The 144179-nt window shown below is 40.9% G+C and overlaps 1 protein-coding gene, 1 non-coding gene and 2 pseudogenes across 2 annotated transcripts; all 4 read left to right on the top strand.

The window, feature by feature from the left end:
• The first annotated feature begins 56121 nt into the window (after positions 1 to 56121).
• On the top strand, positions 56122 to 56285 carry LOC128098076 (U1 spliceosomal RNA). The gene has a single exon (XR_008214108.1). It is a non-coding gene; the product is annotated as a U1 spliceosomal RNA (small nuclear RNA).
• A 2825-nt stretch (positions 56286 to 59110) lies between these two features.
• LOC128097068 (uncharacterized) lies at positions 59111 to 60183 on the top strand (annotated as a pseudogene).
• Positions 60184 to 60254: 71 nt separating this feature from the next.
• On the top strand, positions 60255 to 119101 carry LOC128097067 (bone morphogenetic protein receptor type-1B-like; annotated as a pseudogene).
• Positions 118983 to 143593, top strand: Bpnt2 (3'(2'), 5'-bisphosphate nucleotidase 2). The gene is made up of 5 exons (XM_052716469.1): positions 118983 to 119497; positions 130352 to 130514; positions 131679 to 131774; positions 136522 to 136683; positions 137991 to 143593. Exons 1-5 carry the CDS (start codon positions 119117 to 119119, stop codon positions 138260 to 138262), a joined length of 1074 nt encoding a protein of 357 aa, XP_052572429.1. The 5' UTR covers positions 118983 to 119116; the 3' UTR covers positions 138263 to 143593.
• The last annotated feature ends 586 nt before the right edge of the window (positions 143594 to 144179 follow it).

The raw sequence follows: 144179 nt of genomic DNA, 5'->3' as shown, positions 1-144179 counted from the left end.
TGGAACTTGGCCTGGTGCTTGGCTGTGGATCTCTGCATCTGCTTCCATCAGTTACTGGACAAAAGCTCTATGATGACAGTTAGGATATTCACTGATTTGATTACTGGGGTAAGATAGTTTTCTAGGAAGTTCCTTAGACAGCTTTATAGTACAACTGTGGTGTTTACATGAGGCCTCTGTATCACCTCCAGGACATTTTAAGTCACCTTTGGATTGTTTGTAACACATCTTAAGGTTAGCCTGTATGGAAAAAAGTCTGTCCTTATTTTGTATGGACTGAGTGTGTGTGTGTGTGTGTGTGTGTGTGTGTGTGTGTGTGTGTGTGTGTGTGTACATGAAGGTTCAGGTCCACTCCTCCACTCATGTGTGTGTGGAGGCCAGAGGTCGATGTTAGTTCCAGGGTCCCTCTCGTTCTGGCCTCCACAGCATCAGGATTATAATAACACATACCACTATGCCTGGCTTCATTGCATGGATTTGAACTCAGGCTCCCATTCTGATGCAGCAAGCACGTAATGGCCCAAGCCGCTTTCCTGGCCCCAGACACAGCTTGTCAATATTCCCTATCCCCTGTTGCTTGAGTCTGCGCATAGAGAACCATAGATATAGAGAACAAATGCAAGTGATAGCTGCACAGACCTTACAATTATTGGCCCTATAAGCAGGGCTCCACAGTCTCTGCAACAGAACAGCTCTTCACTAATGTTTACTGAGTATGACTCATGGGCTCCATCTCTCCCTCTGCACTGATAGTGCAGAATAAAATTCCCTGCTCTAAGGAGGATACAAAATGAGCATGGATGATCTTACGATCTCCTCAGCTTGGTATGGTTATATTTCTACAATATTCCTGTGTTATGTAAACTGTGATATTCAAGAGCAATCATTTACAATGTGAGTCAGCTGTGAAAAAAATGGCTGGCTGCATATTGTGTTCAAATTCTCTTTAATATCATTGCTAAATAGCAGAGAACATTGACCACCTACACTCAACTTCCCACCACAGGAATGAAGCCTGTCCCAGCCTTCAGTGTGAGTCCTGAAGAATTCTACAGAACACAGCAAACCAAACCAAGCTGTGCCACTAAGTACTCTGGAAATTTCCTTTCTGTGGAGCCTGGAACAACTACTCTACTCATATTGCAGCCTTGTCTTTCAAAACAGTGTACTAAATGTAACAATAAAGCATAAAACTTTCACAAGCTGTTTGCCCCTGGAAAGCCTGTTTCAGGAGACATGCATGCTACAAGTAGGCTCAAATTCAGCAAAATTCATTTTCGTATATGGAAAATGAACAAAGCTGAAATGTTTCATGAAATCTGATTTTGCAAATCAAAGTTACTACAAACCTAAACCAGTTTTCCCTACAAGTCAACAAAACTCCTCCTTTTCCATTTGAGTGGAAGATGAACTGGTGTCACCTTTCAAATTTTTGAACACTTGAGAATTACCTAGAAAGCACAAATTTCATCTTGTACACTGTATATACCACACAAACACAGCTTCAAGACTGCTGGGGGTGGTGTTCTTTTTCTCTGTCTTAACTGCTCAATGGTTTACTGAGATTATGTAACCTCCTTCACCAAGAAGTGGAGGTGGGGGAACAAAGGAGAGGCAGAGGAAGAGGGAGCTGCATGAAGCAACTGCATTTCTTCTTTTCCTTCTAACTGGTGCTGAAACTGGACTTCCAAGGGAGTCAAGCCATTGCCGGCTTCAGACAGACCTGGTGTTTGCACTTGGAAGCTGAGGAGACATGAACCCCAAATGGATATGTGATGTCTCAGAACCTTCCAGCTTGTACGTTTCTATCCAAGTTGACATTTTAGGTTAAGACTGCTTCTTCTTTGCATTTTGCAATGTTTTAACATCTTAAAAGTCTTGCTAGCTGGAGAGACTAAAGAGAGTTATTAGGAGTGCTAATCCACAACTACTCCACCTGCTAAGAGGACCTAGGTAAGTTATCATCATATGTTTGTTCCAAACTCATTTATTGGGGTCGATTTTGTAGCACTTCCAAATGATGTGGCTTCACACTAAATGAGAGCAAGTAAAAAAGAACAATGCTGATGGGGAAGTATTAACCACAGCAGAATGAACCCCTTTTGCCAAGCTAGCTAAAGATGGCAATTTCTAGACAGAGCAAAGCCTTAATCATACAACTTTCAAGTGCAAGCAACTGAATGCCAGGCCCATATCCCTGACCACCAGATTAACCAATGCTCACATGCCAAGGCAATATTTCCTTTGCCCTAACCCATCCCAAGATGAGATACTAGGAAACTAGAGACCATCAGACATGACACATTTGGGCCAGAGCTGCACAAACATGCCCACATCAAGCTGCTGCTCCACTTTCCTTTCCTCCAGAAAGCCCCAGGAAGGCCCTTATCTAGGCTCTCCTCAGTCCAGTCCTTCTGTCCTGGCCTAACTTGGTGCTTTTTGTTCATGGGGGAAGTGTTTCTTCTTTTGGGAAACGTAAATAATTAATTCTTCTTTCAGAGGCATTGGCCTTCCACACCTACCATCTCTGCATCACCTCTATTTACTATCATCTTGTGTCAACAAGGAAGTGGAGCACATTGCAAACACATAACTCTTCTGGTCTTTTGCTGCATCATTTTGTTGGGAGATGCTACACACCTTAAAATTAGTCAGAAAAGGACAATTATATGAACAGATTTGTAAGGGAAAAAGGCAGAACTTTGTTGCTGTGCTTTTAGTAATCAAAAAACAGCCCATAATTTTATTTTAAGGGACTTTCATAAAACTTGCTTGAATTCACAGATAAAATGGCTTTTGAAATGGAAATCCAGTCCCTCAGGTGAACCATCCATGAGCCAGCTGCACAGGATGGAGTTCTTGATCAGAGTGCAGCCTGCCTAGTGAGCTCCTCCCACAGGAGAGAAGGAGAAAGCTGGGTGTTTAAACCACTCTTAGGTCCTTGAAGTGCTTGTGTAAGACACAGTAGGCCCTCTGCTGGTAGCAACAATAGATTGTATGGTTCACCAAACCTAGACATTGTATTCTCTGTGGGAGTGGTTCTGAAACCTCCCTGTGCAAAAGAGCATTTTGTGGAAGTTTCTAGAAATATCAATGTCTGTGTTCCACCACAAGTTTGCATTCAGTTGGTTGAAGTTCAAACATTGAAACTTTTAAAAACTTGTGTTTAAACAAAATTGAGAACAATGTGATCCATTTCTCATCCTGAAGCCCAGCACAGACACTACAAACTATAGATCTCCATCCCATCCAGCTTGATGACATCACAAGAGCATGCACATCTATCAGTGAGCTGCTTACCTATGGAAAATAAAGCAATTTGGTTAGCGAACAGAGGAGAGTTATTAGGAGTGCTAATCTACAGCTGCTCCACCTGCTAAGAGGACCTGGGTAAGTTGTCATCATCATATGTTTATTCCAAACTCATTTATTGGGGTCGATTTTATAGCACTTCCAAATGATGTGGCTTCACACTAAATGAGAACAAGTAAAAAAGAGCAATCCTGATGGGGAAGTATTAACCACAGCAGAATGAACCCCTTTTGCCAAGCCAACTAAAATTTGGTGATGTGTCAGAGTATTTTGTTAGTAAGGAAAGAAAACAACACAAAAAATATATTCATGTTTGTGAGCGAAAGTGAGGGAATGCTGCGTCCTTCCGGGTGGCCATCCTGCACACCTGTGCCTGAGCTCCTTAAGCAAGCACAACACAACTAAGGAAACTGCTGTGAGAAAGCCATGGCATGATAGTCACAAAGAAAACACCTCTAGTGCCACGTCTGCTCTTCTAAATCTAATATAATCTAAGTGCTGTCAAACTTGTCTTTTTTTTTTTTTTTTTTTTTTTTTTTTTGGTTTTTTTCGAGACAGGGTTTCTCTGTGTAGCTTTGCGCCTTTTCCTGGAACTCACTTGGTAGCCCAGGCTGGCCTCGAATCTCTTTTTTTTTTTATATAAAACAGATCTCAGATGTCTCATGCACGTCCCATTTCATGGCAGGTGATTCACCTTTTCTAATGTACTGGTAATGCTTCACAACCCTCCATGATTTTGGAACAGCACACAACTGAACAGTGTCTGCACACCTTACATACAGATTAGTTCCTCTCCAGACCATCTAGAAGGATGTGAACTAAGGTCAAGCAAAAGTACTTTGCTCTGTCCTAACTTCCTAATGTGGATGTCCTCCTCTGCTACAATCATACAATGACAGACCTCAACCTCTAAAACCATAAGGACACCGAGGGTGTGGAGTGCTGACTAAACAACTTTAGAAAGTTTCCTAGGAGCCATGGGAGATCCAGAACTCCTACCAGGAACCTAGTATGAGCCAACGAAAACTGGCTTTCTGACCACTGTGATTGGATGGCCCAGGTCATGCCTCTAGACTTCTTTTCTCCCATTACTCAAATATAGATTTTTAGGTTGCACTTGGTTCCGTGAAGCATGTCATCTACCTAGGTGCCAAGGTGGAGGTGGTAACAACTCAGACAAGAGCAATGATCCTCGAGATTTCTCATCTTGATAAGGACTATAACAATGATGACATTTTCACAGAGCAAATGAGAAGAGGTACCTTGGAGAAGCCTATGGGAAATGAGACCATGACCTGGATGAATTGACCTGGAATTGATGACAGTCTTTCCCCCACACCAGAATCTCAGAGACAACATCACTAGTTCTCAGATAAAAATTAAGTAGCTCACAGAGAATTTACCTTCACACACACACACACACACACACACACACACACACACACACACATGCATACACACACACACACACGCATACACACACACACACACACACACATACGCATACACACACACACACACACACACACACGCATACACACACACACACACACACACACACACACACACACACACACACAGATGATGCAATACTTCATACACATGGACATCAGAAGCTACAGGGAAGGAACTGAATGTCTGCCTGTCTCAAGCCTGCTTGAGGAAACAGAGTAGCAATCCAGCACCTCAAAGGTGGGAGGAGCACAAGGCCAACAAGCACTGTTTCTGAGCCTCTTACAGGGTCCCCTGCTGGAGTTGCTCAGCCTAGGGCTGCACAGTGCTACAGAGAAGGTACACCAGAGATGTCAGATCCCTTTGGCCCAGCTTCTTGTATTCTTGCAGATAAAAGAATCTATAGACTTACACAGAAGGTCAGCAAGCAAATGTTTTCTTTGACAGGGAAAGTGCTTGAGAAAAAGTAAAACTAATGTTCACATTCTGGGAAGATGCATCAGAGACCTCCAGGAGAAGGAAAGCAGAGGCAGTGGACATTAATTTATGGACTCAAATTATTATGGCTATCTTTAGTCTCCTTAATAATGGTCTCTTTGTGTGATCCAACAGCCTTGAGATCAGCATTACTATTCTTTTTCAGGATGTACAAAAGGACTGCTTAGCTTCTATAGTCAGTCAGTCAGTCCCATAAGGTTGAGGAAATTGGCTCAAACCAGTTGCCAAGGCATGCACATAATGTATTTCCTTATGAGCCAACCTGCAGTCTTCCTAAGGGTCTAGCAACAGGCATTGTCAGTGTTCCTGATCACATGGAGTCTGCCTGAGGGCCTAGCAACAGATGCTGTCAGAGTTCCTGATCGTGCTCAGCCAATAAGGGATGACCATGCAATGCCTCCAGATTGGGACACAGCCAGGGTGCTGAGAGGAGGGTACATAAGGCCTTTCCCGTTATTGAATATATGAGTCTGCTGTTTGTCTTCAACTGATTCCCAGTGTCTGTGTCATTGACACCACACCTTCTCACCCTCTCACCAGAGGGAGCTGTTAGGACCCAGCAACATCTGGTGCCTGAACATGAGGCTTCTGTTACTTTCTCTTTCCTGGAGCAGGTTCTGGTCATCTCCCTCCCTTCACTCAAGGCACTTGACAGCACCCCCAAGACAGTGTGTTTCTGTGAGAAGGCCCCTCAATGTTGTGTTCTTTTGGTCCCTTCAGCAGGTAAGCATTGAGACCCCCTTTTCTTTCCTTCTTTTGTGTTGTCTGTCATGTTTGTCTGCCTGTCCCATTAGGAAGGCACATTATTTTTTTCTGTTTTGGTTCACCTAGCACCTTCACATAAGGACTGACCCTCCAGGAGGTAGAACCAAGGCTCAGCTCCTGAACACCATCCCTTGTCCAGAGACACTGTATGGGTATATGGCCATGTCCTAAAAAACCATGAAAGTGCCCTACCAAGCAAGCATAAGACATAAGGGTCTGATAAATATTTCCACCCCTGTTGACTGTCATCTTCTCTCTGACTGTTGTTTGCTTGCTGTTTCCCTCTAGAAGATTGGGTAATCTTTTCATCACTCCTTGTCAGGGACAAGGACAGAATCTCTAAGGACAGGCAACTAGATCATCTTACAGTCAGGTTGCCTAGCAACAGGACATTGAGGCAGAGCCCTTGACCCTTTCACCCTGTAAACATCCTATACAAACATCCTGATAGCTTGCCCCACCTTATGCAGATGACAGCTTCTTGCTCCCCCCACCCTGCAGGAACTATATAAACCCTCTTGGAGAAAAATAAAGTTGCACTTTGATCAGAATCTAGACTTGGTGTATTTCCTTGTGTCTCCTGTCCCTATCATTCCGTCCTTAGGGTGGTTGAGAACCCGTTGAAGCCCTACAGGCGGGGCAAACTGGCGCCCAACGTGGATGAAACCACCTCTTGAGGATTCGGAACGTCATCTGCCAGAGGAAGACCAAGGCCTTGGTGAAGTTGTTGGATCCCCCTGAAATCGCCCGGTTCAGGATGTGATCCCGGAGGAGGGCGGAGACAACGCAGGTAAGAAAGTGACGAGCCATGGGACAGGCAACTTCGTCATGAGATTTATTTATTTCTGGCCTAAATGAGCCCCTCAAGATACAAGGAACTAGGGTAAAGAAAAAAAGACCTTAAAGCCTTTGTTGATTATTGACATTCTCAGGGTCTATAAACATTCCCCTGACATACATGAGGTTATTAATATATAGGAAAAAAATCTTCAAAGAAGCCTTTCGCTCCCCCTCTACCTGCCCTAAGACCCCACCCCCACCCCGAGTGCTTTCTGGTCCACCTTCAGTCTGTCCCCCGGTTCACGACCTGCGCTCTATGGAAGAGGGGATGCTCACGACTTTTAAACCTAGGAATCCCCAGGAGTCCGCTTTTGCCCATCCTCATCCCTCTGTTAATAATTTGACCTCTAACTCCCCTCTAGACCCCACCGAGGAGGCTTCCCTAGAGAAAGGGGTGGCCTGTTACCATAATCCAGACTGGCCCCCCTGCAAAAATCTCCCCTTAACACAGGAGTCCTTGGGCCCTTTTATACCACCTCAAAAATCTCCGGCAGTTCCCCCTTCTGCAATGTCCCCTCCCTATGTTTCTCTGTCTTCCCATTTTTGCGGGCCTATTCTTGATGAGTTGGCTCCCCCTGTCCCAGATCTTGGTTCACTGCGACGGGCCCTCCAGGCTCGCAGGGAGCATGTTGAGCTTTTAAGGGAATTGAAAACTCTTGACAAAGAACTTAAAGATCTTGCCCTTGAAGTGGTGGCTCCTGGTCCGCTAAAACCATCTCAAAAATCTAGTAAATCGAAGAGTAAGCCTCAGCCTGTCCTGGCATTTCCTGTTACCAGGAGCCAGACCTCTGGGGACTCATCTGAGGTGGCCACTCAGAGCGGCCCCTCAGGGGGTTTGGAAGATCAAAATGAGGAGGGGGAAGAAGGTGAGGAGGAGGAGGAGCCGTCACCAGAGGACCCCCCACCAGGACAGACTTATCACAAATTAAATTTCCGCCTAGTTGAAAAGCTGAAATCTGCCTGTGCTCAGTATGGTCCTACGGCTCCTTTTACGTTAGTTGGTGGAAAACCAGAGCAAACATTGGTTGACCCCTAATGACTGGTATTTTCTTGCCAGCGCGGCTCTTTCTGGGGGTGACTTTGTCCTCTGGAAAACAGAATTTACAGAAAATTGTCGAGAAGTTGCTCAAAAAAATATTGAACAGCCGTCCTCAAAAACTTGGACACTAAAGAAACTCCTCGGCAACCCCCTTACCATACAAATGCAGCACAGGCAAAATTCCCTCCTGGCCTCCTGGCCCAGATTCAAAATGCGGGGGTCCGGGCCTGGAAACGCCTGCCCCAAAAGGGTTCGGCTACCACCTCAGTAGCAAAGATTCGTCAGGGCCCTGATGAACCTTTTAGTGAATTTCTCTCTAGCTTAAATGATGCAGCTGAGAGACTTTTTGGGCCGAACAAACACGAAAGCACCTTTGTTAAACACTTGGCCTTTGAAAATGCAAACCCTGCCTGCCAGGAAGTCCTCCGCCCTCATAAAAACAGAGCAGACCTGTCTGAATATGTGAGACTCTGTTCAGGTGTTGGCGCCGACCATACCATGGGATCAGCTATAGGTGCTGCCCTCAGGGCTTCACAACAGCCTGGAGCCCGCACCTGTTATTTCTGTAAACAACCCGGACATTTCGCTAGGGAATGCCCCCAGAAAGGTGACAGCTTCCGTGCCCTTACCCCAGCCGGCTCAGGAGGCCACCTCTATGAGGCCCCTGCCTTCCACTCTCTGCCCCTGCTGCAACAAGGGCCGTCATTGGGCTACAGAATGCAGGTCAAAAGTCAATTATCTCGGTCAGCCCCTTCCTCCGCGGGTGTCGGGAAACTTCCATAGGGGCCAACCCCTGGCCCCAATGCCTCCAAGAGCGCACCCTGGGGCCTTGAGGTCCGCTCACCTCCTGCCTCCCCAACCTCAACAAATTCTCCCACCCCAGTTCCATTCTCCTCCCTCCAGAGAGCAACTCCAGGCAGTGCTGGATTGGACTTGTGTGCCGCCGCCAAAACAGTATTAAACTTCCTTGAAGGGGTTCAGGTCATCCCTACAGGGGTGACAGGGCCCTTACCTCCTAATGTTTGCATGCTTGTCCTTGGCCGTGTTCTGCAGCCCTCCGAGGGGTCCAGGTCTACCCTGGCATAATAGATAGTGATTTCACAGGTGAAATTAAGATTCTGGCCACTGCTGTAAATGGCATGGTCACGATTCCTCAAGGTACGCGCCTGGCACAGCTAGTTCCTCTACCCTCCTCTGTCTGTGATAACCCTCAATTACAAACACCCCTCGGGGGTCAGCTGGATTGGGCTCCTCGGACGCCTGCTGGGTCCAGCCTGTTACTCAGGATCGCCCTACTCTCACCCTTACTATAGAGGGAAAGAAGTTTCAGGGTATCTTGGATACAGGGGCAGACACCACAGTCATTTCACAGTCTCACTGGTCATCCGCTTGGCCATTGGTTCCATCCCTCACTGATTTAAAAGGAATCGGTCAGTCTAATAATCCTTTAATTAGTTTAAGGACACTTTCCTGGAAGGACAGGGAAGAAAACCAGGGGACTGTCACTCCTTTTGTGGTTCGGGCCTGCCTGTTAATCTTTGGGGAAGGGACATACTTTCACAAATGCAAGTAATCTTATATAGCCCAAACTCTACAGTCACACAACAAATGCTATGGATGAATTATATCCCTGGCACAGGCTTGGGCAAGGCAGCTCAGGGGAGAGTCCAACCAATTCAGCCCGTTCCCAAGGAGGATAGACATGGCCTGGGATATTCGGGTTTTTAGTAGCGGCCACTGACCTTCCTGTACCCCATGCAGACAAAATTACCTGGATGACCCAGACCCCTGTCTGGGTGGATCAGTGGCCCCTTACTCAAGAAAAGTTACAGGCCGCCACTATGCTTGTACAGGAGCAGCTTATGGCTGGCCACATTGAGCCTTCCAACTCCCCTTGGAATACACCTATATTTGTTATCAAAAAGAAGTTAGGAAAATGGAGGCTCCTTCAAGACTTAAGGGCAGTAAATAAGGTAATGAGGCCTATTGGGGCACTTCAGCCTGGATTGCCTTCGCCTGTGGCTATTCCTGCTAAATTTTAAAAGATGGTCATTGACCTTAAAGATTGTTTCTTTACTATTCCCTTGCACCCCAAGGACAGAGCCTATTTTGCATTCAGCCTTCCCCGCCCCAATTTTCAGGGACCCATGCTTCACTACCAATGGAAGGTATTACCCCAGGGCATGGCCAACAGTCCTACTCTCTGCCAGAAATTCGTGGCTCAGGCTGTGGACCCTGTCAGACTTAATTGGCCCCAGATATATATCTTACATTACATGGATGACCTTCTCCTCACTGCACCTGACCCCATCTCCCTTGAGCGATGTTTTTCAGAACTCAGTAGAGCCCTTAATGGATTGGGACTACAGATTGCTCCAGATAAGGTCCAAACCCAGGACCTTTTCAATTACTGGGGGTTGGAACTCCATTCATACCGGGTCCTCATTCCTCGTGTCCAGTTACGCACTGACCATCTCCATACCCTAAATGATTTCCAACAATTGCTCGGCCATATCCAATGGCTTAGGCCTTATCTTAAACTTCCTACGGATTCTCTCCTTCCCCTCTACGAGATCCTCTGGGGTGACCCTGTCCCCACATCACCCCATGTGCTTTCCCCTGCAGCCAACGAGGCTTTGATTCAGATAGCCATTGCCATTAACCAACAGTCTTGTTTTTAGATTTCCTATGCCATACCTCTATATTTTATAGTTCTGCCCACACCACACACACCCACAGGAGTCTTTTGGCAACATGCTCAAGAACCAAAACTTAAAGGCAAGATACTCCTCTGGGTCCACATGCCTGCTGCCCTTTTGAGAGTCATTTCCGTCTACCCCGAACAGGTGGCCTCACTCATTATGAAAGGACGACAGACCTCTCGCCAATATTTTGGTAAGGACCCTGATATCATACTCACACCCTATTCCAAGGATCAAACCCAGTTTTTGTTCCAAACCTTAGGTAAGTGGGGGGTTGCCTTGGCAGGGTTTACAGGGACCTTGGATAATCACCTCCCAGATGACCCCTTGCTCCATTTTGCCCAGCTACATCCCTTCATCTTTCCAAAAATTACAAAAACTGGTCCCATTTCTTGTGTACTTACAGTCTTTACTGATGGTTCCGCTAATGGTGTTGCAGCCTTTGTGGCCCAAGGCTGCCCTACCTCCTTCCTAACACCTTTCCGGTCAGCACAGTTGGTTGAACTTTCAGCAATTTTAAAGGTTTTTCAGACCTATTCTGATCAACCTATTAATATCTATACAGATAGTGCCTATATTGCCTTTTCCATCCATCCCCTTGTTAGAAACCTCTCCAGCCATAAGGCCTACCTCCAACGCCACCCCACTTTTCTCCCAGATTCAACAGCTTGTCCTGACTCGCCAACACCCATTTTTTATAGGCGATATTAGAGCCCATAGTGATCTTCCTGGACCATTAACTGATGACAATGCACAGGCAGATGCCGCCACCAGGCTAACTTTCCCTGTCATGGTCGGTTCAGTCCTACAGGCCCAAACTGCCCATAAGATCCACCATTTAAATTCTCAGACCCTCCATCTTCTTTTTAAGATCTCTAAACAACAGGCCCGAGAAATTGTCAAACAATGTCCCTCTTGTGTTGTTTCTCACCCTGCCCCACACTTGGGAGTCAACCCTCAAGGCCTCCTTCCCAACCAAATCTAGCAGACAGATGTTACTCATTGCCCTGAATTCAGCAGACAAAAATTTATCCATGTCTCTATAGATACCTTTAGTGGCTTTATCTTTGCCTCTCCTCATGCTGGGGAAGCCACAAAGGATGTTCTTTCTCACCTGATTCTTGCCTTTTCTGCCTTGGGAAAACCAGCTAAGATAAAGACAGACAATGGCCCTGCTTATACCAGCACAGGCTTCAAAAAATTTTGTGATAGTCTACAAATTATTCATACCACAGGGATACCTTACAATCCCCAGGGACAGGGCATAATAGAACGAGCCCACCAGACCCTAAAGACCTGGTTGGCTCGCCTCAAGTCTTCTAACCTTCATTTTACCTCCCCCAGAGATCAATTGAGCCATGCTCTGTTTGTTCTCAACTTCCTCACCTTAGATGTTGCAGGGCACTCTGCCGCTGACAGGCACTGGCACCCTTCTCCAGATGCCACCTGGCCACTAGCCATGTGGCGAGATCCCCTCACGGGGCGTTGGAAGGGCCCCGACCCGGTCCTTATTTGGGGACGAGGTTCAGCCTGCATTCTTGACCAGATACACTCTGCTCCCAGATAGTTACCAGAATGCCTGGTTAGAGCTGTAAATATACCTGATCTGCCCAGGAGAGATAGCCCCTCTCCTGAGGAAACTTCTTCTGTTTCAAATGCTGTCCCTCCGGCAAGCCCTCCAGGCTGTTGTCCTCACCCACAGCAACCCCCACCAGCCCTTTAGCTCTGTTATCACTCTGCTCAGAGTTCCTGTGGGGGGACAGTGGGAACTTTACAGCAAACTGTGTTTGAGACCTTTCACACAGTATACAAGTCCCATAGTCAATCATGTTCTGGGCTGAGCAGGGACACTGCTTGTCACAAATCCAGTCTGACAGCAGGGGTCATGTTTCCAAGGGCAGTGCTGAATTTTCATCTAAGATGTCAGAAAGACTTGTCGGATCTGCTGGCCTTGGTGTCACAGGCGGTCATAGCCATGTTGGGCCAGCTTGACACAGTCTGTGGCTGGTAGGTAGCACAGCAAACAGGGTAGCACCAGAGATGCCACTCAGGGCACTTAGGTCCCTTCCACCTAGACTAACCTATTATTCCTCAGATCAATTCCTAGATCTCTAGGAAGAGAAGCTGTGCTGAGATGACTGCCTTGACGGGAGCCTGTTACTGATCAGAATCTAGACTTGGTGTATTTCCTTGTATCTCCTGTCCCTATCATTCCGTCCTTAGGGTGGTCGAGAACCCGTTGAAGCCCTGCAGGTGGGGCAACCCCTCACCCCTTCCATGTCAGATATCTCTATGATATCCAATGATAAGGAGACAGACAGTTTGGGCCCCTAGAACACAGCACTACTCCCTCCTCTGCTCTACCATAACCACAGGTGGCTACATCTCTACCGTGATATTCTTGGGGTGATCTACCCCACTACCTGCCTGCCTCAAGAGGTGGCTACTCTCCCACAGCTCCAGGCATTTTACAACCCTCACAGCCTGTACCACTGTCAGTCTGTTGGCCCATCAAAGCCTTCCCAGTCAATGTGGGCCCAAATGCCTATGCCCAGCTCTGGATTCCCACCCCCATAGCTGATCTCTCCATCATCTAGAAGGCAAAAAAATGAGTCAGGCCCAGATTCCCCCTACTTTCAACAGCTCCTTGCTCAGTGGTCATGCAGTTACAAACTTTTTTGCATTGGTACCATTTGCTTAAAGCTGTATTGGAACCTGCAGTCTTTCTTAGTTGGAGATTGGCCTATGATGATCAGGCAGAATCCCAGACCCAGACAAACAATCTACTTAACATCCCTTTGACTTCTGATATGCTCACAAGGCACAGGGAATATGTCCATCCTGTGCTCCAGGAACAGATTGGCTTGAATGCCTATTTTCAACAGGTCTCAGATCTGGCCCTCAAGGCTCTCAGGGCCTATACTCACTGAGACACCTCAGCTTACTTTTGAAATCTTATCCAACAGCAGGGGAGTTTTTCACCATGTCAATGAGGCAGTAGAGCACAGAGTGGATGTGGGCCCCACTAGAGATACGGTGATTAAACAGCTGACTTGGAAGGAACTAAACACCCAAACCCTTAATGCTGTTGCAGCCATGCAAAATGAGGACATGCACAAATGGGTGCAGGCCACCAGAGATCTTGACCACAGCAAGCACTGATCCCATCGTTGCTCTTACCACCTCCCTGGACACTTTCCTGGCTGACAGGCAGCATGTTAATGACACCCCCAAGGGCCACCAGGTAGACAGAACTTACTGAGGATATGGCAAACCAGGTCATTTGTAGCATGACTACCCCTGTGCAAAACCTAGGACTCGATGCCCCAGATGCAATAAGGGATTTTATTGGGTAAAGGATTGCAGGTCATAGCCTGCGAAAACACCAGTCCCTTTAAACTCTAGTGAGGGCATTCCTCAGTCCTACAAGTAAGAGGAGGCTCTGATAATCCAAAAATCTGTTGGACAATGCCCACTTTTTCACACTCTCCAATGTCAATCTTGGTGGGCAAGCTATCAAAGGCTTGGTTGACAAGGGTGTAGACCCTACCATTTTAACTGAGACTGAAGTGCTTCACTTCCCTCACTGGAAGTTTAAACCTGCCCCCCCCCATCAGTGGTGTGGGAGGCCAACAAGATCCTAAGATGCCCACCAGGCAAGTCCATTGGAAGGATCTTGATGGCAATTGGGGAGCCATTCATCCTATCATTTCCACTGTACTTAGGAACCTGTGGGGTGAGATATTTTGGAGGTATTGTCCTAGCTACAGATGACAGGGCCTTTTTTGATGATATTGAGGTCCATGAAAAGGTGGGTCTTATAGTCCACAATTCTGGATGAGATCCTCACCCCTAATTCTAAGGGCCACTGTATCCATGAAATCTACCACACTCAAGGCCCCTAGCCCCATTCCATTGATGTGACCCTTGGATCAAAAAGTATGGGTTCCTCTATGACAAAATTCTATCTACACAGCTTCAGTTCTGTCTTCACATTCAGCTCCTCTCTATGCCCAGTTTTCCTGTCCTCATAGTTTTAGTAAGCACCTATACTTTTGACCTGATCTTCATCCTCTGTTCCTTTGTCCTCCATCTATCCTTCCTGGCTCCTTACCCTTGGCCCTGATAAACTCTACAAGAGATCTTTTACCCTCTACTGAACCTCTGTCTTTCTTTCCTCTCTCTGGCCATGTGGTTCTCTGTCTGCCTCTGGAATTCTACTCCAGTCCTTATTGCATCTGGTTATGTAAAAAGCCCTATTGTCCTCAGTCAATCTCTCTGCTATGCCCCAGTCTTGTAGGAAGGGGATGATCTGAGTCTCATTTGCACAAGAAGCAAAGCTATGCATCTACAGCCTGTTTGTCTCCTAGGCTCAGTGGGGGAGTTAGTTGCCTAGAGGTTCAGCAGGTCTGAGAAGCTGAACTGTTTGCCAAATGGTCTAGTAATATATGGGCCCACAAGAAATGCATAGCAAGGTGAAGCTGAATATTAAGGCTGCATAATATCAAATATTTCTTGGTAAATGGCTTCCTATTTGACAGACCTTTGATCAGTCAAATTACAGCTTTAATACACAGCTGAATCTCCATAACATATTCTTGAGTCTCACAAGAATAGCTTTTAACTCTTTATGTTTTGAAAAGGTTTGACATACTATAAAAAGGCTGTTTGATTCTTCCTGAAGTCTCACTTATGTTTTGTTTGGTGGGGTGGTGTTTTAATCTTTCTCTTATTTTTAAGTGTCTCCTACAGCATATCCAGCAACAATGGGTGGCCACTAAAGTGACTTTACAGGTGTTAATGGCTCTTAGACATCCAACTTATAGCCCTCCACAAGGCCTGTGCATGTTTGGATTTCTGAAATTCAAAAGGTACTGTCTGACACTCCCCATCCGGGGTTACTCCCCAGGGATGGAGGCTCTTTGAGAGCTGATAGTCAATGATGGGTAAGAGCTTGTTTGGCAAGCCACCCTAAGACAGGCACAGTCCAGTTGCTGAGCCCCCTGAGGTGGGGTCCACAAGGATGGAGCAAAGAACTCCAACTCCCACTGAGCACACAGGTAACAAAATAAAAGGGCAGATAGGTAGTAGGACAGGAAATTGGCACAAACCAGCTGTCAAGGCACACATATAATGTACTTCCTTATGAGCCTACCTGAAGTCTGCCTAAGGGCCTAGCAACAGGTGCTATCAGAGTTCCTGATTGTGCCCAGCCAATGAGGGATGACCATGCAATGCCACCAGATTGGGACACAGCCGGGATGCTGAGAGGAGGGTACATAAGGCCTTTTTCATTATTGAATAAATGAGTCTGCTGTTTGCCTTCAACTGACTCCTGGTATCTGTGTTGTTAACACCATGCCTTCTCACTGCCTCCCCTGAGGGAGTCTTTAGGACCCAGCAACAAGCTTCCACCAATCCAAATGCTCATACTGTCATAGATAGTATCTGAAGCCTATCACAGAGACCTCCTGTTTTCATTGTTACTTGACTACCTGCTGTTCTCACTCCCCAAAAATGCCTTGATTTGAAACTCCTGTTTATTCTGTTACTATAAAATCTTCATGAAGCTGTTACTACCTCATTATAACATGATATTTGGAGTAGCCTGAATCTGTGTTTCCTGGCCAAAGTCATTCATATTTGGCTCCAGAATAAACTATGTCTTTTCCTCCCTTGGGTAAGGACTATACTTTTGCATCAACAGTTTAAACACGGATTAATCTATTTATCTAGTTATAAATAATATTTACATATATACTAATATTTATTAAGACATCATCTCATGCTTGTACCTGGATTTAGAATTTAAAAACAAAGATCTGGGCATGGTGGGCCTTGCCAGCTACTCTGAGGATGCTTAAGTAGGAATATCTCAAATTCAAGAGCAGCCTGGGTAACAAGGAAAACTTAACTCAGGGGAAAAGGGAAGAATGGGAGGACATATAAAAGGCTTCTCTATTGGCTTGATTCTGTGTCCAAGTGGCCATCTTTGGTAGATATCTCACAACATTTCAAGTGCAATCTGGAATAGAGACTACAGAGAATAGACAGAGCAATTGAGATGAACGTGGATGGGATAATTTTGAAAGCTGGTGTTTTCCAGCATTTTGGAATATGTGGCATTTTTGTAGCTTAACCTCCATATCTCATCTATTCATGACAGGCTCGCCTTGCAGTTTGGAAGAGGAAGCATGGTTTCTCTTTAAAGTGTCTTCACTAAGCTACACAGTATGTGCTGTAAACATGGTTGCTGTGGGATTTTCTGTATGCTAAATGTGTTGCTCTGATTGGTTAATAAATAAAACACTGATTGGCCAGTAGCCAGGCAGGAAGTATAGGTGGGACAAGGAGAGAGGAGAATTCTGGAATGTGGAAGGCTGAGGCAGAGAGACACTGCCAGCTGCCGCCATGAGAAGATGTTAAGATACTGATAAGCCGCGAACCACATGGCAACTTATAGATGAATAGAAATGGGTTGATTTAAGATATAAGAATAGTTAGCAAGAAGCCTGCCATGGCCATACAGTTTATAAGTAATAAGTCTCTATGTGTTTACTTGGTTGGGTCTGAGCAGCTGTGGGACTGGCAGGTGAGAGAGATTTGTCCTGACCGTGGGCCAGGCAGGACTGGAGAAAACTTCAGCTACACATGATTGACAGATGGAGCACCTCTATAAAACTAGGTCCCTAAAATGAAGTGTAATAGTACTAGGCTCACAATGCTGTAACAGTAAAGAAATATGCAGCAGCATGGCCAAAGGCAAGTTGCTTCTAGACCTTGTTATTGCACTTGAACAAGATCCCAAAGTGAAGCTTACACAGACTAGGGTTTAAGCAATGTTGATGTGGAACATTGTCTACTACCAGTGAGTAAAAATCATAGTGTGGCCAACAATTTCCTGCTTTTCTCCTCTGAACTGGTTATTTAGTCAGTTGTTTTTCATATGGTTTATGCAATCATGAGCCATATGATTTCAGTTTCTCTCAGGAGTAAGTCTGCTGGCTGCTGATGGTGTTATCTATTTGTTCTAGAGTTTCCTGGTTATTTCATCATGTCTTAGGGACTCATGTAGTCTGGAGCACAGGGGACTTTTTGGATTGTCTTCTGCATGGTGTAATTGTTAAAACAACATTTTTCGGTTGGTTTCTCATCTTGGTGTGTCTCGTCCTATGTAGAGGGTGTAAATACTCATTCCTGGAACTTTTCAAAGATAACACTTTGTCACCCTAGCTTAGAAATCTCTCGAAACTAGTGACAAAGTGTCTTTACTGTTTAAGTGTTGCTTGCCAGTGATGGAGTCCACGTCCATGTATGCACCTGTGGATTTACTGCCCATCTGTCCCTTTTCTAGTCTAATAATCTCCCATATGCTTCACACCATAAGCTTGTGGGCTGTCAGCTCATGTTCTTGTTTCATATTCACAACTTATATCTTTATCGCTTTAAGAATCCTTGCCAGGCATGGTGATGATGCATGCCTTTAATCCTAGTACCTGCAAGGCAGAGGCAGGTGGATCTCTGAGTTAGAGGCCAGCCTAGCCTACACAGTGATTTCCAGGATAGCCAGTGCTACACAGAGAAACCCTGTGTCGAAAAACAAGACAACAACAAAAAAGGATCCTACCCATTGAGTTTAAGGAAGAAGAAAGACATGAGTCCCACATCAAAGAGCCCTATGCCCAGGAAGCGCTTAGGTCATTTGCTTTGTAGGCACTCATCTGGAATACAAAAAGAAGAAAGATTGAGAGGCTGACAGTCTGTTAGGGTTTTATTCATATTCCCTGGGGATGTGGAGAAAGAGAGATTAGCTGTCCACTGGTTCTAGGGCTTTGCATTGCCCTGATAATCTTTTCTGCATATCAGTAAGGTGTAACTTACTGGCAGAAGCAGCAATTCCTCCCATCCCCAGCTCAAGAAGAGACTAGATCATTGCTTAAAGCCTTCCTTTGAAGCTTCCTCTTAGTCTGACCCCAGCAGCCCTCGTGTTAAGTACATATCTCAGCACTGCTGGGTTTTTATTCATCTAATTCCTGCAAACCTCCTTTCCATTTCCATTCTTACTTTAGGTTTGAGTTTGGAAGAGAAAGCCAGAAGTCCATGTTTGACAACTTCATAGAAACCAGTCATCTAGCTTATTGTTCTTCATCTCTGATACCTACATTGTTCCTGTGACTCTGATTACTTCAGATATAAATCTGAAATGTCAGTATGGTACACTAACATGCAAGGGTTTATGGGTTGGCACAATCTTAGAAGTCACTGAAATATAATTCACTTTAAACTTTTCAGAACTGCAATACATATCTTTATGTATCTGGATTGGCAACTCCCTTTTCACTGGTTGCCAAGTATTCTATGAGTCAGTTTTTAAAATCAACTTAATCTTGCTTGCTTAATCTTATATACGTTTTATGGTAAATACTGTGAAGCTAAAGTAAACAAAAGTGTGGTAAAGAAAAAATTAAGGACCTTGTCTCAGCATGTGTGGGGCGTTTACCCACCAACCCCACAGTTCCCCAGAGTTTTCTTGAGTGAGAGTAGCAGGAAATATTAGATGGAAGGATTTAGATTGTGGAGATAAACAGAAAATGCAGGATGGCCTCAAGAGGGCCTGGAACCTATTCCAATGGGCCCTGACTATCTCTGCCCTAAGGTATTTATACCAAGGGTTGGAGCAAAAGACCTCCCACCAACCCAACCAAGTACAGACCATCTCAGACACCTGCACTCAGGCCCTTGGTCCAATCATCCTTTCTATGCAGACTTGCTGGGTAAAGCCACTAGGAACCTGAAAATGGGCTCCCACAAGCATGATAAAGGAAAAAAAGAGTACTTTCTATAGAGAAAGTTGTATAATTATGGTTGAGATCTCAGCTTTACATCTGAAATTCAGTTGGATCCTGTACAGGCTCAGTCAGTTATTAACTACATACCCTAGAGGTTGGGTTTCTAATCTCATCAAGCTTTAGTGTGTGTATCTGTGGCTAACAGCATCACCTACCACATGCAATACTGTGAGAATTAAGTTCTATAATAGGCACCTGGCAAAGGCCTATTCAGGCAGTAAGTGCCTAATTAAAAAACTATCATTTTTGTTATGCTTATTCTATTTTATAAACTAGGAATATTTAGAAAGATGAATCAAGATGGTAGATAAGCCTTCCTTTTCAGTATCTCTATAAAACCTCACCTAGTCCCATGATCCTCATTTATATGTTTGAAAACTACAAAACATCTAAGTTTTCATGTAAATTTACCTTTTCTTCTTTAAATCTAATTATTCTTTCCATTGTTTTCAGTTTCTGAAATATTCAGTAATTTAAATGAAGCCTCCCAAAAAACTTTATAACCAATCAAATATAACACAGATTTTAGTCAGATGGTGTTTGCAATTAAGATATTTATCTTCTAGACCTACTGAGAATCACAGGTTTTGTTAGGATTCCAGGAAATAATGCACATGAGAAGACATTAAAAGTATAAAAGCATGTGTGATATTAGGGATATAAAATAGCTTAAATTATGCTTGCTTAATTTTGCCATTTAGTGGGTTGCTAAGCATGTTAAGGACTTGAGAAAAATTTACATATTAATGAATGGAGAAGACTTTGAAAATACTATTTTGCTTCATACTTACTTGAGACTTTTTTTATTTCAAAATTATGTTTTGTAGTTTAAATGTAGTTGGCGGATCTTTAAGCCCTTCCCCTAGTCTTTAAAGGTAGAGTTCAGGGGATTTTCACAGTCCAAAATGAGACAACACGCATTGACTAACACTTCTGCCTTACACTTCTGCCTTAAACAACAAAAGATTCTGGTAGAATGTACATTTCTAAAAATTAATAATTTCAGACATTGAATAATAGAATATCCTGGGATAGCAACCTACACAAGAGCAGTAATCCAGATAAAGCTGACTGTCACCAAGATGTTTTGTGTTTGTTTTTGAGACAGGATCTCCTTGTGTAGTCAAAGTTATCTTGAACTCATGATTCTCTGGTCTCCTCCTGAGTACCAGGATTGCAGCCACGCAGACCATTCCAGATCATAGCTGATCATGGTTCCTACTGAACAAGATAAGAACACAGATATCTTCTTGAGCTGGGACATATTCAGTACTAGAGAGAGTTCAACTGCAACTAAACCAACTGCTCACCAGAACAAAACCTAACACTTTTAAAGAAGTTAACAAAACTAGATAGAGTAACAATGTGAGTGATGATAAACACCTAATTGAAATTAGTATATTTATAAAAAGGCAGGAAAATGTAATACATCAGTAGAAAAGCCAGTCCACTGAATAAGAGAATTAACTCTGTGTTTCTTTTTAAAATATATTCAAATACTTAGAAGGAAACATTAAAGTAATAAAGAAAAACTGAATTTTCACTAATTTTAAAAGATTTAAAAACCAAAGATAATATTTTCTGATGACACCAGGTTCGAATTAAGAACAACGAAATACTTATGGTATCCTAAACTCTAACAAGTGTAAAACAAGTGTTTTTCAATAACATATGGCTCAAAACTAACTACAAGAAACAGTAGAAAATATGTCAAACTGAAAACTAACGTGGCTCAGGCAGGCGAAAGACACCCACGTGGCAGCCTGGGTCCTCACAGTCCAGCCTGCTTGAAGATCCATATGTCTGCCCAGTGCCTTCTGACGCCAGGAGGTTGGGTGTCAATATGATGAGCAAGTATGTGGTGGTGAAATTGGAGAGGAAGAGGTGGAATGGTTCGTTTGCTGTGCCAACCGGCAGTTCTGAAGAAGCGAGGGCTGTGAGGAATGGGCTGATGTTGACAGCCTGCTTGTCACCCTGAACCAGGGTAATGTCAGGGTCTAGGCTGCTGCCTACAGCCATATCTGAGTCTGCGAAAGCCGGGGTCTATGTTGACATCTGTGGCCCATGTTGCCACCAAGGCCACGGGGATTCCCAGAGTGTGGGCCACCCCCTGTGGCCATTTTGGTGTCCAAGGGCCTCACCTCCACTAGAGCCATGTAGATTTGAGTGGCCTGTGCTTCTACCAGGGGACATGATGACATCCGGGCCTGGGCTACTGCCGAGAATCATGTCTCCATCAATGCCCTGCAGCAAAAAAGTGGGGGATCTGAGGTTCATGCTACAGCCGGGGCCACAAAGAGCTGAGTGGCCTGCACTGCTACAAGGTGCCATGGTGATGTCTGGGCTGGGCTGCAGCTATGGCTCATGATACCATCAAGGGCTATGCCTTTGCCACATTGCCACTGGAGTCTTACTGAACTGAGTGGCATGCACTGCCACCGGGGGCCAGGGTGACATCGAAGCCTGGGCCATGTTGGCTCTCAAGGGTCACACCAATCTGAGTGACCTGTGCTGCCACCTGGGATCATGTCTGGATCGGTGGTTCAACAGCAGCCAGAGTCTGCGTTGATTTCAGTGCCTCCTGATGCAGTCAAAGGCCATGCTGATCCTGGTGGTCTGGGCCACCACCTGGGGATGTGTTCATGTCCGAGAGTCACTCTGTTGTGGGAGCCATGCCAATCTGAGTGGCCTGCACTGCCACCTGAAGCCATGGTGACATCTGAGCCTGGGCTGCTGCCATCTGGAGGCCATGTCTGGGTCCATGGTCCTATCACAGTCAGGGGCTGTGATGTTCATGGCCTGTGGTGTCACTAAAGGCCACATGGATGCCCAGGGTCTAGACTGCATTCTGAGGCCATGTTGTTGTCCAAGGGCCATGTTGCCACCGGGGCCATGGCATCATCTGGGCCAGGGCTGCTGCCAAAGGCCAATAGCAGACAAAGTCTGGTCTGTGTCCATGGCTGGTGCTACCAATGCGGGGGTGAGGGGGTGGGGGTGGGGGGTGGGGGGGTGGGGGTGGTCATAGGAACCAGGTGTGTTGAAATCTGAGGGCTATGCTGAGCCATCCCTGTCCCTCACTGGGGCCAAGATAGCTGATCTTGTCTCTCGCTGACACTGTGACACTGTAGCAGGAGAGCTGGTGCCAACCCCCAACAGCACTCAGGAGAGAGAGCCCACTCCTCACCACAGACATGGGAGAGCTGGTCCTGATGTCATGGGCCTAGGAGAGTTAGCTTTGCCACTCTCCTGAAGGGGTAGTCCCAGCTGGTCGGACCAACCAGCTCAGCTACTGCCCAGATGCAGATCCTGTGCCTTAAGTTGGCCCACCATAACAGTTGTCGCATCTATGAGTGTTTGAAGGGACTGGCTCTGTGGAATAATAACCCCAGGATCTCCATGACTCTGGGCAACAACAGGATATCAGAGAGGAGTTTTGATGAGGGCCCAGTGATGATGGTGTGCCAGAAACTAGAAGCCTTGAATAAGACCAATGACTCATTGCAGTGAACATTTTGTGGGTGGGGCTGACTGGACAAAGGTGGTGTACTGCCTGATACACCACAGCTCCAGATGCTACTAAGATGAAGGGGTGCTGGAAAGACGGAGGAGAGAGGTGGGGTTTTGTTTGTTTTATTTGTTTGTTTGTTTTGTTTTTAATTAATTGGGGGGCGTATTACACGAGTGAGGGGTGGGTATGGAAGGACTGGGAGGTGAGTAGGATTGGGGTGCATGATGTGAAATTTCCAAAGAATCAACAAAGAATTACAGGGTTTTTTTTAAATATAATGTATAAATTTTTGTGATACAAAACACAAAGATATCATATAAGTTTAAATTACAGTTAGAACAGTTTAGTTATCTAAGCTTCTAACTTCAAAACCTAGAAAAAGAATGTAAGTTAAATTTTAAAGTAAGTAGAAAGAAAACAAAAGCTAAAAATCAGTGAAATTTTCAAATAGAAAAAACAGAATTCTACAAACTCCAAAATTATAATTTGACTCAAGTCCATTTTGAGTTGACTCTAACTCATAACAAAATCAGATGAAAGTATTGCAAAAAAGGAAACTATGCCAATATTCCCAATGAATCCAGGCAAAGTGTTGTTTAATGAGAACCTGGAACATAGAATCTGTGTGTGTGTGTGTGTGTGTGTGTGTGTGTGTGTGTGTGTGTGTGTGTAGTGTTTGTGTTATGACCAGCCAAGGCTTGCCAAAGGAATGTTAGGTTGATAGGACATTTGAAAATCAAACAATACAATTCATATATCAATTGAACATCTATGATCATCTCAAAGAGATTCAGAAAATATATTCAAGTAAATTTATAACCTACATTTTTGATTCTGTTAGATTTTGATAACATTTTGATTTTGATTCTCTCTTTCCTTTGGTTAGTTGGGCCAACGGTCTATCTCACTTGTTTATCTTCTCAAAGAACCAGCTCTTAGATTCATTGATTCTTTGTACTGTTTTCTTTGTTTCCATTTCATTAGGTTCTGCTCTGATTTTTATTATTTCTTACCTACTATTGGATTTAGGTCATGTTGTTGTTTTCCAAATTTTTGAGCTGCATCACTAAGTCATTTATTTATGCTTTCTGTCTTTTTAATATAGGCTCTTGGATTTATAAATTTTCCTCGTAGGGCTGTTTTCAATGTGTCCTGAAGATTTTGTTGTGTTATGTTTTCATTTTCACTTAGTTCAAGGAAAGTTTTTATTTCTTTATTGAGTTTTTCTTTGACCCATTGACCATTCAGTAATGAGCTAGTCAATCTCCCTGAGTTTGTGTACTTACTGGTGTTATGTTTGCTGTCAATATTAAGTTTTATTACATTATTGTCAGATAGGATACACAGTTATTTCAATCTTTCTAATATTTTTTTTCCAAGACAGGGTTTTTCTGTAAAACAATCCTGGCTGTCCTGGAACTTGCTTTTGTAGACCAGTCTGGTCTCAAACTCACAGAGATCCTCCTGTCTCTGCATCCCAAGTGCTGGGACTAAAGGTGTAAGTCAACACTACCTGACTCAATCTTTATAAAATTTTAAGAGTAGGTGAGACAAATTGATAAATTGAACTTCATAAAAATCAGAACATTTAACTGAGCAAACTAAAATAATAAATGAGCATGGAATTTTATAATGAAAGCCATGAATTTTATACCTACTAAAATATAATTATGTGTGCTCATTATTTGCCAAAAATTCACAAATGTATAGAAAATATAATCTTAAATGTACATAAAATGTACGTAAAAAATGAATAGCTCCAATTATCCCATGCATATGTCCAACTTTTTCCATGCCCTAGTATCAAAAGTAAGTTGTGACACATAAGCAACTTGTTGCACATTCCATCTCTTCAGTTAAACCTGAGCAGCCATTCACTTGAGAATGACCTTTAATTTACAAAAAAAGTATTTCACAATACGTTTATATGCATATTATATACATGAGTTGTATTATGAATATATTTTCTCTATAATGTAATTTCCATTGAATACATTTCAAGCATATTTTAAGTTAATTATAATAGAATCAACTTAGACTTTTTAAAAAATGCATAATTTTCCAGAGTGTGAATAGACTACAATGTATTAACCATACCTGTGTTTGTATATATTTGGGGTAACACCACACACACACACACACACACACACACACACACGGTCTTACTAAAGATACCTGAAGAATGATAAGCTTATAGTACATTCTTAATGGACATTGTTAAACAAGGACCGAGTCAGGTACAGTGACAACACCTGAAATACTAGCACGTGAGGATAGAAGCAGAAGTATCATGTATTTAAGATCATCCTTGGCTATAAGTTAATTTAAAGGCAGCCTGGATTATAGGAGAGCCTGTCTCAAAAAAGAAAGGAAGGAAGGAAAGAAGGAAAGAAAATAATCAAGGAATGTATGTTGGAATAAATGTTCTGGTATTTATAACTCTCTCTCTCTTCTGCTCCACGTAAACAAGCCATAGATATTTAACAGTGGAAGCAGAAGTTTCCAGTTAAAAACTTATTATTCAACCCTATCAAGCAACCCAGTGCTGGAGCCCTAAACTGCAAGTCCCCAGAACCTCAGTGCACAGTTGTGCAGAAAACTTCAGGCTCTCACAACAGTGCAGCCAGGGTAAACTACCTCTACAAGTAGCAACATCTCCTGTGCAAAATCCAACCAACCACTGTCTTTAGTATATCCCCAAGTTACTTAACATGAATAGCAACGTGCAACATCCAGATTTTTAAAAAAATTCTGACAGTAATATTTATATCCTGTACTCACACATTACAATCAATGCTTTAGAAGTTAGTAACATATTGCATAAAAATTAGAGCCAAAGCTGTGGCTTGAGTATTTCTAATATTCCTGGAAGCATCTTTACTGAATAAATAATCTTGCAGTTACTGAAGTGAATTAGAATTGCTTCATAGTTAAACACTGACCACAGAAATACTATTTCATAAGAATTAAAATATTGGTCTCTGTGTAAAATGATTAACCTTATTTATTTCCACTCGTTCTATATAAATAGAAAACAAATTTCAACTAGCTTTTCAATAGTACACTTCCACTTCAATTGGATAAAAATTATAATTTTTACAAATTTAATAAATTTTATTATAAAAATCTTGCAAATAAATAGAAACATCACATACAAAAACTAGCCAGACCTAAAGTCTGTATAATTTAATGAACTTCTATCCAGTCAGAACTGGCACTCAAAACAGACACTGTGCTTAATTTGGCCAAAGAATTTGTGTAATGGTCTTTAATCGATCAGTGGGATTTAGGGTGGCTCATCACCATAGTCTCCATCAATACAATGATAATGAGCTCCCCTAATGAGAGAACAGGTTACTCTTTGTCAGAACATATATCGGCTACCCAGAGAACAGCTTTTTCTTTGCTTTAGTCTTCAACTTGTGACTAAACAATGAGGCTGCATCTCCAAATAAAACTAGCTTTCTTTGCCATTTAAGTAAGGGGTTTCTTGTGACCTGCCTTGGCCAAAGACAGAGCAAAACTCTGTTCTATAGTGGGAGTTGGCCTGGTCTTGGTGACACTTTCCTCCCAGGTAAGATAAACACACTCCAAGGGGAATTTGTGCTCCTCTCTATAGCTTTTTCCTCTGGGAAGCAGATGTGCAGAGTGTGGGCTAACAGCATCTACCAAGGTAATTAGAAGCATACCACCCATATCCAGCCCACAAAGACCTGTGCTTGGCCAACCAAGTCCCACTTTTGATACTTTAGTTATGTTAAACCTCTATTGTTACAGCCAGTTCTCCTCTCCACTTTTTTAACACAAGGTCTCAAATACTCAAGGTTGTCTTTCAACTCTATATGTAGTGGAGTGTTGTGGAATAATCTTTTTGTACATTGGGAAGATGTGTCTTTGCCAAGGCACCTTCTGATTGGTTTAATAAAAGAGCTGAATGGCTAATAGCTAGGCAGGAAGCAGTTAGGTGGGACCTCCAGGCAGAGAGAAAGAGGAAGAGGAAATGAATCTAATCACAGGAGAGACACCAGAGGACACGGAGAAGAAACAGGAGGTACAAGATGGAAGAGAGATTAAAAACCACGAGACAAAACATAGATTAATATAAATTGGTTAATTTAAGTTATAAGAGCTAGTGGGACAAGCCTAAGCTATAGGCTGAACTTTTATAATTAATAATAAGTCTCTGTGTTATTTTTTGTGAGCTGGTGGCCCAAAGAAAAATTCAGTTGAGGATGACTGAAAATGTCTGATGGTCCTGTTTCCACTCCCCAAGGGCTAGGATGATAGGCATACAAAACCACCACACTGGGTTTATGTGGTGCTGGGGCTCAAATCCAGAGCTTCAGGCTTGTTAGGGAATCATTCTACTGACTGAGCTACATCACTAGCATTGCAGTCACTTCTAATACAGTATGACTTTACCTGAAACTAAACACCCTAAAAAACAAAAAAATTAACTTTGGGTGATAACATCAGAAAATGTGACCATCACCAGTGATATTTAAAAATGTAAGAGCCCTCACCTGGTGCCCTGCACCCCAGGATCTAAAGAAGACAACCACAGGCCGGCCAACTGCTACATGCCCAGGCAGGCAGGCACCACTACAACGAACAGTATGTGGTGGGTAAGTGAGAGAGAGAAGTGGATTGATTAGTGTGCTGTGGAGAGAAGCAGAACTGAAGATTCGAAGGTGGTGGTGAGGAGCATGCTGATCTGAGTGGCCAGGTTGCCACCTGGGGCCATGTGATATCCTGGCCTGTACTGCTGTATAGTGCTGTGTCTAAGTCCATGACTCTGCTGCAGCTGAGGTCTGTGATGATGTTCATGGCCCATGTTACCACCAAAGGCCATGCTGATGCCCTGGGTCTAGACTGCCACTGAGGCTATGTTGGTGTGCCGAGAGCCACGCTATCACAGGGGTCATAATAATCTGAGTGGCTTTCACTGCCACTGAGGCCATGGTAACATCCAGCCCTGAGCTGCAGGTGAGGGCCATGTCTGTGTTCATGGTCCTATTGCAGTTGGGGTCTATGCTGATGTCTGCGAGTCACGTTACCACTGGGGACCATGCGACAGTTGACCCCAGTGGCCTGGGCACCAGAGAACTGGTTCTGCCCCATGCCAACTGCCTTAGCAGGACAGCTCCCGATACCCCACCCCATCCCCAGCTAGCTCCAATGGAGTGACAGCAGAAGAACTGTCCCATCCCCTCTCCAGCCGCTGCAATGGGAGAAATGGCCCTGATGTCTCGCCTGAGGGGGTGGTCTCAGTGGAGGCCCGAACTGACGAACTCGGCTACCACCCAGGTCCACACTCAGAGCTTTGATATCTAACCCATTGGACTGGCCCTGTGGAACTACAGCCATAGGATCTCTATGACTGGGGCAACAGCAGGAAATACAAGAGGAGTCTAGGTGAGGGTCCAGTATTGATGGTGTACCAGAAGCCAAAGGCCTTGAAGCAGGACAACTCACTGCAATGAACCTTTCCAAGTAAAGCTGTTTGTGCAAAAGGGTACACTGTGTGACACACTGCAGCTCCCAGTGCCACTGTGACAAATGAATATGTGATAGAAAGGCAGAAAAGATGGAAAAAATAAATGTTTTGTTTTTTTATGTTTTTCCTTGGTGGGGGGAGCTACAGGGGTGGAGGGCAGATATAGAAGGATTAAGAAATAAGTGGGATTGGGGTGCATGTTACGAAATTCTCAAAGAATCAGTTTAAAACAATGTAATAAGAGCCTAATGTTCAAAGTATATTCATTTTTTAAAAGGGGAGATATAGTAAATAAAATGGTTTAAATACTTTGATTCATTTTTCAATACATGAATATAAGATCTAATTGTATCCACTTTATTGTATTAAGTTGGTAAGATTCAATCTTTCAATTTCTTGGTATATTAGACAAGGACTAATACTGACATAACAAATTCATTGAATTTATAAATGCATATAATCTATAGCTGAAAGCATATGAGTAGGGACTGTAAACGACTAAAATATTAAATTAGCCATCTATCTGGACATGGTAGTTCATGCATCATTAGGCTGAGGCAGGAAGATGACCAGGAGTTCAAGGACAACCATTTGGCGTTGTAAAACCTTGTTTCAACAATGACAAAAACATTAATTATTTCAGTGTAGAAATTATTACTATTATCATTTCTAGAGATTCCTGTGTTCAAGAAAGAAAGGTTTAAGTTGGTGAAAATACACGGCATAAACATTGGACTGCTGCTACACAAAACATGCTATCTCATACTCACAATAAATCAGTTCATTTTTGCTCAAGTAAGTTTCCTTTACCAACTAGTAATCATTGTGGACTTTTTTCTTTCTTTCTTTTTCGAGACAGGGTTTCTCTGTGTAGTTTTGGTGCCTGTCCTGGATCTCGCTCTGTAGACCAGGCTGGCCTCGAACTTCATAGGTTAGTATCTCTCTGTGAATGTCTTTCATTTCAGATAAAAGCTGATGAAGATTGTGAAGGTGGTCATAAAGAAACTATTCCAAAGAAGACCTGAACTTGTAGATTTCTGTGTGTCCTACTGCCATCCGATTGCCTGAGCTTCTGAGGATAAGTGGAGCCTGTCTGTTCATGATCTTCAGAATACTTTTCACCACCTCAAAAAGGCCTTATTCACAAAGGCATCATTTCAAAGGAAGCAACTCCTTTCTTAAAAGTGTGATTACACCCCTATCAATCTCAAAAGGAATTGCCCACAGACACAGAAAAGAAAACAGTTCCCTTAATCATAATCTTCTTTCCTTGGAGTTAGAAAGTTTGAGCTATTCAGTGCTTTATAATAGCTTTATTTGTTGGAGACAGGATGTCGAGAATTTGTGTAAATTCTAATTAAGCCAACCTCTGCTTCTATTGCACCAAGTGCATTGCAGATATTGTGTTCACTTGGTTGTTAATGAATGTCCTATTAATGCCAAAGCACGTTACACTGGTGGAATGGGAAGGAAAGCCCACCAGAGTTTTCTTAGAAGGGTATTTAGAATAGAAACACCTGTCAAGGACAATAACAAATGCTGGATCATCGCAGTTGGAATTAAAGCCATAGCCAGCTCAGCCGCCTCTTGCTCTGCATCTGTAATCCCCAAGGTAGACTGGTGAATGAGAACAGTTGAAGCAACTGAAGAATTCATGTCCCGCAATATTTTCTAGGGCATTCATTCTTTTACTTGAGATAGTTCGTAGAATTGTAGAAATATTAAAGGTTAAATTGTGAAAATTTAAAACTAGAACATCCTGTAACTCTGCTTCCTTTTTCCAAGTAGAAATGTTTTATAGGAACAAAGATTGAAGTTGGAGGGCAAAGGTTGGTCAGCACAATTTATATTTTCCTTCTGCACTTCTGCAAAACCACTGGCAACCTGACCACACAAACCTCCAGGAACAGAGAGTGCGAAGCTTACACAGACATGCCGATCCATGTCAAATTAGATATATTTAATTAATTTCATTGTTTAGAATATGTCATCCTCAGGAAGGATGCAAGGAAACTACAATAGTAGCTTTGTTATTAGGCTTCTTATTAATAATAGCAAAATCAGCCAATTAGAAAAAAATGACTTAAGAAGAAACAGTAGAATCATGCAGTGGGATATTACAAAGAGATTTTAAAGTATTGAACAAAATATAAATGACATAAAATATATTTTTGGTGTATTTTAAGTAGAATAGCAGGTTATGAAACCTTGCAATTGGGCTGGAGAAATAGCTTAATGATTAGGAGGACCTGCTGTTCTTGCAGAGGACCTTGGTTTAGTTCACAGCACCACATGGTGATTCACAACCATTCATAATTCCAGTTACAGAGAATCCTATGCCCTCCTCTGACCTCTACAGGTACCATGCATGGACATAGAACACATATATCCACTCATATACATAAAAATTAAATGAATAAATAAACTTTTTTAAACTACAACACTCTGTAATGTTGTGCATTACTGGTGACTTCTCCTATCACCCCAAAAAAGATTTGTTTTCCTCACCGTGGCTTGCCTAAGTGGCATACAGTGCTTGGTCAGGAAATGTTTGTATATATTCTGTATCTCCCTCCTCCCATAATGAAATTTACTGAGGTCTATGATCATTGATAGAATAAAATGTTTTCTTATTTTTTATCACTTTCATAAATTTGCCATCTGAATATTTCATAGTTCTCTTTCTCTTATTATTTATAATGTGCTACTAACTCAAATCAGATTCAGTTCCCAGTATTTAAAAATGGAAAGGAAGCTAATGCCATAAAAATAAAGAGTGGCTCAAGACAATCATGAAGATCTTGTGGCATTTGTACCTATCAATATCCCACATCAGTCTTTGGAAATCTCACCCTTTGGATGTGTATTAACATCAATGTAAAACACAGAAAGCAAATTGAGCTCTTATTTCTTCAGAAAGTGCTCTGACAAGATTTACTCAGTGTTTGAATATTTTATGGTTATTTCCTTTGACATAATGATTTGAAAAGTCGGGTTCAATGACTTCATTGTACCCATTAATCCCAGCACTCAAGCGGTGGAGGCAGGCAGATCTATGGGAGTTCGAGGCCAGCCTGGTCTACAGAGCAAAGGCTGTTACACAGTGTTACACCTAGGATACTATGTGCCACAAGGAAGGAGAGAGGCAACAAATGGGTTCCAAAGATTTTAATAAATCACCACATAAGTGGGTCACTGATCAATCAGGGATGCAAGACAAGGACTCAGAAACCTTTTTCGTCCTGACAGCACCAAGCAGAGACAGAAGTAGGGTTTATAAGCACAAAAATCACAAGCATTTGTTGCCAAGTTACAGCTACAATTTTAACCTATCAGGCTTTAGAGATTAGGGGCTTCCTTGAACAATCCATCATTGTGAACGGACATACAATACAAGCCTTTCAGTCCAACCAATCAGATTCATTTGTTCCTTCTGTTGTTTGGAACAGCCATGTTTCTAAAGAACTAAAGATGCATAATGACTATTTCTACAGTTTAGCCAGGAGGTTGCTCAGCCATTGGAAAGTGTCCAGCTCCCCTAGGGCTTGGGAACTTGAACTTTATTTAACCCTGCAGGTAAAATGGAGTCTGAAGTCAAAATGGCAGTACGAGGGCCAAGGTGCTTTTGCCTGCTCTCTTCAACAGAGAAACTCTGTCTTGGGAAAACAAAGAAGTAAACAAAAAACCTAAACAAACAAAGCAAAACAAAACAAAAATCATGCAGTGAAATACATTGAGCAACTGTATGATATGTGTCCATGCCACTGCGAACATGATCAAAATTTAGAAAACATCAGTCCCCAGCTCTTCTGTGCTCTTTTTTTTTTTTTTACTCCACAACCAGGCACCACTTTTGGATTTTGGAACCTGTAGCTTCAGATTGTCTATTCCAAATTATTATGTAAATGGAATCACACCACATATATTGTTTTAAGTCTGACCCCTCTTTCAAATGTATTTACATTTTTGCATATATTGGTATCTATAGTCCATTGCCTTCATGGCTATGTAATATTTCATTGTGCAGGTCACCATCATTTTCTGATATTAATTTATATTTGATGAACTTCTGGATTCCTTGCATTGGGGGAATTATGAATAACATCTGTATAAAGATTTCAATATAGATTTTGTATAGACACGCTTTCATTTCTCTTGCACAAATATCTAAAATATCCATGCATTGAGCTGAATGTGATTGTATAAGAAGCACCAGTTTTCTAGGGTGCTTGTAACAGGCATTACAATACTATGTGAGTTACAGTGACTCTATTTCCTTAGTAAAACTTAATATTGGTTTTCTGATTATATCTTTTTTTTTCCTGAGAAAGGGCCATGTCCTTATATTGGATCTCATCAGCCTCCTGAGTATTGGTGTTACAAGCATGTACCAGCACCAGAACCCTTGGCAATTTGTAGAAATTTTGATGGGTATATAATAGTATCCAGGGTGACTTTAATTGCATCCATTGAATGTGTGTATACATTCATCTTTATTCTGCTAATATGGTAAATCACATCAGTTGATTTCTAAATATTAACTTCATTCTCCTGCATAAAACTCCATGATATTAAAGATTTATTTTCTTTTTTATGCATTGCAGACTGCTCAGTTAGAGGTTTTCAAATCGTTATCCTCTCTAGTTTTCCTTATATGATAAATCTGGCTTTATTAAATGAATGGAGACGGGTCCTGTTATCCAAGCACTTTCTGTTGGAGTAGTACCGTCCGTAAGGAAAGCTGCCTGGGCTGGAGTTGGTCTTTACAGTCAATGTAAGGCTAAGTGAGTAGTCTTTTAATATTTGCAAGATCAAACCAGGTCTGGTGGGACAGGCTACTCAGGAGCTTGAGAATGGAGGCTAGTGAATTCAAGGCCTGCCTTGGTGATATAGCAAGTATAGGCCAGTCTGAGCACTTAGGAGACGTAGGTAACAGGAATTTGAGGCCAGCCTGTTATGCATAGCCAAAGATATACAGTGAGACACTGTCTCAAGAAAACAGAAGGATATCTGAGGAAGTTATCAAGACCTTATCTCAAAATAAAAGTCAGTAAAAATGTGTGTGTCATGAGGGAATCTGGAGGTATTACCAAGTAGCAGAGCTCTTGATAAACCATTCCAAAGGTCCTAAGCTTAAGCCGTAGTATCACATAGTAATAATAATAATAATAATAGCAAAATCTATAATTTTATATTGCCAGTTTATGTATTTTTTTTTCTTTTTACTTTATTAGTAAAGCTGGAAATTCATCTTTATTGGTCTTTGGAAATAAGCAGTTTTATTTCATTGATATTCTCTATCACATTTTTATTTTCTCATTTCACTTCAGTACTCACCTTTCTTTTCTAATTATAATTTTTTTGAGAATTGTATCCATAAATACACTGTATTTTTATCAATTCTAGCCCTCCTCCCCACTCCAGCTCCTCCAAGAAACTCCCACAAGCCCTCTTGAATCCATGACCTCTTCTTCTGTAGTTACTATTGTTGCATATATATATATATATATATATATATATATATATATATATATTTATCTCATTTCATGATACACCTTAAAGGATTTATTAAATTGTTACTCTCCTTATATACTATATTTTTGAATAAGAGTTCCTGTTTCTATATGAAAATAACTTCAGTTCAAACTTAATATTTTTAAGGCTAAACTGATGGGCATATCAATTCATTACTTAGCCCCCTAGCATTTAAAATGTTTAAGCTTTGGACAAAACTGTCATAGCCCTTATTGCCAGGGTTTTGTCCAAACTATGCATTGAGATCATTTAGATTGTATCCCCATTTATCAGGCCTAAAAGATAATTTGCCTTGCTATCCAAATTCATAGAAAAGGTAGCTTGCCAAACAGATTTCAAAATAAACTTTGACTGTTCCTTTTTTTTAAAGGAATTCACCACATTGGCTGCTCTCAGTAATCAATCACCTATATCTCCTGATAAATTAAATACAAAAATGCTTTTAGATGTAAGTAAAGTTTTTATAAGGATATGAATGATTAGAGATAAAGAATGTTTAAGAACATTAAGAAATAGTTTATTATATTTGTAATGCAAGTCATTGGGATAGAGAAATATAACATATAAACATCTAGATATGTTATAAATGATACATAAATCTCAACAAGTAACCTAAAGATATTGAGGATGTATGCCTAAGTTAGATCTATGGATAAGGTTTTTATTGAGGTCTGAGATAGATATATAGGCTTTAAAAATAAACTTATGTATACCTTAATACAAAAGTCTATGGACCTCCCCAGAAGGGACACTGGGGCTAATTATAGGCCGTAGCTCCTTGGCTGTACAAAGTTGCCTAGGGATGTGTGATTCTGACTTTACTGGAGAGATTAAGATCATTGTACAATTCAGATTCATACAGGGCAGCGCCTAAGGAAGCTGCTGGTGTGGATTCTAGTGATATGGCCTTCTGGGTTCAGAAAATTAAATATTCCAAACAACTAAACACTTAAAATATAGGGAAAGAAGATAATTGGCTTGCTTAATTTATTTATTATTGCTTAATAAACATAGATGTTTCTTATATTTCAGAAAAAGATTGGTCAAGTACTTAAGACGACTATTACTTCTTCGTCTCTTACAGGCCTAGGTCAAGCTAATAATGTAGCCAGAATGTCAGGAAAATCTAATGCTCCTATCTGGATCAAACAACGGCTTTTAAATGCTGATAAAATTATAATTGTTACCTGTCTGGTGAAGGAAAAACTTAAATATTGGACATATAAAGTCCCCCACCAGCCCTTAAATCACCCCAATATCTTTTTATTTAGGAAAATCAGGCTTATAGACTGTTACAGGTCCTTAAAAAATTAAAGAAAATTTATTAAACCCAAGGAAAGTCTCACAGCCTGGCTTGCTATCCCCCAGGGCCATCCCCAAAAATCAAAAAAAAATTAATCGTCATAGATATACAAGATTGCTTCTTTACCATACCTCCTCAACCTAAAGATTGTCAGCATTTTGCTTTTAGCTTGCCTACTCACCCTACCATGATGGAGGCCAAAGCCGACATATAGAGCAGGAAATTCGAGTTCTGTTTATCCAGGACTCATTCATTGAGCAAAGTTCCTCATTATAATATACAGATTAACTATCAAAACTAACTGTTAATTACAGCTTCCTCACAGTCCCCCAACCTATATGTATGTATACATATATATGTATGTACATATATCTTACAATACATTTATTGTACAGATGATATTATATTTATATCTAACTATGAAACTTGTGAGTCTATAGAATGACAGATAGCTCTACAGGATATACTGGCACCTTTTCATATGTCTGTCCAACAATTATAAATTCTCTCCCTATGGAAGCTTACCCATGAGGCTTATGTCCTTATGATTTATGGTTATGAAATAAGAAATAATACACCATTTCTTTCACTGCTTTTTAATTTTAGGAATGCCTTGAGCTCATATATAGACAATAGCCTTACATATACTTCAAGAGCTCTTAAGAATTGGTGCTTAATTTTTCATATCCCCCACTACAGGTATTCCTCATCACCACCAGGCCAAGTCACAAAGTTACACCTAAGCCTTTATGATCTCCTCACTGATATTTAAAAAGGTCCTGATGTTTTCATAATGTCAGGAGGAGAATACATGTCTTTATAGGACATTGACCCACCTTTATGAATCCTGGATCACCTGGTCACACCATATATTGGCAGCTGCAGGACAAAGGCACTCTAAAGCTGCCAATCTGAATACAGGCTGTTATTTACCTCTAGATTCTTAAATATTGAGCCTTGAATATAAATACATTGATACAATTCCAGATCCTTTTGATAAATTGTTCATCAAAACTTATAGAAATATGATTAAAAGTAATAATTCTGTTCTAAATGTATTTTATTAATTTTTGTCAAAATATATATGAGACTTGAGAGATATATAAATGACACATTTCAGATTTCATTCTCTGGCTATCCTGATGTTTTGTTGAGGCTCCAAGGACTCATAATTTTGCTCTGATAAAGTTCACCACTGTTATATTGCTAACATGTCTAAGATTTTGTCTATTAAGAAGGTTCTTATAAGCTTCAGGAGATCATGCCGGCGGTGATGGCATGCGATCAACATTTGCCAACGCCCACAAGCCAAGAAGGACTGGGAGGAATACAACCTGACTACAGTTTATATCTCCCACTTACAAATTTTCTTTTTCTTCTCTGGGGGTGGGGTCAGACTGCCCATAATTGCAAAATTTATTGGAGGGAGGAAAGCGTAGGATGCCCCAACCCGTGACTGCAGTCACTCTGGCTGTCCTCCTGGGGGTCGGGGCTGCAGGAACCAGTACTGGCATAGCTTCCCTGGTTTTATCTAATCAACATTATTCAGAGCTTAGAATTTCCATAGATGAAGATATAGCGCAGCTTGAGCGAGGCATTTCCGCCCTTGAATCCTCCCTCACCTCCCTTCCAGAGGTGGTCCTCCAAAACCGCCTCTTTTTACAGCAAGGAGGTCTCTGTGCTGCTCTTAAGGAAGAGTGCTGCTTTTATACTGATCACACAGGAGTAGCAAGGGATAGCATGGCCAAGGTTCAGGAAGGCTTAGAGAAGCGCAAAAAAGAAAGAGATCAAGAGCTAGGCTGGTTCCAAAATTGGTTCTCTGCATCTCCCTGGCTAACCACCCTCCTGCCCTCCCTTCTGAGACCCTTGGTTGGCCTCATTCTTGTCTTGACATTCGGCCCTTGGGCCTTGTCTCGACTAACTCAATTTGTGCGCGGTCAGCTGGCCAAACTTCAGGCAAAACAAATTCAGGTTCATTACCATCGCCTCGATCTCCATGATCATGGTCTCGATGAACCAGATAAAGACTCCATATCAGCACAGGCCCCTCTGCCCAGGGGAGGATGCACCTGTGCCTGGGAGCTGGAGCCCACTGCATAGGGGATTGAGGGTGCAGCCGGGACTGCAGAAGGCAGGGAGACTAAAGTGCTCCACCATCTTGGGTGCCTTGGATGACAAGCTCTATTGCATGGCGGTTATGCAGACCCTATACTCTTTCCTCCCGAATTCAAACCCGCCCCCTGTAAAAAACTGCATCATTCCAGCTTCCTTCGGGGCATGTGGGGACGCCTACATGGACCGACAGTCAATAATGGAACTTATCAGGGATAGAGCCTCTGTCACCCCTCTCCCATCATGGCAAAAACATTTGGGCCTCCTTTCTTTGTTTTGCTATATGTATAGAAGGGGGAGATGTCAGAGACCAAACATGGACCATGGAAAAGTACTAGCTAGGCCAGAGAACAAGCCCCTACCCTAAACCAGATGCCCCCAAAGATAAAGAACAGGTCAGGCAGGTCAGGTAGCATAGCAACAGAACAATGGGCCCTGACCAGTGACCTTACCACCTAGCAGCCTCACGACTTGCACGTAGCCCTTCACCTGCATGTCCCCCTTCACCTGCACGTACGGCACGTCGTGCACCCCTTCCCTCCTCCCCTCCCCCTCCCATGCTATATAAGCCCTACTGAGGAGAATAAAATTTGCAGCTTGATCAGAACACACTGTCTTGCTGTCTTCTCTCGTGTCTCCCCGATCCCTCTCATTTTCTCCCACAGGTGGGTCGCCCCCATTAATACCCCGCTGGCTGGAATATATATATATACATAAAACCAGCTAGGGCTGCTGTGTGTGCATGTGTTTAGGACTGAGCACTTGGGAGTGAGAAACCTAGCAGGGACTTGTCCCCAGAAAACTGATCTTCTTCCCTCAGCAGCTGTTGACTCACTGTAGCTCTTCATCGGGATGTAGGACTTGTGAAATCTCCCCCAATCCTTGCTGGCATGTCAGATGGTGTTGCGCTGACAACCACGCTGCCGAGAGTTCACTGTCTGGGTTCCCTGTCATGTCTGGAAGACACTGTCTTGCAGCAAGAGTCCCCATCCTCTGGCTCTTACAACCTGTCCACCCTTCTTCTACGGTGTTCCTTGGATGTGCTGTAGATGTGCCAATTAGACATCAGTGCCACACTGTCCCCTATTCTCTGCAATTTGACCAGTTGTGGATCTCTGTAGTGGCCTCTGTCGGGTGCAAAAGAAGCTCCGTGGATGAGGGTGAGACTATGCTTATCTATGTGAGTAAGGATAAGACTTTACATAGGAATAAGTCAGAAGCAACTTAGAAAAATGGCAGTCATTGGTTTTCTTCAAGGATCTATGACACCCCCGTCCCAGGCTAGATTTACATTACCAGACATGAATTACCTCCTATTGAGTGGGCCTTAAATATAATTAGATAGTTATTGTTTACCCTCATGATACAAGGCCACCACCCCACATAGAGTTAGAGTACTTCTTCCCTAGGAACCAAAGACTAACAAAACCCTTAGTCCCAGTAAGGGACAACTCCCTTGGAGTTATTAGTCGGGAGCCCTAAAACAATGTAGGCTATTTCATTGCTCTTGGTTGCCTTCCAAAACTTGAAGCTAAGACCCTATTGCTGAAGACACTGCACACTGTGGACGTAAGACTTGAGGGATAGAGTTGGAACTGACCTGGAAATCCCCTCTCTGAGAATAAGCTCTCGTCATACCAAAAGGTGCCGTACAAACAGGGAGAGAAGTCATTGACAATCCAACTAGCTGTAAAGCTTACAAGTCACAAAGACCAGTGAGTGACCTAGTAAGCTACCTTTAGCTCTTGCTTTCTATTTTTCAGATTTAAATTGTTATTATCCTTGAGTCACTGTTTTAGGAGGGTTTTTTTTTTGTCTTTTTAATACAACAAATTAAAGTTATGAATATTTTGCCTTAACTTCATCACATACATTTTTGTGGGAATATTTGAGAGCATATTTATGTTGACATGTGTATGGAAGGGTCTGCATTCATGTAAGTGTACTGGTATCCTGGTTAAAGTTTCCATTGCTGTAATAGTATACCATAATTAAAAGCAACTTGGGGAGAAAAAGCTCTATTTCATCTTATAGTTTGTAATTTATCATCTGGGGGCAGGGGGAAGGCCTAGAACTCAAGGCAAGAGGAACCTGGAGACAGGAACTAGAGCAGAGGTCAAGGAGGAGTGTTGTTTACTGGCTTGATCTTCATGGTTTGTTCAGCCTACTTTCTTATAACATCCAGGACCACCTACACAGGGGTAGCATTAACCCCTGTGGGATGGACCAACTCACATCACTCATTAAGAATATTCCCCCACAGGCTTGTCCATAAGTTGATCTGGTAGGAGCATTTTCTCGATTGCGGTTCCTTCTTACACTAACATGAATAGAGTTGACATGGGAGGTCAGACAGAGGTCAGCCTCAAGTGTGGCTCCTCAAGAGCTATCTACCTTTGTTTTTTCAGAGATGGTCTCTCATTAACCCACAACTCATCACCAAGAAAGCTTGGCTGTTAGCCAGAAAGCCCCAAAGATCTGTGTTGGAGGGCTCTGCTGCTCAAGATTGCAGTCCACTCTGTCCAGACAGCTCTGAGTGCCACAAAAATGGAGGACTTCCTTGCACCAGCAGGGCTTCCTGCTCTTTGCCTGACCTTATTTGGAAGCTGTCCCTGTACACCTGCGCTACTGCCACCCGTTCACCATGTCCAAGCGAGGGGTTGTGGATTAAAAAATAGAGACAAGAAACATCGAGTCATTTGCCACAGCAGAATGCCGAATGCCATTTATTGAAAGAGGGAGGAAACCTTAAATACAGGCTTACAGCACAATGGAGGATTCCCGGAGAGCAGAAGTTCACTACCCAAGTTCTACATTCTTACATAAGCTGTTTATACCAAATGCAGGATACACAAACAAAGAACCTCTGGTGAGCATTCAGGAAGAAGGAAACCAGGAAACCAGCAAGGGATCAGCATAGGGAGGACATCTGGTCAAGGTTGGCAAGCAGGCAACAGTTTACTCAATATTGGTAGGCCAGGGCTCACAGGTCCCCCCTTTTTACTAAAAAATGAGCTTCTGACTTAGGTTGTGTGGGACGTCAGCAGGTCACCTTACCCGTCATGGAGACACCTGCCCAGGCCACACAGGTGCTCTGCCTTAGGTTGATGACCAACCCCCAGGCATTAACCGTCCCTGAATACTCATTATCATACAGACTCAACCACATGAGCTGTAGAGTAACTGCTGCCAAAGATCTCAAAGTGGCACTGGGCTTGCAATCTGTGCAACACAGAAAAGATCAACAGAAGTCCTAACCCACCCATAAGCCAGTAGGCTAAAGGCAACTGAGGCATTCCCTTCCTAAACGAGCCTTACTGCAAATTGGAGTCCTCATAAGGTGGTATCCCATAGGCAAGTGGAACTTGAGTTTTATAAATTTTACAACTTTCAAAGCCAATTCAAATGTATAATTGTAGAATTAAATTTATCATGCCCAATAGAATGAAAGATTAACTAACTGTGGTAACTACTTTTGCTGCCAGGGTCTCCATTGTGCTAGCTGTAGTAACCAATTATGAAATAGCAATCCCAGAAACAGTAGCAGCAGTGGCCACCACCACTATAACAGCAACAATGGCAACAGCAATGTCAGATTCTCTTCTGGAGCGTGTGAGCATCATCTGTGTCTAACTGCCATGGTCCACTGGCATGGGCACAGTTCCAGGAACACGAACCACCAAGGCCCATTTTTCTTGATCCCAGCACGACTTAAGCTGGCAGCTCTGCAAAAGAACAACTAAGAACCATAAAGAAGAAAAAAGGAGAAAGAAAAAAAGACAGCAAACAAGGAGCAGAACTAATGGTCTCATAATGGCCACATTCAGGCTCACAAATATTAAGGTATCTTCAAAAAGGCTAGATGAATTTCAGGAGGTCAATAAAAGTTGCACAGAGCCACTCCTGAAAAGGTAGGTACTACACCAGCTTGAAGAGAATTGCGAAAATGAAAAAGGCTTAGCTGGCATGCTATTGTTAATAAATGAAGGTCAGTGATCTTCAGAGTTATCCTTAATCTCCAAGGTGTCTGGGTGACACATTCTCAACATTTTTGAAAAAAGTTACCATACATTACCTTCTGAAGAATCCAACCATATGGCTACAGTTCCTAGGCTTACATTAATGTTTGCCAAGGCTGGCCGTATTGGGCTCTCAATCCCCATTGGCATCAGAAGGGGAGAGTTTTTCACAAAGGCCCAATAGATCTCTGCCATGTTGGGATTCAGCAGCAGCCACAGGGCTCAGGCAGTGCTCAGGAACCCAAAGAGGCACCTCATTGTCCTGCAGAAAGACACAAACAGATCCCCAGGCCCACACCAACACCGGATCAGGTCCCTTCCAAGTGCCAGTAGAAAGATCCTTCCATCGCACCAGAGGATGATTTGCAACAGGAGCCCTCCAGTGCTTATCTGCAGTGGATACTCCAGCAGAATTCACCGATAAATAATTTAAAATATATAAAGCAAGGGAAAGAATAGAATGTGGAGAGGAGAGATGAGCCCCTAGCTCCCCCCTTTTTACTTTAACAATATACGTTTTTAAGGTATGATGGCAGCGTTCTACTATGGCCGGTCCTTGAGGATTATAAGGAATACCAATCTTATTAACAATAGAAAAATCTTGGCAGAATTTTGAAAATATCGTACTGCTGTAGACGGGACCATTATCAGTCTTTATGCATTTTGGCACTCCCATATAGGCAAAAGCATGAAGACAATGATTCTTTACATCCTTAACCTTTTCCCCTGAATGGGAAGAAGCAAAAATTAGAGAATAATATGTATCAATAGACACATGAACATATTGTAATTTTCCAAAGGAAGGCATGTGTGTGACGTCCATCTGCCACACATGATTAGGAAAAAGTCCTCGGGGATTAACTCCCAAATGAGGAACAGGTAAAAATTCAACACAAAAAGGACATGATTTAACTATCTGCATGGCTTGTTCCCGCGTTATGCCCGTATGATGACGGAGAGATCCAGCATTAAGATGATAACGTTGATGCAACTGAGTAGCCTTTTCAAAGGCAGAACAAATTAATGTGACAGCCATATGAGTAATGGCATCAGCCCTCTAATTACCTTTGCTTAGAAGTCCAGGCAATTGGGTATGAGCTCTAATATGGCCCACATAAAGGTTATGTGAGCGGGACCATGTGAGTCCTTACATTTGCAATAAATATTCATGAATGGGAGAAATAGATGGTATGTAGGCTGCTGTCTCCAAAGGCATAATGGCATGTGCTACATATTGACTATCAGTATAAATATTTACACTCTCATCAGAAAACATCTGTAAAGCAAGCAACAGTGCCTGTATCTCTGCCATCTGGGCAGAAGTGCCCTGGACTTTCATTCTCTTCACTATGTTACCAGAAACCACCACAGCAAAACCACATGAAGTGCCATCAGTAAATACCACATGAGCCTGAGGAATAGGAGTCATCTGTACTATCTTGGGAAATATAACAGGATGCAATTTAAAAAACTGACACACATCATTGGAGGGGTAGTGTGTATCAAACCAACCCTGCATGGAGCATGTCAATATGGTCCAATTATTATCATTAGCTTGCAACCATGCTATTTGAGACTGGATATATGGGGTCACCACAATATCTGGCTCCTTATCAAAAGTTTGAACACTGATCTTGATTCCCTTAAATATAATCTGAGCAACAGCCTGTGGATAAGGAGTAATGGTTTTTGCTGGAGAAGCTGGTCCATAGAATAGGACCTGTTTGCCAAAACACTCCAGTAGGTGAATGAGTAAAACAAAATATCAAATACAATAAGGGAGAAGAAAGATCTATATACTGCACGTGAGCCTGTTCCAGGGCCTCTTGCACTCGTTGTAGGGCTGTACGCCCTTCAGCTGTTAATTTACGGGGAGATAAAGGGTCAGGGTCACCCTTTATCCCTGAACTTGGAAGCCTGACTTTTCTTAAGTGTGGACTTTGACACAGTTCCCTGAGAATGTCCCCAGCTATCCGTATAATTAGGTATTGTCCTTCAGCTATATGATAAGACTGTGTTGCTAAATGCAAATTAGGTGATGCTCCAGCCACTGTCCCCATCCTATATATCCATTCCCCCTTACTCTGGAATAAAGCTGATTTTTCTCACTGAAGCTGACTCCTGGAAAGCTATTTCCTGTAGCTAGAGTTTTCCTGCCTGGCCCACAGTCAGGACAAATCTCTCTCACCTGCCAGTCCCACAGCCGCTCAGACCCGACCAAGTAAACACAGAGACTTATATTGCTTACAAACTGTATGACTGTGGCAGGCTTCTTGCTAACTGTTCTTATAGCTTAAATTAATCCATTTCTATATATCTATACATTGCCACGTGGCTCATGGCTTACCAGCATCTTCACATGCTGTTTGTCATCATGGCAGCTGGCAGTGTCTCTCTGACTCAGCCTTCCACTTCCCAGCTTTATTCTCCTCCTTGTCCCACCTATACTTCCTGCCTAGCCAATGGCCAATCAGTGTTTTATTTATTGACCAATCAGCAACACATTTGCCATACAGAATATCCCACAGCAATTTCCATCACATTCACAGTCTTCTGAACCCTGCTTGTGGCTTCTGTTCCCTCCTCCCTCAAGGACTTTGTGGCCTGGAGGACCTGAGGAAGAAGACCCACAGCTCTAGCTGGCTGGTTCTGCCTTCCTTGTGTTGGGATTACAACTGCATGCATTTTTGTATGTGGGTTCAGGGGATTGAACTGAGATTGTCACATTTACATGGCAAGCACTTGCTCAGTGAGCCATCTCCCCAGCCATCATCATCTAAGTGTTGATACATGAGGTGTTTTTCTTTCCTTGTTGTTGTTGTGTGTTTTTTCTGTTCTGTTTTGTTTTTTCATTATTGTGCAGATCAAAACTCCTTTTACCATTCTGTTAGTTAAAAGTCAGGAAGTATTTATTTTCTGAACCATGAGTTATTGAGAACATTGTTTAATTCCAAGTACAGTGAGATTTTTTCAGAATCTAAAACTTTGCATATAGCATTGAACTATTATTATCTAGCATATGTTCTGCATTTCTACCTTTAGAAATCTATTGACTTTTTGGTTTCTTTCATGGCTAGGCAATTGGTGTGGGTTGATGACTCAAGTGTACTGATAAATAGTGTTGTTTGCTATGTTGGGTGGAGTGTTCTGTAAATGTCACAGAGGTCCAGCTGCTCAACAGCGTCGGCCCTGGTGCGCTTCCTGATTCTCTCCTTTGGGCACTTACTGTAACAATAGAGAGGCATGTTAAACCTTCCTCTGCTCCTATTGCTTTGCCCTGTTCCTCCATTCTCAGGATTTATTCTGCCTATGGTGATAGTCTTAATGAGGTATACACATGCTTAGATCATTGTGTCGTGATGAGTATCTAACTCTCACAACATCAGGGAATGTCTTAATTCTGGGTACTATTTATTTGCCCAAGTTCTGTTTGCTTTAATATTACTATAGTTTCTCCAATTTTTTCTCTTCTTACACTCTGAGAAATCCCACAATCCTGCTGCCTCAGCCTCCTGAGGACTGGGATCACAGGCATGCTTACAGCTAGGCTTACATTTGAATGAACTGCTTCTTCAGTGTATGTTTCTTATGTATGTACAGAACAGGTTTTTTTTCTGTTTTATTAGGTCTAAAAATCCCTGTCTGCTTAGTAGTGTGTTTAGACAATATTCATTCAATGCTATTATAAATGTGACTTATTCCAAGACTATATCTTTCTATGTGTCTGGTTCCTTTTTAACCCTCTTCCTGCTATTTTTGGATTAATGTAGTTTTGTTGTTGCTGTTGTTGTTGCTTTGTTTTTTTGAGACAGGGTTTCTCTATGTAAAAGTCCTGGCTGTCCTAGAACTTGCTTTGTAGACAGAGCTGGCCAAGAACTCACAGAGATCTGCATGCCTCTGCTTCCTGAGTGCTGGGATTAAAGGTGTGAGCCACCACACCAGGAAAATGTAGTATTTTTTGAGACTTTAAGATTAGGTTCTCCTGGGCTGACATTATGGTTAGATTTTAAGTGTGTCTCTACCCTCCACCCACCACCACCAAAGGCTCTTGTATAGAAGACTTGGTTCTCAATGCCGTGTGCAGGGAGTAGAGCTTGTGACCCATGATTAAAGCATGAGCCTCTGACCTATTAAAGGATTTAATCCATAGATAAATGCAAAATCTGGTGTCATTATTGGAAAATGGTGTAAACTAGGAGTTGAACCTCCTTGGGAGAAGTATATCATCAAAGAGTGAGCCAAGATAAGTATTTCTCTGTTTAAATTACATTTCTCAGGCATTTGTCAGGATATCTGAATTAACATAGCTGATAGGCTATGCATCATGCTGCTTTCCTTTGCTGCTCTTATTTAACTTATTAGTGCATCCCTTCAAATGGAATACCACCACTGTTTACTAAGAAGAGCAACTTCTAATAGCAAGCTTTATTTCCCCATCTCACCTTGTTCTATCATTGTGATACACTTCAAACCACAGTACAAACACAGCAATATGTTGTTGATTTTCCTGAATTAATTTTGAAGAATTTACATAAGCAAGACTCTTGTTTTATATTTACCAATCTGTTGACTATCTCTGACAGGTTTTATTCCTTTGTGTAGATTCAGATATCCATTTAATATTATTTACCTTCTAACAGCATTCTCAAATTTTCTTAGGTTATCCAGAAAGAAAATGAATTTTCTCCCTTTTGTCTGTCAGAAGTGATCTTTACTTCACTGTCATTTTGAAAGCCATTCTCATTGACTATGAAATTGTGTTCTGGTACCATTTTACATTCAGCTTTTTAAAGGTCACTCCATAGTTTTGTGGCAACAATATTTCTGATGTCAAGTTCATGCTTGTCTTCTGCCTTTGTATATAACATATCTTTATTTCCTTCTTTCCTTCCTTCCATCCTTCCTTCTTCTCCCCCCCTCAATCCCTCCCTCTCCTTCTTTCTCTTTCTTTCTTTCTTAACAGAGTCTCACTAAGAGCACTGGCTGTCCTGGAACTTGCTATGTAGACCAGGCTGTCCTCCAACTCACTGAGTGCAGTTATTAAGGGCAAGCATCACCATGTAGCTAGAGTTTTCCTGCCTGGCCCACAGTCAGGACAAATCTCTCTCACCCGCCAGTCCTGCAGCTGCTCAGACCCAACCAAGTAAACACAGAGACTTATATTGCTTACAAACTGTATGGCCATGGCAGGCTTCTTGCTAACTGGTCTTATAGATTAAATTAATACATTTCCATAAATCTATACCTTGTCACGTGGCTCGTGGTTTACCAGCATCTTCACATGCTGTTTGTCATCATGGCGGCTGGCAGTGTCTCTCTGACTCAGCCTTCCACTTCCCAGCTTTATTCTCCTCCTTATCCCACCTATACTTCCTGCCTAGCCACTGGCCAATTAGTGATTTATTTATTGACCAATCAACAACACACTTGACATACAGACCATCCCACAGCACTTTCCCTTTTCTTTTTTTTTTCAAAAAGGAAGGTTTTAACCTTAACAAAGTTAAATTACATATAATTTTGGAATTTGGGCATAGCTTCTCTTACTACTTCCTGCTGGAGGGGGGCGCTGTATCTTATGGGGACACAAAGAAAATTTTAGGATTATGGAATAGTCCATGAAGCTGTATTGTCTGAGCCAGTTGCCTTGAAACCATTCTGGATGCTGGATCATCTGGGCCATGGTGTCATCGGAGACCTTTCAGGGGGTCTTGGCTGGTCAAACCTGATGTATCTTAATCTGGAATAAATCCATAGCCTCTGGCTTTCTGTGGGAACAAAAGCAGAGTCTCCTTTTCAAAGCAACACATCCTTACATCTAAATTTTGAAGTCAAGGTATCTTTAAAATATACATATTGGTTTAACTCAACATCTTTTACGATCAAATGTTTTTCTGCAGTTAAAAATCCCAAAGACAACGCAATCCAGATTCTCTGTGTAATATTCATCTTTACATGGCTTATTTTTTATATTAATTTTACTGTCTCTTTAAAGACTTTATTTTTTAAAACTATGTATTTGTTTATATAACTGTATATATCACCTTTTTTGTCTCTTTCAAGCCTACATATATTTTACACACATTGTAAACTATTGCATCTGAATCTGTCTTATTGTGAATCTATTGCTTTAAACTGCAGCAGCTGTGGCTGCTGGCTCCGCCCACCTCAGCTTCCCAACATGGTGTGTTTAGCGCCAGCTCTGGGAGCTATCATTGGTCTATGCTTTTATCCAAGCATCATGTAGCCCAGAAACCTATTTTTTTATTTTGTACTAGCAAAGGCTAAATCCACCATGCAGCTTAATGTGCCACTTGCAGAGGCCTCATTCCCGCCATAGGGTGGCAGGTGGAGTGCGCATGCTAGGAACCCACAAGTAGCTCAAACCAGCAGCTGCCGCTCATTTGAGAGAGACAATTAGGAAATGTTTTTAGCTCTGTTTTAGAATCTTTTTTTCTCAGTTTTTAGGTGGAAACTCTTGCCCCACGTTGGGCACCATTTGTCGCTAGAGTTTTCCTGCCTGGCCCACAGTCAGGACAAATCTCTCTCACTCACCAGTCCTGCAGCCACTCAGACCCAACCAAATAAACACAGAGACTTATATTGCTTACAAACTGTATGACTGTGGCAGGCTTCTTGTTAACTGTTCTTATAGCTTAAATTAATCCATTTCCATAAATCTATACCTTGTCACGTGGCTCGTGGCTTACCAGCATCTTCACATGCTGCTTGTCATCATGGCAGCTGGCAGTGTCTCTCTGACTCAGCCTTCCACTTCCCAGCTTTATTCTCCTCCTTGTCCCGCCTATACTTCCTGCCTGGCCACTGGCCAATCAGTGATTTATTTATTGACCAATCAGCAACACACTTGACATACAGACCATCCCACAGCACCACCATGCCCATCTCTGTATAAAATTTTAAGGTTTATTCTTTATTGCTGTTTTTAACATTGAATATGATGCACTGCACAGACATTTTCTGCATTTCTCACACTTGAGCTTCTTGGATTCGTAGGTGTAAGGTTTTAATCAAAGTTGACAAGGTTGAGACATTTTATTCCAATACTTTCTGTCACTGCATCTTCCTAGTTCTGATGGCATGTAGGTCAGAGCATCTGCTAATGGTATAAGGGCTAACGACATTCCTTTTGCTTCTGTTTCCTGTAGGCTAAGCAGTGACTCTGACCTATTGTTAAAGCCACTGTTTTTCTTCTGCAAGTGTGCTTCTGTGGCTTTTCATCTGAGTGTTACCTTGTTCATATCAGTCCCATTCAGATGTTTTTCTTCCATTTCTTCACATTGCTGCTAACTCTAAATTCTGAGCTTATTAGTAAATGCTTAAACCCTTGTCTCAGCACTCCATTATATCTGTCATTTCTAGATCTCTCTATTGACTTGGTTTTCTCCTGGTTACATGCTCCTTTTCACTACCTAGTCCTCTTTATTGTGTTCTGGGTGTTCCTAGGACTACATGGCTGAATGTTTGAGTTTCTGTGTTTATTTTTACAAATACTGTCTTTGTTTAGAGTGCCAGGGAAGTTACTCATCAGCTTTATCTTCAAAGGTTTTTGTTTTGTTTTTTCAAAGTTTTGTAAAGATGATCTGTCAGATTTTATCTAGAGCTCTACAGCATTAATCTTTGATCAAACAAAGGTCTGATCCTATTGTAGCTCTGTAGAATGCAATGAATCTTCAGCTAAATGTCTGTATTCTAAGTAGCTGTAGTTAGAGGTCCTAGAATCTCTCACTAAACTCTTTTCTAGTTCTAACATTATGGAGTTTGTCTGCATATGTACATTTTAACATTCAGGAGAAGAATCAGATATGCATATAGACCATATTTTCTATGACTTCCCTGTGTCTGGGAATTACAAGCCCCTTACCATCATGAAATTTGAATCACTGTTTCCTCAGTACAGAGAGATCACCAAGTAGTATTGGGACTTTTTCTTCTTGAACTGTTTAGACAAAAACAAACACAAATACAAGTGTTTTGGCTTTCTGGTAATATTACAAAATGTCTGAAGCTGACAGCAATGGTTTGAAAGAAAACGGCCCCCATAGGGAGTGGTAATATAGGGAGATGTGGCCTTGTTGAAGTAGGTGTGGCCTTGTTGAAAGAAGTGTGTTACTGTGGATGTGGGCTTTGAGGTCTCCCATGCTCAAGCTATGTCCAGGGACACATTTGCTTCTGCTGCCTGTGGATCAAGATATAGAACTTTCAGCTACTTCTCCAGCATCAAGTCTTTTTCTTTCTGCCATGTCTCTCCATGATGATAATGGATTAAGCCTCTGAAACCGTAAGCCAGCCCCAATTAAATGTTTTTCTTTGTAAGAGTTGTTGTGGTCATGGTGTCTCTTCACAGCTATAGAAACCCTAACTAATACACTGGGCAACTTTATATACAAAGATAGTCACTTACATGAAGGTTTGAGGACATAGTGCTATATCAGTGTGGCTCTGTTCAGGGTTCCACGGCATCATAATGGTAACAGAGAATGTGTGGGAAGGATCACATAGCAGGATAGGAAGCCAAAGTACAGGGAAAGGCTAGTCTTATAACCCCCACTGACCCTACTGCTTAAGAGCTCCACGTCTTCAGGTAGCCACAATGGGGTCCAAGCCTTCAATACGCTAGCCCCTGGGGGACACGTTCTAGCTATATCTAAACCAGAATATAAAGGTAACCTACAACATACTTCCCTCGGCCCCCTCAGAGATCATAACAATACAGTGTCTGTGCCCAGTATCCAAAATCCACTCTTTCATGTAGTTCATTGAATTGTTTGTAGAGGGAGGGAAAACCAAGTCTCAATCATTATGTCGAGGGGGTGGAGAAGCTGTCTCTGCTCTGCTGTGTTTTCCCAAGGCAGATCTGCCAGGTGGCAATGTGGATAAATTTTCCCATGAAAAAATGGTTTACTTTGCTGAGGAAGGACAAAGATTAGCAGATGCAGCCTGGGGACACTGTGGAGGCAATACAATCAGTATGCTGTGTGATAAAATTCCACAAGTCAGGATCAGAATAGAATGGAGAAGCCATGTGGTCCAAAGCTATTGTTTTACCAAAGAGAAAACTCCAGCAAGGGAGTGGTATGTGGTTTTTACAGAAATAGTTGGTATCAGAGAGGTATTCTGTATCTCACTCCTGAACTCCCATTGCCAAGATCTTCAGCAGCCCATAATCCTTACCGAGAAATTATACTAATTCCATCCAACAAAATGTCCAGAGAAAGTTTGGTCTATAAAAATACCCACCTCAGATCTAGGTTTTCCTATGCAAGTCCACCCAGCTCCTATTTTCATGAACAACTTGATAGCTCCTTTGGAGTCCTGGTTGGGACTTTCCTTTCTGTAGAGGGGTCTCTGGTCAGTCCTAGATGACTGACGCATAACAGAAAAATGGTTCCGCGTCCTCACCCTTACTGAGACTAAACCCATCAGAAGTGACTGTGGTTGATGCCTTGTCTTCATGGCAATTGAGAGTCATTCAGAACCAGGACTGGGCTTGGTGTTCAGGGTCTCAACTCCAAAACCCCGTTGGTAGAGAATGGTCGTTGTAGAATAAATCCTGTGCAGGGGGTGGATGAGGTATATTCCAAAATGATGGTAGACCCACTATGATTTTTTTTCTCTCATTTTCTTAGTAAGAATTCTGATTCATTTATCAGCTAAGCTGCTGTAGGTTGAATTCCAGCTGATGATGTACTTAGCTTTTAGACTAATGGAAGCTAATGTTCTCTTAAGACATCCTAAAAGGTTCCATGTGACAGCCATAAGGATGTTGGGTCAGATACAAAGGCAGACAGTGAACGGCTATTAAACGGATAAAGATAGGCCAAGACAGGCTCTAGACCTGCAATATTCCAACTCTCCACACTGGTGTAGATTCCAATCAGTAAATTCTAGAATCCTGAACACAGGTATGTTTTTACCCTTGGAAAAGTCATTTCACATAACTAATATTTCCCATATATAGATAAACATAAGGAAAAGAGAGAGAAGGGGGAACACTAATGTGTGAATCTTATAACTACCAGCCAGTGATGACTACTCCACATATTTCTATATGGCTCCAGTCACCCCTCTCTCAGATCCTTGCAATCCTCTGGCTTCATCCTCCTAAGTGCTATGATTACAGACTTGTGCCAATATCCTGGATCTACTAATCTCCTCTTTTTCACATTTTAAATAATGCACACACACACACACACACACACACACACACACACACACACACACACACAGCAGACAGAGCCTGTCATATATAATTGTTATGTGTGAGGACTTGAATCGCATTTAATTCCCAGTCTATGCTGAGTCTGCCAGGCCTCCTGTAAGTCTATCTTTGGCAGAGTATGAAAGCCTAGGTGTGCATTCATGCAGGCACCCCTCCAAACCTGAGGCCACTTCTGTATTGTCTACTGTTTGTGTTTCTACTTGTTACTCCATCATCTATCCATCTATCCACCCATCCACCCATCCACCCATTCATCCACCCATCCACCCATCCATCCATCTAGCAAGGCATTATTTCAGGTTGTCTTCTCCAGGTTCAACTGTCTTCACTACTCTGTGCATTTTATAAATCGCTCCTATTTCATCAGTCACTAGTCTGATAATCTTACTACCTTGATGCAGCCCCCCCCCCCCCGGAACTATAAAAGTCATTCCTGGGCACTTTGGGATTATTACTTAACTGTGGTGATAAAACTGATAATTGGAGGCAGGCACCACACAAAATCTAAGAGAGGTCAAAATAGGGATCTACCAAGGAGAGTCTGGAGAGGAAGCTGGTATTCTCTGGCCCTCTGGCTGTGGTAGTGACAGCTTGGACTCAGACCAGAGCTATATCATTGAATAGTAGTGCCTGGTACAGTCTGTGCTTTGTGACTTCCCAGTCCACAGCTGACACCCTTGCCTTCTTTTGCCACAGAGACTGTAGCTTTAAGACTCCCTTTCTATTTCTCTGACTGTTACCACTGATTCTTCTGCTTTGGCATTGGAGTCCAAATCAATGTATGCTCAGTTGAATCTGCTGTGTAGGAACAATAGACTTTCTACTGCTCTATTCAGCATGTAGAAACCTTCCAACCTCCCATCCTAAAAAAATAAAATAAAATCCTTCTAGCTTTGTCAATCTCTGTCCTTCCTCTCATAGTAAAGACTCAAAAAACTATTGCAAGCTTATCTGCTTTCTCCTCACTTCTTCATCGAAGACTGCACCACTCTTCAGACCTTGTTCTCTCCAAGGCCTTCATTTACCTTCTTGGTACAAACAATACCTACTAGACAGGATCTTTGCAACAGAAATACTAAATCATTCCCCTTGGAGATATCCAATTACATCCAACTATATCCCACCTATTTAGAAAAGAGAAAATATAGGGCACTCTTTAGTCCTTCCATGGTAACCCCAAGTTTGAATCCACAGCCCCCCATACCAGTTACGTATCTATGTGTTCTTTATGTGTTCTTTTGTATCAAAAGAATCTATTTTGCCATCAAATTCCTTGCCAGTACTTACACACACTATATGCATACCAGTACATAGATGGGTAAGAAAACATACTGAGAGTTGGACAAAATGGAGGAGACAAATTTCGTAGAAGCAAAGCAATCACCTTAAACCATGATGTCAGTCGTCCTTCTTTGCAGGAGCTCTTTAGCCTCCTTTTCAACTGCTTTCTACATAACATTAGAACATCTCCTTTGCTCCCCTCTCTTCCCCCCATCTCTGCTTTTTATCCCACTCTTAAGAGTCTCTTGTTCCCTTCCCTCTCTGACAGATAATTATGTTTTCTGTCAGTTTTCATAACTCTAACAAATAAGATAAATCTAATTTTAAAAAAAGGCTGGGTCAGTGAGGCTCAGCAGCTAAATGCCTGCAAGCCAGACAGCCTAAGTACCTGAGTTCTACGTGGTTGGAGGAGAGAACCAATGCCCACAGTTTGTCCTCTTATCTCAAGCATGCAGTAGCATGAGTGCCACACTCACATAAAAAAAAATCTAAAAAAAGTAGACAAGTTAATTTTGTCTGACTGTTTTAAAGTTATCAGTTCAAACCAGGATGGCCCGGTTTCACTGGAAACATGGTAACACACTGGCTGAGAAGGTCCATCTGCCTCATAACAGGAAATGAAAGAGAGAAGGGAGGAAAGGTCTACAGTTCCCTTAGAAGATACAAGCCCAGTGACCTCAGCTCTCTCTTGGCCCAAGGTTATAGACTGTCCCATAGCACAGGGCTGCAGAAGCAGCCTATAACAACACTGGCTTTGGGAAACATTCCAGGCCCTAGAGTATAGCAAAAAAGTTTTAATTCTTTGTTTTCCACTTTATGGGCATTCAGCACTTTCGAAGCCTTACTTGTAAATGGAGGACTAGGCCTGTCTTATGAAGCTTAGCAGGCTAAGATAGCCAGAACAAAAAACAGGCAAGGCCTGCTCATCAGAACCAAGTCACACTTCTGAGGCCATGGGGCTTTCTATGCATTTTCCTTCCCTCCATTACTCCTTAAGCCCTCCATGACACCTCGCATTTTCTCTTCCTGGTTTCTCCTGACTTTTCTATTTTGAAGGCTTCCACTACTCTGCATATTCTTTAAAAATTTATTCTCACCTTGTCTTGTGAGTTTTGCTTCAGAGCCTCTCTAGCCAAAAGAAACACAGTACTGATAATATCTATAACTTTACATCATCTGCTAGCCTCATTATAGAAATCAGAATAAAAAAACTTGTTTTACTGATATGTTTTCAGCTGAAAATAGTCAATCATTCTTGTCTCAATTTTTTTCTTTTCTTTCTTTTTCTTCCTTCCTTCCTCCCTCCCTTCCTTCTTTCCTCTCTCTCTCTCTTTCCCTCTTTCTTTCTTTGTTGTTTTTGTTTTTTGAGACAGAGTTTCTCTGTAAAACACTGACTGTCCTGGTACTCACTCTGTAGACCAGGCTAGCCTCAAATCAGATCTTCCTGCTTCTGCCTCCTTAGTGCTGTGATTAAAGGTGTGTGACCGAGGCCCAGTTATTTTCAAATTTTTAATTTATTTCTGATGTGTCTCCATTTAGACACAAAATTTTCATTGGACTATTTCATTTGCTTTTGGATTTCATAAACACTGTAGTTGACAGCTGGATTTACATACCAGAAATGTTCAGACCACTAGTCTTCCAAAGGCTGAATGGGAAAAGGAAGTCATTACCCCTTTATAGTCACACCTGCGATGGCAAGATTGCTCCATCAGCTTCACAGAAGAGATATGACATTGAAGCAATAGTTTTACTGTCTGTGCTTAGTAAAGTTGGCCGACTCCTTTACCAACTCATCATTAACATCATGCCCAAAGAGATATTTCACAACTGAAAGAAACCCTGCGTCTGCAAGTGTGAGAAAAGCATCTTTCAGGTCTTTCTGCTGGCTCCTGCATAATTCTTCCAATTTACAATGAGAACCTTCTGTGTATTGACTCATGGTGAAAGTATCTTTGTTTTTGTTTGTGTTATAGTTATGTTTCAACTATGTTTCAACTTTGAGGTAAATCCCCAAGCCTGTCTTAACTATCTACAAATAAGCTTTCTTCCTTGGCCCTTCAAATTGAACTCATTAGTATACAGTATGAAGTCAATGAGAAAATGCAAGTCACACATATTTGGGGCCTGATCACATGGCAAGCAGGGTGCTGTGTGAGACCAAATAACTGGATTGTTGTTTATGCCACTAGAGCTGTGTGAAATGAATTTCTGGTAATGACATTATTCTTTTGGTAAAATTACATTTTTAAATCATCCCAACTTACAAAATGCTTTTTACTTCAGAGTATATATGTTGGGCATATGTATTATTTCAGATTGATCTGGTCTCTTTTCTGTTCCCTGATATATCACTGTGATACATTTATTTGAATAATTTATGTCTGTAAAAGAGGTTACAGAGACATCTGCATGAATACTTTACCACAAAATTAAATCTTTTTTTTACCTTACTTACTTGCCCCTTAACCCATTTAACTATGAGCTTCTTGGGTTTGCTTAAGACTCTTCCTTAACCAAAGCCTTAGCCAGTATTTCAGCAGAATCAATCTGCAGACTCAAAGAGCCTGAATTGATTGTGAAAACTCAAGAGTCTCAGAACCTGACAGCCTCGGTATTTTATCAGCTGGTCTGCTTTCTGCAATAACCCTGGGTAAGTAAATAATGTGTCTTTACTGTTACAGCCTAGTATTTCCACCCACTGTCCCCACCCTGCTCCTTGGTTGTAAATTTCCACGTATCTTTGTTTGAGTCAGAGGTGGAGTCGTTCTTTCACTTACCACAAGATCCTGTTCTCTAGGACTTGAATGTCATCTCCAAGACCTGTAACAAGTATTTGTATAGCATTTTTCTTTGACAGGCTGTGTGCATACTGTCAGCATCTTCTTTGCATTTCTAAGGCCTAGGAACAGCACACAGCAGAAAATAGATTGTCCATAGCACTCAGTGACTGAACAGTCAGGGCCTGCCAGGCATCTTTACCTCTGATTTGCTCTCTGGCTAACGTTTCAGTACCACAGCATTCTGAGAGATGCCTTGTGTATGAGGGGAGAAGAATTTATAATAAGATGGTAAAAACAATTCTGCAAGCTTTATTTGTTCGTGGTGTGTCTCCAAATCAAGTAATCAGAATGGTAACTGCAGAGAGATCAAAAAGGGCCATCCAATACTTACCTGGCAGGGGAGATACCATGATCACGAAGGTGGTTTTCCCAGGGCGAGGCTTATCCATTGCACTCCGGATGTGCTGACCCCTGCGATTTCCCCAAATGCGGGAAACTCGACTGCATAATTTGTGGTAGTGGGGGACTGCGTTCGCGCTCTCCCCTGAGGAAAAAAAAAAAAAAGGGCCATCCTTAATTGCAACTTTAATGTTTATTATGAAAATAACTCCACAGAATCCAAATAATACATTGTTTGACTTTTCTGGTCATGATTAAAAACATTTTGGAAGGTTAATATCTGCCTTCATGCTTTGTAATCCCAAGTAAACCACTTAATCTCTGTCATTCTCAGTTTGCTCAAAGGTAAATTAGCAGAATCACTGTTTGTCAACTCCTGAGGTCATTGTGGACATCACAAACTATGGGGGAAGCTTAGGATGGCTGCAGGGTAAGCTCTGAATGTGTCTTAGCAATTCCTATTACAATAAAGAAAGAAAAGATGTGCATTAGCTAGTATATTTAAGGTATCAAGCATCAGAAGTAGATGTCTATTAATGTAAACAAAAACTGGGAGGGTATAGCGTGGAGAAATGGCTCAGGTAGGAAAAGTACTTGCTAAGCAGGAATGAGGACCAGAGATCTGATCTCCATCAAACATATAAAAGGTAGATTTCAGGACTGTTTGAGTAAATCTGTATCTCTGAAGCTCATTTGCCAGCCAGCCTAGACAAATCAATGAGTTCCATATTCAGAAGCCACCCAGTCTCAGCAGGTAAGGTGGAAAGTGACTGGGAAGAGACTGGCCCCCGAGGCTCATATATTTGAATGCTTGACCCTTCCGCTGGTGGAACTGTTTTGAGAAGGATTGGGCATGTGTCACTGGTGGTGGGCTTTCAGCTTTCAAAAGCCCATGGCCAGCCTGTCTCTCTGCCTCCAACTTGTTGATCAGGAAGTCGAAGCTCCCCGCTACTGCTACAGTGCCATTCATGCCTGCTTGCTGCCATGCTCCTCACCATGATGATCATGGACTCACACTCTGAAACTGTAAATAAGCCCCCAAATTAAATGCTTTCTTTTATAAGCTGTGTTGGTCATGATCTCTTTGCAGCAATATAAAATTAACTAAGACTGTGATTGGGAAAGATACCCAATGTTTATCTCTAACTTCCAAGCATGTACGCACTCTCACATACATATGTACACATCAAGACATGCGTACTGCACATAGAAACACACACACACACACATTTGCCACATTTGAGAGGGAGTAAAACAGCAAATAACAGAAAGACTCAATTAAAAACGCAAGATAACAGGATGCAAGGCAGCTCTGAGAGCCTTCTTTTGAGTTAAACCTTCAGTTCCTCGAGTTGCCTTAGCTGGGTGACTCAGGAGCAGGGATTTCTCTACCTTGTGCTTTTCCATAAATCTATCAACTTCACATGTTCTCAAATTTCTGGAAGACTGTCTGATTCTCCTCACACAGATTTTGTATCAGTCACTTGGTGTGATAGGATTGTGCAGAGGTCTGACAGGACTCGACAGGGAGAACATACTCTCCCTCAAGGGAAAACTGAAGTTCTGCTTTCCAAACAAGAATCCGGAACAGTGCAGGTGGGAGTGGCAGATAATGTAGTCCACACATAATTGTATTATAAGCTATAAATTACATGGCACAGGACACAGACAAGGCCCTTACTTTCCAGTTCCTTCCTGTGAAGCAGGTGAAATGAGGGAGAGCTCCCTGTTGAGAACAGACCTGAGATAAGGGTTCCTACTGTGGTTGAACTTGTAAAACTGTAAGGTTTGCTCAACTCAATCGACAACATTTAAGCCCGTGAGAAATATGGATTGGTTTGGAAAGGGTGCTGGGTGCTCAGTCGGAAGACCAATGAGTAGAAATTAGAGGTTGGGAAAGAGATGATAAGATGGACTGGGTTTGAAAGTTTAAGTACCCAACACAGTATTAGAGCTATGAGTGGGAACCGGGAAATATGTTTCTTGTTCTTCTGGCTCCCAGGATATTTCCAGGAGTCTTAGATAGGTGCCTCAAGGTATCATACATAGAAAGAGGGTTTGTAGGACTACAGAGGTTCCAGGTGCAAACAGAAACAGGCAGGAGGCTACTGAATTACTTCTTGTATATTCTCTCAGAACATGGCTCCAGTGTCCTGAGCTAGAGCTTCTCAGATTCTCTTCAGGCTGACGTTAACCAAAGGCCATGCTGGAGCTGCTCTCCCACACAATTAGAAAGTTGAGATTTCTCAAGTGAAGTTTTCATAAAACCTTTATTTGTTTATTTATTCATTCATTCATTTATCTATCACTGATGTTTGAACTTGATGTCTTATGCATGTGAGGTATGTGTTCTAACATTTAATTGCCTTTTAGCACTTAAATATACTCTATTTAAAGGCTCTTATTCTAAAATTATATCTTTCTAATATATTTTGGTGTTAAACTATCTTTTTCATAGGAAAATGACTAAAATAGCAGTTTTTTAAATTATTTTTACTTGCTGCAGTGAATGCTTGGAACTCTATATATGCTTCCATTCTTCTTAAAATAATATTAGTTTAAAAATCTATGAAACCATGAATAAAAGGAACTGAATGTCTCAGACCTGGGTACATGCATGGAAAATTTCCCTCCTTGGTATTTACATCAGATATAAAGTACAACAACATCCCATGCTGATACTGAATTAGTGGTTCTGAGCCTCCTGTTGCAATCTTTGCCACTCAGAATGAACTGCAGGAGGTCGCAGCACAGCAGCTGCAGCCTTGACCATTCCTGGCCCTCTACCAACTAACCATCAGAAATCCTCCATTTTGGATCTGCTCTTTAGGAACCCAGATAAGCAGCATAGGCCCATTGCTTCAGATGGTCACAGCTACTGAACCCCATTACTAGAAGGTCCAGTTCTAACCTCACCTCCTCCTTAGGAAACTAGGGCTCTGTCTGCCAATCAGTGTGATCAGTCTTGCCAACATGTCAATTGGTGAACTCTATAAGCACTTAGTGAATGCCTCAAGGGCAGTTGGCATTGCCATGACACTGGTGATTTCACAGAAGATGCCACAGGCTCTCCAGGATACAACAGAATTTCCAGAGAATGGACTGTTAGGTCCACTGCCAATGGTCATCACCTATCTGATAACAAGCTCTTCCCCAATTCACCAAAAGCCAAGCTGCCCTTTCCAGGAACCTTCCCTGAGACACAGGGGAAGGCCTTCATCACCTCCTCCTTCCAATCGCGAGATCTCTCTGATTCATTAGACTCTAGTTCATTCTAATTCAATAGTTCATCATGTGTGGAGAGCAAGACTCATTTTCCAAAAACTGCCCAGGAATGGCTCTTCTCATCCTAAAGATGGCTAACTAATAAGATGAGAAATAAAGGATGCTAAGAAATTAGCTGTGGATAATGAGGAAGTAAGATCAGTTCCATGAGGTGAACAAGCACATCAGAGAAGATCCACAGGGCTGTTACAATGGGAGGTGAAAAGCACTAGGGACTCCTGGACTTCCTTGCATCACATCAGGGACTGCCAGGAAGGCATCATCCACACCCTTCTTCCTCACTGAGCATGAACAGCAGTTGAACCAGGTGGAAAAACTGACCCTTCAGCTACAGATGATGATCAATGACAGGAATGAACTGCGTGAATTCCTGGCCCATTACACCAACAATGAGTTGAACAACAGGCTGAATTCTGAGCATGAGATGCAGAACACAGAGCATAAGAAGGATATGTCAGATGTGAAGAAATTACCCAAGGAGATTAGTGAGGCCTTGTACAAGTGCACGGAGCTGAGTGAGAAGACCAACTCCTACCGTACCCTCTACAGTCAGCTCCTGAGTGAACGGACTCAGCTGAAGGAAAAAGTGAGCATGTTGACAGAGCACAAGAGAAAGCTGCAGAGGGAGCAGATTTTACTACAAGAGTCCTGTGATGAGGCAAAGAGGCTCTCTGAGGAGGCCCATGAGAAGATCTATGACCTCTGGACAAGACAGCAGCAGGAACATCAAAGACTTGAAGAAAATCTTCAGTCCCTGCTGAAGCAGAAGGAGCTGCTCACAAGGCAAAGAGACTTGGCAGTAAAGCTGCAGCATCACTTCACTGTGTCCCAGATGAGGTTTGAAAACCTCCAGCAGGAACTGGAGCAGACCACAGCCCAGGAAGAAAGCCTACCAGAGATGGAGCTGCTGAAGCAGAAACACTTTGTCCCAGCACCTCTTAGGAAATTTGAAAAGGCTGGAAGAAGCCAGAGACACCTTGAAGGCATGATATTCTACACTCCAGGTTCACGGCCTCCTCAGAAAATGCCACCTCTTTTTAGCTGTGAACTCACTAGTGAGGCAAATATCAACCTACCATCAGGCGATCCTGCTACAATCTGATCCACATCCATTGGCTCACTATTCCCAGAGAAAAGATTGTATCAGAAATAGTCTGAGATTCAGAGGACACAACACAAATTACTAAGAACCCTGACATCCATCAGCATGTGGCCCCAGAGAGGGGCAAAACAACAGGGAAGAGGACATGTGGGTGAGCAAGAGTTCTTCTGTCAGCTTCCTATCAAGGGCTTTGACAAGCTGACTCCACATGTGATGGAAATCTGACAAGGAAGACTGTGTTAACATCACACTGCCATCCAGACAGACCATACCCAAAGGCATAAGATTCTCTCTAGTGCAGTGCTGAAGCTGACGCCATGTGATGTGCAAGTGTTGCTGAAGATAATTCCCTGCAGAGAATAAGCCAGTTCCTCACCTCATTTGCTCTTCCGCAGTGAAATTCCAAAGAAAACTGTAATTTGCTTAAATTTTTTTGTTTACATGTTGGAATATTTATGCTTTGCATTTTAGTTTAAGGTTTTGTTAATTTTTGTTATTACTTTTATTCTTGTCATTGTTTTAATAGTCTGCTAAGGCTATACACTGTATATAATGATGCTGTTTTGAAAGTCCCCATTGAGTAAAATGAATGTATTTTTATGAATAAAACCCAATTTCAAACTTTTCAAAAACTACAACAACAACAACAAAAACCTATGAAATCCAAAGCCCAGGCTCCACCTCCTCCAGTTTCCCACCATTTACTGGGACAAAATGCTTCCCATGGTACCCATGGGTGCAGAGTAGAAGGGGTCTAAATTCAAAGCCTGCTTCTCTCTTTCTAGCCTCTGGCCTAGGATTAGGATTAGGGTTAGGGTTAGTAGTTCATTTTGTCTAAAATGTAGCAGAATTAGTGAGCCCATTTTATAATGGCTTCTAGGGAGTCCTGAATAGATGTTTATTCAAACAATGACATTCTTCTGTCATTAATTTAGGCAAGATAGATGTGCATGTGTTATCATCATTTCCTAACAATGCACTTTTATGTACAGCATAGCTCTTTTACACAGTATTTATGTTATATTGGACAATCATGAATCACCTATAGATGACTTGAACATATGGGAAGAAGTATATTGTTCTCTGAAAATATTTCATTTTACATAAAGGACTTGAGCACCTGCAGACTAAGTATTTATGGGAGAAACTGTCTTCCACAGGTGTTGAGTGACAAAGGAGATGATAGCCAAGTGTTGGTTGTATTGGGATGTTATCAGAGTTTTTAGGACAAAAGCTTGGGCTGCAGAGGCCTTGACAAGCTAGGGTCGGTCACCTGTCCCAATATGTCAATGAAGGAGACAAGCAATAGCAAGAGGTAGAACAGCAGTTTGCTCGAAGCAGCAGCATTGGGCAGAGGAACAGGGCCCAGTGGCCACTAAGTCCATCTTCAAAGATCACTGGCATGAGGTGAGGTGAGGCAGAGCACAGGAAGCATGCGTCCCATGAACAGGGCGGTCCCATCCATCGCTGACCTGTCCAGGCACCTGTCTCTCCTGAGAGGTCTTCTGAAAAGTTGTCAGAAATGTGTGACATTTCCTTCTTCAGGATTCTCCCTCTGACTATTCCCAGGACATCAACCTTTCCATCCCACAGGACAAGGTTCCTGGGGAATTTTAATTATTTGGGGGCTGATTGTTTCAGTAGTCTGATAGCTGAGGTCCAGCACGAGGACTTTAGAGTACCACTCCTGTCTAGGTGGCTACAGTGGACAAATCCATTTTCCTGGAGGTTGTCTTCCTCATTCTTTGAGCTCTTTGACCATTCAACATGTTCTTAGCTTTTTTAAAAAAAACACCTTTGTATTTGGTTTTAAAAGTTATGTGTGGAGTCACCCATGCTATGAGGCATGGGCACAAGAAGGACAACCACAGCTCCACTCCAGGCCACTTGCCCTGGGCAGGAAGAAATCAACCACAAACTGCCTAGCACCTGTGGTGCCAGGTGGTTGGGCACCAGGTGGTTGGGCACCATCATGGTCGGTGAGTATATGGTGAGGAGCTAGGAGAGAGAGTGTGTGAGTGTGGCAGAAAGGTTTATGTGTTGAGGAGAGAGGCGGATCTGAAGAGGCAAGGACAGTGAGGAGACAGCCATCACTGGTGGCCTGCTTGTCACCCAGGGCCATGGTGATGTCCAGGCCTGGGCTGCTGCCAAGGGCCATGTGTGGGTTCATGGCCCTGACACAGCCACGGTACTCTATGTTGATGTCCATAGCTCTTATTACTACTGAGGGCCCTAAAGACACCCGGAAGCTGGGCCACCACTTATTACCATGTTGGTATCCGAGGGATGTGCCCCCGTTGGAGTCATGCCAATCTAAGAGGTCTGTGCTGCCACCTGGGTCCATGGTGATGTCTGGGCCTAGGCTGCTGCCAAGGGTCCTGTGTGGGTCTCTGGGCCGGCCATAGCCTTGGTATGTGTTGATGTCTGTGGCTCCTGTTACCACCAAAGACGGTGAAAACAGAGTTGGCCCCACCACTCACTGGCTGCAGCAGTAGGGAGAACTGGCCCTGCCCCTCACCGACTGCAGCACCTCACCCGGGCATCACATAGTAGAGTTGTCCGTTGGCAGGGCTGCAGGTGAGCTGGCCCTGAAGAAGTGAGAGCAGGGGAGCTAGCCCCACTGCCTGCCATGCAGTGGCATGGGTAAGGGAGACCTGCCCTTTGCTCTTTGCTCCTTGCCCCGCATCGACTGCAGGCGGGAAAAACTGGTCCCAGGATCATGAGAGTAAGAGACCTGAGCCTGCTCCTCACTGCCTGCTGCACTCGGAAGAGCAGGTCCCGAACCTAACCCAGGCAGCACAATAGAGCTGACCCTGTTGATGGGGCACAAGTGATCCGGCAAGGAACACGTGTGGGAGATTTGGCCCCACACCTCATCTGCCATATGGTAGAGTGAGCAAGGAAGAGATGACCTCCCACCCCCAACCCCTCATTGCCTGTGGTGGGTGAGAGAGCTGGCCCTGAGGTAATGAGATTGGGGAATTGACACACCTTCACAGCAGTTCCAGAGTTACTCTCTGTGCTCCTTATCATAAAATGCCCCTTTGCATCAGCTTCATGGTCACTCTCTGTGACCCTTGTTTCATGGCAATAGTTTTAACTTTTATGCAAGACTTTCAAAGCAGTTCACTGACAAAATGATCCTGTAATTAAAAGAGCTATTTTTGTTTTCTTATCAAGATTTAAGTTTTGCCAAATGGAAGTTAGTTGGCAGGACCTAACAAGCCATGCAAAGAGCTTAGGGAGGTACCAACTGTGCCCGGGCAGATACCCACATGTTCCTGTGTAATGAAGAAAGGCCAGCCCATGCCTTCTAAATGCTTTCCCATCATCGTGTTCTGAGTGAGCCTGCCATAAACAGATGGCACTAACACCGAGTGGTCAGTCTAGTAGGCCTCTTGTTTTCTTTAAAGTACTTAACATTCACAGGAACTGCTTGAGGAGTATGGGGGGAAGAGCCATCCAAAGAAACTCACCAGAACTATGAAAGAAACCCACCCCTGCCCTGAAGCCAGAGTAAGTGAAAGAAACCTACCCTGCATCTGGGACCCAAGCCAACGAAGGAAACACTTTAGCCCTGAACCCAGAACCTAAGAAACATTCCCTGACCCTGAAACCAGTGCCAAAGAAACACACTTTGTCCCTGGAATCAGATCTACTGAAAGAAATACATTCTAACCCTAAAATTAGAGTCAAAAGGCTAAAAAGGATCAGGGAAAGAAACACAGTTTGTCCCTGAAATCAGAGCCATCTCTGCCCTGACCAACTGACCAAGGAAACTAAGCAATCCCTGAGCAGGAAAACCAACCATTCCCTGAGCAGGGAAACTAACCAATCTCTGAGCAGAAAATCTTCTCCCTGGAGAAACTCCGCCCCCAAGAAGCCCTACATAAGCCCCTCTGACGGTTCTTTTGTTGACTGTGCTTTCCCACCCTGGCAGAAGCAGCCACTCCTCCTTTCTCAAAAGAGTCTTGGGTGAAGATCTTCACTGGCTGGTGCAGAATAGAAGAACCTTATTGAGACTTTCCCTTGGGGGGTGTGAGTGTGTGTGTTGGGGGGGGGTGTGCTGAGCAAGGCTGAGCAGAAAAAAGTAACAACTTTTCCCTGGACCCTGAGGAGATTGCTACATTTCTGTAGGGGTTTCCTCCCCTAGCAGAATGAAGTGGAAGAAGCAACATCTTGGGTTGGAGCGAAGAATGTGGTGATACATTGCGTACCCTAGTAAATTTATCTAGGGACTAGAGGACAGAGCCAGCCACTAGATTAGACACAGATGCCAGACAGTGATGGCACACACCCTTAATCCTATCACTTGGGAGGCCGAGATCTGTCTGGATCTCTATGAGTTCAAGGCCATACTGAGAACAGAGCCAGGCAGTGGTGGCACATGCCTTTAATCCCAGCACTTGAGATCTCATGTCTTTGCTTGGGAAGCACACACATGCCTTTAATCCCAGGAAATAATATGGCAGGACACAGAAAGGTATATAAGGCATGAGTAAACAGGAAGTCTCCCTCTGGGGGTGAGGAGTTGGTGAGGTGAGGTTGGCTGTGGCTTATTCTGCTTCTCTGTTCTTTCAGTTTTCACCCTAATATCTGGCTCCAGGTTTTTTTTAAATTATTAATAAGACCATTTATCAATTCATGTTACATCTGGCACCCAACATTTGTGGCACAAATTCATGAAAAAGCCGCTTGCCTGTGGCCTTGCAGTCCCCAGCTCAGACCTGAGCTGCACGAGCCTGGTTGTGGTGGCACGCGCTGGTAGGATTTGCTGAAGGAGGAGGAGGCAGGAGAATCCCTAGTTCGAGGCCAGCCCGGGAGGCTTGCTGAGGAGAAGCTGTGGGTGGGGCCGTGCCACTGTGGTGGCGGGACCATGGAGGCAGTGCCTGCTGCTCTGCATTGCCTGCTGCTTCTCCTCGTGTTGGTGGTGGCAGTGTTGCTGATACGGGGAAGAAGGCTTTACCCCTGCTGGTTCAGAGAACAATTGCCAGGACCATCATGTTACAAGAAAGAGTTGGCAAAGGTCGGTTTGGAGAAGTTTGGCGAGGCAAGTTGCAGGGAGAAGTTGCTATGAAGATATTCTCTTCTAGGGAAGAACATTAGTGGTTCTGAGGGGCAGACATTTATCAGGTGGTGATGTTATGCCATGAAAACATCCTAGAATTTATGGCAGCAGACAACAAAGTCCATGGCACATGGACTCGGCTGTGGCTGGTGTAGGATTACCATGAGCATGGACCCCTCTTTGATGACTTGAATAGATACACTGTTACAGTGGAAGGAGTGATCACACTCCTCTGTCCATGGTAAGTGGTCCTGCCCATCTTCACATGGAGATTGTTGGTTCCCAAGGAAAGCCAGCTATTGCTCACAGAGATTTGAAATCCAAGAAAATCTTAGTGAAGGAGAATGGAACCTGTTGTATTGCGAACTTGGGACTGGCTGTGAGACACGATTCTGCCACAGATACAGTTGATATTGCTCCAAACCACAGAATAAACACCACCCAAAGATCGGCTTTGGACTACAAACTGCTCAGGACAATTTTGAGATGGCTAGCTGAGATGACCCAGATTGACAGACTACTCGAACAAGGACTTGAGACAAGCCCTGCATTTTCCCATTATGCAGAGACTAGACAAATGATACAGCTAACTCTTTCAGGACTTGACAATCAACCCAGAAATTTTCTTTTCAGGATCCCCTAAAGATGTCTTCATCCCCAGACAGCAGGAAGTAATTTTAAGAACACAACACCCACATTCCCAAGAGGTTGGGTGGGTACTTTTTGGTCATTTGATGGGTTATGGATTATTACCATTGTTTAGGATGGTTGGTTACAAGCTGTTGATTGACAATGGTCAGGAAAAAAAGTAAACAAGGAGATTAGAGTCAGGATTCTCGTTTGAAAAAAAAGAAAAAGAAAAATGAGGATATAGACAAGAGGTAGATTATTGAATCTATACTTAGATAGAAAGAAAAGAGTAAAGGGAAGATTATTGAATCTACTCTGAAAAAAGGGAGAATATAGATATGATAAATATAGATTATTGAATCTACTCTGGAAAAAAGAGGATATGGGTATGATAAGATAAAGTGGTAGATTATTGAATCTACTTTTAAAAAGCAACTACTAGTCTTAAATATTTTACATTGGATTGGACTTTTGTATATTGTACACAAATTATGTATATTGATACAAATTAAAATTGATTTTGTTAGAAAATACTATACATATATTTCTAATCTTGTTCAAGGTACTGTACCTGTACAGCTCATTTAACAATGTAATACAAATTGCTAGTCCTTGAAAGTTATTATTACCAACTAATTAGGATATAAGAAGTACAAGTTAATAGTCATTACAATCAAACTTATAGTCATATTAGGTATGTTTTCAAGGTTAAATGGAAATATATTTTAGATAGGTCATCTTCAAACACTTCAGAGATCTACAGAATATGGAATTTAAGATGTTTTAATAACAGATTATTTTCTTATGACAATGAGACATGTCTGCTCCTGGCAGTATCAATCTATTTCAGAGAAGATGATGGGTATTGAAGAAAACTCCTTATGGAGTTTACTTTCATTGTGGCAAAAGCTAGCCACTGGGCAAGAAAGTTCCCTTGCCTTGACTGTTGACAGTATGCTGTCAAAATGGACAAGCAAGATACAAAACAAAGGACTGCTGATCCTTGCCAAGACAAGGTAGGAAGACTCTTTAGAAAATTCTGCTTCACAAGTGAGTCTGTTAGATATGCTAGGCCTCTGGGTCAAAGGTGGATGCCTTCGAAGGTGGATTGCAGAGAAATCTTGGGTGACTGTCCAGGCAGCTAGCTGTTTCTGTCATTTCTCACATTTTTTTAGAAGTTGCTTGTTTGCACTTCGTGTTTACTCAGTTAATATTATTTCCTTCTCAAGTCTCTGAAAGAGTTGAAGATTAGTTATAGTTATAGTTTTCCTTGTTAACAAATCCAGAACAGAAACTCACTAAAGAGGTGTAAAGTATAGAAGTTGGAAAGACATCAAAAGATAGTTTTCGGTTGGTAAAACAAGTTAGGATAGAAAATGAATTAGGTACACTTTGGACTCACCAAAATAGGATAAAAAATGGAGTTTTTTGCTGAATTTGTCAAGTGCAAATAGACTAGACATTGTTGAGGTATTTATTGCTTATATATATTGTATATAGTTATTGTACTTACTGTATATAGTTGAATTAGGTACAACATTTTGAACTCACCAAATAAATAATGGAGTTTTTTGTCTGAATCTGTCAAATTTAATGGACTAGACATTGTTAATGTAATTCTTGACTGTACATATTATATATACTTATTGTATATCATTTTTCTTATATTAGTTATAACCTTTTATTATTTTAGACAAAAAAAGAGGAAATATGGTGATATATTGTGTACCCTAATAAACTTATCTGGGGATTAGAGGACAGAGCAAGCCACTAGATTAGACATAGAGGCAAGACAGTGGTGGCACACACCCTTAATCCTATCTCTTGGGAGGCAGAGATCAGTCTGGATCTCTGTGAGTTCAAGGTCACACTGGGAACTGAGTCAGGCAGTGGTAGCACATGCCTTTAATCCAAGCACTTGAGATCTCATGTCTTTGTTTGGGAAGCACATACACCTTTAATCCCAGAAAGCGATGTGGCTGGGTCAAGAATGGTGTATAAGAGCTGGGCAGTGGTGGCACATGCCTTTAATCTCAGCACTCGGGAGGCAGAGGCAGGCAGATCTCTGTGAGTTTGAGGCCAGCCTGAGCTACAGAGTGAGTTCCAGGAAAAGTGCAAAGCTACACAGAGAAACCCTGTCTCGAAAAACCAAATAATAATAATAATAATAATAATAATAATAATAATAATAATGTGTGAGGAGATAGGAAGTGAGCAGCAGTTCAACTGAGACCCTCAGGGGTGAGGACTCAGAGGTTTTCAGTCTGAGGATTCGCAGAAACAGGATTGACTGAGGAGTTGGTGAGGTGAAGTTGACTGTGGCTTGTTCTGTTTCTCTGATCTTTCAGCTTTCACCCTAATACCTGGCCCCAGGTTTTTTGGGGGGTTTTGTTGTTGTTGTTGTTGTTATTTTATTAATAAGACCATTTAGTAATTCATGTTACAGAAGAAGAAGCAGAGCTCCACTGGAAAGCCCCCTTAAGGAGGCCAGAGCAAAGCTCAGCTGTAATGGTTCCCTCTAGGAGAGGAGCAGGATTGCTATATCCTGCAGGGAGACCATTCCCCCACAGTACCCCAGCTTCAAGTATCATCTGACTGCCTGACAAGTCAGGCTACCTCTCCCTCTAGGGATGAGCTGACCTATTATGGCTCCAGCCTCCAGAGCTGTTCCATTAAAGCTCTAGGTATAGCCTGGCTTCCCAATAAGTCAGGACACCTTTCCCTCCAAAGCTGAGACACTTGCAATGAGGAAGCCCTGGCTTAAGCACTGTTGACTAGATTTTCAGGTTAAAATTTCAAATGACAAAATCTTGGGCTGGAAATCTCAATTTCCTGATTTTAAACAATAAATCTGGAAGCCTTGGAGTAGAGACATCCTAAATGGTGGGCAGATGAGCAGATCTGGAAATTACCGTCATTCATGGCATGAACTCAGACAGTTAAACAGCTAAAGTTGACCATCTGGTAGATGTACCTATATCTGACATGGATATAGGCACATCTTTAAACAGTGAAAAGGCATTTGACAGAATATACTTAATGAGGGAACACTTCCTAACATGCACAAGAATCTGGGTTTGATCCCTAGCACAACAAAAGTCAATCAACCAGTCAATTAATTAAAAAGACTAAAGTATATTGGGAATGCCATCCAATAACCAAGTAGCACATAAATTGGAGCATAACTCCAAATTGGGGAAATACTAAAAAGAAACCTGAAAAAGAGCCACAGAATGTCTAGTAGGGATATTGTCCCCTCATTGTGGGGTATCTCCATTAAACCTGTGTGTGTGTATGTAAGTTTCCATAGTAGTACATTTCTATGTGGCTTTTTCAAAAGGCCCTTGGTTTAGATATCCCTCTTGATAGTCTCCCCTTTATTTTGCCCTTACATCCTGTACCCCAGTTTAACCCTTCTTATTCCATTGTTCCCCGTTAGCCCTTTAGATTATTATGCCCCATCTCCCCTAACTTGGAGAACCTGGCTCTTAATGGCCCCTAACTAAATTTCTGACCAGTGTGGGTATTCCAGATGGAATACATATACCTGAAAATTCAAAGCTAACATCCAGAAATAGAGAAAATATGTGATGTTTATTTTTCTATGTCTGAGTGTCTCACTCAGGAGGACTATTTGTAGCTCCATTCATTTACCTGCAAATTTCATAATTTAATTTTTCTTTTCTTTGAGTAGCTTACATTTCTTTTATTAAATATATTTTCATTTACTAGAATTACATAATGTTCCCCTCAAATATTATTTTTATGTAAGTGTACATTTTCATTATTCATTCATCAGTTGATGAACATCTAGGTTGTTTCAATTTCTTGACATTTCTGAATAGCGCAGCAATGAACATTTATGGGCAGATATGTCTTTTGTAGATCATAACATGTACAACTTTTGGGTAATTCTGAATAGGGTGATAGGAAATGAAGAAAGGACAAACACATGTACAGAAAAGCTGGCTGGGAGAAGGTGAGCCATGCACTCTGATGAAAAAGCCCCAGCAACCTGGAAAGAGGAAGTGAATTCATTATACACAGCTGAAGGAAAAGATGGATTCATTATAAACAGCTGGGGAGGAAGTGGGCTCTGTAAGTAAAAGGGCCAGCCAAAGAAACCCACCCTGGTCCTGAAACTAGAGCAAATGAAAGAAACTCACCCTGGCTCTGAAACCAGAACCAGTGAAAGAAACACTTTGGCCCTGAAACCAGAACCAAAGAAACACTCCCTGGCCCTGATACCAGAGCCAAAGAAACACTTCTACCCTGGAACCAGAGCCAATGAAAGAAACACACCCTGGCCCTGAAACTAGACCACCCTGGCCCTAAAACCAGAGCCAAATCTGCCCCTGACCAGCTGAATATGAAACCAACCAATCCCTGAACATGACATCTAGCCAATCTGAGCTTGTCCAAGCTCAAGGGGATCGAAATCTGACCAGTTCCCTCCCTGAAAATCTTCTCCCTGGAAAAACTCCACTCCTAAGAAGCCCTATATAAGGCCTCTGCCTGTTCAGTTAGCAGCTGTCCTCCTCCACCCTGGCAAAGGTGGCCACTCTTCTGGATTCCTCCTTCCCAAATACATCTCTTTCTTAAAAGAGTTTTGAGTGAAGATTTTCTTTTACCAGTAAAGAGCTAGGAATATCTGCTGGGAAGCTTTCTTAGCATGGCAGAGCATAAGAAGATATTTCTGCTGGGAAACTCCCTTAGGGGAGTTAGCAGAGCTCAGCTGTAATGGCTTTCTTGGTTTTCTTGGAGAGGAGCAGGATTGCCACATCCTGTGGGGAGAGCATCCTCCTCTGGACCCCAGCTTCAGATATAGCTTGACTTCCTAACAAGTCAAGATACCTTTCTCCTCACAGCTGTAGGTATTCAGGGTACCTTCTCTTTACAGCTGTAGGTATAGCCTGACTTCCAACCAATCAGGATATCTTTCCCCCCAGAACTGAGGTATCCAGGATAATTTCCCTTCACATCTTCAGATATAGCCTGACTTCCTGACAAATCAGGATACCTATCTCCTCACAGTTGTAGGTATCCAGGACACTTCCCTTCACAGCTGTAGGTATAACCTGACTTCCTGAAAAGTCAGGATACCTTTCCCTCCAGAGCTGTAACACTTGCAGGTTCATCATCTACAGCTGAAGAGGTGAGTTAGCTGATCCACATAGATTGCTTATCTGCGAAGAAGCAGTATCCGGCTGCAGTAATCTGGGGAGAGGAAGCTGTGGCTGATAGCTTTTGCACACACTATCAACATCATACTTGGAGCAGGAGAAAGCCTTGTCATTCCAATGAGTCTGAGTCACTGGTATCCTTAACATGGCTGGGCTCATGTCATGAATACAAGAGTGTCATTTCCCTAGAGGCAGTGGGATCTGGAAGAATGGAACCTAAAAATGAGGTAGTTGAAAGTCTCATGCAATAGCCAACTTTATTTAGAGCATCAGATAATTTATACTCTGAAGGTTAGGCAATGTCACATGAGCAAAGTTCACATGAGTGCAAGCTGTATACAACCACAAGGACAAGCCATGTGTGGCTGAATAACAATTGTAAACAGCTGTGGATAATCTGAAGCAAACCCACTCTTATTTACTACCTGTGGGAGGGGCACAAAGGCACATCCCAAGAACAATCCTCTTTAAGGACTGAGCTCACAAGACTCTTGTCCTGGGTTTTTTGTTTTGTTTTGTTTTGTTTTGCTTTGTTTTGTTTTGTTTTGTTTTGTTTTGTTTTGTTTGGGGGGGGGTATTTTCTCATAATCACTCAGCATTCTCCTTTCACAGCTTCATCCAAGGACAGTGTTCCAACACAAGAGCATAATCATTCCCGGTATAGTAGGACACAAAATCCTTTGGGTATATGCCCAAGAGTGGTAAACTGGATCATCCCATGCTAGCAAATAAAAACCTATAGTACCAGAAATGTGTTACTTCTTTTGAGTTGTTGACCAATGGGGTCCCATAGACACCAAGCATTGCAGGCTGTTGCCTGTGCTCTTGGTTACCCTCCAGAACTTGACAGTAGTATGAAAGACGCCACACCTTTTAACCACAGAACATGGAGAAATCATGATAATACTCACCTATAAGTGTCATCCTTACTAGCTAGTGTTCACGGTGCTGGAAGGTGCTCTGCATGCTGCCGGAGGTGGAAAGTAAGCCTTAGTCTCAGCCAGCTGTGAACTCTGACAGCCATAACAATGACTGGCTTGACAAGATAAGCCCACTAGTGCAACAGTAAGGACCTCTTTTGGCATCTGTGGGTACCAGGCATACAAGGGTTGTGCAGGAAAAACACATACATATAAAAATTTTTTTAAAATTAATCAAAAATTTAAAAAACAAAGAATTATTTGGAGAGCAGGAATAAAGCTGAGTGGTAGAACATATGCTTAGTCTGAGTGAAACCCTGGGCTCAATATCTAGCAGGGAGGAGAAGACGAGGATAAGGAATATAAGGGGGAGGAGGGTAAGGAGAGGGTAGAAGGAGATGAGGAATGGTAAATCTGGACAAGAATGGTGGTGGTCTAAATTCTCAGCACTGGTGAGGCTGACCCAGGAAGAGAACCAAGCCAGGAGTATAAGACCAGCCTAAGCAACATAGTGAAACTGTCTTCAAAATAGCAGTAGTAGCCGGGCGGTGGTGGCGCACACCTTTAATCCCCGCACTCGGGAGGCAGAGCCAGGCGGATCTCTGTGAGTTCGAGGCCAGCCTGGGCTACCAAGTGAGTTCCAGGAGAGGCGCAAAGCTACACAGAGAAACCCTGTCTCGAAAAACCAAAAAAAAAAAAAAATAGCAGTAGTAGTAGTAGTAGTAGTAGTAGTAGTAGTAGTAGTAGTAAATAATGAGTAACTCTAAGCATATGTTGTAGCAAAGAAAAGTAGGAAGATAATTTAATCAACTAGACCAAAATGAACTGGGATTATTGATTAAAAAAACAGAAAAAAATTAAAACATTTCTGAAATTAGAGTATTTTGTAGATTTAACAGACTGTAAAAGAAAGGAAAACATTGAAAATGACTTTTGACTTTCAGAAGAAGCTGACCAAGATTCTAGACAGGCTACTCACCTGCACCTGCTTTCTTACCAGATCGAGAGCTGCCTTTCCATAGTACACAGATTCTCACACTCAGCCTTACAATAGCTTGTTGTTATTACTTGCAGAATAGCTACACCATGCAAATGATTAACATGGGCATCACCTACCCCAGTGGGACTTTTGGGAACAGGTCTGCTTAACTCTCAGTAAACCCTGTAAGACATCCCGAACAGCCATTCCAGAGCCCAGTGTTAGGTCCAAAGGAAATTTAATTCCCCAAACTCCAAAAGGAAATCCAAATATCTAGAAATGGATCAACCTGGACTATAGGAGGATTTTTAACAGTTAAATAAAAGCCAGCATTCCTCAGGAACAACTGTGAAGCCAGTTCCCTTCAACCAAAAGGAGTCCTTTCCCTTATCACTGACAGAAGGAAAAAAATGACTATCTATGGTACTATTAGTATGCATGCAGGCCTCCAGGTTCCCTCAGAATCACAGGTACCTATTACACATTTCAAAGTCCACGCTAGCATCCTAGTTCTCCTCATCTTGTCCCCTGTGCTACCGTTCTTGGGCTTTTCTAACCACAGCCACTCATTCTCCTTATAACCCTGACATTTTTGCTACGCTTGTGTGTGTGTGTGTGTGTGTGTGTGTGTGTGTGTGTGTGTGTGTGTACCTCTCTATGTTCCTCTCTCTTTCTCTTTCTGCGTTCTGCTCCTGCATCTCTCACGCCCATGTTCAGCCTACTTATTTCTCTCTCTGCTCTGGACTCTTCCAAATGCCTCTGGCTGTTATCTCTCTCATATCTATAATAAAACCCTTCTCCTTAACCATACCACAGAGGGATCATATGGTTACATTGTCAGTTTGTACACCCAGCATGAAATAGCTACTGTTTCAATTGCAAAGCCTGGATCCAGTCTGAGGCTCCGTGAGCAGGAATGAACATGCTTCCAATGGGGTCATCCTCCACATGACTCTCAGAGCCTATTGCCTACTCTCAAGTGCACCCTTCTAATAATGATTTGAAGGAAAAGAGATCTATCTGTGTTCTCATGATTTTTTTATTTAAATTTATTAAAATGTTAAACTATATGTTCCAGAAAATCATATGCAACCATTAAAGGAAAACAAAAATAAAATCTGATGCTAGAAAAAAAATTCATAATTTAGAAATCAGGTGAGAAAACCTGGGCCATATCTGCACATGTGACCTGTCTTCACATCAGAAGGTTAAAGCTCTAGACACTGTCAGCCTGAGACCAATTTGCACACACTCAAGTGTCATCTAGAGATCTGACCTACATAAGAGTATTCCTAGCTCTACTCTTTCCTTTTGCTTTCTCAGCAGTGACCACTAACCAAATGATCATAAAGTTGTTCTCTAAAATAATTAAACGTGGAGGTGGAAGTAGATAGAGGAACAGAATCCAAAGAGGCCGATAATCTTGCCTGAGTCTTAGCTCCATCGCTTTTTGGTTATAGGTTTTTTGCTGTGTTATTTATTCTATCATTTTGTTTTGCAGTGTTGGGGACTGGACCTAAGGCCTTGTGCATGTCAGAAAATCACTCTATCACTGAGCTAGAACTCGTTTCATGTAATTTTGACTTTCAAAACCTTATTTTCCTCAGTAGTAAATCAGAGGTTAAAACATCTGTTGTATGATATTTTGTTTGTGTTCTGACAAATAAAGCTTGCCTGGAGATCAGAGGCCAGAGCTAGTCACTAGTTAACCACTGAGGCTAGGCAGTTGTGGCACACATCTTTAATTCAAGCACTTGGGAGAAGGAAGTAGAAAGATCAGGAGTTCAAAGCCACCCTGGACTACATGAGATTGAACCAGTCTAAAAGAGAAACATAGCCAGGCAGTAGAGGCTCACACTTTTAATCCCAGCACAAGGAAGGTGGAGACAGGAATATAAGGTGGGCAGAGACAAGATCTCCCAATTCAGTCTGAATATTCATAAAGACAGGATGGCCCCCATTTCAGTCTGAGACTTTGTACAGGTAAAAAGTCTCTGGTGGTTGGCTGTTCTGCTTCTCCCAACTTTCAGCTTTCACCCTAATATCTGACTCCAAGTTTTTATTGCTAAGACTAAATAGGTTTGCGCATCAAATGCCCACTTTATAACACTGTAGGGATTACATTAAACTGTAGGGATTACATTGCAACCCTTTCAATTCATAACAGTAGCAAAATTACACTTAAAAAGTGGCAATGAAAATAATTTTATAGATGCGGGTCACCACAACATGAGGATCTATAATAAAAGGTTGAAGCATTAGGAAGGTTGAGAACTTCTGCCCTCGTTCACTAGTCCCAGACACGAAGAAGTTGGGCTTCTGGCTTGTCAATGTTTCTGAAGTATGTTATGTTATGGAAAGCTGTGCCTCTTTCAGAACCATCTTTGTTTAATGATTTTCTTTTTGATATTGAAGAAATAATATTGTTTTTTCTAAACTCTACTTTTCACAGACCAGACTGTCCCTGTCTGCTTTTGCAGGGGTGGTGATCCTGAATCAGATATCCCCTCTGCAGCCTGGATAATGGAGCTCTCCTTAAAGGCCATCAGGAGTGAGTCTTCAGTTTCCAAATAACTCCAACCCATCCAGCTTCAAGCCTACCTGAAATTTCACACAGCTGCCACTGTCACATTACATGACTGAAAACTTTCACCATGAGATATGTTTCTCTAAGGCACAAAGTGATTAGGATTTTTTTGAGCTGTATCTGGAAATCTTTCACTACTTAAACACTACCCTGTCTGATCAGAAAGTTCAAAAGTGTTTCCAAAAAATAAAATAAAATAAAAATAAATTAATTAAATTTAAAAAATACAAATTTGTCTTTGAAAAATAGCATTAAATACTGTGTGTTGTGAAATACTCCACTTCTTAAAACAAGCTGTGGGGTGTAGAATATTATTTTAAGGCTTGTTACTTTTGCTTATGTTGCATTTGTTTAACTCTGTGAAGCTGTGTTACTGTGCCTGTCTAAAACACCTGATGGTCTAATAAAGAGATGAATGGTTAATAGCGAGGCAGGGGAAAGGATAAGTGGGGCTGGCAGGCAGAGAGAATAAATAGAAGGAGAATCTGGGAGAAAAGAAAGAAGGAGCAAGAGAACAAGGAAGGGAAGACACTAGGGGCCAGCCACCCAGTCACACAACCAGCAATGGAGTAAGAAAGAAAGAAATACAGAAATAGAAAAAGGTATAAGGCCAGAGGCAAAAGTTAGATGGGATAATTTAGGTTAAGAAAAGCTGGCTAGCAACAAGCCAAGCTAAGTCCAGGCATTTATAATTGAGAATAAGCCTCTGTGTGTGATTTATTTGGGAGCTTGTGGGGTGCAGGGGGAGTGGTCACAAAAAGAGCCCTCAAGGAGCCAAAGAACAAAAACAACCAACTACAGTGGAGACTCAGGTGTAATGCAGGAATTTACAGAAATGAGCAAACAGTATTGGATTGTTAACACAGAAATGTTTCCTGTAACACTTTAGGAAATCATTACATTCTACCCTTCTTAACATACTAGACTCTTTTCACTTCTGAATCAGTCATGGTAAAAGCAATTAGAAGGGAGACTTTTCCAGATCCAGTTGGTACTTCAGATGTGTGGCTTTCAGTGAACTGAACAATACCCTGCATCCCAAATTGCTCTTCTGCCAAATGGGATCACACAGAGTTGGTCTCAGAAGAGTACTGTGAGAATGACCTGAGACTTGACATGGGAAGTCTTTGGTAGTCTGGCACACAGAGGATGGTCATGACCATTGACTCTGGTAATGTTTGTCTCTGTCTCACATGACACTGGGTGGAACAAATAAGGCATTGCTTTAATGAGGCAGCAACATTGAAAACGGTGGAAATTGTTTAAAAGACAGTCATATGTAAAGGCAAACACCTGTAATCTCAGTCTTCTGGAGCCTGGGGCAGGAGGATTGTGAGTTTTAGGCCATTCTGAGCTACATGGTAAGATGCTGTCTCAAAATGGAAGGATGGAGAGGTAGAGAAGATTGGAGGGAATAGGGAAGAAAATATAAGAAAAAAGAAATAAGATAAGAAAAAGTTATCCTCAGAGACAGTAGGGACCATTGTTAAAATGCCAGTGGATTAAGAAACTCAAATAGAAAGAATCCCTTTCATTCATTAAGGCACAGAGTGAAATGCTTCACTAACTACATGGCTATCTTGTTAAACTTCAAGCATTAACTGAAGCCAACATAGTTATTTCTGCCTTAAACTCTCTTAAAATCCCAGGGATCTTAAAACTAACCTGTTCAACCACCTACCTCGTGAAGTGAAACCGCCCCTAAGTGCCTCTCCTTCTGATGAAACTTCATCCCTTTGTGGCAGCCCGTTCCAACTTGAGACATTGTGCATTAGTGTTTCTCAGGTACTTAACATCCATAAGAACAACCTCCAGGCTTTGGAGTGAGTTCTATTACTGTTCTAACACAGACAGGAATTCAAATATTCATTCAGCTTTATCCATGTCTTTCTAACTCTTCTTCACATATGGGGTTTGTCAGGCCTTCATCTTCCTGGCCATAAATCCTATCATTTTGTTGCTGCTGGTGGTGGTTCTTTGTTTTGTTTTGTCTTCTAGGATACCTTCCCTAGCTTCTGTTCTCTAGCACTCTACGCTGATATGAATTTGCTTAGCAGCTGGGTAAAAGATTCCAGATACATCCTCACAAGCAGAATTCAGAACAACCCTTTGATCCCAGCACCTGATAGCCCTGCAGGCTGGAACAGTACGACAATGCTGAGAGCAGCAAGAGCAACTGAAACTTTCAGGCATAGTGCCCAGAGGGGTAAAAACTCATCTCTGCCTTGTTTAGTTCTCTGTGTCTTTAAGTAGACTCCAGCAAGTAAAACAATGTGCTTTCATTCCAGTACTGTGCCAAAAACTGAGAATTGTCTGACATTTTACCCTACTTGCAAGCCAAGAAATATGTCTCTGTGGTCTTGTGCATTCTGTCAACAGACATGAGACTTAGGTTAGAAGCAAAGAAGCACATGGTCAAAGGCAAGCAGATAGCATGGCTTTCATGTCCCCGGTTGAGGCAAAGCAGCTCATACAGAATCTGAGGCCTTTGGAGTTTACTCCACAGCTGAGAAACCGCAACCTAAAAACAGCCAATATTTTACATGGACCTGCCCACAAGCATACCAACTTTCATCCCTAACAGACGTACTCTTTCACTCTCCTGAAAACAGACAAGCTTTCTCTGTGCTCCAGAGAGGGGCACTGCCTCTCTTTTCCACTACTACTCTATATTCAGACATTATTGAAAACAAAGTCCAGGTCGATATCAATGAGACAATTACAGAACACAAGTGGACATCAGAAACACATCCAGAACCAGGTGTGGTAGCAGAGGTCTGTAATCCCAACTTCCAAGAAGACTAGGGCTAGATAGGGCAAAATGTCAAATGCAGCCTGAGCAAGTTAATGAGACCTTGTCTCAAAAGGAAAAGTAATAAATAGTACTGTGTAGGTAGCTTAGGTAGTGTTAAAGTACTTGCCTCACAAGGGGGAGTTGGGAGTTGTAGTCAATCCCCAGACTCCATGTTTTATGTATATATAAAACAAACCTTCTACCGGTTAACTTCCTGAGATCTGAGGGGAAGAGTCTGATGCATGTGTCTCATTTAACCCTGAGTATTCCAATATCACTCATTCTCTGCACGTTGACCAGTTGTGGGTCCTTGTTTCAATTCTCATCTACTATAAGAGGAAGATTCTCTGACAATGACTGATCAAGACACTCATCTTTGGTTATAATGGGAAATCATTAGGAGTCATTTTATTGCTATGTTCCTTTGGCAGAACAATAGTATTTGGTTTTTCCCTAGGCCCAGAGCCTATTCAGTGTCAGTCATGGCCATGCAAGCAGTGTCAGACATGGATTCCATTTCATGGAGTGGGCCTTTAATCCAATCAGACAGTTGTTGGTTATTCCCACAACATTTGTTCATTATTGCACTCTTACCTTGCATGCAGGTCATCATTGTAGATTGCAGGATTTGTAGCTGGGTTGGTAGTTACCTTTCTCCCCTAGTAGTATGCAGATCACATTCCAGTACCATGAACAGTAGTCATTAGGGTTGAAGGCTCTAGTTAAGCATCATCTTGATTTCTCTGTATTCATGGGATATGTAAATGTTGTCTTCTGGGGTTGGAATACTCCGAGGAAACAGTGTCCTCCAGATACAACAGTATTGATGCACAAATGAACTCACATAGACTGTTGCAGCAAGCACAAGGCCTGCATAGATTCAAGCCAGAAGGAGTCCTACAGTAGAGAGAGGGGCATAAACCTGGGCTCCCACTCCTGATCATCCACAATTGACACCTACATGCAAAGGAAAAATTAGCTCTCTCCAGTGGAGTCTCATTAGGTATGTTAACCACCCTTTAGGAATAACCCATGCCCAGCAGTATATGGATAACACAAAACAAACTCAGCAGTAACTTTGTAGACTTTTTGTGTCATATTGTTTTGTTTGAACATATATTTTTGTCTTACTGGTCTTTGCCTGTATGTTTTGGTTTCTGACTTTTTGTTTTTATGGTGTATGTGTTTCTTGTAGTTCTTATTCTCTTTTCTGTTTGTTTGGTTGGTTAGTTTTCTTTTTGTAGTTGTTTTCCTATTCATTCTCTTTCTAAACATAGAGAGAAAAGGGATGTGAGTTGAGTGGGTGGGAGGGTGGGAAGGATCTTGAAGGACTTGGAGGAAGGGAAACCATAGTCAGAATATATTATATGAAATTATTTTCAATTTAAAAAATGTTAAAAATCTGAGCATGAGAATATACTGGGAATACCAGAACTAGGGACACAGAAGTCAGTGGATTCCTGGAGTTTGCTAGATAGTCAGCTTAGCCTAATTAGTGAGTTCCAGGACAATGAGAGACCATGTTAGAAAAAAAAATCTAAATAAATAAAAAGCAAAAGTGAACAGCACCTGAGAAATAACATCTGAGTTGTCTTCTAATCTCCATATGTGCACACACATACACACACACACCTGCTCACACAGTTGCACCCATGCATACATGAACACACACAATGGACAAAACAGTATGGGAGGCAGGAAAAACTGGTCTCCTGTAGTGGGAGGTAGCTTTGACCTGAAAGTACAACCCCTAGTGAGGCTTCTGGTAACTGCCACACCTACCTATGAATTGCTCCTGGGGTGGGGCCAAGATGGGAGCCCTTAAGCCCCGAGATCTGGATATGCCAGCCCTCTTGGTTCCTCATGATCCTGGATGCTGGATGGAAGACCGAGTCAGAGTTCTCCAGAGAACCCCTCTGGACTGCACATCACCCTCCAAGATCCTGTAACCAGCGCCTTTACTGGCTGTAAGTTACCCCAAAACAACCCTCCTTTTTAACTATGTGGAGTTACCTTGTTAAATCTCCACTTTAGGCCTCAAATTATGCTATGGAAGTTCTGTCTGGAAGTCTAGTGCATCAGGTCTTCACTCAAATAATGCTCCAAGGTTTTTTGTGCCTGTCAGTGTGGCAATCACCCCAGGGAAGTAGATCTGTAGTGGCAGGAGCTATGGGTAAGCCTCACAATTTCGCCTCCACATCTGAAAGAGGTTGGAGTAACAGAAACACATTCTAGCTTTGGTAGGAAGGCACAGGGCAGGTGTTAGCATTTCTGAGCTAGCCTGGTCAGTGCTGTGATTTGAGTTATTTGTCCATACTCAAATTCATGTTAAGAGTTGTTTCCTCTGTGTGGCAATGTCGGGAGATAAAACCTATCGGGAGGGATTTGAATCCTAAGGGTGAAGATCTCATGAATGCATTAATTCCATCTCCCCCAAGTGAGCACACTCTCATGGGACTGGGATAATGACCACTGAGTGGCTTGTTATAAAGGGCATAAAGATCCACTTTCCTGTTTTGTTTCTTTGCATGATCTGTTTGCTATCTGCTCTCCCGCAATGCATGCAGCAGCACAAGACCCTTAACAAAGCAGAACTGAAGGCACTCTTGATACCTTGCTCTTAAACTCCAGGGCCCCCAAATCTCCTTACTTTATAAACTGTCCAGTCTCAACTATTTGTTATAGAAGAAAAAATGGAGTAAGACAGATTCACAGTAGCATCTAAAATAAATAAATTTAACAATCTCCTTGAAAAGTGACAGGCTTGAGATGAGTGTTTCAACAAGCCTCATGAGAAATCGGCTTTCCTAAGAACTGAAAGGCTTTCCAGCAAAGAAAAAAAAAACACTGGCAGACAAGCTCATGCAATTTAATCTTGGACATTTCCACGATGGTCTTCTGCCAATGTGCACTGAAGAAACCTGACTGAAGCCACAGAGTGCTCCTAAAATTGGAGACACCCGCAGAGTAGATGCTATGCACAGAAAAGGAAGAGTTTGGAAGTTTGAAAAATATATTAGCATAACAGAATTTTCATAAATACAGTTGAAAACCACTGAAAAACTTCAAGACTTGAAGTGAGAAACTACATGCCTACTATGTCCCTCTTTGGCAGAACACAGGACAACCACTGGATGATCATCCAGAAAGTCCACATTGTCCAGGGATAGAACAGGCCAGCTGTCTTCCCAGGAAGTGAACAGGTAACAGGAAGAGCCCCCACATCCTACTGTTTTTTCCTTTTTTGAAAAAGCAGTCACTCTGCTCGCCATTCTCCAGAAGAACTGACCACCCCCTCTTCTTTGGGGTCACTTTCACCGTGTAAGTGGTGTACTGTGTACTCACCACTAGTGAGCTGGCGCACCATCTGTAACCAGGTTACAGTTTGCTTGTCAGTGACAGGCATGAAGCATGCTAGGCAAGTGCTCTGGCACTGAGAGTCACACCCTCATTTAGTACTGAAGGTAATATCCTTATCCCAATATACCCCGAGCCCTCAGGGACAAGGACCTTGCTGAGTCTTAAGCCACCCTCTCTGTATTTGGTGTAAGACAGACAAATGGCAAATTTTGGCTGCCTCACGTCCTTCAGAAGAACAAAGGATAGTGTGGGGAGCTGGAAACACAGTGTAAGAACTAGAACCAAGAGTTTGTCTGGACTTCTGGGGATGACAGGAAGAGAGGAACTGAAGGAGGAGACTAGAGAACTCTAGAAGAGGCAGGAAGTGGCTGTGGAGGTAGAAGGCACCCTTCAGAATGGGAGAAGTAGGAAAACACTGATTCAGGGTGGGAAGAAAGGGCTCGAGAAAAGAAAGTAGATGAGTCCACAACTTCTTCCCTGGCAAAAGTTGTGGAGGGTTCTGTACTGGCTGGATTTGTGTCAACTTGACACAAGTTAGAGTCATCAGAGACAAAGATGCCTCAGTTAAGGAAATGCCTCCATGAGATTCAGCTGTATATTTTCTTAATTAGTGATTGATGGGAAAGGGCCCAGCCCATGGTGGGTGAAGCCACCCCTGGGCTGGTGGTCCTGGGTTCTATAAGAAAGCAAGCTGAACAAGCCAGGGGGAAGCAAGACAGTAAGCAGTACCCCTCCATGGCCTCTGCATCAGTTACTGCCTCCAAGATCCTGCTCTGTTTGAGTTCCTGTTCTGACTTCCTTCAATATGAATAGCAATATGTAAGTGTAAGCCAAATAAACCCATTCTCCCCAACCTGCTTTTTGGTCACGGTGTTTCATCATTACAGTAGATACCCTGTCTAAGACAGGCTCCCTGTTTCCCTTTTTATTTCTCCCATCAAATAGGAGCCCTTGAGATACAAAAGATCAGTGATTCAATGACTTATAGAGGCAGTACCTCTCATACCCCACTAGTCAGAAAAATGAAAAGCATATACATTTGTATAATATCTGTCCCTTTCTCCCTTCCTATTGCACAATGGAAAGAGATGGGGAGGGTAACAGTGGAGCAAGTTGGGAGGCCTCTTTTGGTTAGGGGATGATGAAGATTTAGGGGATGAGGGACTTTTATATCACACAACCATATAATGAAGGGATACTCAATCTGTTCTGGGTATACACTGCCTCGGTTCCTTCAGATATGTTTTCTTTCTCCATGTAGTAGATGGCTTGGCGCCAGAACCATTCTGCTGTTCTTCTTGTAAATTTAAGGTGAAGTCTCTAGATTATCATGAAGGTTACATACAACATACTCCTTGGGTGACCATTATGTCCCTTTCTGCAATCTGCCCTGGCTATAGCATAGACCCTGGCATCCAGGAAGAGTGAGTTGATACATTCTTGTCCCAAATCCTCATGCTGAAGAGACAAGAAGGCAGAGTGTGAAGACCCAAGTCCATCTTCAGTTCCAGGGCACAGTGACATGAGCAGGTCTTTGATGCATGCCATTTATGCAAATTATTTCCCTTATTTTCACACTCTCTTGCCAGAGCTAGATGAAAACTCATTATGAAGAATGCAGAATATGTGCTAGTGGCTATGAAGATAAAGAGCCAGGAAGACCCATTGTCACATGGCTCTGCCACAGAAAGACTTTGGGCACTGTATTAGTTGCTTTCTTATTTATATGCCTAAGTACCCAGTAAAAAGCAATGTAAGGGAAGAATAATTTGTTTAAGCCCTTGGGAAGCATCCCATAATGTAGAGGAAGGCACAGTGGCCAGAGCATGAGGTAGATGGTCACATTGTGTCTGTAGTCAGTAAATCAAGAGTTGAAGCCTGGTGCTCAGCTCACTTTTTCCTTTTTATTCAGTCCATGATGCCAGCCCATTGGATGCTACCCACATTTGGAGTGAACTTCCTCTTCTCCATTAAAACCATTCTGGAAATACCCTTACAGACACACCAAAAGGAAGCATGTTTCTATGGCAATGCTAAATCCAGTCATGTTACAATGAAGATTAACCATTGGGGGATACTACTCAATATTTTACCATTCAGTTTTCTTGTTGATCCAGTAAGAATGATGACATTCAGTAAAAGACTGAAAGACATAAAAGTGAACAAAGACTCCTGAGTGTCCTTCAGTGGAGTGCTGCTGCCTGCCCCAAGAACTCCATAGACTTGTCTAAGTTCATGGGGGAGTGAAGTGTTTATCTAATTATTCTTTATCAATAAAAAAAAATTAGGAGTCGGATATGGGAGTAAGAACCTGAATGATCAGACAACTGACAGAGAAGCCACCAGTGACCTCCTATCTCTTCTATTCCTCTACCCAAAAGGGCTGAGATCCTTTCTCATTCCCACCTTACTATTTCCTGTTTCCTATCTGTCCACAGTCCTCCAAAACCTCTATGGCTACTTTTGGACAGCTAGTGAGTAGCTCTTCCGTCTGACTCAAAGCAAGTTTTATTGTCAGAATGCAATCAAAATATCACACAATAGGGTAGGATGCCAGTGTTGATCTCTCAAAGTGCTTTTGAACAGTAAAGAAAATTGATAGAGCTGTAAGTTTGTGCTATGCTATTCTTGCTCATGGCAATATGAATGGACCTTGGCTGGCTGCAAACATGTTCTAGAAGGTAAGTGTGTACCAGGGGTGTCTAACATTAGATCCAAAACCAGAACAGGTGACATTGACTTGAGAAAGCAGTAGAGGGAAAAGAAAGAGGAGCCCCACAGTGAGCTGTGTTGAGGTTTAACTCTATAATCTCAGCTCATGTTGACAACCAACCAACTTGGTGGTGGTTTTTCATAGATCTGTAGTGTTAGTAATAGCTCTCTATAACCCTTCAGCAGCTACCCTGCCCTCCAACCACCCACCACACTTAAACTTCTCCACTCCATTGTTCCTTGTTACCCTTCATACAACCTGTGTTCTATTCCCCCTTCCCTGAGATCCTACCATGGCCCCTTTCTGGTCTCCTGACTTGTATGGGTACATCAATTTAAACACATGTCTAAGGATTTAAAGCTGGGTTCCACACAAGAGAGAATATTAGCATTTGTCTTTCTGCAACTGGGTTACCTCATTGAGAATGGTTGTTTCTAGCTCCATTCAAATAACTAAAAGTTGTAATCCCCCACATAAATAGACTCAAAGATAGACACCATAGAAGAATTTCATTACATACAAAAAGTCCTTTGACAAATCTAATATCGCTTCATGATAAAAGTCCTTGAGAAGAAGCCCATAGCAAATATCATGATAAATGGAGAAAACTTTTTTTCATTTTTCTTTATTAAGAAAGCTTTTACTCACTTCACATACTATCCACAGATTTCCCTTTCCTTCCTCCTCCCACCCCCCAATCCCTCTTTCCCAAGCCACCCTGCATCCCCACATCCCCCAAATCGAGGTCTGCCATGGGGCATCAACAAAGCCCAGCACACTGAGCCTAGGCAGGTCCAAGCCCCTTCCCACTGCACCAAGGCTGTGCAAGGTGTCACACCACAGGCACTGGATTCCAGAAGCCTGCCCATAAACCAGGGACAGATCCTGATCCCCCTGCCTGGGTGCCCCCCAAACAGTTCGAGCCAAACAACCATCTTCCGTATACAGAGGGCCTAATCCAATCCCATGGGGGCTCCACAGCCACCAGTCCACAGTTCATGAGCTTCCACTAGTGTGGCCAGTCATCTCTGCACATCCTCCCATCATGATCTCAACGTCCCTCACCTGACATATCTCTCCTCTCTCTCACCAATTGGATTCTCGGAGCTCAGCCTGGTGCCTGACAGTGGATCTCTGTATCTGCCTCCATCAGTCACTGGACAAAGGCTCTATAATGACAGGTTATTTGCTAGGCTGGTCACCAGAGTAGACCGGTCCAGGCACCCTCTGGACCACTGCCAGCAGACCAAGGTGTGGTCAACTTGTGGATTTCTGAGAGCCTCCCCAGCACCCTGACTATTCCTATTCCCATGATGTCCTCATCTATCATGGTATCTTCCTAAATGGAGAAAACTTTTAAGCATTTCTAATAAAGTCATGAAAAACATCAGGATGTTTACTCTCTCTACTTCTGTTCAATATAGGTATACACATTATACCTAAATCAATAAAGCAAGAGAATAAATAGGAAAGAAAGATGTCAAAGAATCCTTATTTTCAGATGGTGTGATTCTGTAAGTACTACAGATCTAAACAGAATTCTCAACAGAAGAATCTCAAATGGCCAAAATATACTTAAAGAATTGTTCATTGTCCTTAGTCATCAAGGAAATTCAAATCAAAATGACTCTGAGATACCATCTTACACCTGTCAGAATGGCTAAGATCAAAAACACTGATAACAGCTTATGTTGGAGAGGGTATGGAGTAAGGGGAACACTTCTCCACTGCTGGTGGGAGTGCAAACTGGTTCAACCCCTTTAAAAAATCAATATAGCAGTTTCTCAGAAAAATGGGAATCAATCTACCTCAAGACCCAAGCTATACTAATCTTGGGCATACACCCTAAGGATGCTTAATCATATCACAAGAACACTTGATAGGTGATGTTTCTCTGTATGCTGTGAATGTGTTGCTCTGATTGGTTGATAAATAAAATGCTGATTGGCCAGTAGCCAGGCAGGAAGTATAGGTGGGATAGCAGAGAAGGAGAATTCAGGGAGAGGAAGGCTGAGTCAGGAGAAGCCAGCCCACGATCCAGGGAGCAGCATGGAATGGCACACAGGTAAAGCCACAGAACATGTGGCAACATATAGAGTAACTGAAATGGGCTGAGTTTAAATGTAAGAGCTAGTCAGTGGTAGGCCTGAGCTAATGGCCAAGCAGTTATCATTATATTAAGCAGTTAATTATTATATTAAGCCTCTGTGTGATTATTTTATAAGCAGGCCACAGGACTGCAGGGCCCAAGCAGGACCAGAGAAACTTCTAGCTATAGACACTTGCTCAACTGTGTTAATAGCAGCATTATTCATAATAGCCAGAAACTGGAAACAACCTAGATGCCCTTCAACCAAAGAATGGATAAGGAAAATGTGGTACATTTAGACAATGGAGTATTACTCACCTGTAAAAAAGAATGACCTCATGAAATTTGCAGCAAATGGATGGAACTAGGGAAAATAATTCTGAGTGAGATAGCCCAGACCCAGAAAGACAAACGTGGTATGTACTCACTCATAAATGGGTATTAGGAGTAAAGTGCAGAATACCAATCTACAATCCACAGCCCCAGGAAGGCCAGATGACAAAGAGGGCCCAAAGAGAGATGCATGTATTTCTCTGGGAAGGGAAAATAGAAGAGATCTGCTGGGTAAACTGGGGGCAGGTATTGGGGGGTGGGAACTTGAGGGAGCAGGTTGGACAAACTGGGTGCAGGAAGTGGCTTGGGGACAGGATGTAGGGCTGGGGAGAAACCTGGTGCCAGGGAACTCCCAGGAATCTACAGTGATGACCCCAGCTAAGACCCTTAGCAGTAGTGGAGAGGGTGTCTGAACTGGCCATCTACTGGAATCAGATTGGTCACTACTCTATCATCACAGAATCTTTATCCAGTAACTGATAGAAGCAGATGCAGAGATCCACAGCCAAGCAGAAAAGAAAGAAGGATTATATGAGCCAGAGGGGTCAAGGTCATGATAGAGAAACCCAGTGAGAAAGCTAGACTCTGGACCAACAGTTATGGAGCCTGCATAGGACCAATATAGGGCCTCTGCATGTGTGTGACAGTTTTGAAACTTGGTCTGTTTGTAAGGCTCCTAGCAGTGAGATCAGGACCTGTCCCTTGTGCTTAGCTGAATTTTGGGAACCTATTCCCCATGATGCATTACTTTTGATTAAATTCTAAGAATTTCTTGAAAAAAAAAGACCCTAAAAATTCCACCAAAAAAATCCTAAAGCTAAACATTCAGCAAAGTAAGCAGCAAGATACAAATTTAACACAAAAATATTAAAATATTAATATATGTTCTGTATACTAACAATATACATACCAAGAAAAAAAACAGTGAAACGGTCTCATTTACAATAGCCTTAAAAATACAAATCAAACTTAACCAAAGTAAAACATACATCTAATGACAAATTTAAAACACTTAAGAAAGAAATTGAAGAGGACACCAGAAGATGTAAAGACACCCCTATGCTCATAAGTCGGTAGAATTAATGTCATGAAGATGACCACCTTATCAAGCATAATCTACAGAATCAATGGAACCTCATAAAAATTCCAATACAGTTCTTCAAAGAAATTGAAAAAATAATTTTATAATTTATATGGAAATACAAAATATTCATGAGATACAAAACAATTCTGAGCGATAAAAACACTGCTGGAGAGTTCACCATTCCTGCTTTCAAGTTATTCTGCAGAGCTATAGTAATAAAAACAACATGGTACCAGAATAAAAGCAACTACATTAATCAATGGAATAGAACTGAGGACCCAGATATATTCTCAAACTCATACAGCTGCCTGATTTTTGACAAAGAAGAAAAAAAAGGACATTGAAGAAAAGACAGCAACAACAAATGGTGTTGGACAAACTGGATAACTGAATGTAAAAAAATGAAATGGGATCCTTATCTCTTATCATGCACAAAACTCAATTCTAAGTGAGTCAAAGACCTCAACATAAGTCCTGATACCCTAAACCTGCTAGAGAAGAAAGTAAGGAATATGCTTCAACTGAAAGATACAAATAAGACTTTAATTTGACTCCAATATTACAGAAATTAAGGTGAATAATTTACAAATGAGACAACATGAAAGTAAAATACTTCTGTACAACAAATAATAACATAATCTAAGTAAAGAGAGAGCCTATAAAGTGGAGAAAAGTCTTCACCAGTTTTACATCTGACAGAGGGTTTCCTCCTTTGCTTTCCACCACTGTGATAGACACCATGACCAAAAGCAACTTGAGGAGAAAAATGTTTGTTTCATCTCACAATTCCCAAGTCACAATACATCACAAAGGGGAGTAAAGGCAGGAACTCTAGACAAGAACTGAAGCAGCGACTATAAAAGAATGCTGCTTCCTGTGGTTTATTCTACTTGGTTATAAAACCCACAACCACCTACCCAGTAGTGGCACTGCCCACAGTGGGTAAGCCCTACCATATTAATCAGTAATCAGGAAAATGTACCACAAACAGGCCTGCGACCCAATCTGATTAAGGCAATTCCTCAATTGTTGTTCCCTCTTCCAAGATGCCTCTAATTTATGTCAAGTTTACAAACATTAACCAGCACGGAGGGTTAGTTTCTAGAATATACAGATAACTAAAAATGTAAACACCAAGATAACAAACTATCTAATTTGAAAGTTAGTCAACTAAACAGAGTTCTCAAAAGAAGAAATACAAATGGCTAAGAAATATTTTAAATGTTCAACGTCTATGTATATAAGAAATTAAAATTAAAACTACTTTGAGATTTTAATTTATTCCAGTCAGAATGACCAAGATTAAAAACAAAAAAAAATTAACATCAAGTACTGGCATAAATGTTACATTTATTCACTGTTGGTGAAAGTGCAAACTGATACACCCATTATGGAAATCAGTGTGGAGAATTCTCAAAAAGCTAAAAATAGATCTATCACATAATCCAGTTATACCTCTGTTGGGCATATAGACCCAACAAACTCTAAATTCTACTACAAGAGATACTTGTTCATCCATGTCCAGTGCTGAAATATTCACAATGTCCAGGAAATGGAAGCAGCTGAGGTGTTCATCAAGTGATGAATGGATAATGACAATGTGGCAAGATTTTAAATATATCATTGCAAGATTTTAAATCATTAATCCTCGCATATTTCACACCCTTGTGCAGTGATACAGAAATGCACAGTATTCTTCCTGAAGGGGAACAGTGTTCATGGTGTATTGTTAGTAATTGAAAACTAAATGTCATGTTTCAAAATTAAAATTATGCCTCCTAGAACTGTAAAGGAAGTGGTCTCTCCAGATACCTTTTCTGTTCCACTTCTGTTTAGTTCCATGACATGCTAGAGGAAGACATACCACTCAAAGCTCCCCTCCCCCAGGATAAATAGAGTTGATTACATTTTTTTTTATCCAACTCTGTCAAGCTGACCATTTTATCCCCTTCAGAGGCTTCTGCGCAATTGTTTTCATCTCTCTAGTCAGATTTGATCATTATAGAAAGCCACTCTGTGGCTTTTAAATGCTTATAAAGAAAAAAATTAACAAATGATTATGCTTTCTAAAGAAGATGTTTTTGGGATTTTGCTGTGGGATGTTCTGTATGGCAAATGTGTTGCTCTGATTGGTCAATAAATAAAACACTGATTGGCCAGTGGCTAGGCAGGAAGTATAGATGGGACTAACAGAGAGGAGAAAAAGAAAGAACAGGAAGGCAGAAAGAGACACTGCCAGCTGCTGCCATGACAAGCCGCATGTGAAGATGCCGGTAAGCCATGAGCCACGTGGCAAGGTATAGATTTATAGAAATGGATTAATTTAAGATATAAGAACAGTTAACAAGAAGTCTGCCACGGCCATACAGTTTGTAACCAATATAAGTCTCTGTGTTTACTTGGTTGGGTCTGAGAGGTTGTGGGACTGGCAGGTGAGAGAGATTTGTCCTGACTGTGGGCCAGGCAGGAAAACTCTAGCTACAGGATCTGCCTCAGCAGTTAAGAGCACTTGCTCTTCCAGAGAACCTGGGTTCAATCCCCAGCACCTCCATGGAGGTTCACAACCACTTGTACTCCAGTTCCAGAGGTTCTGTTGTCCTCTTCTGGTCTTCATGGCTGTTGAAGTGCACAGAAATACATTCATACAAAACACACATATACACAAAATAAAAATAACTTTTTTTAAAAAGAAGGATAAATTTAGTAATAGCTGCTTAACTTCTAAGAATTTTTGCTTTGATATTTCCTAAAGAAAATATACAATTCTTACCCCAAATAAAGGAGCAATAAAACATTCTTAGCAATTAAATAGAAATTCTTCTAGTTTGACTGTTTACACTACTAACTTGTTCCTTATTATAGGCTATCATAAGACAAAACTCCCCTTGGCACTGCCAATCATGTATTCATACTAAATACCACTGCCATTTATGCCAACTATTTAATCACATTGCTTAAAAAATACTGCTAAGGAAAAATAGATGAGGGCAGAATAGTAAATAAACTAAACCACAGGATACTGTTGTCTTCACTAACTGTTATTCTTATTAAATGAAACACATAAAGTGACTAAAAGGAAAAAACAATTTTTACCAACTATTGAAATATTATTTGATTCTAAAATAGGCACTCATTATCTGGTACTTTAGAGTGTGTGTGTGTGTGTGTGTGTGTGTGTGTGTGTGTGTGTGTGTGTTTGTGTCTATGTGTGTGTCAGTGTATAGCTCAAGGTAGTTTTCTGATTCAAGGCTGAATTTCTAAATGAAGGATCTCCCGGAGTTGCTTGTTGCCATACCATCCCTATTCATGTGTGCACAGAAAAATGCCATTATTGGTGAAATTATTAAGGCCACTCCACGTAGTGAAAAGGAGATTTATTTAATGGTGTAACTTACAAATTAAGGGATAGGTAAGTCGCGGGGTCTGGGGAACGTGTATCGCAGTCCAGCGGTGTTCTCTGGAGCTCTGCTTGGCCCACCTCCACCGTACAGGGTCTCAGAACAGAGAGAGAGTGCTGGCCCATCCAGATCTCGGGTCTCCAGGCACCTCCCTTGGCCCCGCCTTGTAGGCGTGACAGTTGCCGAAGTCTCAATGGGGGTTGGAACTTCCAGATCAAAGCTGGAATGGCTACCCACTACATGCCATGTATCCTTGGCCTAAACCAGTAATAACTTTGTATATCAAAGGCAAAGGTCTACAGCGAACTAAAAACATTAATAACAATATCATCATTTAAGACATTTTTTATAGATCACCTACAAAAATTGATTTCTAGACATATTAGTAAAATTATCTACTAATAATAAGCATATTTCAAGAAATAATTAGACAGTATTACGACCTTATAATAAAAATAAATAAGTAAGATTACTATAATATGCACCTACCCCGTCCTTTGTTGCCCTGCTGCCTTTTCATGGCCATCTCCCACCTGTCAAAGGGGAGGAGCCTAGGGAGAAAAGTTCAGGAGTTAGAAATGCAGGTGGGGTGAAGAAGACAGGAAAAGCAGGCTTTGAATGTGATATGCTGCTGGGGACATGCCAACAGTCACATCATAGGTTGGGATTTGTGAAACAAACTCAGGACTTTCTACTCAGTACTTCCATCATTAATTCCCTTGCTAAAGAGGTGACTCAAGAGTAAGTGATATGCTTTCCTACAGTAGCATCTTTCATCTTAGACTTGCTATGACAGGTAGTCCAACTCCTTTAACTTCAACACCTGAATTTCACTCACTGGATCTGTGCTTCTTTCACATGGTGCAATTTGTTGAGAGTGGAGTCAGAATCACACACATTTCAAAGAGTAGATAAAAGTACTATGTTTACTGTTTACAAGGCAGCCATAATCACTTTTCTTCTTGGACAGGTGTATTGCCTCCCATACTGATTCTAAGTTATGGGTTCTGGTCTTCTCGGTTCTTTTGATTCTAATAATCATTTTGTCCCATTTAAACAAGCATGGATAGGCCTTATTCCTGCCATCAAAAATGAAACCTTGGTCTGTGAATGATCCCAGCATGGACCCTGAAGATGCAGCTAAGCTGGGCCAGAAGAAAGACCACTGCTCTGAGTAGTGGGAGGACATTGAGGTTTGCTGTGTCACTGTATTTTAAATGGTTTGATATACAACAAAGCAACAGTCTTTTCTGTTGGTAAAGTATTTCAAAGCACACATACTGCCTGTATTGGTCATGGTTCTCTAGAATAATAGAACTTATAAAATGAATCTCTGTGTGTGTGTGTGTGTGTGTGTGTGTGTGTGTGTGTGTGTGTGTGTGAACATATGTGTGTGTGTGTGTGTGTGTGTGTGTGTGTGTGTGTGTATGTGGGTCCATATATGTATATATGTATATACATGTGTGGGGGGTGGATTTATTAGAATGACTTGCAGTCTATGATCCAGCTAATCCAACAATGGCTGCCTATGAATAGAAGGTCCAGAGCCAGGTGGTGGTGGTGCATGCCTTTAATCCCACACTTGGGAGGCAGAGGCAGGCGGATCTTTGTAAGTTCAAGGCCAGCCTGGTCTACAGAGTGAGATCCAGGAAAGGCACAAAGCTGCACAGAGAAACCCTGTCTCGAAAAACCAAAAAAAAAAAAAAAAAATGTCCAAGAAGCTAGTAGCTGTTCAGTCTACAAGGCTGGATATCTCAGCTGGTCTACAGTATATGCAGAAATCCCAAAGAAGTAGGCTGTAATGTCAGAGAAAGAATGGACTTGCTAGTGAGAGAGAGAGAGCAAGCAGGCAAAGAGAGAAACTTTCATGTCCTTTATATAGGCTTCCAGAAGAAGGCATGGCCAAGATTAGAGGTGGGTCTTCTCACCTCAAAAGATCTAGAATAAAGGTGTGTCTCCCCATTCTCAAAGATTCATATTAGAAGTGGATTTTCCACTTCAAAAGATTAAGCAAAAATACCTCACAAGTGTGCCCAGCCATTTTTGGGTTTTAGTTAATTCCAGATATAGTCAAGTTGACAACTAAGAATAGCCATCATACTACCATATTCTAAGTCTAGTCTTGATAAAGTATTGAACTTTCCACAAATGCAATCTGCTCACAATAATTAGTAATTAGCTTCCATGACCATACAAAAAGGTTGTTTATTAAATGTGAAGAGGACAAAAATAAAAAACATAACTAAGATGTTTTTGAAAATCCAAAGTAGAACAATAACAAATTGTAATTAAGTAATATAAAATATGGAACCATGTTTCCATGTATACTATCTACAGCATAATGGCTGCCTGCCATGGGTCTTTGGTGAGACATCTCTGAGAAAACTTTTGGGGAAAATTTTCTCCCTTAATTCAGAAGGAATGATAAGCACACACACACACACACACACACACACACACACACACACACACACACACACACACCATGCACACCAAGGTTACTTGGAAAATATTGAGTATTACATCATTATAGTTGGATACATGTTTTAAAATCCAGGCCTGTGGGGATGTAGTGGAGCATACCTTTAAGGCCAGCACTCAGAGGCAGATGGATATCTGTGAGTTCCAAGCCACCTTGGTCTATACAGCAAGTTCCATATCAGCCAGGCTACACAATGAAACAATAAATTGCTGTCTAAAAAAATTTTTTTAAATCGATCTGAAATTACATCATTGCTAACACACAAGAGGAGGCCATTTCTATTACAGCTTCCAGTCCATGACTGAGAGACACTAAAGCAGTAAAAGGAGGCAGAGAGGAGCTGAAGCAGAGGCCACAGCACAAAGCTATTCCCCAGCTTGCCTTACTTTCTCTGGTTTTCTCAGCTACCTTTCTCATACAGCCCAGGCCCACCAATCTGTGGATGGTACCTCCTAGAGGGGTCTGGGCTCTCCTATATTGATTGGCAATTAAGTAAGTGCCCCCAAAGACATGCCCACAGGACAAGCTGACTGATGAAAGCAACTTCTCCATTGACACTCTGTCCTCCTAGGTGACTCTAGTTTGTGTCAAGTTGACAAAAGCTAACCAGCTTATCAGGTGAGTTACAGAGAAAAAAATATCAGGTACACTAACTTAGACTCTTAATTTAATTTTGTTTTTAATTGTTTATTTTCTTTAGATTAATTGTATCACTTCCTCTTCCCTTTCCTCACTCCAAATCTTCTCACATACACTTCCTTGCTCTCTTTCAAATTTATGGCTTCTTATTTTCATTAATTGTTACACACACACACACACACACACACACACACACACACACACACACACACACACACACTCCTAAATACGTAAATACAATCTGCTCAGTATGTATAACATTACTTGTATTTATATATTTTGATATGTTTTCAAGGATCAACATTTGGTATTCAATAACCAATTGCTGTTCTCTTCTCAGCTTTATTATTATCTGATAGTGTGAATGGATGCCAACAGTTTTGTTCATATCAATATAGTATCCAAAGGAGAGAAACTGAAGATTCAGTTCACAGGTCACCTCAAGGATGAATCCAGCCTTCTATCACTGTGGCTTCCCTATCTGTGAGTTCAACTAACCACAGATCTAAAATATTTGGAAGAAAAAACATAACACTTAAACTTATATTCAACATCTAGAGACCATTTTCCTGTCACTATTATTTAAATAGTATCATATTGCAATTATTTACATAACTCTTTCATTAAGCATTAATAGTAATCTAGAGATGATGTTAAGACCATGAGAAGATATGTGGAGGCTATATTCAAATATGATATATGGGGAATAAGTGTAAGTGGATTTTAGTAAGGGGAGTACTAGAAGCTAGATAGATGCTAAATCAAGGTTGTAATTTCACTCAATTATTTTATACTTACAAATGAATACAATTGAAATAAAGAACCACATGAATAAGGATAAAATATTTTAAGTTAATCAGGTAAATGCAGCAAGAAATAACAGAGACCACAACTGTTTTAAAAATCCATATTTTTTTTAAAAAAGAAAACCTACATAATAGAGAGATAGCTCAGCAGTTAAGAACATTTGCTCCTCTTACAGAGATCACATCAAGCAGCTCACAGCTACTTGTAATGCCAACTCCAGGGAATCTTACATTCTCTTCTGAACTCTGTGGGCACACATACATGTGACATACATATACAAAGATACACATACAACAAATAAATAATAAATAAATAAGTGAAATCTGTCCCCCTCAAAGAGATTCTTTTTTGTATTTATAAAAATGAAAAACAAGAAATGTTACCCATATCCCCACCACTCAATGATAAACAATGTAAGCACAATTTTTGTGAACTATTTTCTTCGGGATTATTTTCCATGGACATCATTTTAAAATATTCTTGTATTTTATCGATATCTATTTTGTGTGTGTGTGTGCTGTCATTTATAAGGATAGTTATATTTGTTCATGTTTTTAAACACTATTCCTAAGCACCATTCCTTAACAGCACATCCTGTTTCACTAAGGATGTATGCAGTACCTGTTCACTCACAGCTGAACCTTCACACTTTTCCCAACATCTTCCTGTCATGAAGATCACTGGACCACATCCTGGTACTGACTAAGTCTTCTCTCAGTGCAGTCAATCAAAGCACTGTCCACATGCTTGCAGGATCTCTGAACCTTTGCTAAATCACTTCTCAGTAGGCTTCCCTCATGAACTAAGGATCCACATTTTACCAAATATTCTGCAAATATTTGGCATAGCTTTAAAAGACATTTTCCAAAATAAAGAGACAGAAATTTTTATTTTATTTAGTCTACATTTTTATTAGTAATAAGATTGCACAATTTTCCAAGTTTATTGATTACTAACATCTCCACATTTGTGAATTCCTCTTTCATCCTACTTGATCAACTATCTAATTAGAGTTCCTATGTTTTCCTGATGACTCCAGCCTTTAACTCTCTGTCCACCTAACCATTGCCATGTTCTTTGCTCTTACTGTTTTTATACTCACCTTATTTTATTTTTATGTATTTATTTATTTATTTTGGTTTTTTGAGACAAGGTTTCTCTGTGTAGTTTTGGTGCCTGTCCTAGACCAGGCTGGCTTCAAACTTACAGAGATTCACCTGGCTCTGCCTCCCAAGTGCTGGGATTAAAGGCATGCGTGACCACTGCCCAGCCTTTAAACACATTTTAAATCTCAAATGCTCAAAATTGAAAAACTAGATCCTTGAATGTATTTTAAACTTAGAAGTTTAAAAATTAAGATGATAAGTAAGTATACATTGATATTTTCTTCTAGTTTTTTAAAGGCAGTTTTTATTGCTACTGCTGTTATTTGTTTGGCAGTTAATTGTTTAATTAAAATTTAAGTGTTTGGGAAGTATAGAATAAAATAGAGATTTTAAAATGATTCCCTCACATTTTTGGTTTTTACTATTTAAATATAAAACGTATGTTGATGTGGGATGATGAATTAAATTGGATATTCATGGATTAAAGAGAAATAATTAGAACCAATGAGATTTTTCAACAGAATATCTGTGGTAGTTTGAATTAGAAATGTCTTTCATAGGCTCATGTATTTGAACACTTGGTTCCCAGGTGGTGGCGCTGTTTGAGGAGGTGGTGTAGCTTGCCTGGAGGAAGCATGTCACTGCCAGCAGGCTTTGAGAATTCACAGCCCTATCCTACTTTAGTTTACTCTCAATGCTATGTGCTTGAGTTTGAGAATGTGATCAACCAGCTTCCTGTTCTTGCCCTCATGTCTGCTGCTTTTTGACATGTCTCCCCACCCTGAAGGACTCTTATCCCAACAGAACCATAAGCCAAAATAAACTCTTCCATAAGTTGCCTTGCTCATAGTATTTTTTATGTCAACAGAAAATTAACTAATACCAGATTTTAACTGGTGGTAATAGTTAAAAAAAATTAAACAGTTGTTATGGCAAGTGCTCCAAATATTACAAAGGAGTATGCTATAAAAACAGCTATTATATACTCTACATAGTGCCCACAGCTATTTGCAGTATTTCAGAGTACTCAGGATGCTGAGGAAGGAGGATCTCAAGTTTGAGGTTATCCCAGCCTACATAGTACTCTCATGTTATAAACAACTGACAGAGGAAGGAATGAAAGGAGGAAGGTAGGAAAAGAAGAATGAACAAATGAACAAAACAGTATTAGTATGTAGCTGTAGCAAGGCAAACATCAGCCTTGATTAATACTAAGTGAATATAGAATAAGACACATTGAGGTTAAAAGTGTAGTGACCACAGGGAGTCCTGACTTCTGCCTGTTAACCAGATCCAAATATTTTAAATTCTTTATCCATTTTAATTTTGTCCAAATTTTCATGCACCTTAATAAAGGATATTTCCTCCATGAAGGTATTCAACTGATGTGTGACCAAGCAACTCATCAGATGTGGAAGAAGAAATTGTGGCATTATATTGTGGGACTGCAGTAGGAGTTTTCAAGTTCCTAGTGTTAGAGCTTAATGGCTTGCACCTATGCCTTAGCTCCTGATTCCTCCCTGAATCTTGAAGAGAGCTTATAGAACTGTAGATATGCTTACAAATTATGTTTCCTAGTATCAAGTGATAGTGTAGCATTTGCTTGCCCTAAGACCACAAAGGTGGTACCCAATTTGAAGCAAAAAGCTTGTCTTTGTTATGAATACCCCACCAATAGTACCACTCCTACATACTCAAGATAAAAGGCTGTAGTTAAGTTTTTTATTATCTAGTGGCTGCCCCATAAGCAACAGCTTGGCTACAAGGGCTACAGCCTGAGGGAGTTTTGTTCCCTCAGGCACTGACTCTTTCAGAGTACTAAATGTTTTAGGTGGAATTCTGCTCACTCTAAGAGGCTGAATAACTAGCAGCTAACCTTTCCCTCCTCCTTCTCTCAGCCCATACTTAAACCCTTGCTACACATGGTTCCTCCTTATCATTTCCTGTCAGCTACTTGCTGACTTAGCCTCCTGTTCTTAGGTTAATTTTATTCAATCAAGCATATCTTTGAATTGTTAATAAAGCAGTATGAAAAAAATGCCATACACTTTAAATAATATTCCCCAACATTCCCCTCCCCTTTTTTCTAAACAAAAATGAAAGGTTTTAACCTTTATATAATAAGACTGTATATAATAAGAAAAAATATCAAGTAAAAATTACATTCACAATGTACTGAGTTCCAATTCATTTGTGTCTGATAAAGTAAAGAAAACACTCCATAATCTATGCTATCTTATTAAATCCAAAATTCTATACCGAATTTACTTCCTATCATATCTAAGGAAAACTGCAATTATAACTATCTAGTCTTCAACTCTATCAAAGGCTCCAGAATGATATAATATTATTTAAATAAGCAAAAAGTGCATTGCAAACAACTTTCAAAAACTCTAGAAGTGACAGAGACATCTGACTACCTGGACAGTCACTCAAAGTTTTTCTGCAATGTTGGGGCATCCATCTTTAACCTACAGGCCCACAGTATCTGGTAGACTTTTCAATGAAGTGGGAAACTTGAAAGACTATCCCATCTACATTGGCAAAGTTTGTCAGTCACTTTCCTCTGTGTCCTTCAGAATGTCTGACAATTTCTTCTGTGAAACATGCACCCTAAAGGACCATCCTGCCTTGTTGTGGCAAAGTTCAGTGGTCACTTTCTTGTGAGTCCTGCATGTCCAGTTTATATAACATACTGTCAAGCAGTCCAGGTAGGAGCAGCTTCTTGCCCAAATGGCTAGCCTTGACATACTGAAAGCAAACTTCATAGGGAGTTTCTTTGATGCCCATTATCTCTGAAGTAAATTGCTGCTGCCAGGAGCAGCTGTGTCTCATTGACATGTAAAGCCCTAAGTTAACAAAACATTTTAAATGCCATATTCTGTAGGTCTTTGAAAGGTTTGAAGACCATCTATCTATCTATAATGTATCTCTATATAATCTGGAAAGCATACCTAACATATCTACAATTTTGATTGTTATAAATAAATAACCACTAACTGATATTTCCTAATTATCTTATATAGTTTATAATAATAGCATTCAAAAACTAGAACTTCACCCTACATTTCCAAATGAACTGCAGAGGCAGAATACCTCAAACAAATATAGAAACATACATACAATATGTTGTAACAAAAATAACCTTAAATTTTTATCAATATACAAAAATCCCCCAAACAAGAACAGAAACACACATACAGTATGTTGCAACAAAAATTACCTTAAATTTTTGTTAATATACAAAATTCCTTATAAATACAAAATATTTGAGATCAATAGTTGCCCATTAGTTTGTAGTAGATTCAATAATCAATCCTATTATTTAAAGTAGATTCAATAATCTACACTTCTATCTTATCATTCCTATATCCCACTTTCTTCTTCTTTTCAAAGAGATCTCTGAATGTAATATTATTTGTGTAATTTCCACCTTTGCCAATACCAGTATCAATTAATAAACAACCCCTACAAATGATGACAATCATCCATAACTCACTATATTACCAAATACTATTCTCCCCACATCTTAGGAATGTGGGCATCATGTCCCCAAAATTACTTCCTGTCGTCTGGGGTGATGATACCCTGAAAAAATAAAAATATTGGCCAAGTCCTGAGAAAACCAACTGCAACATTTGTTGTACAGTCTTATCTGAAATCCTGACTAAAGTATCTTATAAGGTTGGGCCCTCTCAGCAAGCAACTTCAGAGTTGTCCTGAGTAGTATGTAGTCTGATATTGAGTGGTGCTTGTCCTCTTAACGGCATTACCACAATCTCTATAGAATCATCATTGTGGGGCCTCATCTTCTATTAGAGACATCAAAGGTTACTGTTATGAATGGTTATTGTTCACTGCTGAAAACTTAGACATTTTAAATGTCATATACAGAATTGTCTTATAAATTTAGAGCTAATACTTATATCTATGAAAAGTTTTAATTAGTTAAAATAAAACAAAAGGACCTGAGATTATTGGCAATAGAAAAGTCCCTAAATTTTGGTTTTCTTCTGTCCCACTTCAGATGGCTCCTCTGACATAGACAGAGGTTTTGGATTTTTCTTTAACAAACATGCTTAGGTTTAGAGAAAGAGAGAGCCATGCTCCAATCCTACAGCCAGCTTTAAAGTTTACTTAAATTGGGACTACAAAATGACCATTTACCTTTTATAGTTGTAAAGGACAACAAAACAAAAATTTAGGAAGACATATGAATTTTTTTTCCTGTTGAAAATATGCTATACATTTAAGCCAATTTAACTTTTAGCTATCTCCTCTCCTCATCAGGAAGACTCTCCTGTTCAAATCTATTCTTTATCAATCTTGATGGCATCCATAGTTTTTCTTCTCCTATGGAAACAAAAGCAAAACCTCTCCCCCAACATAACACATATCCTGGTTTCCATTCTGAGTTTAATATATCTTAAAATGCATAGACTGATTTAACTCACTTTTTTTCTGTTATCCAATATTGCTCTGCAGCTGTTGCTCCTTTCTCATTAGCATTTAGAAAATATAAAGTTAATAAGGAATTATGGAGTCTATCTCTGGGAGTCTTTGTTATTCCCTTCTGTTTATTAATCATTTCTTTTAAAGTTAGATTAGACATTTCTGTTACTGCTTGTCCTGTGAGGTTGTGTGGTCCACCTATAATATGCTTTATGTTATAATATTCAAAAAACTATTTCATTTTAGTAGACACATATGCTGGAGTATTGTCAGTCTTAATTTGTACAGGTATTTCCATAATGGCCATTGCTTCTAATAGATGTGTAATAATAGAATGAACCTTTTCAAAACTCAAAGCAGTTGTCCATTGAAATCCTGAATATGTATCTATGGTATGGTGTACATATTTTAATTTTCTAAATTCTGCAAAATGAAACACATCCTATAGATGTAACCAACTGTCTTATTAAATAAGAAACACAGAACCAATGCAAAGAAGAAAGCCAAGAGATCAGAGCTAAGAGCCTTACCTACCTGCTGCAGCTAGCCTCTTCAGCCAAGAGACCTCTCCAAAAGAGACCTACTTCCTGTCTGTTTGTCTTTATATAGACTTTCTGTTCTGCCTTCTCATTGGTTGTAAAACCAACCACATGACTGCCTCGTCACTGTCTGTTGACTGTATCCTTGAACACACAGAGATCTACCTAGCTCTGCCTACCAAGTGCTGGGATTAAAGGTGTGCACCACCACCACCCAGCTTTTGCTATCGCTCTAATAACTCTGACCCCCGGGCAACTTTATTTATTAACATACAATTAAAATCACATTTCAGTACAAATAAAATACCACCATAACATCCATTAGCCAAATTTTAGTTCTTTGAGTACCCTTTGGGTTACTTCCTACAGGTAGTGGAGTTTGGTTATACAAGGAACAAGTAGGATATTTTCTTGTGATGTAATTTCCTTGTGATGGAAAATTCCTTTTTTTTTAACTCTTGCTATTGACATGATGCTTTTTATGAAACTCTGAGGCCTCAAGCACATTTCCTATTAATAACTAGTCAATTTCATCATTACCTTGTGCTAGAGGGCCTGGCAGACCCATGTGGTATCTGATGTGTTATATATATGAGATGATTCCTATTTCTATTTCCTGTAAGTGTATAAATAATGAATTTAAGTGGTTTCACTATATAACATAACTCTTTCTGCATATTGAAAGTCAGTAATTATATTAAGAGGTTCTGAAAAATCTAATAATACCATGAGAATAGCTTATAATTCTGATTTCTGAACTGAATCATGAGGACTTTAAGCTTCTTTACTTAATTTTCCTGACTTATACCAAGCCTTTCATGACTTATTTGCATCAGTATAAAATGTAGGGGCTCCAGAAATTGGGGTACCTTTAGTATATGAGGTAAAATAAAACCCAATTAGTTTTTTGTGTAAGCCAAAATCTCTTGCTTTTTGGATAATTGTTACTTATCTCTCTCAAGAAATTATTGCAAGCTCTTTGCCAATTTTCATTTTCTGCCCACAATGAAGCAATTTCATCATTAGTAAAAGGTACTGCAATTTCTGCTGGGTCCATTCCTGCCAACTGACAAAGTCTTAATTTTCCTTTTAGAATCAATTCAGAAACCTTTTTGCACATATGTCTTTAATTTTGTACTCTGTATGTAAAAAAATCCACTCTAAGATAGTATTTTACCTCTGTATTAAAATCCCTGTAGGGGAATGCATAGAGGGTAAAATAACCAGAATGCAATCAAGCTCCAGATCCAAAGGACCCACATGAGTATCCTGTAATTTCTTTTCCACCAAAGTCAATTCTCTCTTGGCTTCAGCTAATAATTCTCCTGGACTATTTAAGTCCTTGTCACCATTTAAAGTTTGAAACAAATTACTCAGTTCTTTATTTGTTACTCCAACAGTGAGTCATAGATGGGCAATGTCACCCAACAATTTTTGAAGTCAAAAAAATATTGGCACAGGGTGGGGCTGTTTAACCACTCTTGTGGGAGAACCTTCCATTGATGTCTCTTTTTTTCTTTTCATTTTCCTTTATTAAGAAATTTTCTACTCACTCTACATACCACCCACAGATGCCCCCTTCTCTTTTCTCCCACCCTCCAGCCCTCCCTCCCAAACCACCCCACATCCCCACATCCCCCTCTCAACAGGCTGAGAATTATTATAAATAGGCACCATGAAAGAATATTTTTCTCTATCTTTTTGTGGTAAAGGTATAGTGAAGAAACAATCCTTCAAATCAGTCATTATAATAGGCCATCCTTCCCACTCACTCTCCAGAGCTGAGGACCAAACCCAGGGCCTTGAGTTTGCTAGGCAAGCGCTCTACCACTGAGCTAAATCCCCAACCAATAGGCCATCCTTTAGGTAACAGAGAAAACAGGGGAATTCCAGACTGTAAAGAGCCCACTGGCTGAATCACCTTATTAATAGCTCTTAGGTCTGTTATCATTCTCCATTTTCCAGATTTCTGTTTAATAATAAATACTGGAGAATTCTAAGGACTGGTTGATTCTTCAATATGTTGAGCATTTAACTGCTCCTGTACCAGCTTTCAAAGACCTGTAATTTTTCTGATGTCAAAGAACATTGTTCCACCCAAACAGGTTTGTTGGTCAGCCATTTTAAAGGTAAGGCTGTTGGTACCTTTGAAATACCAATAGCTGTGGTGCCCTGCTTATATACAGCTTAAATGGTCTGTGATTGTCCTTGATAGTATTTTTTGATATTTCTCTCAGAAGCATTCCTCATTTTATAGTTTGTTTCTGATATTGGGGAGATGTTAATCTGAGTATTCCATTCCTGTAGTAAATCATGTCCCCATAAATTCATTGCTATATTAGCCACATATAGCTTTATTTTTCCTCTTTGTCCTTCTGGACCTATACATTCAACCCATCTTATTTTTGTTTTACTTGAGATAAACTGCCAATTCCTAAAAGCTGAACATTTACTTCCTAAAGAGGCCAACCTGGATGCCATGATTTTGGTGCAATTAGTGTTATATCCATATCTGTGTCAACCAAACCCTCAATTTCTATGCCATTTATTCTTACTTTTAACTTTGGTATTTGATCATTTATAGAAGTTTGCTAAAATATTTGCTTCATGGTTCCTCCTGAAAATTTTGTTTTATCTTCTAAAGCTATTCTGGCATCCAGATCAGTATGGTTTTTAACAACAGGCATTCAATCAATTAATCATTTTGTGGAGGTTTTTCTCCAATGCTGGCAGGTAATGCTTGAATTACATTTGATATTGGAGCCTGTGAGAGTCCCTTCAGGGCATTCACCAATGGCAAAGGGTTACCCTACCTGTCACTTGTTGATCTCCATTCATTAGTCCAGTGCTAGCCTTTGCCACATCTTCTGCATATTTCAGAAGGCTGGGACCTTCTATTTAAATTATTTCTAGAATAAATATTGTATCTAGGAACACCTTGCCTACACTCCCTTTTCAGATGTCCCTGTCTATCACAATTAAAACACCTAACATTTTGATTTTTCTTTGTATTTTTAGAAAGCAGTACTCCTATCCAAGTATCATCATTAGAAGTATTGGAGCAAATACCTACTGTATTTCTGATCCATTCTTCTATGGGTACTGGTCTTGCCCTTAGAGATCTAATCACCCTTTTACATTCTACATTAGCATTTTCAAAAGCCAAAGTTTCAATTAATATTTGTCTAGCATCTAGACCAGATATCACTCTATTTGCAACTGATGTTAATTTGGGTAAAAAAAAAAATCAGTGAAATTGCTGGGCAGCAGTAGCACACACCTTTAATCCCAGCACTTGGGAGGCAGAGCCAGTCGGATCTCTGTGAGTTCGAGGCCAGCTTGGTCTACAGAGCAAGATCCAGGATAGGCACCAAAACTACATGGAGAAACTCTGTCTTGAAAAAACCAAAAAAAAAAAAAAAATCAGTGAAAGCTTTTTTCGGGCCTTGTATAATTTTAGTAAATTATTCAGTCCTCTTTCCTGATTCTTCAACCCTGTCCACACTTTCAAAGCTGTTATATGACATAAAATCAGAATGGCCACTATTTACCTATTTGTAATGTGTTTTCTTCCAATCAGATGAGAAGGAAGGAAATGTGGAAACAGGATGGTGTTTGTGATCCTTAATCTTTGTTATCAACTTGTTTGGACTGAGATGCATTTACAAGATTAGTAAAGAAGTCTCTGGGTGTCTGTGTGGGTGTTTCTAGAGAACTAACTAATACGTGAAGATCCACCTTGGATGTGGGGGTTTCAGTACGACTCCTATATCATAGTGTGGCACTGTATCATAGGGTGGGGGCCTGAATGGAATAAGGGGAAAAGAGGAAATCTTGAGAGTAGTATCAGCCTATGGGCTAGGGACCAAGATAATGGATAGGAAATAGGAGAAAGCATAAGCACGGGGCATTCATCTCTCTCTGTTTTCTGACTAAAGACACAATGGTACCAGACACTGAATCTTCCATTGCTGCGCTTTCCCTGCTAAAGTGGACTGTATCCCCTAAAACTGGGAGCCAAATTAATTCCTTTTATTCCTGTTACTTTTATCAGCTATTGTCTCACAGCACTGAGAAAAGTATCAAATACAATAAATAACACTTTCTGGAAAAAAAATCAGGGTGTTATCATCCAACATACACTATCTTTGCAAATCAGCATACTGACCCTCACCAAGAATTTGGTCTTGGGAAATCTCATGACCTCTAGCTCTACCTCATTGTTCCAGGGCCCTGGCTTCCTCTCTCCCCCAAGTTCTTCATTGTAATTGAGGACCAGTTTCTAATTCTGCTGAAACTAAATCCTTCCAATATTGTGGAATAATTTTATTCCTAATTGCCCATGAATTTAACGTCTCTCTTACAAATAGTGAATGCATACCATATGAGACTACTGCTTTCTTAAATCTCTTTAAGTCTTACATATCTACAAGATTCCAATTAACTTGCACATAGCTTTGGGGCTACACATCATCTGGTGGTTGTTGTTGAACAGTAATTGGATAATTAAAGTTGGTGTTCTAATAACCTTAGACCATTCCTCTCCAGTTTCACAATGCAATAGTGTGGTGAATTCTGCTCTAATTTCCTCTGTCTGTGTCTGAGCATTTCTCTTCTTTCTTTTTTCTGAGGCCTGCATCCTATTAATTCACTTGTCATATTTAGCATAAAAAACCCACCAAGGCTATTATTGATATCAATTACCATATTGATAGTATGTATTATTGGTATTATATCAGTGTTAGTTAAATCATTAATCTCCATATTCTGATTCTAACTTAAAGGCTTCTAAGGTAGCAGTATAGAGAGCCCTTGCACCCTGCATTGTTGTGTCCCAATCTTAGCATAGAAAAAAATTCTTTTCAATATTCTTTAACTCTCTCCTACTCTCCTAAAGGATTTCCCAAGTCTCTCACCAATTCTGTTGACTTCTCTGGGCAAGCAGCTGCAAACTGCTAGTGTGGAGAGCCCCAAATGGCAGATGCAGCAGAGCTGGCTGGCATGAATCCTCCTTCCACATGGTTCTATCAGCCGTTGGGCGACAATTGTTGTAAACAGTTTTTTTATTATCTACGGTGGCTGCCCCTTAAGCAATGGCTTTGGCCACAAGGGCCTCAGCTTGAGGGGATTTTGTTCCCTCAGGAACTGACTCTTTCAAAGCTACTAAGGGAGCTTATCTAAATCTAAAGAACTCAGATTCAGTGGTTTAGGTAGAATTCTGCTCATTCAGAGAGGCTGAATAGTCAGTAGCTAACATTCTCCCTTTGCTGGTGTCTTCAAAAGGGAGGCAGAGCCAGGCAGATCTCTCTAAGTTTGAGGCCAGCCTGGTCAAGACAGTAACCAAAGCTACACAGAGAAACCTTGTCTCAAAAAACAAAACACCCCCCCAAAAAAAACAAAACAATAAAACAAAAACAAAAAACTCACCATCCTTTTCTCAGTCTCCATTTAAAAAATCCTTGCTACACATGGTTCCTCCTTACCACCTCCTGTCAGCTACTTGCTGACTCAGTCTTCTGCTGGTTCATTAATTTTATTTAATCAAACTCATCTTTTAATTGTTAAGAAAAACAGTAGGAAAAAAAATGAAACACACTTTAAATGATATTCTCCAACAAAAGGCTGGAGACATCTCAACTGGAGATTGAGAACCTGTTTGAACCAGATTATCAGCAACTATGCGATTTACGTGGTTTATGCCCTCTGCAGTAGCAGGGCCAGCAGTAAAGACTAAGCAAAAGCTATAAATTTCCCTTCAGTTCTATCCTTGACTCTCCCAGGGTCTCTAAGTCCTTGTAAGCCCTAAGGATGATCAAAGGGTGACTAGAAAACCTCCATATGGTGTCCAGGCCACATTCCAAGTAATCTGACCCTGCAGACCTGACACTTCCCATAAGGAGCTAACACCCAAGTGCTATCAGGGGTGAACACTAAGGAGTAGAAGTCTGACAACTCATGGGAGCCTAAGGGAGAGCCTCTGAGCTCTTTTTACTTAATACCAAAGGGGATCATAGGTACCTCATGTAAATGAGAAAGTGTCCACACTATTGCAGCTGAGCAATGTAATGGTCATTGATGCAGGACCCTTGGTTGTAGGAAGAGTTTCCTAAGATGGGTAAGCAAAGCCTGTCTGAACCATTGACAGGAGACTTATCCCAGAATCTATTCAGTAAGTCCTCCTGGTAAAATGGCAGATTAGAAGCTGTTTTCAGGCAATCTGGTGAAGAAGTATCTGGAAAAGGAAAAACAGACCCTTTCAAAATGGAAAAGAGAGGAAGAGCATTGGTAACTCACAGAAGTGATAGGTAGTCCTAAATGGAAGACCTACATATCCCCTCCAAAACTCAAGGAATGGCACAAAAATAGAGCAGAAAGAATGTCAGAAGCAGAGGGCTTACTGATCATTCCACATTTAATTATGTAATTTTAGAAGGGAGTGTGTGGTTCATGGAGTGGATGATAAACTCCTGGAAATAGATTAACAATAGACTATGTTTTCTCTGTTAGATTAATTTAAACTAAAATCCATTTGAAATGTCACCATAGCCATACCAGCATAACCTTTCAAAACCTCTACAGGACACGAGAAACATAAGCATCATCTCCCTCCATCGAATCATTCTGTCATCTAAACACTGTCCTTATTATTACTTAGCACTTACATCTCTAGAGATGGTCTCTGGGGCTCACTGATCATTCTACATCTAACCATACAATTTTAGAAGGGGTATGTGCTTCATGGAGTGAATGATGAACTTTCAGAAAATTTACTTAGAATATTTTCAGGCAAAGGTGATAATGTAAGATGCCGTTTAATTAACAGCAAGTTGACTAATTATTAACAATATGCTAAGAAAATAGGATTACCTATAAATGCTTTCACTTCTTTGACAATGTTTTGATTTGTGATAAAGTTGTTATTCATTCAAGTTTGATAGAGAACTCTTCCACCATAAGAACATTTCTAATTACTAATCTAAGAGCAGTATGACTTTCTTGTTTGTGTATAAACACATGAGTGTGTATGAACAAGAATATATATACATGTGAATATATGAACAAGAATATATGTGTGCATATGAACAAGAATATACTGTATATCAACAAGAATATGTGTGTATATGAATAATAAAATATATACATGTATATATGAACAAGAATATATGTATATGTGTGTATATGAACAAGAATATACATGAGTATTGTGAACAAGAATATGAATATATGTGTGTATATGAACAAGAATATATATACATATATATGTTTATATATGAACCAGAATGTGTGTGTGAACAATATACATACATGTATGTATATTGCATATGAACAAAAATATATATATTTATGTTTGAATCTGGAGGACTGAATAAAAAGTAGAGAGACTATACCAGCTGAATGTACAGTTTTTCAAGCATTCCTTAGGAGCTTGAATGGAGTAACAGAAGAGGTAAGAGATAATTTATTTCCCCTACATATTTGTAAACAAAACTGGTGGTCTTCTGTAGCCAGACTTCATGAAGGAAAATCCCTAGAAACTGAAAACAGAAGTAAATTAATATACCTGTGTGCCAAATTGTGAGCTAGTGACAGAAATTATCTAACATAGTTTAGAAGCACATAGTTAAAGAAAAAAGTTTCAAAGAAATTGTAAAGTATATTCAGTGTTCCTCTTTTTCATAGTAATAAATGGCTTGGAGTGGTCTCTCTTTCTCTCCTCTCTCTCTCTCTCTCTCTCTCTCTCTCTCTCTCTCTCTCTCTCTCTCTCTCTCTCTCTCTCCTTCCTTTCTTCCTTCTGTTTCCCCTTCTCTTAGTTTTCCTTAAGATGTTGGCTGTCGTGCTAATGTTAGCTCGGCAGTGATCTTTTCTTCAGAATCAAGGACTAGAATTGGGTTATATGGCCATGCTCAAGCTTCAAAGAAGTCAAAGAAATGAGAACAAGATGAATACCATTACCCAAGTAACACTGGACACACACCTACCTTGCTCACAGAAATGGGGATCTGTCAGTAAAGAAAACAGCAAGGGTTACAGGACAGAGGCAGTTTAGTGCAGTTACAACAGATGGGACCTCGGAGTAAAGCGGCAGCCGCCTGGCAGCACTAGGAGGGAAAGTCAGTGATGGAGACACAGAAACTGTGCATTTGCGAAGCTCAAGTTCTGCTTCTACTGTCCTTTTCATCAGTTTGATTATTATCGACCACACCAAACCATGCTTGATGACGATTTAATGTTGCATGTGTATTTCCACATGTATTTGTATATTTGTTCACTGGTAAGAGACATCCAATTTATTACCGAAGACTTTACAGCCAGTGGTATAAACCAAATTTTGACTTGCCCAGTCCAGTTGGCAAAATATACAAGTTCTTATTCTGAAGATTTGCTAGACAGACTGATTTTACTGACCTCAAGATAAGGAACAAAATATTCAAAACCAATTTTGCACAACCATATACATCTAACAGCTAAATATTGTTCTAAGTGATTTATATCAAATATCTCATAAACCTGAGAGAAACCCAATTATTTCATGATCCAAGAAACTAAGCAATTTCTCTGCCATTAGTAGCAGACCTGGGTTCCATGTTCTTTTCTTCCTTGGGATGGTCTCTTTATGGAAAGAAACAAGAGCAGAAAAGCCTTTCACTAATGACACATTCTTTTCAGTTCTTACATTTACATTGTACATTTTTTATTAACTAGTGGAAAAGATTTTAATGAAATATTGCTTAAATATATTCTGACTGGGTAATAAGCAAATGAGTAATTTTATTAGTCCAGTGATATGGTTCAGCAAATAAGGTACTTACCTCTAAGCCTAAAAACCCAGTTCAATCCCAGGAGTCCATAAAGTGAAAGCAGAGAGCTTTCTTTCTTCCAAATTGTCCTCTGACCTTCTCATGTATACTGTGACATGAACACACACACACACACACACACACACACACACACTGAATAAATGTAAAAAGAGGAAGTGTGTTAGGATCTGTGAGTCCACAGTGTAGAGCTGTAGAATTTTCCACACCAGCTGCTGCAGAGACCACCACCCCAAACCCAGAAGCTTGAGCATAAACTCTGGTTCCTAAAGGTGACAATTTTATGTGCTCAAACAATGTGTTTGTATGAAGGACACTCTCTGACTTCATGTCCCCAGCCTCAGAGTTCTGGCTTGTTTTAATGTTGATTTATTTCTAAGGATCCTCTGCCTTCTTAAAGCCCACAAAGTACTTACATTCAAGAAAGAAGACACTTGCCAGAACAATGGCATCAATGAAATGCTCTCACAGTAAAGAAAATCAAAATGAACAATGTGGAAGTCAGCTTTGTGTGTGAGATGGGGCAGATACATTGTAGTTTAGGCAGAGGGTGCCTATTTGCGGGCTGGGGGCTTTACCTCAGCCGCTTGCCTCCTCTCATCCTCCCCCGCCACCACGCCTCTTCTTTTTTATTATCAGTCCTGGAAATCTTTTATATATATACATATATTTTTTTTCTTTCATTTTTCTTTATTAAGAAATTTTCTACTCACTCCACATACTATCCACAGATCCCCCCTCCTCCCTCCTCCCACCTCCAGCCCTCTTTCCCAAGCCACCTCGCATCCCCACATCCCCCAAATTGAGGTCTCCCATGGGAAGTCAGCAGAGCCCAGCACACAAATCTTACTACAGGCATGCTCATATATTTACCATTTTTTTATTGTCATTTGCCATTAAGACTAATAGTGAACAAAGGAAAAGTCCCGTAGCTTCTACTTTGCTTTTATACGTGTATATTTGACCTTGGCCAAGAAACATTTCTGCACTACTTTTAAAAGATAAAATCCTTTCCTATTGATGACCTAGCCCTGTTGTGTCTCCATGCCTCTTTTTGCTTCTCCATCTCCTCATAACCAGGGAACCTCCCATTTCTCTCACAGAGTCCTTGTAGCACAGTTCAGTGTTTAGTTTGCCATCAATTTGTCTTAAGGAGAAATATTTAAGGTAATTGCTGAGAAGAAATATTTAGATACACTGACATAGTTATATTCAAAAACTACAAGCCCACAGTTTCAAAATAATGATTCCTTTGGTAAAGGTTGTGTAAATCATCCCTGTCTTCTATGGTAACTGCTAAAATGGCCTACTGGGAAGGGCGGCTCTAACAAATACTGACAACCTAGCAGCAGTGAACTCACAACCATTTGACACAACTTTTGCTTTTCTGCAGTTTTCTCTATTTCCATTTTGCTTTGCCTACCACCCTCCACAGATTCTATATAAATGTTATTAACATATAGTACATACATACATGCATATATATGTACATACATATACATGTATACATACATAGATATGATATTCCATGCCTTGCTAACTTTGACACATAAACACTTCACCTTAAAATAAAACCTTTTGTCGGGCGGTGGTGGCACACACCTTTAATCCCAGCACTCGGGAGGCAGAGGCAGGCGGATCTCTGTGAGTTCGAGGTCAGCCTGGTCTACAGAGCGAGATCCAGGAAAGGTACAAAGCTACACAGAGAAACCCTGTCTCGAAAAAACAATATATATATATATATATATATAAAACCTTTCCTTTATTGATTGTTCCCAAGAGCTCATGTTATTATTACATTGTATTTTAATCTACTACAACTTAAAGGTTAATACTTTTTAAATATTTTCAACAATTTAAAAGTCCAAGTCTCTTTAAAAATCTGAACTCTCTTAACCATAGGCTCCTATGAAATCCAAATGTTACATACTTTTCTTCTTCTAAGAGGGAAGAACTAGGTTAGTCCTAATCAAATTAAAGTTAGTTCTAATCAAATTAAAGCAAAACCAAAATTAAACAGTGTAAATTAACCCTGTAGCTCAGGGTTCAATATCTGGAACTCATTCGTGATCTGCTGGGTTCCAAGCGGCATAGGCATTCCTGCTCCTCCAGCTCTGTAATCCACGATGAGCACAGCTGGTCTTGCAGGCTCAGGCTGGCTCTACTCCACAGCTGCTACTGTCATGGGTGGTTTTCCCATGTTCCTGGCATCTCCAGCATCTTGGAGGCTCCTGGCTTCTTTTCAAAGACTCCATGACTCCTTCAATGTTACAAGCTTTAATGCCAGCAAAACCAGTACCAGGTGGGAGACTGATACGTTGTCAAGTTCAGCTGCCACCCTGAACTGAAGCCCTGTCCTTCACTGGCCCACAGCTTATGTGGGCTGACCCTGAGGAAGTACGTTCCTGAAGATTTTACCTCAATGATTCTGGTCCCTTAGTCACAGAGGACTTTTCATCTATTGTCTCAGTATAGCACAGAAGGTTTCACTTCCACAAACTCGTGAAAATGTCACACCAACAGCCCCACTGGTGTCTGCTTTTCTCTGAAACCTCACAAGCCAAGCCTCCACTGCCTGTACTTCTCTCAGAATTCTTTTTTTTTAAGATTTATTTATTCATTATGTATACAATGTTCTGTCTGCATGTGTCCCTGCAGGCCAGAAGAGGACACCAGATCTCATTACAGATGGTTGTCAGCCACCATGTGGGTGCTGGGAATTGAACTCAGGACCTCTGGAAGAGCAGTCAGTGCTCTTAACCACTGAGCCATCTCTACAGCCCTCTCTCAGCATTCTTATCTTCCAAGTTCCCACAGAACAACCACAAAGCTCTGGGCACTCAACAGGTTTTCCATCTCCCCAAAACAACACAGTCTGGTCTGTCACAGCCATGCCACACTCTAAGTAACAATTTCTGTTCTGGTTTGCTTTTTGTTGCTCTAATAAACACCAAAGACGACTAAAAATAACTTGTGGAGAAAAGGGTTTGTCTCATCCTATGGGTTGTCATAAAGACCAAACAAAGCCTGAGTGACCGAAGTCCTGAGTGACTGTGTATTGTCAACATAGGGACTGCCATGTTGAAGACTCTAAGGTCTTGGACACATAGGAAATCCGCAAAGCTGGTTCTATATATCAGTCATGCTTAGAAAGGCAATGTATCACGTGTTTTCCTGTGGTTCAAGTATAAACGTGTTTATGATGATGAATAAATGTGTATAAAATTATACACACACACACACACACACACACACACACACACATATATATATATATATATATATATATATATTCCTTCTTCTTCTAGATGTTTATAGCTGAACAGCTGAGATTATTTGCCTACAGAGACTTCCTACCAAAGTCTGTGATATACCTAAGAGATTACATCCTGATCCACAGGCAGGTAGGAGAGTGGAGAGAGAGAGACTGGAGACTGGGCCTGGCATGGGCTTTTGACACTTAAAAGCCAACCTCCAGTGACATACCTCCTCCAACAAGGCCACTCCTCTTAATAGTTACTTAACAATTCCACTAACCAGTGACCAAATGTTCAAACATATGAGCCTCTGGGGGCCATTCTCAAACCACCACAGACATACAACTTAAGATTGCCCCTATGCATTGGCTTAAGTTGTGAAAGTTGATTACATGGGAAATCCAAGGCAAGCACGGTTGTTAAATTATTCTCTTAAAGAGAGGTTAAACAGACTAAGTATGCAGTAGGATAGCAATCTTAAGCCTTAAATGACCTCAAGGTGTAGTATTAACCAACTCTGACTGTTAGGCCTAACAAAAGTTCCAATCTCTTAGAATGTAATGGATGCTTTCAGAATATTGCATCACCATACCACCTGACCCAAGCTTTCCTGGAGGTGTGTGTGTGTGTGTGTGTGTGTGTGTGTGTGTGTGTGTCTGTCTGTCCTTTCTTCGTTCCCTTGCTGCCCCTAGTCAGGGTTCCATGACCCAAGCCCTATCAGTTGGTGTCGGATACCACCCATCATCAAAGGGAGCTAGTGAAGGCTCGAGTACAAGAAACTGGAGTCAGAAGCTGAAGTGGTGACCATAGAGGCACATTGCTTACTGACTTGTTTTCCAGTGGCTTGCTCAGTTAGCTTTCTTATCCTGCCAAGCCCCACCTAGCCAGGGATAGCACTATGCACAGTGGGATGGACCCTCCCACATCAATTAGCAACTTTTTTTTTTTTTTTTTTAAAGATTTATTTATTTATTTTGTATACAGCATGTATGACCAGAAGAGGGCACCAGATCTCATTACAGATGGTTGTGAGCCACCATGTGGTTGCTGGGAGTTGAACTCAGGACCTCTGGAAGAGCAGTCAGTGCTCTTAACCTCTGAGCCATCTCTCCAGCCCCAATTAGCAACTTTTAAAAATGCCTCTCAGACATGCCCACAGGCCAATCTGATGGAGGCAACTCCTCAATTGAGGTTCCCCTCTAGAGGGGATTCTAGGCTTATGCTGACACCCAGAGCAGCTATGATAATATGACCTCATTTTGTGCTGCTTATGTTCAGTGTAAACTTAGGAGGACAGTACAGAGACTTCACAAACTGATTCACCCTCCGCTCCTGACTCTAAGAGCTGATGCTTCTCTAAGGATCCTTTCCCTTGGATTTGCTTTGTCAAGACCCCACTTTACTCTCCTTTCCCTTTTCAAAGCCATCTCAAGTTTTCTTCTTTCTTTCTTTCTTTCTTTCTTTCTTTCTTTCTTTCTTTCTTTCTTTCTTTCTTTCTTTCTTTCTTTCTTTCTTTCTTTCCTCCTCCTCCTCCTCCTCCTCCTCCTCCTCCTCCTCCTCCTCCTCCTCCTCCTCCTCCTTTTGACAAGATTTTACTGTGTAATCTTGTCTGGCCTTGAACTTACTATGTAACTCAGACTAGCCTGGAACTCATTGTGCTTCCCTGCCTCAGCCTCCACCATTCCCAGTTCTCATCTCACTTTTCTAGTTCCCTGTCCTTGAGATATTGTTTTCTTAATTCAAACCCCTCTCACTCAAGAAGTAAAGATGGTGGCAAGAGCAAGGCTTTGGTAACAGTAATTACAGCATCCAGCCACTGTTTAAAGAAAAGCACACTCCATCTCCTCTCATCACCTTTCTCTTCTCCATGTCTGCAAGAGTGACTGGTCAGCTTTTCTTGGCATGGTAACATATGGTATCTATGTTTTCTTGAGAATATAGGCACTCTTGGACCACTGTTATCAACTTGTGAAGACCAGTTAAAAATTTAAGACAGCAGAAAAAATACATATGACAGGTCTTGCTATGTGTGGTAATCCATGCAGATTCTCTCTCTCTTTTCCAATCACAAAGCATCATGGCATCATGTACTCAGTGAACAATATTATCTAGTGAGTTATGTGTCAGATAGCAAGGAAGTTACAAAGGAAGACTAGATCATTGCCCTCAAGAATTAAGCATTGCGATAAACTCAATAACTGGCTTTTATTTAAACACATTAAGCCCACAGCATGCATTCCAGCTGGAATAGCCTCATAGGCTAGTGAAGCCATGAAAAACAGGGATGTGGGCCCTGTCCCCTAAAGGCCAGTGTTTTTAAATGGGCAGGAAAATGATGTCACAGAGTATGCTCAGCATTCCATACTACACGGCCCAGAGGTCAGTGGCAAGAGCCTGAGGAAACGAGAGGTTATGAAGAAGGGAAGCAGAGGCAGCCTGCCCACAGACCTGACCAGCTGTCTGTCAGTCATTCTAATGGTCACTGGATCACCCAGTCCACTGTGGGTGGGGCCATCCTTGTTCTGTTGGTCCTGGGTTCTATAAGAAGGCAGGCTGACTGCATGAAACCGACCTAGGTCCTCTGCATGTGGGTGACAGTTGTGTAGCTTGGTCTGTTTGTGAGAACCCTCACTGTGGGCCCAGGACCTGTCCCTGGCGCATGAGCTGGCTTCTTGAAACCTATTTCCCATGCTGGGATGCCTCACCGACCCTTGATGCAGGGGTAGGGGCTGGGTCCTGCCTTAATTTGATGTCCCATGCTTTGTTGACTCCCATGGGAGGTCTGCCCCTTTCTGAATGGAGGAGTGGATGGGGCACCGGGGTGGGGGGGGGTGGGGGGGGGGGTGGGGGGGTGGAGTAGACCAGAGGTGTGGGGAGGGAACAGGAAGAGAGGAGGGAAGGGAAACTGTGGATGGTATGTAAAATAAATGAAAAAAGGTAATTTAAAAAAAAAAGGAAAGAAAGCAGGCTGAGCAAGCCATGAAGAGCAAGCCAGTGAGCAGCACTCCTCCATGGTCTCTTGTAGAAGACCAGCCCCCACACTTATTTACCCCAGGAACTCTTGAGGAATGAGGGAACCTTGAGTTCAATCCTTAGCAACACCCCCTCCCATAACATTTGGAATGTATTTAAATAAATGTTTTCTTCAGCTCATACTTTCTCTTATTATTCTATCATTATCTAACATCACTTATCACCAAATACTGAAGTATCTCTTAGAGAAATGGTTTTTAAACTCCTTTTCTGTGCCTTGGCCCTTTCTTCCTCTGGTCATAGATACCTTTCCTGTGGCAGAAATGCTCAAGTACCTATTATTGTCTCCCCTAGTGACCCCACTGATGCAATGTAGAGTGCCCTAGTGAATACACCCCTAAAGTCTTTCTAAAATCCCTGCAAAGCACTGTTCAACTTATTCTGATAAATGTCACCAGACTTCCCAGACTTTTGAGCTTTTCCTGCATACTACCCATCTCAGTTTTTTTTGTTTTGTTTTGTTTTGTTGGTTGGTTGGTTGGTTGGTTGGTGAATGTCAGCTGAGGTAGCCTAGCCTACAGAACTGAGCTCAGCCTTTATCTTCATGCTGGAGTGGGGTCGACAGCTATTCTATGACCTCACTTCCAGATCTGTTTAAAAGCGGATGGCTGTGTGGCATCATGCTGGTTCCTTAGGCTCTCTGGCTGTCAGTGCTTGAGGTGCTGTCCTTTTACCAAGTCAGCTGGGTGGCTAGTTTTCAGATGGCCTTACTTTTAAGCTAGTTATCAGGAAGGAAAAATCATGCAAACTAACTATGGGTAAATTCTAGAAGTGCCTGATCAGTACAGAAACATAAAGGTCAAACTCCATAGGACTTATCAACAAATAATGGATACTCACAAGTTTGGATACTTGTAGTTTTTAAAGTGATCAATATTAAAATCCAGTTAACACCAATGCTTTTTAACTGAGGAGCAAAATGGGTTGGATTTTGATTTTTATATAAATATTTCAGCATATAGGAGTTGCACTTTTTATGTACTGGTTTGTTTTTGAGACCAAATCTCATTCTTTAACCAGGGCTGGCCTGGGACTTTTATGTAGCTCAGGCTAGCCTCAAATTCACAGCATTCATTCTGCCTTGGTTTCCTGAATGTTGGTTTTACAGGTATGAGCCACTATGCCTGGCTAGTTAGTATATCATCATATGTACTTTCAAAAATGAAGAGAAACTTCTGAATATTAAATACTAAAATTGAGAATGTTATTATCAATGATAGATGTTATTGTAGAAGGCAGTTATTTCTCTTAAATACATCTGTATTATACCACATTTGGTGGACATTGATTGGCTCATAATGATGTAATCTAGATGTACTTTAAACCAAATGGTCCTGGTCCAGCAATTCTTCCCCCTTAACAATTCTGTACAGAGGGTGGTGCTAAAATCTCTTTGGAAAGGAGAGAATCCTTCAGTGTTTTCCCTAGTAAAACTCCGGATCAGGTAATGCTGATTCACAGCTTCAGAGAGGATGGTGAATAGAGCAAAGAATAATCTACACATCAACACATAACCATTTAGACCAGTGTTTTTTCAACCTTCCTAATGCTGTAACCCTTAAATACAGTTCCTCATGCTGTGGGGACCCCTAACCATGAAATTATTTTTGTTGCTACTTCATATCTAATTTTGCTACTGTTATGAATGGTAATGTAAATATTTGATATGCAAGCTATCTGATATGCAAACCTTGTGAATGGGTCATTCCAACCCCAAGGGGGTGAGACCCACAGTTTGAGTAGCTCTGGTTTAAACTATCACAAGGCCAGCAAAACGAATTAAATGACATTCCTCCTTCTGCATCAGCCCCGCCCACCTTGGAAGCCCCAGGGCAGGCGATTTAAAGCTTCAGCCCACAGTACACGCGCCACGAGGGAGGCTCAAGTAGGTTCTTTCTAAAATGCCTTGTCGTCCTCTTTTGAATAATCAGAGTGATAGACAGTCACTGTCACTGTGGCTCTATTTCAAACACTTATAGTGGCACAGGAGCCATGGACCTGCCTTAAACAGCCACGTTCTCGCCCAGGCCCCGCCCCCAATTATGGGCCCGCCCTAGGGCGGGGCCTGTTCGGATATTCCCCGCCCTCCCCCCCCACGTAACCCGGATATACACTCTAGCTCCCCTTTCACCTCGCGGTCGGCCGTTGGCCTACGCGGAAGGGCGAGCGGCCGGCTGCTGCTGGGCAGGCGCTCGGGGCGGGGGCGCGGGGCGCGGGGCGGCTTTCCCCGGGCGGTGATGGCGCGCGCGGGCGCCGGGAAGCGGGCGCCGTTGTAGCGGACTCAGCGGCGGGCCTGGAGCGGCCCTAGCGCCCATCGCGCGCCATGGCCCCCATGGGCATCCGCCTGTCCCCGCTGGGGGTGGCCGTGTTCTTCCTGCTGGGGCTCGGGGTGCTCTACCACCTCTACTCGGGCTTCTTGGCCGGCCGCTTCAGCCTCTTCGGCCTGGGCGGCGAGCCGGCGGGCGGGGCGGCCGAGTCGGCAGCCGATGGGGGCGCGGTGGACTTGCGGGAGATGCTGGCCGTGGCGGTGCTGGCGGCCGAGCGCGGCGGCGACGAGGTGAGGCGGGTCCGCGAGAGCAACGTCCTCCACGAGAAGTCCAAGGGGAAGACGCGCGAGGGTGCCGAGGACAAGATGACCAGCGGCGACGTGCTGTCCAACCGCAAGATGTTTTACCTGCTCAAGACGGCCTTCCCTAACGTGCAGGTGGGTGCTGGGCCCCAGCCTTCCTTCTCGCAGGCCGGGAGTGCGTTCGGACCTGCAGACTTGGAGACACCGAGGTAACATGTGCAAGGTCATGCAAGTGGAGCTGGGGGAACTTGGAGCTTTTCTCCTCTCCCTGGTTGTGGGTGACGCGTGTGTCCGCACTGGGGAGAGCTGGGCTTTGAAGCCGGGATCCGGGATGCTGGCTAAGTGAACCACACGTCTGTAACAGGCTGCTTTCTAAGAAAAGGGGTTGAACCCCTTGGGCCTTTGTGTTCTCCTAGGATTTTATGCCTAGAGGAGGTCGTGGCTGTTGAGTCCGTGTTTTCTGGCAGATAACCCGGGCAGCTAGGCCAAGGCCTGTCGATATGTTTAGTGTGCAAAGCATCGGGAGGAAGGGGATGTGCTCATGAATTGCCAAAGCTGTATAGTAGCAAGACCCCGTTTATAAATACTCTGTAGTTTGTGCTGCTTTTCAAGGAAACGTTTGGAGATAGGCTTTCTTGAAGTTTCACTTCGGTGTATCCTAGCACTCAAGATTCTTATTTATGTCAGAGTTAAGTAACCATCTACCTTCTCTGTGGAAGGTTTCTTGGATAAGAGTTGACATTTTCTTAATCTAGACATCATTATTATTTTTTCTCTTGGAATTAATCGTTTCATTGCGGCTGCTTTCTCTTTGTGTGTGTGCGTATGTGTATGTGTGTTTGCGCGCGCGCACATGCTTGGTTTCTTGCAGAGTTAAGTAGTCCAGGCGGAGTTGGAACTAACTTAGCTTAGACTTGAATTCAGGATCCACTTAACCTCAGCTTCTTGAATGCTGTATCTTCAACAACCTCTGACTTTTCAATGGGCCATTTCCAGTTTATTGTAGTTCAGGGGAAAGGACTCAGCATAATGTAACAGATCTTTTAAATGTATCACCTAACAATAGATTTTGGCTTCTGGAAAGAAAAGTTGCATCCAAGGGTTTTATTGATTAGATAAACAGTAAAATTTAAACTCAGGTTTCTTTGGGAGTTTCCTGACCTCCTGATCGTCAAAGAATTAGAGTATGATCATTGAAGAATCTCCTGTCTGATATAATGCTTTTCCCTTCTTACATTACTGTTTTGGGTTTCTTTCATTCCTGTATTTGTGTCATTATCTCCTCCATTTTCCCCATGAAACATTGGATTTCAACTGTTAAGCTGCTGGATATCAGATGTCATTGACATTAGTGGATTTTTTTTTTAAATGCCTTCCCAAACAAAACACTGATTATTTCCACCTTACCCTTTTATTTATTACCATGGCAAATAATTTGCATCTAGATGTGAGATATACTTGAGAAATGCTGTTGTCTTCTAAAAACACATGGATTTCCTTAAAAGTTTGTGGAAAAAAAGGGGAGTTTGGGAGCTATTGATATATGATAGTTATATAGTACTGTAATGAATACATTATTGGAATATAGCTGGTGGCCCAGATAGTGGTCACATAGGACTTTAATCGAACTTCATAGCAATTTTAAAAGTATATTTCATTTGTGCCTATTTTGCAATTTGTAGGCAGGTTCATAACACTCCACAGCTTATATGAGCTCCTCTTGGAGGAAAAAACATGCAATTATTAAGTTAGTGATAGTGAAATGTGAGTTTTTGTTGTTGTTTTTCACTCTTCGCTCTTTGGGGCCCTGCCACCCAGCTCCCAAGTAAATAGAGACTTTTTCTCAGTTATGAATGCCTTGCTTTAGCTTGGCTTGTTTCTAGCCAGCTTTTCTTAACAAATTATCCTGTCTGCCTTTTGCCTCTGGGCTTTTATCTTTCTCTATTCTATATACCTTTCTTTACTTCTTACTCTATGGTTTGTTGTGTGGCTGGGTGGCTGGCCCCTGGTGTCCTCTCTCTCTCTTCTCTGTTCCCCTCCCCAAATTTCTCCTTCTATTTATTCTCTCTGCCTGCCAGCCCTGCCTATCCTCTCTCCTGGCCTAGCTATTGGCCATTCAGCTTTTTATTAGATCAATCAAGTATTTCAGAGAGGCAAAGTAACACAGCTTCACAGAGTTAAACAAATGCAACATAAAAGAATACAACGCATCTTTGTATCATTAAACAAATGTTCCACAGCATAAACAAATATAACACATCTTCAACTAATATTCCACAACAGAAATGTAGCAAGCAAAGCTGCTTTATTAAATTAAGATAAAGTCAGCTACATGGTAAGTTTTTAAACATCTGTGTGTGTGTGTGTGTGTGTGTGTGTGTGTGTGTGTGTGTGTTGTGTGTGTGTTGGTGTACATATAAGTGCTCAAGTTTTTGCACATTAGAAAACGGAATAACTACCAAGGGTCGTGTGATGTTTTATTAAAATAACACTAAGCTTTTGGATTTGAGGTGTTAACACAGTGCCTTAATAGAAAATAACTTTTCTTGTGGTTGAATCTTTGGCTGCCTTGAGTGTTCAGGTTAGGTATTGATTGATATAACAGAATGTTGTATTCATTTATGTACATCAGTAGACTTAGGATGTCCTTTTACTCCAATTTATTAGACTAGAAAACAAATGGAGCCATTTAAGTAGAGACCTAGCCTTAGATTTTCGATTTGTTTTTTTCCTTTTCTCCTCTACTTCAATGTCCAATAGCACTATCCTCAATGCTTCTCATTTTTGAAGCCTCACCTCAATTTATTTATATATTTATTTATTTTATGAAGCTTACCTGATGTTCTCCATCCAATTCATTTCCTAGTGCAAAGTAACCATTTAGAAGACACAACTCTCCCCTCCCCTTTTAAATCTCATTGCCTTTCAAAATGAGAGGGGTATGTTTTCCTTTTTCCCCACTACTTCTCTGTCTGGAGTCTGAAGCATGAAATTTCCTGTTTGATGTTCTCACCATTTTTGAAGCATGAAATTACCTGTTTGATGTTCTCACTTTATTTGACTATAATGGGAGTCTCTCTAGAGCACTTGGGTTGGGGGAAGCAGTGTTCCTCACTGAGGCCAGTGACACTTTAGGATATCACACCCAGGGGTAGAATGCTAGCTAACATCAAGTGAATAGAGCTTATCCTATAATGCCCCCAAACAGCCCTGCTTAGGAAATGAGTGTCAGGCATAGTTTGTGAGCTCGTGCTTAGATGGGCAGCACTTCCTAGAAGTGCATGCTGCCTTGTCAAACACAAGTTTCATCTCTTGATTGCTGCGTTTCCTTTTGTCATCAGTTATTCTCTGTCTTCAGGGCAGCTGCTTTACCCCTAAGCAGTTAGGCAATGCTTAATTTCACTGTTTCAAAGCAGTGGTAATTGACAGCCATCTTGCAACTACCTGCCTGGTTCTAGGTAAAAGCAATAGAGGTGATAGAACAAACTTTAATCTTAGCCACAGTGTTTTGGATGAATGAAGGAACACAGAGTAGATGCTCAGAGATTTAGGAAGCAAAGTGTTATAAGGAAATCTGGAGGGTTTTTAAGTGTGTTGTGGTTGTAGATGAGGGAGATAGATAAGGATAATGAGTCTTCAGGTATACATAAAAATGACTAAACCAGACCTGTGGCTTGTGGTAGAACATCTACTATAATAGAAAACTCTGTGTTCAGTTCCCAGTCCTACAAGAAAAAAATGAATGAAGAGTAATGCCTTTTCTTTTCTTTTTTTTTTTTTGTTTTTGTTTTGTTTTGTTTTGTTTTTCGAGACAGGGTTTCTCTGTGTAGCTTTGTGCCTTTCCTGGAACTCACTCGGTAGCCCAGGCTGGCCTTGAACTCACAGAGATCTGCCTGGCTCTGCCTCCCAAGTGCTGGGATTAAAGGCGTGCGCCAACACCGCCCGGCGCCTTTTCTTTTAAAAGAAGCATGTTACAAAAGATTTTTGATTGTGTGTGGCTGTTGGTGTGTATACATGAGCACAAAATTCCCTCAGAGATCAGAGGCATTTGTGAGCTGCTGGACTTGTGTGCTGGAAACTGACCTTTTCAATTTTTTTATGCATTTGCTTGTTTATTTTATTTATTTTCTTTTTGCAGTGCTGGGAATTGAACTTAGAGCCTTACACATGGTAGGCAACTACTCAAATACTCAGCTATATTCCCATCCCTTAACAAGGTCTTAATGGCAGTCCTCTCTGGAGCTGTTTAGTTACCTTTGTGTGAACATGTCTTGTAGCATGATGTAGAAGAAGCCAAATTGGTAAGCTGGTAAGGAAGTAGAGGCAGTGAATAATAGTAAGTCTTAAGAATAAAAAGTTGGGCCTCTGAGGAGTTGGCTCCTGTTACATGGAACTAGGAGAAGAGTCTAGTTTTGTTTGTTTGGTTTTAGTTTTTGTGGTATTTGTTTTTTAAGATCTAAAACAAAAGCTTTCTAACTGTTACAAGGTTGTATTTGAGAGGCAGGTAGTAAGAAAACGTCTTTTGAAGGTGAAAATAGAATAGGACAGGTATGGCAGCCTATAATTTTGAAAGTAACCATTCTCCAGAGAAATAGCTGATGGATATTTAGTAGGAGGACCTGGCTCTTTAGGAGGCTGAGAAGTCACAGTCTTCAGCCTGTACACTGGAGACCCAGGAAAGTTGGTGGTATGGTTCAGCTAAAACCCAAAGGCATAAGAACCATGGACCCAATAGTGTAAGTCTTTGTCAGAGGAGAGGAAAGATTTCTGTCTCCATTCCAGCAATCATGTTGAAGGGGCACATTCCCTTTTCTTTTCCCTTTTGTTTCTTCAGGTTTTCACAGGATTGAGTAAGGTCCATTAACATAAGGCTGAAGAACTGCTTTACTGCATTTGCTCTTTGAAACAATAATTTTTCGTGAAGCACTCAAGCCACAACCAGAAATAATAAGTTCAGTCAACAATCTGGGTACCCTATCGACAATTGTAGTGCATATACAAAATTACGTGTGAGATATTATATCTAAAACAATATTATTATGTAATTGGTTTTTATTTGTTTTTGTTTTTTCAAGACAGGGTTTCTCTGTGTAGTTTTGGTGCCTGTCCTGGATCTTGCTCTGTAGACCAGGCTGGCCTCAAACTCACAGAGATTCTCACAAGTGCTGGGATTAAAGGCGTGCGCCACCACCGCCTGGCTAATTATATAATTGTTTATGGATAAATGCACTAGATGGTTGATTCTTCTAAAGTCCAAAAGCCCCTTCAACCCAAATTGACTGAACTATCATAACAGTATTAACTGTGTTTAGGGCCTTGAGCTTTCATAGTGCTGAGGAAGAATGGTTTGTTTCACCTTCTCTGGAGTCCCAAGTTACAAGACTAGCCTGAATACCTGTATATATGTACTATATATACATATAAGTACATATAGGGTACTAATGTAACAACCTTTATATTCAATAAATATATGATTGCTGATCCCTCCTGTGGCTGCACAAATTAACATTTTCCATTTTAAAAGTTATAAATCACATCTACTATGTTACAGCTGCCACACATAGATCACAAAAATCTGGGTACACTATCATCCATTATAGTGGATATGGGATGTTGTATCTAAAACCATAATCTATAATGATTTATACCTCCCTTAAGATTTTTATCTCTTCAGATCTGCATCTTTCTTCTTACTGTTTTTTTTTAATGTATCTTATATTACTCCTACCTCTCAAACCACTTACAATTTTTCCCTTCTGTTCCTCTTCCATGTTGAGGTTTAGAGGAAGAGAATCAAATTAAATTGAATCATACATGTAAGAATTTATTCTGCCTCTTAAACTTCTTAGAGTATTAGATATGAAAGGAGAAATACATTGATCACGAAAGACTGAGTAGGCAATTCTGTAGAAACATTGTCCAGCAAAGCTATCCTTCATACTGTGACTCTGACCCAGTTGGTGGTGTTAATGTGTAGTTCTGCCATGGCAACATGGCAGAGAAACGTGGAAAACTTTTCCTTTTCATGAACCAAAAAGTTAGATGTGTCACGTTTTTGTCCGTATTTCATTGGCTAGAACATCTAATGTGTTTTCTAACTGCAAGGGAGATTGGAACTATGAACTTTTATATGCCTGGGAAGGAAATGAGGACTAGATTTTGTGAGCACTAGGCAGACTTACAAAGAAAAACAGCTGGCCAAAAGAAATGCGTCCTTAATAATATTTAAGGCTAATAAACAACGATGTCAGATAAACAGTTGCCAAGAATGGGTGGGAATTGCAAGACTAGGCATCACTTACAGGAATAGCCTATGGTCAGTGTACAATTTTCTGGTTTTAAGAAACGTTTGACATCACCCACTCAAATTATAGGTTCTTTGAAAACTTCATTTTCCATTCCTACCATAAATGACTTCTTTGAGGGCAGCCAGGTTGGGGTAAGAAGGGATGGTTAGTGATTGGTGAAACTGTTGTCTGTAGGAAGTCCTAAGCTTTTGTGATTTTATTATACTTAGTTCACTGTTGAAGTCCATGGACAAAGACATTGAGCATGAAGGAGGCAGAATTGCTAACACAGGAGAGAAGTGTGGGAGAATAAATGAGGGAGGGAAAAAAAGCAAACCACCATAGGCTAAGAATAGTATCCTCAAATAGGAAATGTTAGTTGAACATTTACGTTTGGTTTAGACTGCAGATATTCATGGGTGTTTTGCAAGAGAATGTATGCCTTGGCTGTTCAAGATGAGTAAGTTAACATGCAAACAAACATGGTCATTTTGGGAATTTACAAGGGCTTTGAAGAGGAAAAAGTCTGGTTTTGTGAGAAGAGTGTATTAGGGATCTTTATGGTAGTACAGGAAGGTCAGATTGAGATAGTTTCATTTGAATTCAGGTCTGTAGACTATTGTAAGTAACTGGAGAGAGTGAATTCACAGAGGAGTACAGCACGTATAAAGACCCCTGTAAGAAGATGGTAAGTTTTGGAGTCCATACATAAATATGCAAACTGAGAGACATTCTGCATAGTGTTTGTTATCATTAGATCATCTACGATTTACCTTGTAGATGTGACAACTCTGGATTTAATCTCTACATGCTGAAAGTTATTGGGAGTTTTGTTGGTGGTGGTGGTGGTGGTATTGTTTAAATTGGGAATGGCATGATCTGATTTCACATAATGGCAGTTGTTAAGAAGGGAAGCTGTTTCTAGTTTTGGGCTATTTTGAATAAGACTGCTATGAACAGAGTTGATCAAGTGTCCTTGTGGTAGGATGAAGCATCCTTTGGGTATATACCCAGAAGTGGTATAGCTGAGTCTTGAGGTAGATGGATTGATTCCCAATTGATTTTCATAGTGGCTGTACAAGTTTGTAGTCCCACCAGCAATGGATGAGTGCTCCTTTGCTCCACATTCTTGCCAGCATGAGCTGTCACTTGTGGTTTTGATCTTAGCAATTCTGACAGGTATAAAATGGAATCTCAAAGTTGTTTTGACTTATATTTACCTAATGGCTAAGTATGTCTCCTGACACTGCCTGGAGGACCAGGACTCAGAGGCTGGATAGCCCAGAGACCTAGGATAGAACCATATACAACTGAATGAATACATGTATATATTGAATATATATATACACACATCTCATATATATATCCATGAAATGATTCCTAAAGATATTCTGCTATACTCATAGATCAGTTGTTATCAGAGAATCTTCATCTAGCAACTCATGGGAGCAGATGCAGAGACCCACAGCTAAACATTAGGTGGAGCTTAGGGAACCCTGCAGAAAGGAAGGATTGTAGAGGGGTTGAGGATACCAGGAGAACATGCCCACAGAATCAGCTAAGTTCATAGGTCTTATGGAGACTGAAGTGACAGTCACGGAGTCTGTATGGGTCTGAGCTAGGTCCTCTGCATATATGTTGTAGTTGTATAGATTAGTATTCTTATGGAACTCTAACAGTAGGAGTGGGGATTTATTTATTTTATTTCATGTATGAGTGCTCTTTCTGCATGTATGACTTTACAAGAGAAGAGGGTATCAGATCCCATTATAGGTGGTTGTGAGCTACTATGTGGTTGCTGGGAATTGAACTCAGGACCTCTGGAAGAGCAGCCAGTGCTCTAAACCACTGAGCCATCTCTCCAGCCCTGTCTCTGACTCCTTTGCCTGCTCTTGGGACCCTTTACCTCCTACTGGGTTGCCTCATTGGCCTTGATATAAGGGTTTATATCTAGCCTTATCATATCTTGTATACCATGTTCTGTTTATATCCCTGAGAAGCCTGATCATTTCTGAAGGGACATGGAGGAACAGCAGATCTGGGGGATGGGGTTGGGGAAGAGCAAGAGGAGTAGAGGGAGGAGAAACTGCAATTGGGATGTAATGTATGAGAGACATACATACATGCATACATACGTACATACGTAAGTAAATAAATAAGGAAAACTGTGTAGAGGAAATTATTTTTGTCTGATTTATGCATTATTCTATTTCAGTAGCTAAATACTTGTTGAATAAATAAGTGAATATGATACAGAACATAGGAAAAATGTAAAGGCTATTATAGGAATCCAGTGAGAAAATGACCCTAATGGCTTAAACAAGTATTTTCTTGGTAGACATGGTGGTACAAAATTGGGAGGTAGAATCTTCAAGACTCACTGACTCCCACTGTCAGTGACAATGGGAGGAAAGGCCCTAGGCTATAGCCTATGGTAGCCCGAGAAATTATTTTCAGAGACCTCTACTTAGCTGGGATCCTTAATTCGAATACTGCAGAAAAGAATTTCAGGAGTCAGTATTAAGCAAAGAAAATGAAATATTTGTTACTAATATATCAAAATGCAATTGATGATATTTTATACTTGATAATATGGAATTTTTCTTCAAGTTCTTTTGTGTTGTCTCATTGCTTAGTCATCAGTTGCAAATCATGGCTTATATGAATGACCACTGCTGCTGTGAGTTCATGTGTGAAACAGCCATGTTACAGGATAGTGTTTCACAGCATCTCCTCCCTTCTGCAGTTCTTGCACTCTTTCTACCTCCTCTTTGTAGAAGTTCCCTGAGCCTTGGTGGGGACAGAGCTGATGTCTCATCTGTGACTGTGAGCACTCATATCATATCACTTACTGTGTGCAGTCTGAACGGCATGGTGTCCCTGCGCTATCCACTATCTGCTGCACTGCAGTAAAAAGTTTCTCTGACCAGGGTTGGAGCAGCACAAATCTATGAATATAAATAAAAATATTTAGGGTTTAGCAAGATGTCTCAGTGGTTAAGAGCAGTTGATCCTATTGCAAAGGAATGAGATTTATGTCCCAGGACCCACATGGCTGCTCACAACTGTCTTAACTCCAGTTCCAGGGAATTGAATTCCTTTTGGCCTCCCTGGGCATACATGTGGTACACTTACATACATGGATGAGCACCAAAACATAAATATTTAGAAGACAATGTGATTATATAATTCAGAAAGATAACATCAATGAGTTTTCCTTCAGGCCTACAGGCTCCCTAGCAGTGGGCTTTGACAATGTTTACAATAATACATTCAATATGTAAAGCAGTGATTCTATGTGGGGCAGGATGGAGGTCTATTTTTTGGCAACATCTGGAGACATTTTTGATTCTCAAAACTTATGGATACGCCTTGAGAGGTTTTATAGGCATCTATCTAGCCAGGGCTGCTCAAAGCAGCCTACAATGCACGAGTAGCTTCATAACAATTTTTATTCACTCAGAGTAATTGGGGTGCCATGGTGAAAAATGCCAATTTAAAGAAACGTGCAGTGTCCTTTTCTCAACAGAATTCTTACTATACATGTGTCCATATATATGATGGTTTATGGAAAGTACCAGCTCTGAAAACTGTGTTTGTTGGGGACAGGAGAGATGGCTCAGCAGTTAAGAGTATTTGCTGTTCTTAGCGAGAATCCAGGTTTAGTTTCTAGCATTTACGTGGCAGCTCACAAAGCATCTATAAGTCTAGTTCGTGGGGGTTCTACACCATCATCTGGCCACCAGGGCACTAGGCATATGTGATAACACAGATATTCGTGCAGACAAAACACTTCTATACATGAAATAAAAATATATTTATATGTATTCTCTCCTCACTCCACAATTTTATGTATTTATGATAAATCAGATTTATGTTTTAATTTTTTCTTATATGAATGAAAAGACAGAAATTTTTACTTTACCTTCTTACCTTCCGATACATCTTTGATGTATAGTTACAAGACAGCTAGACATTCATTTTTTTGTCCTTTTTTGATTGCTTATTTCAATTTATTTAGGTTTTGTAATATGCTACCTTATCTATTTAGTGTTCCAGGATTTCTTTTCCTTACTGCTTAAATGGTTCATTGTAGACAACTAATTCCCTCAGCCGTTTTATCCTTTAGCATTCAAATTCTGTTTTTAAGGCAAATCCTTTGTATAACTGCATTTTTATTGTTCTGTTTGCTTCTAATTGTAGTTGCTTATATCCAGTGTTCTAGAAAAATATCTATTTTCAGACTTTAGAATTTTTTTTTACTATTTTTTAAAAATGAGTTCCATGATATAGCCTAAGGGTGGCCTGAGGCACACTCCTCTTCCATCACCCTCCCTTGCACTGGACTGTAGACATGCCACAACTTCAGACCCCTCAGGACATTTACTCTTGATTCAGCCTTGACTAACTAACTTCTTTGATAAAGTTTCTCATTTTGTATTAGGACCCTGTCTGTACTTGGAGTCTCAGTCATCATTAACCAAAACACTAAACTTGAAGATTAGATTAGAAAGTATTTGAAGATAAAATGTCACTGCAGTGTTTTTTATGATGCTTTTTTTAAATTTTGCATTGAATTCCTTGAAATATTTTAAGGTTTTTCATTAATAAGAATTTATGTGAATTATCTGAGATGCATTTTTTGAGATTTATTAAGTAATAATGATTTTCTCCTTTGTAACACCAACTATTTCCACTGTAGATAAATACTGAGGAACACGTGGATGCATCTGACAAGGAGGTCATTGTATGGAATCGTAAGATTCCTGAGGACATCCTGAAGGAAATAGCTGCTCCTAAGGAGGTACCTGCAGAAAGTGTGACTGTCTGGATTGACCCGCTTGATGCTACACAGGAATACACAGGTGAATCCTAAATGTTAGATTGTCAGTTTATATTAGAGAACACAGACCAGGGCAGATAGTATGTGCATGGGGGCAAATACTTTACAAATTTTCCAGTTAGATTTTAAGAATCCAATTAGATTTCCAGACAAGCAGGATAGGTTATTAAGGTATTTTATGAACCATTTAGACTGGATGGGTGATTCTCACTCTTGTTTCCCATACCATAGCATATTCTTCTGATGAGCATACTAATCGACAGCTAGGAAAAGTATTAGCCAGAATATAATATTTACTTTGGGTATTAAGATTCAGGTTTTGTTATATATACATCTGACATAAGAATTCAAAATACTAAATTTTTGGAGCCAGAAAGTGAAAAGTAGCAAAACAAGATTATCACCACCAATCCCCAAACACGTACACATTCACATTATTCTTGCCCAGCTCAAGTTTCATCTCTGTGGTCTTTTCTCAGGTTCTTTCTTACACAGCAGTATCTAATTCCTGCTTTACTCTTTTATGGTATATGTTAAAATTAATTTGTCCCTCTATAAGGTAAGACCCCTAGAGTGTGTGAATTTGTACTTTTTCACCTTGGCATTCTGTATACTAAATTTGAACCATAATATGTACTCAATAGATTATTACTATTAAGAAGAGAAGGCACGGGTATATATATATATATATGTGTGTGTGTGTGTATATATTTAATGACTAAAGTTGCAAAACTGATTTTTATGAGTAAATAGTAGAAACATAGACTGTTGAGCTTGTTGGCAGAAAGAAGTTTTTTAAATTAACTGGCCTGAGTACATCATCATAATTAGTGATCATATATCCCTGTGTACAAGACTATTTTAAATTTCTAACTTGATTTTTAAATTTAATTATAAAATTAAAAATTACTTTAATTTATATCTAAAGATAAATAATTGTTATCAGTATTATATGGGTTAGGAAACTAAGTTTAATTTGCCCCAAGAACTGAAGTTACTAAAATGATGGACTGAGTGATTAGCCCAGGTAACCAGATCTCATAACTACTTAGCAGCTCTCCTGCTTAGGGCAGTTTTGTTTGTGAAAGGTATTTCACACATCTAAATTCTGATGAAGTAAGTATCCTGTTGTGTACTGAAATCAAACACAATACTTTAACAGCCATGCCTTTTTGTTTTCTCCTAGAGGATCTTCGAAAGTATGTCACTACCATGGTGTGTGTAGCTGTGAATGGCAAACCTGTGCTAGGAGTTATTCATAAGCCATTTTCTGAATATACAGGTATGAAGTATACATGAGCACCTTTGAGAGGCAGTGGTACTGAATTGTTTGTCTATAGTACTTAACCATTATTCTAGGATTTTAGTAATTGAGTCTGTCCCCCACCCATGTACACTACTGACTACGGTGAGGATTTTATGGTTGACACTGATAGTATGTGAAAAAACACAGCTTTCTAAGAAAAAATAATCTTTTGGAAATACTATTAGGTAGAAACATTCTCCAGCAAGGTGTCTTGTGTTTCTTTCATGGTGTTCTTGGAGGTGAGGCCTAGGATTCTTACACTGGATTCTTTTGTAAAGCTGTATAGTTGTTCTAGCCAAATCTGTTGTATCATGCAGAGCTCGATATTGTGATAAAGAAGAGTGATACTTACACATCAGAAGTGGGAGAGTAGCTGCCCCATTGGTAGCTATAGCACACATCTTTTAGAGATCCTTAGGGTCCTTTCTTCATACGATCGTGTTTATTAGTTTCCTACAAAATGCAGGTCAGGTCACTGATGGCTGTGTTCTAAGAAGACATGGGTGACCATGTCAAGGAACTTCTTCCTCAGTTAGGCTATGACCTTTGCTTATAGCCCTGCCAAAGACAGTGGATGCAGGTGTGGGGAACCTTGAAGTCGGCTGAAGACACCCTAAGACCAAGTTCTCAACATAAAGGAGATTTATTTGCTGCAGAGGGACAAAGGACAGGAAATAAGAGACAAAGACAAAAGATAGAGGATGAGGGAGAAAGGGAAGGGAAGAAGGGAGAGGGGAAAGGGGTACTTGTTGGTTGCCTATGATTAGAGCAGAGACAGATGGGGGCCATAAGCAAATGGTGGTTTATAAAGATGAAAGGAGAAACCCTGTGTTAGGATGAGGTGTTTAATTTAATGGGCATAGTAATTAGGTGAGCCAAAGGGGTTTTTTGATTGCTGGACTTCAATTCTTTGTTAGCTGGGCCTTGGTAATCAGCCTCAAGAGGAGGAAGTGGCCAAATAAGGGAATAGACCTTGATGACCAACTTTAGGAATGCAATCTAACAGTTTTTTTAGCAAGGCAGAGGGAATAGGGGAGAAGGGCAAGGCTTGCTAGAGCCATGTTTGCCATGCTTTTACTGGCTAGAGTCCTTTCAGCGGGGAAGATATTACAGTACAGTTCCTCATTCAGCAAGGCTCCCTGTGTTCTTCTGGTTTTCTAAGGTATGGGTAGTAGTCTCAAGTTCACCATGGCAACATAAGTTATTACTGTTGTGGGGGAAGAGTAGTTAGTATAAATATTATTGCTGACTGCTGCAAGGATTTGTGGTGCTTTTAATTGGTTAATTCCCGTCAACTCATAGGACTAATATTATGAGCTTTGGCACCACCATTCTCCAAGATGACAATGTCCACATTGCCAGTATTGAAAACTATGACCATGTATTATGGGTACTATTAGTATCATCAAATTTGTATGGTAGTTTCGTACAGCTGTTAAAATTGAAAAATAAAAACATTCTATGCATGTATGAAACACTGAAATAATAAAAATATGTTAAAAATAAAAAAGTTCAAGATTATATTTTGGCACTGCATATATATATGTATATATATATAATCACAGTATACCTTATAAAATGAAAAAAGCAAAAACAAACATTAGGTTTTTGAACCACTGAACCACATCTGCTTTTTAGGCTTACTTGCAGAGCCACAATAATCAGATTTACATTCTGTGTAGCTAAATGTAACTAATGCAGTCAGAGGAGCAAGAGACATTGTGCTGCCTTGGACTTCATGTGCTCGGTATCAGGAGATTACAGGTAGAGCTTTTCTTTATTTATCATAAAATAAACACATTAGGTAGCTACTCTTTTACTTTGTCACCTAAATCTAATTTAAATATGTTCATTGAAGCTAGAGAGATGGTTCCATAGTTAAGCGTACCTATTTACTCTTGCAGAGGGCCCAAGTTTCAGTTCTCAGCTTCCCTGTTGAAACTCTTGCCCCAAGGGATCTGCACCCTATTCTGACTTCCTAGCATCTGCACTCGTGTTTACAGACCTACACACAGCTTACTCATAATTTAAAAGTAAAACTAAAAAATAATTATCCATGTAAGTGCTATATATTAATGTATTGCATATTTAACATGAAGTGCCTTTTTAATACTGAATTAGTAATTGCTAGTATCCTATACAATACTGACCCCTAGAGGTAGAGCATTGTAAATTCACTTCTTAGTAAAACAGAATAGTTAGTGAATGCTAATTAGAAAAGAATTTAGAGATTTTTTTTTCACCTTTTGAAACTTTTTATAAATACAAACACAAAATTATGGTAAGTACTCGTGAGCTTTTTCCTCCAGTGTATTTTAAAGCTACAGGTACTGTATTTTGCCTCAGCTAACCATTATTCCCCCATGGCATTCAATATTTTCATTTCTCTGCATGTTCCTGGAATGGATTTATGTAGCTGCTTCCTTAAAACAAGGTCCTGTCAAGTGAGGTGGATTTCTTCTAGCCACAAAACTGTTGCCTTCTGTACTTTTCATGGGGAACAGCTTCCAGCACTTCTTAGCCCCATGTCTTTCCTTGTTTTGGAAAGCAGGCCACTTCTCCCGTAGGACACCTATTCTTCTGGGCGTTTTGATCGGATGCCACTGGATGCTCCTTCTCCAGGAGCTTTCTCCCCTGTGAGATGGGAGGCTTCTTATTAGACACCTGCTTTATTTCTTTTGTCTTGTTCCTGGGAGACCACTGCCTTCTTACAGCTGTAGTTGCCTTTCCAAATGTCAAAGATGTCTTCTTCCTCTCACTTCCCCAGTTTCCATGTCTTTTCTAAGTGTTATATTGACTAATTTCGGGTCAAGAGGGAACCTTGGCTCCTATTAGCTGAGTTCTCCCATCATTGAGAATTGGCCAACCTCTTGGTACTTCTCTGAAGCTCCTGCTAGGGTAGACACACAGAGATTGTATTTGACAGTTGTTGTGCTGATCTGCAGTGTTTGTTTCCTTGCTTTCTCATCTGTTTGGATTTGTCTTTGTTTCCTACTTACTCTGGAGATATAGATGAAAAGGCTTTATATTCACTTCCCTTGTGGTTGTGTATAGCTTTTAGATGACTGCCATCATCCATGGTGACTCAGAAACCCAGACCTTCCTCTCTTTCTTTTTTTCTTTTTCCTGTAGCCAGGAATAAACTACATTCATTGCTAATCATGGTATCCCATAGTGAGTGAGTGTTAGAATAGCAATTTAACTGGTTTACTTTTGACTAAATTTGCTTTCTTGCATTGTTTGCCCCAGAGTGAGGAAAACTTAAACCCCAATATGCACTTCAAGCTATCTCTGGAAGCCACTCCCTCCTTTCAAACCTCCTTGTACCACCACTACCCGTTCCTTAGTTTGTTTCTTTGACTCAGTCTTTTTGAGATGGGGGTCTCACACTCTGTGCCAGGGTGGCTTGGAACTGTGCATTCTGCAGTGGACTTGTACTCATAGCCCTCCTGCTTCAACCTCTCTAATGCTGGGATTCTAGGTATGAGCTTCCACATTCAACTGACTTTGTATTTTTATGCTCTGTCGTACTTTGCTTTCTGTTGCTGGGATAAACACCATGACCAGAAGTAACATAGGAAGGAAAGGGTTGATGTCATCTTGGAAAGTACAGTCCATTATCAAGGAAAGCCAAGGCAGGAACTTGAAGCAAAATCTACAGAGGAATGCTGTTTTCTGGCTTGTTCCCAGGCTCCCACACGCAACTACTTTCCTTAAAGTGTTATTTATGTATATGAATGTGTCTTAGTGAGTGTATGCCACATGTAAGGGTGCCCACAGCAGCTAGTAGAGACAATTGGATCCTTTGGGATGGAGTTAAAGGCAATTGTGAGATACCTGACATTGTGCTGGGAACAGAACTCAGGTTCTCTGGAAGAGCAGGAAGTCCTCTTAAATGCTGAACCATCTCTTTAGCTGCTCGGCTACCTTATACAGCCCAGGCCCACTGAACTAGGGATAGTACTGCCACATAGGCTGGACCCTCCTACATTAAGTAGCAGTCAAGAAAATACGCTACAGACATGCCCATGGGCCAGTTTCATAGAAACAATTCTTCAGTTGAGGTTCCTTCTTCACGAGTATGTCAAGACGACTCACCAGGACATGGTCCTTGATATGACAGTCTGTAAACCTAACTCACTTCATTAACTATTTTGTGTGTTTAAAGCCATTTGGGAGAATGAGCAGTATGCAAGTATATAAAACCATGACTGTATCAGAAGTAGAGATAGAAGAAAATCAAGTTTGAAATTTGAATTATCCAAACAATTGTGTTCTTGTCACAGATTATGCTCCCTGAATCTGACTTTGATGATGAACTCAATGTCAAGATGTTTGTTAAGGACTGTGAAATTTTTGAAGGGAGGAAAGAAAATGGGCTAAGTATAGCTAGGAATTGAGTTACAAGGTGGTCTCAATAGAGGCCATTTGGTAATGGGGAGGGTACCAGAATTCTTATGCCAAATATTTGATAGCTATTCTAATTGTGAAGGACACAGAGCACTTGGAAGCTTTGTTTCAATGCATGCCTATTTTCTTACTTTAAAAAATTAAGTAATTTTTGTACTTAACCAAAAAAAAAAAAATCTGAGGGAAATGATCTAAGTCTGTAGAAAATGACTTTTTCTTTTTCAGTCACTTGGTTCTGAAGATTGTAATTTGTATAATGCTTTGGAATTATAAACCTTCAGGACTGTTAATGGGCATCCCGTTTGCTTTTCAGCTTGGGCAATGGTAGATGGTGGTTCAAATGTGAAAGCCCGTTCTTCCTACAATGAGAAGACCCCAAAGATCATTGTGTCTCGCTCTCATGCTGGGATGGTCAAACAGGTTGCTCTGCAGACCTTTGGAAACCAGACATCAATCATCCCAGCTGGTGGTGCTGGTATGTTCCCCCTGCTTCTCCCCATCTTGTGGTTCCATAGTATGTTCCAGCATGGGCACAGATTTCTCAGGAGACCAAATTGTTTGTTCAATACATAGGCATAGAATAAGGAGGCAGTGTACTTTGGAGACAGGCTCAGACTCCTATGGGGCATCTCTAGGGTAGGACTGCATTACCATTACATGTCAGAAACCAAGTCTTACTTCATGGTAGCTCTTCATAAATTACCACAAAAGCATACTGCCCCCAGTGTATACCCGTACACCAGCAAGGCTGCTCTAAATGTGACCTGACTCTAAAATAATTGTTCTATGTGTTTAATGGTGGGCCTGTCAGGAGGAAAGATGGAAGACTTGAGATGTTTCTATGGCAGAAAGCTATCAGGCATCATCCTAGGGATTGCTAGAATGACTAAACCTTAGATCACTGAACTCTTCAACTTGTACATCTAGGATGAGCAAGAAAGTATTATGCTCACCCATTTTAACATATATCTCCTGCTCTTTACTACCTGATTATAAATCAGAGCCCACAGTTCTGAAAATGGGCAGTAGTAAATACTCAGATAGTGTGAGCCATGTGTAGTTTTTGGCATATTATTATTTAATTAAACCACCTTTAAAAATGTTTAATTTATTACTATGAGATCTGTACAAGAGCAGACAGTAATCTGGATTTGGCTTGAAAAGGCCATTTGATGAATGTTTATCATGTCAGAAATTTTTTTAATTCAAGTAAATAAATTGAAATCAGAAAACATTTGTGTTCCAGTCCATTTTCAGCAGTGCTAAGATAGAAGTAGTTGGATGGGAGAAAAATGACACTTTGCAACCTGATATGTTTAATTTGCCAGTTGTATATACTGCTTTCCTAGATTTTTCCTTAGAGGATGCCTGTTAGGTTATTTAGGAAAAGTAGATGTCCAGAATAGCTAGGAGAATTGAGATGAACTAGATTCTAGATGTGATGTCTTCCTCCTCTTTTTTTTTTTTTTTTTTTAATTTTGTACCTCGTTACTAAAAGACAGTGGAGTAGTGCTCTTTTAAAATATGTGTCATAGACCGGCTTCCTATAATTGAGACTAGCTTAACTATATTAGTAAGCTTATTTTGATGGTACTGTTGCTATATCGAGCCTATATTGGGGTTGTGACTTGTAAGCATGATTATGTTTTTAGATTTAGGCAAAGGCAGTGTGGAATGCTCATAAAGATCTCATCCTGTTCCCTTCAACTGTGTACTTGAAAAGTTTGCACACTTTTTATTAAGTCATTTGAGTAATAACCTAAATTTTTCTTTATCTTCTAGGTTATAAAGTTTTAGCACTCTTAGATGTGCCTGATATGAGTCAAGAAAAAGCAGATCTATATATTCATGTGACGTACATCAAAAAGTGGGATATATGTGCTGGCAATGCCATCCTAAAAGCCCTTGGAGGGCATATGACCACTCTGAGTGGTGAAGAGATCAGTTATACTGGGTCTGATGGTATTGAAGGGGGACTCCTTGCTAGCATCAAAATGAACCACCAAGCTCTGGTCAGAAAACTCCCAGATTTAGAAAAGTCAGGACATCAATAAGCATTCCTGACCACAGGGTGCAACTTTTCCAGGGGTAAATTGTTCAGCCTGAACTGTTGGAAGCTTCAAAGGACTGGTGGAGACTATGCATGGTTAAGGCCATCCTGAACTTAGGAAGTACTTATGAAGCATCAGAGACTTACTTTCCCTGTAATAGGACGCAAAATCAGGGAAATTAGGTTGCTTCATTTCTCAAGTATTGTCTTTATTTTTGAGACTATTTTCATACAGTTGTCATACACAAGGCACATATATATATATATGTATATATATATTTGTGGATTAAAATCTAGAGCTGCGTCTACACTGTTATGAGTCACCATTTTCACTCAACAAATCATGAGTCTGCACTGTTGATACTTTCATAGAGCATTGGGTTTGAGGAAGGCTTGGTTTTATGTAGATGTTTAGTGTAACTTTGAGGTTGTATCTTATTGAAAATAAAGTCATTGGTGATTTTTATTCCTCAGATGGAAAGCACAAGAAGTCTCATATTCATTAATATGCAACAAGTGCTCTGTTCATCTACCATTTCTATGGATTTAGTAGAAAAGTCTTAAGTAGATTATTTTCTTTGAAATTTTACTAACAGATTCACCAGCTGATAGAAAATATAGACAAATGATGAACTACATTATAATTGGAACTTTTTGTGAATGTGTGTTTTGTTTTGATCAAAGTGTATCTATGGTTTCAGCATTTCTGCCATGTTACTGTTGATTTTCATTTCCTTTTGGAAGGTGCATTCGTTCATCCTTTCTCTATTGACCAGCATTTAGTCTTTACCTGTAAAGTTGGTTTTAAGTTTCAATGGTTTGCTGTATTTTCTCATTAGAGATAAAATATGCTGTAAGACACTGTAAGAATATAAATGATTCTGTAATAATTGAAAGTTACTTCACATTAGATGGACTGACTAGTTTTAGTTATTTTTCAGGAATTTTGTTTTAGTAGATTTTTGAAACCTTGCCAGGTTTATCAGTAGAGATTCTCTTATTCTTATTATCAAGAATGGGCACAGCTCCTTTTTACCTGTTAGGAGACTCAATAACCAGATTCTCAAAGGAATCACTTTTGACATAAGCCTGTAGTTTCCTTTCAGATTACTGTCATCAAAATTGATGAAGATGTGTTTTTTGTTCAATTGGCAAAATATGGTTAGAAAAAGATGGTGGCATTTGTCATGTTGTTATAACAAGAGCTTGTTTTCTGATCTGGATTTGTTGTGTTGCTCTAGCAACTTGTTTTCTGAGCTGTATTTGTTAGTGTGAGTGGTTTTTCTTAGTGTGATTACAGAATCAGTGTAAATAATCATGTTTTTCATGTGGCTTTGATATCCTTATAAACTTTAATGAGGAATTTCTCATATTTTCTTTTCTTAAAAATGTAACCCTAAAGCAATTTTCAATTTATTTTCCTATTTTAGAGGTAAAATTGAGCAGGAGGGACTTGCTAGCCTATTAGACATGCACACTGTAGGTTCGCATGTCATAGGGTCCAAAGCCCATCATTCTTTATTAGTGTACTGGATCTTAGCACACTGCAAGTGCTGTACCTTATACTTAGCAACTGGTAGCAAATTAGCCTTCGTGCAGTGGAAATTCAAAGTTTTGAAAGTTGGAAACTTAGTATTTATTTAACAAGACTTGTGAATTTTGAAAACTGTTTCAGGCACATAATCTAATTACCAAATAATATGACGAGATAAATGAAACCCTGCTTTCTCCAGGGAGATGGCAGAAGCAGATACTCACCAGAGTCCTATTGGACCTTTATTTTCATTGTAATACATCAAAACAGGAAATGGAATATAATTAAAAATGTTTTAATGTTCGGAAACTTTTATCATTGAGTAGAAGCAAAACTAGTTCATATTAGCAAGCGTGATGGCTTTATTTTCTAATTTCTTTAATGTGTATAACTAAGGATATGAATGATTTCTGTGTTAAGCTCAAAAGTTAAGGTGTTGGCTGAAAGTTGAAAGTATTATTTTATAATTTGTTGGTGTTGTCTAGTTACTAATGATTTTTACATACTTTTATAGACAGTTCATTTTTTTAAAATTTTGCTTAAGAGCCAATACACATTACAAGGAAAATGGTATTTATATTTATTTATGTGGTATTGTGCCAGAATGTACTAGCTGTCGAGTATGTAATATCTCTCAGAATTAACATTAAATTGTTTTCTTTCTAAACATAACCAACTAAGCAAGTTTACATTTGGAAACTTACCTGCTTTCCCTTTAGTAGAAACAGACATCCAGACCCTCAGTGTCATCAGCTGTCTTCTCAGCCACCCTTGTAACGCTTTGCTGCCCTGCCCCGTCTTTCCTTTTGGCCCTCTTTCTTAGCTGATATGCCACCTTGCCCCATGCTTAACCCAAAATTCTTTTATAAACTCATTCCTCTTTATATTGGCCACTGAATACTGAATTGAGACTCTGGTAAAGGTCACAGTGAAAGTGATCAGTCCTGGAAGAGATCTGGTTAACCATTATTTTTGAGTCTCACTGAGAAGTAAAGAAAATCACTTTCAACACCATAAAGTTCATGTCATGTATATCAATACTAATGTTTTTACAAAGCACATCTTCCTACCCATCTCTATATATAATCTCTATACAAGCCTGGAATATGCCAGAGAATTGGATAGGTAAGCCCGCTTGAAGAAACCTGCTTTTTCTGTTGGTTTTCATTCTTATGTCCCTCGCTATTTCAGTTGAGTTTACAAGGCCCTACAAGACAGTTAAATTCGTCTTCGTGAGTTTTCTCCTTTCCCCAGTTTTATGTTGTTTTTTGACTGGAACACTCAAATGAGGTATTAGCGTTGTATAGTGAACTGACAAGAACATCTAGATTTATGTTTATCTGACAGTTGTGTGGATTCTGTTTCCTGGGGCTACTTTGCACTGTTCTGAAGACTTTGTCAGTAGGTAGGGCCAGGTGGTGAAGAGAAGGAAGGTGCAGAAGCTCAGGAGAGATATCAATAGGGTGAGAGGCTAGCATTCACCCTGCCTGCCCTACCCTGCTCTTAGATGCTAAGTTCAAGTACCTAATATTAATTACTCTGGCTGTGGAGGTGGTAGTGCTCTGGTCACCCAGACAGAAGTACAGTGGAGGGCCAGTGTAGAACAGAAAGCACCCATTTTAGCTTGGTGATAGCTGAAGGTGACCTTCCTGGGACAACCCGGGAGGTTAAAGCAAGAACTGTTGTGATTATTCTAGCTGCAACTACCTATCTTGGCTGTGTAGATCGTTGATGTGTAGAAACAGAAATAGTTTTTCATTTTGGGTCTGGATTAAGATGTTTTTAATGATATACCTGCAAAGTGGCCCTGTCCTATAACTGTGTAGAGAAAAAACAAAAAAACAAAAACCTAGTCTGTGGGGTTTTTTCTTAAGAAAAAAAAAAAGTTGTGCCTTAAATAGGGCATTGTATGTTACCAATACAAAACACTTTTTTTTTTAATATATGGGGGAAATAGCTTTTTCCCATTAAACTTTAAGTTCTTTTAATGTTTTTTATATCGGAGTTGGGGAAAGTCATTAAAATTAAATAAAATTGATAAATTATTTTTGCATAATGTAGCCTTTACAGTTGTACATTTTTCTAAGAACTGGATCATGATGTATATAAGTCTGAAATGATGTTTCATCATTTGGTTCTTAATTAAATGTAAGACCAGGATAGATCACATTTTGCAAATTTTACTTTTAAGTAAATCATTTGGGACTACTTTATCTTTTCTAGTCCTCTGGGGTAATTTTGGTTAAAAAAAAAAAAACAGCTGTTAGTGGTAGAGTTATGGTGGTCTGTTAGTTAAATAATACTGTGTTTTGTGACACAATAGAGTTCTTAATGAGGAAAGGATTCTAACCCTGCCCAGCCACAGTTGTGAGGGCTGCTTCATAATAGTGAAGTTCTGCAATGACATGATTCTGTGAGGTACTGATAGGTGTACTTTGTTCCTTTTTATAAAAGCCTGGCAGTTATATGTATTCTGACTTAGCATTGACAAAAATTGACAAAGAACTTTTGTGGGTTTTTTTAATTATTTTTTGAGATGGGTGGTAAATTAATTTAATGGAAGAAATGAGATGTTTTTCTTTGAGATAATACAAGTCAAACTGAAGTTAAGAATGATGAATAATGCTAAAACAGCTGATTATATACCATGTCTGTGATCATTCCCTAAAGTATTATATAATGTGTCTGTGTAAAGTGCAAAAAAAGAGGTTGTGGTGTTTTGTTAAAATAATTAAATTATTTTAAGGTGTAAAACAAGTGGTACCTTTGTCATTCTGGAGAGGCATGTTCCTCCATTTTTTTTTTAAACTAGGAAAGAAACATAGTAAGTTAACGTGAGATACTTAATCTGAAAACAATCTCATGACCCCAAATATGGCCTCAGCCTTCATTATGTAGAGTATTCTGGAGAGGTACCCTTCCAGAGGCAGAGGCCAGAACCAGCCTTTGTCGTCTTAACAGGGTCTGTAGTGATGGGCTGCAGCACTGCTAAGACTTAACATACATTCACAGTGCTGCCTGGAGCAGCCGTGCCTGCATCACCAGAACTGTGGTTTCCCTGATCTTCTAAACTTTTCATCCTCACTTTCTGTTAATCCATTTCTGAAAATGGGTCAACAGTAAGAGAAATTAAAATATTTTACCTCTGAATACTTTTTACACATTTAAAGCCATGGAGGAAATAAGCCGTTTCTTGATGCAGAGATGCCACATTTTCTTAGCAGGCTCTGATCTTCCAACCCACTCCACCAGACAGAAGTGGAGACCATTGTCAACTGAACTTCATTGGGAAGAAATCTCCTCCCATGGCCTTTGAAGAGTGCTTTGTGCCTCCCCACACCACTTTTGTAAAGGCTGTTAGTTCACTTGATAAAGAGATAGAGTGTGTGTCTTTGATTTGTGTGTGTGTGTGTGTGTGTGTGTGTGTGTGTTTTACCATACTCCCAATACCTAGTCTCGCACAAATTAGTCCAGATTGTGTGTTGAATTGAACTAAAGGGTCACTACTAGTGTTAGCATGCTTCATGCCTCAGTAGTATAAGCTAGTTGTTTCCTTTGCTGATACTTGTAGTTACCACTCCACACACACTAATTTTTGTTTTGGTTTTTTGTTCGTTTGTTTGTTTTTAGTTTTTTTTTTTTTTTAAGTTTTGCCTTTCCTCTAGATACTACCCCATGGTCAATTAACTGTATAAAATATGATTGCTTCTGGTGACATAATTATCCCAAACCTTGCCCCTGGATATACTTTGACAAGTGAAATTTGAATTCCTCAAATAAATTGGTCATGTCTGAAAAGTTGGTATGCTGTGTCATTGTTTTTCTATTATTATTTTACCTCTGTTTTTTTATGTATATTTCTGTAGTATTAAGAGCATCTACAATATCCTGCAGTCTTCAGCATCCATTTCAGAACCTGGTCCACATTAAATGATACTAAATAGTAGCTTCCATTCTACCTTGCCCAGACAGTCACTGACAACTTTTTTGTCTCTGAATTTATCTGCTTGGGAACTCTGTGGCATTCTCTGTTCATACTACATACACAAAATGGAATCTATTTAAGAATGGATAGGAATGGGCAGCCAAAAACAAACAATCCAACAACAAAAACCACTTTCAGTTGGATTTTGTTAGATTTGTTAGATGTGAGGGAGGAAATAAATACATGACCTGAGCCAGCAGGATGAGATGTTGAGAAGGAGGACTGGGGATGAGAAAGAAGATAAAAGCAATAGCTGGGACCAGGAGCTAAGTCAGACATTGTTGGCAAAGGACACAGGGTAGGTACCACAGCCCAGAGTAAAGAGGGCTTCTTAGAACTCCAACCTTGACTCCTCCAAGGCACTCGTTCCAGTGACCTGTCAGGTCTATTCCTGGACAAAGG

The sequence above is a fragment of the Peromyscus californicus genome, unplaced genomic scaffold, assembly GCF_007827085.1.
Source record: "Peromyscus californicus insignis strain IS unplaced genomic scaffold, ASM782708v3 Scaffold_5__1_contigs__length_169319896, whole genome shotgun sequence".
NCBI lineage: Eukaryota > Metazoa > Chordata > Mammalia > Rodentia > Cricetidae > Peromyscus > Peromyscus californicus.
This window is presented reverse-complemented; position numbering and strand designations above follow the sequence as displayed.

Excerpts from the sequence above, each read along its gene's own strand:
- Bpnt2 (XM_052716469.1), top strand. The coding sequence starts at position 119,117 with ATGGCCCCCATGGGCATCCGCCTGTCCCCGCTGGGGGTGGCCGTGTTC. Across the intron at positions 131,775-136,521 it reads GCCATTTTCTGAATATACAG|CTTGGGCAATGGTAGATGGT; the intron begins GTATGAAGTATA and ends TTTGCTTTTCAG. Across the intron at positions 136,684-137,990 it reads CATCCCAGCTGGTGGTGCTG|GTTATAAAGTTTTAGCACTC; the intron begins GTATGTTCCCCC and ends TTTATCTTCTAG.